Below are 144,179 nucleotides of genomic sequence, written 5' to 3'. Positions count from 1 at the left end.
AATATATAAGAAATAAATGAAAAGGGCAAATGGAAAAATCACGCCTCTCCCACGCATTAAATTAGAATGTCTTAATGAAAAAAAGTATAAACAAAACTTGTTCTTACCCATCTTTTTTGGCAGGAGATACACATCTTGTTTATAACGTCCCTCTGGAGCATTGAACAGCTCAATCAGGGCCAGGGCCTGGAGAGAGATGGACAGAAAACCCAGCTCATAGGTCAGGGGAAAAGTTTTCATAAAATCTATTGGTACAGAGCAGGATTGCCATTTGATGGTAAAGTAGTAGTAAAGGAGTTAGAGCCCATACATTTGACAGCAACACTAACATGATTCATTTTTAGGATTAGTTTTTTCTCCAAACACAACATTGTGTTCATTAACTACTGGAACCAGAAATTATTCAACCACAAAATATTGGATACAAAGCTTATTATTGTAACATTACAGTATGTTGGACTATTGCCATACATAAAAGATGCCTATTCTACAGAGAAGAGAATGCTAAGACTCAAACCTGAGTTGTAGCAGTGATGGACAATACAAACGTAGGTACAGTGGAGCAGCTCAAATTCAGAAGCCTGCCCTGAGAAACAACACATAGTTGAAGTGAATAGTTGGATGAAAATCAAATGGACTAGAACAGTGGTTCTCAAAGTGGGGCCCAGGGACTCCAAATGGACCCTTTCATGTCTGTAACTCTGATCAGTTTACAAATGGCACAAATTGAGTGTACGTAAATATGAAACCAAATGGACCTGTAAAGACTCATGGGGTCATTGAAATTATAAAGGTTGAGGACCACAGGACTAGAAATCCACATGGAAACAGAGCTTGGACAGGCAAAAGCTTGAAATAACAACAGTTATAAGTGATACTGTCAGACAGTCAGGAATAATCCACCAACTAGGAGAGTGCACCACAGGGAAAACTGCAGGAGCTGGGTCCAGGGAAACAAAGCCTTGTGTTACATTAAGGCACTGCCGTGTGGGAAAGCACAGTTTATACTGTAACACATTCAAGCTTTTACCATTTTGCAAAAGACTGTCACATTTCAGTACCTCTGCTAGCAGGACAACTCTCTTGCCATCGGGCCAAATAATGTGGTCCACCTGGGAACGCACCCTCTCCCAGGTCAGCTCTGGGCTACGGAGACTTGCCTAAAGACATAGGACAGGACAGTCATAGATCAGATTGATATAGTACAATAAGGCAAACACTGATGATTATTATCATAAATAATTTAACAATCTATTTGTTTTTGGATTATATGCCAAATGTACGCAATTAATTTGGATCATAAAATGATGGTAAAACAAAGTACTAAAGCTCATAAGTTATCCGATCCCGAACAGATGTCTTGAAGTTACTTCATATGTTTACGTAGGAGTCAAAGAAAAAATGAAAATAATAATAATTGTAAATATCACAATTACTACATGTATTATTTGATTAGTAAAGTTTTATTTGAGTAAGTGTGTCAATAATTATTTTAATGATAATTTCATGCCGAATTACTCACAACATCAATCTCAGTATTAGAGTGTCCCATGTTGCAGACAATGCAGCCATTCTTCATTCTGTCAAGCTGCTCTCTGGTAACAACATTCTTATTACCTGAATTAACAGGGGTAAAAACAATATCATAAATGTAGAGTGTAGAAACTAAGTGATTCTAAATTAAAGTCATATGTTATGCTTCAGTGATTGAGATAAAATGATGTAATGAAAATACATAATTTTCTGTCAAGCTACATGATGCTAAAGTATACATTATGTTTAAGGATTTAAAGGTGAAATAGTAATTGAATTACCTTTTTAGAAGAATTATATTTAATAGCAGATTCCCTTGACTGAACCCATTTATTTATGGGCGACTATGCTTAAAATACATTTGAGTGACTTTGTGTGCATGTGTCTGTGTGGGTGGGTGTCTGTGTGGGTGGATGACTGGATGTGCGTGTATGAGCACGGAAGTACCACGCCAATACCGCTGGATGGCACTGTTGAGCAGCGTCACACACACACACAGACACAGGCCAGGGAGGGGGGGGGGGCGGTACAGTACAGTACCACTCAGTTCAGACGGGTCTGATTTTTAAATATAGTATACTGTTTAAACTGATGCCATGTTCTAGACCTAAATTACTGAGGCGCTACACTGGGGCCGATTCATACTCCTATTTTACCGCTGTAGTGCCGAAATGATTTCGGCTCGTCAGACATTTTCAGTAGCACCGAAGAGCTGACTTTAGGACGGTACCTGCCCCCCCCGTACCTCAAATGACGTCACATTGTAGGCTCTACACCGACTTTTATTCGGCTCTAAAATAGGAGTATGAATCGGCCCTGTCTGTATGCATTTGATTTACTATAAGTCGCTCTTGGATAAAGAACTTCTGCTAAATTGTAAATTGTAAGTGATGCCTGCAGAATTGTGATCATCAAAGCTGAAGTGAATTGGTGTCACTGCGTGAGGCCGGCTGGCTTACCAGTGCAGGTTATCACCACATCCATCTGCCGAATGACCTCATTCAGCTTGACCACACGAAAGCCGTCCATGCTGTGTGGACAATTTAGTTATTTCATTTTCATGTTTTCTCCTTACATGTAATGAGAACAACTGAGATTTGAAAGAAAACCTCAATATATGATTTAGAAGTGAACAATAACTGGAATAATGTTGGCCAGAGTATCCCAGAGCTCAATCCTTAGCTCCCTCATAGTTTCCCTCTACACCAAATCTCACCGCCTAACATAGAAGATCTGAATTTTCACTGAAGTTTCACTCCAGAATAGGGACACTAGGGTTCCTGTGGTTAAAGGATACTAGCTGAAATACTTTAAACTATACCTTAAAGGTGATATAGACAAGTTTTCAGACAAAATTTAAAATATATATAAATGTATTTTTTGGCCTTTTTTCCCTCTATCTTTCCCTATATTATGATGCTGAGGTGTTCTCCTGCAACAGCACACTCTCCCTTTGGCCCCCTCTGGCTGAATGCACTGTTTATATCCACTACAGTTTACTAGTCAGGATGTCGGAGGGGATTTAAACTTTTAGCCAATTGCAGTGCGAGGCTGTGGCGGTGTGTTCAACCCAGCAGTATTATAATGAAAACGCGATGCGATTTCATTGCAATGTATAATATTATCCCCATATCTTAGTTTCACCATTGTTCATGTGAAATAGTATGTTTATGATTTAATATGTAAGCCTATTGAAATTATGAGAATCGCTATATGTATAGCGCATGGTTGGGTGGTCCGGCCGGCTTGAAGCATGCATTCAACCCGTGCTCGCCAACGGTGACAAGCCGTCGCGGATCATCATAGCGATTTTTCTTCATTGCAATGAATAACCGTGGACAAAGTAGTTCACATGAACGATGCTGTAGTGGCTGGGGCATTTGAGGGGCAATATGTTTTATATGCACGATTACCAAATAAAAGAGAATTGAATTGAGAGCCAGTGAGTCTCCTCCACTACTTCCTACTTCCTCATTTGCGGGACTCGTCGTGTCAGTCGTGTGATATTGTGATTATGCTACAGTTACCCTTAAAAAAACATATCAACTCAATGTCATTGTTGTAACTAAGATATCGATAGAAATTCATAATAATTTTATGTCATATTTAGCCATACGAGCGCAATATCCATAGCGTCCCTCCCAGCAGAAACAACAACCCCATAGCCTGAAGTGACCTGGCTCAGCCAATAGAATGACGGGGGGAGGGGGGTGGAGCTAGATTTGAATTTGTTTGGAAACACTCAATCACTTCTGTGTACAAACACTGGAAACTTGTCTATAATCTATATCACCTTTAAATTACAAATCAAGTCAAATGAAAATAAACAGTATTCTACTGATTGGCAACCTTTCAGCATGGCCTAATCAATGTCAGTCAATGTCATGTCAATAAGGATAATTGAGGTAGCACAATGATGCACTAAAGGATTAGCAGAGTAATCGGCAGTCACTCACCATGCCTGCAGGGCACAGATGGGGTCGATCTCTGTGATGCACACGATTGCGCCAAGGGCCTTCAGAGCAGTACAGCAACCTTTCCCCACCTGACCAGATGTACATTTAGCAGAAATGTCTGTCAGAAAACCAACGCTGACCAAATTAAAGTGTTAAGTGAGAACATTGTTTTAATCAAAGAATGACTCTGACCTCTCCATAACCACACACCACAACTTGTTTGCCTCCAAACATTACATCAGTTGTCCGTTTTAAGCTGGCAATGGAGATGAAAGGCATTATGACACAGTCATGAAACAATAACTAACAGTGATTGACATTTCATGCGTTACATAATACACTCCACTCACCCATCTAGGATAGATTCACGGCAGCAGTAGAGGTTGTCAAATTTCTGTTTGGTGACTGAGTCATTTACATTCATTGCAGGAACACACAGTTTGCCAGCCTTGGACAACTGGTACAATCTGAGAACACACGTGGGAGGTTGAGTATACAGTGTGTACACACACACACACACACACACACACGCTAAGGTGTCAGGCTTTGTAACCTTTCCAGGGTGTCTGGCTAATTGGTTCCATGGAGAGCTGACCTTGGACAGCTGCTGCAGCTCATCGTGTAGCTCTATCATCTTAGCCAGCAGGACTACAGTAATATCAGACCTCTAACCTTTTCAAACCACAATGTCAAATTGAACTAATACCGATTTGACCCTGGGTCAACAATCGTTTTCTCACTTCCAGCTCAGTTGAGTTCGGTTCAGCTCGGTTGAGTTCAGTTCAGTTAATGTCTACCATCACTATAAAACTTTGAACATAATGGTCATCTTCTCACACTAGAAGACTTTGAAAATACATTTGAAAGACTGCTAAATACTTCCAAGTCTCACAAAGACAATTTGCCAAAGACTATGAATATTGCAGGGTCACTATTTGTAGGAATACAAGGTTGTCAATCAATACATTTCATTTTGGACATTCTAATCGAGTTAATTGCCCCATCATGTGACAGAGCAGAGGTACTGCACATAAAATACTAGAGATTTGTTGTTCACCATTGTAAATGGTAAATGGTGCATTTATATAGCGCCTTTATCCAAGGTGCTTTACATAGATTGTGCATCAATTCACCCATTCACACACACATTCATACACTGATGGCAGCGGAACCCATGCAAGGCACCAACCAGCACATCAGGAGCAATTTGGGGTTCAGTGTCTTGCTCAAGGACACTTCTACACTAACTCTGGGGGAGGCCGGGTTCGAACTGGCAACCTTGCGGTTACCATTCAGCCACTCTACCCCTGAGCCACCGCCGCCCGCCACCGCAGTGTTGCTATCTACTGTACTGTGCTGGTAGAGAGTGCACCTATTGGTCGTTGACTGATCAAGCCCTTCCTGGAGGATGATGGCAGTGCGCCACAACTTGCGCAAAACTATCATGATTATATTCAGACATTGGGGAATTTGGCTGCAACAGTAAAATGGTTTAAAAGTTGTTTGTTTTAAGACGTTCATAAACTTTTCATACTACACCAGAACATGACAAGTCCATTCTAACCTATGCACTCCAGTGACACTCTCCTCCACAATGCCCTGAGTCTTCTTGAACACACTGGGATACTTCTTGTACACCCAGTGGGTCAGGTCTCCACCGTCATCCAGGATCTAACAAAAACAGTTGAACCAAATTCAAAGAAAACATCTGTAACAAAATGGAGCTTCATACTGAGATTCTTTCTTTTATGTGTTGTAAATAAAAGAAAATGGCAATGATTATTATCATTATCAATAATAATAATAATACCAGTAAGACACCCTGAGGGTGAGGTCGCGTGCACGAATCCGCCTGGGTGACGGCAGACTGCTGGGCGAGCGTTGGCGTTTTGGCATGGGGGGTCAGATCAACATGTCAATGTCAGACCAGGTCAGCTCCATATATGGAGATCTAAGGGTGGCAGAGGGGGCAGTGTCTTAAGTGTACAGGGTTTGATGAGGCCCCAGGTGGGGCCGGGCCTTAATTTTCGGGCCAGTTGAGAATGGACAGGTATCAGTGAGAGGGAGACATCGAAGAGGAAGGACGGGTGGGGAGGATCAACATATGGAATGTCAGCTCCATGGAGATCTAAGGGTCAGATGTTGCTGGCCGGCTCAATATATGCAGATCTAGGTGATGATGTCGTGATCTTCATATATGGTGACGGCCATATAAATGGTGTTGTGGCGTGTCACGAGGCGTGACGTTGCGAGGCTTGACCATATATGGAGGCGTGACACAAGGCGTGACACAATGCACTGGGATACGGGATAATTATGCAGGTTTTCATAGTAAACTGCGACCATAGGTCGCAATAGGATTAAGTATATTGTTGCTCATTAAACGTTATCTGACCCCAAAGAATCTTTGAAAGTTGAATTTGCTTGTGTGTGTGTGTGTGTGTGTGTGTGTGTGTGTGTGTGTGTGTGTGTGTGTGTGTGTGTGTGTGTGTGTGTGTGTGTGTGTGTGTGTGTGTGTGTGTGTGTGTGTGTGCATGCGTGAGCATGTGTGTGCGTGTGTGTGTGTGTTTCGGTGTGAAACCCTGTTTGACAATGCACTATTTCTTAAAAAAATTATAAAAAATTTACTTTTGTGTGGTTTGTATTTATCGTGCAGCTTTTCGTAATGTTTTGTAGTTTAGTTTGTTTGGTTTTTATAATCCCATAAAGGATGAGTCACACACACACACACACACACACACACACATTTGTTCATACAGGTGGGTGTTAAGTGTATAATGGTTTCACGCTGATACCATGTTGGCTTGCCAGCCCTCGGTGTTGACACAGCGGTCGATGCACCACCAGAAGTCATCCTCTGACTCACCCTTCCATGCAAACACAGGTATTCCTGTAAAAACAAAAACCCATGTAGAAACGTATACCAAAGCAAGCACACGTGTACTGTACTGTACTGTACTGTACTGTACTGTACTGTACTGTACTGTACTGTACTGTACTGTACTGTACTGTACTGTACTGTACTGTAACAAACATGCATAATAAAGAGAAAGTGAGAGAGGCATAGCTGTGGGTTAAAGGTATAATCTGGTACAGATCCATTAGGTTAGTACTATGTTGACTGAGTATGGGCCTTTTCACACAGCGATTCTAAGACTTGGGCTGAGTTTAGTATAACCATGTTCCACCATATGTGTTAACCCCTGGCTTTAGAGCAGTGGTTTCCAACCTGTGGTCCTTGAGGGGGTTCCAGGTGGTCCCCAGCTAAATGATGGAGAGTTGGTATCCAAATGGACCCTTGTAGATCTTTAACTCTTGAGAGTGTAAAATGAAACCAAATGGACCCTCACAGGTTCATTTGGTTTCATGTTATGCTCTCAAGAAGAGTTACATTATTGTTTAGCAACTGCATTACTGAATTTACAAGAAGTCTACACAATTAGAGAATGCAGAAGAATTGTTATTTTGATCGATTTGGCCTGTTATCTCTCCTATGGTACCATATAAATATAATACAAGTTTTGGCTACATGAGGCTACATCTCATCAAATAGTGGTCAGTGGCTCAAATGCCGAATACATAATGGAAAAAGGTTGAAAACCAATGCTTTAGACTAGAGTAAGCCCTGAGTTAAGGATTCACTCTTTTAAATCAGTGCCTACAGTTTGAAGTCTTAGAATATCTCTCACACAGAACAAAACTTGTTTATATTCGAGTATACTGTACAGGCAGTGTTGTAGTCTGTCTACCGTTAAACGCCATATACAAATTTTTTGGGGGAAAGTGTATACCATCTGGTGTCTGCTAATCATTTCATCCATTGACCACGTGCGAGCGTATAGCCTAATATGTGTGCATGTCGCGCAGGGAATAATTATGGTATACCGTCTGAAAAAACCTAGGCTATAGCACTGTGCAAGGAAGCTTATGGAGGAAAAGTCGCCAACGTCATTTTCTCTACCCTGCAATTCCAACCGGCAGATTCGTCACACTCTGTGGCAAACTGCTGCTGAAACTCTGGTGGAATACATTGGAGTTGAGTGGACAAGCATCTGAACAAACACTATCTCTATTGAGACTGTAAAATAAGTAGTATCGGAGACTGTCCACTCTTTCCTATCTGGCAAACAAATCTCAAGATCCCTCAGAGACAGAAACGATACATGCCGCTGTTTAGATGCCTCAATAAATATAACCTGTGATATGTCTTCTTTTATATTCCTGAACCGACTATATGACAAAAGGCGCAATCGTTCATAATTAATATTTGTTCAAGAGCTGGTCCAGCCGGCTCCATTCACTGCCATTGAACTTCCGGTGCATGATTTGCCGATGAGCGTTATGGCGCAGCCCCGGCGTCACGTGACCTCATGTCCTTTCCTTCTCATCTGTTCTGTGTACAGGTTTTTTTTATTAGACAACAAACTTCCCATTTATTCTAACTTCAGTTAACAGTAGTGATCCTCACTCAAGTGTTTTGGGGGATAAGCTCACAAATTCAGGGATAATCCTGTTCTAGACTGTGATACTGATTAGTCTAAGGGTGGGGATATTCCACTATGTTGTAAGTGTGAAAGCACTGTTAGCCCAGGGCTAATGGAGCTGTAAGCCTTTAATCACATCCTCAGTATTAATTCATGCATTTGTAAGTTGTAACCAAATGGACTCTTTCGCTTTCATTGGGTTACATTCAGGTTTCCATTTGGTTATATTTGTTTTGTACACTCTCAGAGTTAAATTAAAAGCGAACTGTGAGTCTTACCACTCTCTGCCAACGCAGCCGCCACCTCATTCTGAGTGGAGTAGATGTTACAGGCTGTCCAGCGACATTGGGCCCCAAGGGCCACTAGAGTCTCAATCAAAACCTGACAGAGAGAGAGAAAGAGAGAGAGAGGTTGAATTAAATGTATTAATAAAAGGGACAGAAATCACACTGCCATAGTGGAGTGACAGCTAGGTATCTGAGTAAATGACATAGTGGAGTCACTGGAGTGACAGCCAGGTATCTAAGTAAATGACATAGTGGAGTGACAGCCAGGAATCTAAGTAAATGGACGTACCGCCGTCTGAGCGGTGATATGGGTGCAGCCTACTATCTTGGCCCCTGCCAGAGGTTTCTCCCCCTGAGCTCTCTTCCTCAGGGATATCAGGGCTGACATATCTATGTGTGGAGAAACAGAGGGATTACAGAATTAGTGGAAACTGACACAAAATAAACTGAAAATAAAAAATATTTTTTCTTTGTACGGGATTGCTTTAAAAAAAACGTAAAAAAACTTAATTATAACACATAATAATGTGCTTGTGCGTAGGTGTGCAGTTAATTAATTAATTAATTCAAGTTTTATTTATTCTCGATATTACACTGAGTAATTAAACTCATTTTCAGTGTCGTCGAGTAATACAATATCATATAGAAAAACATCACAATACATCGGAAGATCAGGAAAATGTGAATTACATAGGTTTACAAATAAAAAGCTAAGACAAATTTCAAAACGATCTAAAAACATATTGTGGGGGTCTGTATGCTCACCAAGGACTCATGTGGTCAATTTTAATGCCGTTTGCAGGTCATTTCATGTATTAGGGCCACAGAAGCTAAAAGCAGATCTACCAAGTTCAGAGTAAACTTTTGGTACCTTGAATTTGGGGAAATTACTTGACCGGGTGTGGTAGGGTTCAGAGTCCCATTTCAGAAAAGATGAGATGTATTTAAGACAATCTCCAAGCATGGCTTTATACAAGAACAGGTGCCAATGCACCGTTCTCGTCTTAAAGCCAATTTTAAGTCGCAATTTACGAGCAAGGACCTCTGTAGGGTGTTTAAAAGTAAGTCTCTCATCAATCCAAATACCAAGATACTCTGTGACTCTTTCGATATCGGCTCTATTCATAGAAGATATGCGAATGTCATTATAGGAGATTGTTTTGGCTCTGGAGAACAACATGAATTTTGTTTTGCTGATGTTCAACATCAATCTGAGACCAATAAGGGCATCCTGGAGGACGTTAAAAGAAAGTTGTAGGTTTTCTATTGCGACTTGTATAGTCTGCAGTACAATAAATGACTGTGTCATCTGCATAGAGATGACAGCTACAGTTATTTAAAGAGGAGGTGATATTATTTATATAGATACTAAAAAGGATTGGGCCCAGTATTGATCCTTGTGGGACACCTTTTGAAATGGTTAAAAACTCAGACTGGGTATTTTCTGTTTTCACACATTGATGTCTTTCAGACAGGTAGCTTTGGAACCAACTACAGACATTTGTGTCAAAACCAATACTGTGTAATCTCTGCAACAGAAGGGAACGATGGACAGTATCAAAAGCTTTTGATAAATCTACAAATGATTTGATAAACAAATGCAGATTGGCTGAACAACAATGGCAGCAGGCTGGAGGAGCGTACAGTATTTTAAAACCCACCTGGGCACGAGAGAGAGATTTCAAACAATGACGTGTGTATACCAAACAAAAATAAATTCTAAGGTGGAAATAGAAGGAGAGAGAGTTGAATGAAATGGGGAGAAAAAGGTAGCTTATAGGTGAATAGAAGAGAGAGGATGCCCTGATCATGTTTCCCAATGAAGAGTACTGACAAAGCCCTAGCCTGGGGTCATGAACTGTTTGGGAGCCAAGAGAAGGACTTTAATATCAAACAATGCTAGAGCAGCAGAAACGGACACCACGTGATACGTATCTGGGAACAAAGTGGCCACAGGGTGCTCAAAGCCCTCTCTGTCTTGTTCACAGTGGTAGAGTGTCTAATTGCTTTTTGGCCCGCCCCTCACAGCATCTCATAGTACACTACAGTATGTACTGTTAAGCACGGTCCATACTCCTTCCGACCCTCCAAACATTTCTTGTACGAATATGTATTGACCTTAAGTCGGCACAACTTTGATCCTCTTCCGGCCTATCGGCATAACTAAATACATTATTTGCCACTCTTTCACGCAAGTAATCATGTGATGTGACAATAATATTGTCACATCATAGTTGACTCTGATTCTGAAATGCAATGTTCCTGACCAGCTGTCGGTTTCATGTGCCTGTGAGGTGACAACCGTTTCATATACCTTGCTCTGCGATCTCGATCTCGCGTCGGCCGAACTCGGCCTGTTTGACGTTCTTAACACAGAAGTCGGTACTGCCCTGGGTGTTGAGCTGAGCTTTGTCCCGTGGAGAGGTCTCATCATCAGAGCTGTCTGAGTAAGAGGCAGCTGGGAAATGCGGGAGACCACACAAAAAGCCACCATTATGGCGCGCACACACAAAGGATACAATTATTAAACTAATACCTTATAATCATTGTGTCAATCAAATGGTGTGTGTGTGTGTGTGTGTGTGTGTGTGTGTGTGCGTGCGTGCATTGTACCTGAGCTGTAACTGTCTGTCGAGGACTGCGAGATGGACCGTGACAGAGAGCGCCTGCCAGCCTTGGTGGGGTACTTGCTGAACTCCTGTTTATCCTCTGTGTTAGCAAACTGGATCTGAGAAGCACACCACCAGACACAATGGAAAACAACAGGGATATAAATAGGCTACTGTATAAATCATTAAACAAATGGTAGATAATAGACATGAATCACTTGAAGCCAGGCAGCGCATGCCAGGACTCGCGTCTGTACTTTATATGCTTGTTTATCATCAAATCAGAAGCCTGAAAGGGAGAAAATAAATGGTAAGCTATAAACGTTAGATAATATAATAACTAATTCTACTGTATGCCTGAGTTTCTGCTTTTATTTGAGCTTTTATTTTTTCTGTGCCAGGCCAGACGAAAAATATGTCACCTCAAAGCTCTGGTAACTAGACATCATCTGAGCCTTCTACATTAACACAGAGCAGATAAATCACAGGTGGGTCAGGGGAGAAGGGAGGTGGGGCCTATCTATTTTTAGAAACTTCCTCCCAAGACTGATTTATGCTTCATTCAAATGCACAGGCTTCAGCTGTTGGCATGGCTCACCTCCATGTCAACCAGACCCTTCAAAGGGCCCAGGATGGATGAAATACTGCTGGCTGCTTGGTTGGGAAGGCTAGGCCTGGATGTTTGCAGGCATACTAAAAGTTAATTCATACTACAATTGCACTTTTGCATGACGAAAGTGTCTGTGTGCATTGTTCAGTTGAATATGAATATAGGCCTATATATACATACATACATACATACATACACACACACACACAGACACACACACACACACACGCAGATCCAACACACCAAAGGTTCGACATGCAGAAACAACGGTCAGACATGCGGTCAGACATGTGCTGCTCCCATGCTTGCGGTTATGGTTGGGTTAGGGTTTGAGGTAGGTCGTCGGTCTAATGACAGTCAGACCAATAGTATGTCGGAACTGCCAGAGCGCTCTGTCTTCTGGAATGTAAAATAAGAGCACTGTTTACCTCTAATGTAGTTTTCACTGTTACACTTAAAAATATAAAATAACAAGTGTGAGCCCATTCATATTCATAGCTATGTAGGTTGTTGAACTGAACGGTAATTAAACGTTTACCTATCCTTTTATAATGGACGATTAGGGCAAGTGAGCATGACCTTTTTAAAGAAGTCCTGTACTTGTGCAAGTTGCAAGTGCCTCTGAGACCTTAGTGTCAGAGTGTAACGGTGCTAATTATAAGACTATAGCTGGTGTGAAATTGGCTTTCTTTAGCACTCTGTGGGCTACAATTGGCCTCAAGATCCAAGAAATCCACTGAGTGCCCAATGCACACGCTGAGCTAAGAACAGTCTGGCAGCCCTAGCAGCCAGACAACACTTAGATGTCACCATTAGAGAGATTAAGGAGAGTCTGACAGATGTCCCATTAGGTCTTTTAAACTGGGTCATCAGGGGCAGTGGGGAGCTGCAGAGTACGGCTACGCCTGATTTATCAGTTGCGTGCTAGTGCCTCGCACCAGAAATGGCAGATCTACAAGCTCACAACGTATCAAACTGTGATGCATTGTGGGTTTGTAGATCAGCTATTTATAATATCAAATTATGAATCAGGCTATACACTGGTGGACCAACTTAATGCCGTTTGATTGATATAACCCCTTTTAGCCAATAGATTAGCACATAAAGAATTTTTCATATCAAGGTACATTATTTATTCTGCATTTGAGCCACGGACCACCAGATTTTGCCTCTCAGACCCAAAACGTGGAATATTTTGTTGTTGGATAACATTTACCATTAGGAGAGAACAGGCAAACACTGGACAAAATGACAATTCTTCTACATTATATAATTGTATTGACTTTTTGTAAATTACCATAAGTAATGCAGATGTTTAACAATAATTTAACTCTTGAGGGACCCGTACGGGTACATTTGGTTTCATTTGACACTCCAATCCATTACCAACTCTCCATCATTTAGCTGGAATCCCTTCAAGGACCACAGGTGGTCCCCGGACCGCTGGTTGAAAACCACTGCTATAGACCACAAGTGAGTGACCACATTCTTGAGATCTGCAAGAATCTGTGAGAAGGTTGTTTCAGGACTGGGTAGCAGTTCACTGAAAAAGTAAGCACCATGACGTGTGCTTCAGTTAAAGACAACCTGGCTATGGCGACAGATCAATTGGGACTTACTTGGATGAATTGAATATGAAGGACCCCAATGGAAACAGGCCATAGTGCTTTCTTAGGCTATAAATCCTCTTAGCAGACCTTGTATTGAACTGTACTTTCCTGTGCTTTTTCTGCAAACTGTAAAATAAAGTATTCAATCAGTCAATCACTCACAAGTTCACTTACAACACATTTGACTTGGTTGGCGATGGCACCATGGAGTAGAAGAAGAAATTAATGATACATTTACCTCCCTAAAAGATACTGCTAGTGATGGAGATATGTGATGGTGGAGTGAAGGACAGAGTTTACACAAAGAAATCCTTACTTGTCCATCTCTTTTTGCCCATCCAAGAAAACAGGTGTAGTACAGTATGTCCATTTCCAATATTCCTTCCCATAAAGCCTTTTAAGTGGCTTGTTGTGATATTTTATATGTCCATAGAATGTGTTTGGAGTAAAAACGAACACGTCTGCTTGCTGCGTTGACACAACACACAACTGATAATTCCGGGAGAACATGAACGCCTGACTAAAAACAGTTGGATAACATTGTGATCGTGTGAGTGTGAGCTGAGCTCCACAGTATGATGTTAATGCAGACATAGTGCTAATATAATGACACAACACTTCTACATGATAGAATGCAATATTCAATAGTCATATACAGGTAAATACTAGTATATGTTTATGCAGGCTGACTTCAAAGTGGTAACAATGATAAAATGCTAACTATACTAAATTGTTAGTAGGCATATGCAATACTCAATAATCATAATTGTACATGTACATTTCAGTTTAGTTTGTTTATGCAGTGGGTAAAAATACTACACATGGTAAATATACCGTAAAACACTGCATACTAATGATGTAACATATTAGGGATAAGTACTGATTTTCACATAAGATTGAGTGTTGGAAACTTGTGAAAATGGCACGCCTGGTCTAGCTCTCTGGTAACTGCTACACAATTATGAAAATTAAGACACTACTCATTCTGAATTTAAGGCGTTCACAATGGAAGGTGTCTTGTACTTTGTGGACAAATTGCCTTGACAATACAGATTTTGATAACATCTCGTGATTGATTTAGTGGTCTACGTTTCAGATGAAATAAGAAATTAAGTTTTCAAACATAATCCAATGATGATGTACAATGATGCTACCAACTGTCATTCATTCTACTCTCACAACACTTCATTCCAAGGGCATTAATGAAAACTGGGCTTGAACAGTGCAGTGTGTGTCACTACTGCTTAATGAAACAATACAAACCGAGATGAGCAGCTGGGTTCTAGCTCACCTTTTTGCATCGGTTTTAACTCCAGAGGATTAAGACTACGTTCTGGCTAGTGCATTGCATTTCAGTGTTTTCCAGGCCAGTACAGAGATGGCATAAGCGACTCATTCTCCTGTGGTCAGAACATTTAGGAAAATATTGTTGCGCAGACAGTCAATGGTTTGCTCCAGAGTTCTGTCCTCTGTGGTCTTTTGAAGAGATGATATTGCAACTAATTGACTGCCCTCCGATAATATATAATGACCATTAAAGCCATACTGAATAGTTTGCAGTGGTGAGTAATTCACGATTAAGAGCTCAGCTCAGCCCAAATACAAAGACATCATTGAAAATTTGCGGCATACGAGAACCGACACTTGACACATACGTGTGTGTGTTTGTGTGTGTCAGTGGTACCCAAGTTGCAGATTAAAGTTACGGTATGAGCCCCCTGGTGATGAGATAGTCGTGACTCACCCGCTCCCGCCCATTCCCGTGTCTGTGTGCCATGGTTGCCAGTCAGACCCTGGTCTTTCAGGTTAGTTTCCGTCTCCCTGTGGCTGTGTCCTCTGTGTGATGGTGCTAGGTGTCCCTGATGTTATTATCCCACAACCCTCCCAGGCAGAGGTGGGGGGAGGTTCCCAACTATTATCATCATTTCTAATGGAGAGAGAGAGAGAGAGAGAGAGGGAAGGCCGAGATAGTAGGGGCGTCCAACCCAGCCCGCCCGCCCTCTCTCTCTCTCTCTCTCTCTCTCTCTCTCTCTCTCTCGACCCTTGACAACTAGCTGCTAAAATCAGTGGGTTATAGTCTATGGCCAAGCTGTTAATGTGCGTGCACACACACACACACACACACACACACACACACACACACACACACACACACACACACACACACCCTCACAACACTAACAGCAGCTTAGAGTACTTATTAGTACTAGCCATACTAATAAGAGGGGATAGACACAGGAATTATACTCTCTGTTTCCATTAGCCTTCTGTAGCATCTACAGGTCACCGACCCAGTAGCATCTTAAATCTAAGTACACTTTCTGTCTTACTCTTAGAAACATTTTTTGGCATGTTGTGAATTGCCGGTATAATGACAAAATGCAGGTTGGGCACTGACCCAACACCACAAATATATTATAGTGATAGTCTGATTGAAAAGACAAATGACAACCCACCTCATCTAACCTAACCATAACTGCAAGCACGGGAGCAGACACTAGTCCGACATGCGGATGAATGTCGGACTAATGCCCTGTCTGAAAAGCGTCCACCTCCCAATTTAATAAAAGGACAGTCAGACCCTGACTAAAGACAACTAACAGCTGTTAACCAAGAACTTGTCCCCAGTCAAGTTAGAGATGGAACACTCTTGAAATTTGGCTTCAAGTATGAATCATCTTAAGTTATACAGTACAGTATAAACAGAACAGAACATCTAACAACACTTACAATGACAAATCCACACTGCAAAATGACCACGCCTTCATTGGCCTCTCACAGCCTGAGACTGTACTGTTGCCATGTCATTTAGATCAACACAGACGTGACGGATTATACAGTGTTATGAAAAAACATACATGTTGCTGGTAATCTTTTCCGTTTAAACTATGACCTTTATTTGATAGACATTATGGTGGAAATCAGGATGGACACCCACAGAATTACAAATGACCATGAATTTTATAATCTGTTTGTTTTTCCCATGTGTATTGTTGTAGGAAAGCTTTGACATTACAGACAGCCACGGTACAAATAATTTGAATGTCAAGGTAGAAATTGCACAGACAGAAATTTTCTGGTTAAGCAGCGATCCAAAACACTAAATGTCAATGGCACACAGGGAAAATGATTTAGACTAGACCAGTCCATATGGATGTGTAATATTTCTCATCTTAAAGCGACTTTTCTCCTGTTGTTAACATAGCTTGGGAAGTGGTGGTCAACACTGAGCATGAAACATTTGGTGTCCAAAAATAACAGAGGGAACCCATTTTGCAAATAGTTTCAGAGACTAGTTTGACCTTGTGCACAACGTTTTAAGTGGTAAATGTGTTTGAGTCTGTTTCTGTGCTGCTTCTTTCTGGAGAATTAGGGAGGAGATGGGCTCTTTGCTCATATGTCATCCTTTGTCACTCAAATAGTGCAAATATTTACCATGATACCAAAACATCTGCTTGATCTCAAGTGTCGCTGTGTTGCGACCTGTTGCACCGCCACCATGAGGCCGATTTGAAAACCTTAGGGCTGCAGCTCTTCCTTAACCTAGTGGGAATGTACGTGCTATGTTTCAAGGCCATTGAACGCTGCGTTTAGTGCAAAACGGGCCACGGCCGGCAAACTTTGGAAGCCAATCGTAGCCCATCGTTATGGAATCTGAAACATCTATCTGACAAATAAGTATGTGTAGTTTGTGTGAGGTTTGGACAAGATCTGTAGGAGTAGTAGCAAAAAGTCTGTTTCGCAAAAATCGGCCAGACTCACAGGAGTGAATCCCTCACCATTAAGTAAGAATAATCATTATGGGTTATGTAAAATTGCTTACAATTGATGTGAAAGATTATGCATGAATACATTTACAGTGAGTGCCTCCATCTCCCAGGGGGTGTATTGTGTAATATTGTGTAACTGATGTATTAGTACTAGGGTTGTTTGTTCCACTCATCCACACTTCCACACTAATGCGTGGACTGGAGATACACACACACACACACACACACACACACACACACACACACACACACGCACACATGCTGACACACACACACACACACACACACACACACACACACACACACACACACACACACACACACACACACACACACACACACACACACACACACAAGCACAGAGTGGAATCTATTTTCTTGCAGTACCTGCATGGTTGATAATGTTAAACTCCAGAGTGCACTATATACTATATTGTTCACACTTGAACAGCATCGTCTTAACTGTTTTCATACCTGATGCTGATACATTTTGCTTTATTTTCCCTGTTCTATCATTTTCAATATCTCTTGGGCCCATCGCTGTCATTTGTTTAACACAAACAGGTGGCACAGCTTGACCAGAGGCAGTCACAGGGCTCTCACATTTATTCATAACACTCAGAGCTACCTTGTTTCATAAGAACCGTCCACATTCCTGCCATCCAATATGTTTTACTTCAGACTCCCTGGGGCTGGTCCTACTCCTCATATTATTGCACTTTCAGGCAGGGGGTCACAATAATAAGCCCTGGGCCCCTGCTGCACAGGACCATTTTTTTACTTTACATTGTGATTGAGAGACGATTTACCGTTGGGTTGAAATAATAATGAAGTTGTTATTATAAGCATTTACTAGTATTAAGTCGGCAAATGCAGATGTTTATTAGTCAGACGGTCATGGGATCTCCTCTCCACATCCGTTTTTTGAGGAAGGAGGAACAATAAAGGAACTTAGAAGGACACAAAGCCTATACAAAATACTTTTTGATCAAAGTAGTTATTAAAGTGTATATGTAGATTGCTATGTTTTATGTAGCCTACTGTAGCCTACAAGCTACAATTTCTGATCAAGAGCAGATAAAGTAGTTAATTTGACGAGGCAATGCCATCAAAATACTGGACACAAAATTTGTAAATCAATAGCTTCGCGTTTTCCATATCTTTATAGTTTTCCGACATCCTGTACGGGATAGAGTGATTCTGGCTCTTTTGGGACTGCGGCTGCGGTATTCCATCTATTCTAGCGCATACGTGAATACTGTTAATGACCACAGTGGGTGCACTGTGCCCAGTGCCCACTTAAAGGTACACTGGCTACAGTAGTGTGTTTTATAATTTACAGTACTGCAGTGGCAGTGCTAATGCGCATCAACACGAATTTATCACCTTCGCACTTCCGTCCGTTATACAACACGCACACGCACGCACACACGCACACACACACACACACACACACACACACACACACACACACACACACACACACACACACACAGTCAATGATGATGAAGACTGAGCATCATACCTTCTTGACAGACTTGAGCGTGGGGACCGCGGTGAACGCTGCGGAAGGCAGCTCCCCCACGTTCATGTTCATATCGCTGTTCTTGCTGCTCACAGTCATGTTCATATCGCTGTTCTTGCTCACAGTCATTGCTGAGTATTTCTCTGCAACGTTCTCAGTCTCTTTGACATATTTCGTAGCTTGTTTAACCTCCGACTTGCCGTCAACTGCCGAGTCAGTCATCATGGCATGCAGGTGATATTTGACCAGTGATAATGGTTGGTTGTCCTCTTCACAGTGTGCAGCCTGGACCACTAGTCTAGTCGTCTTCTTCCTCTTCTTCCTTCCTCCTCGTGTTGCTCTGTTTCTTGTGTCCCGATAGAACGCAAGCAGTTTACAAGATATGCTCTAGTCTAGACCCTTACTTACACACTGCAATTAAACTGAATGAGCGGATCTACACTTTGACGCCATTACTTTAGAATAAGCATGAATAGAAACACATCCTACTCGTCCCGGTCAGCTGCCTGCCATCCATTCCACAGACAGACAGTAGCATCTAGAGAGGCGGGCGGTGTGTTGAGGCTGCCTGTCACGGTGTCACCTGAACAAGTGGGCAGTGTGTGTGTGGGCGGCGTTTGTCCAATGAACGTCGGAGGAGAGAAGGACCCCGTGGTCAAGGCGCCACAGTACAATGTAAATCGTTCTGCTCGCTGCAATCCTGTGAATGCAACGCATATTCACAGCACACTATTTGTTCTCTTTGCCTTTAGTCTTAACTGTGCAGCTAAAATTAGATAATTGACCCAACTCTGTCAGTTCTTTCACTTTGAGTGTGAAATCAACTTTATTCGTTGTCAGTTCTTTCACTGTGAAATATGACCTTCTCCCTCATGTGGACGTTTCACATGAGGGAGGTCAGACAGACCCTTTTGTTACATTTTATAAACAACACTATTGCATTGTTTGGTCATTCATAACTACTTTAAATCTCATCTGATTCTTGGGAAAAAAAAGTAATGATAAAAACTGCAGTACTGCTATGTACAAATCATTACTGTACCTGAACAATGAAAAATAATAAACATTAAAGGTATATTCAGTGATTTCACCCAAAAAACCTTAGGTTTCGTTTTTGGCTGTGGGACCCAGCCTTTCGTCCAATCAGGATAGAGAGTCAAAAACGAAACCTAAGGTTTGTTGACCCCCAGGGGTTAACTGGGGACAGGGAGGAACTCCTTATATGGCCAGCACACTCTATAGTAGGGAGGATTATCACAACAAAACAAAAAAAGAAGTGATATTTGAATTAAGTGAAATCACTGAATATACCTTTAAACAAAACCATTTTAAATACACTTCTTTCAGTCAATAGAAACAATGGGGGTATACCAGATTCATAATATAGTAACAGCCCAATTATCTTTTTTTAAATTTATTATTGGCATGTGTTAACTTATTACTGCTAAAATTATGCCATGGTCACGTTTTATATATGTACGTAGTGTTTAATTTGACGATTCAATTCTGTTTCATACACAGCTTGGTAGAAGTTAAGGAACGAACGACCATCAACTCAAGTCACTTTCATAAAAGTTTATGAATGCATGTTAACAGTTTACTTTGAAACCTTTCTTTAAAAATAAAGAAAAAGAAATAATGGGCGACTGCATCAGAAGTAAAAAATAATAATCTATTTCATATCATTTAAATAAAAACATCCCTAGGCTCGAGAGGCGATGAATAAGTAACTATGAGTACAACATGATGCAACATCTATTTTTCTCTATAAACACATCATGAAAAAGATCATAGAAAATATGCCCCCTGTATAGAGCATTGGGCACATCATTAAGTACAACTTTACACATTGGGGCACAAAGAATCATACAATGTCATTTTTTTCACATTTCAGTCCAAGGCAGTACCTATACATAATTTTTCGTTTTCATGAGAACTGAAACATTCAAAGAAATCTCAACATATAATACATCACATAAAATATAAAGGGTACAGGCAGGTGTACCACAACTTACACATTCACATGTAAAAGGTGTCAACTATGTTTAGTCAGTACAGCTTTTATCCTGTACCAATTGCCCAAAATAGTTAAAGCAATGAACATCCACTGGTGAAAAAATCCAGTTTAAGCATTGACCAGAGTCTGAAAGAAAATGGCTTCATATAGCGGTCGCATGAAATGTTGCCAGTGCTGGCTCCATGTGTCTTCATATTTCACTGCTGTCCAAATAATATGACAGGAGAAGCCGTTTTATAAGTGCTGAGCAATGAGGCACCCCTCCCCATTTCATGGGCGAGAAAGTCCAAATAATTCTACGGCAAGGTGGGCAGCTTTTCTGGAAGACTGATGATGGCGGAACAAATTACGGTAGAAACCAGCGAGTGTGTTTCTGGTTTGTTGTTGGAGGTGAGTTAATGGTGGGCTGATGGATTAGCTGCAGGGTGGTATTTTATGATGGTGGTGCTACGACACCCGGATCATCTGCGCCACCGTCTCGTCGGCTGCTGCCTGGGCTGCTTCCTGCTGTTGCTGAGCAAGAGATATTGGTATTATTAATATTTACCACTTGAACTCTAGCACACCCTATGCTGGGGTGGGGGGGGCACACCAAGTACAGGTCTGTTTTACTATGTATCTTTGAAATAATTCTGAAAAAAATACTTACAGAGAGAGCACAGTGAATCACAGTTACTTTTTGAATACAGTAGATAAATCCATCTTAAATTCCCCCATCAAATGCTATTCAAACATGTATGTACTATTGTACTGTATATCATCAACCAAGTTTACCTGTGCCAGGGCCAAAGCCATTTCTTCCTTCTCCTTTGGTGAAAAGAAACGTCCGCCGTCTCCCCGCTTGCGCTGCATGGCATGGCGGTGGCGGGACTCATGTAGATATTTCTGGCAGACCAAGAAATGGTCAAAGAGAGACCACAGCAAATTTACTGTTGTGAACACATTGAGCGTGCTCAAGTGAACCACGGTCTCCCAACATCTGCCAACGTTGGTTGGATAATCCCTACAATACACTGGGGGCTTCATCATGAGTCAATACAACAATTAAGTTAAACCAACAACAATCCTATTCAATTTGAGATCTGGAATGAAGTGAAACATTCCCAGTATTCACGAGAAAAAGTGCCCCTACCCTCCTCTCCTTGGGAATTTTGCCCTCTGCCTCCAGCTTGGCCCGGGCCTGTCTTCGTTTAAGGATGCGGTGGTACTGCTTGGCATTGACGTACAGAGGCTCTTCCTCCAGCATTTCAGCCCCTGGCAGGGGGATACGCTGCATGGCTGGCACAGTGCCACCTCCAGGCACCATCTGATGGTGAAACACATATACAGTATATGTAAAGAATCTGCTTAGAATCTATGGCGGGGAAAAAGTAGTGTAAATAATACTAGTATGTGTGCAGGTACTCTACTGTATGTGTCAAACACATACAGTAGAGTACTGTACCACTATGACTTGGAATACTATGAATAATAATAATTCAACTTTCAGAGGCAAGGAAGCAACCAGGTGCTCAACGGAGACGTGCAGGTATACGAAATATAAAAATAGTAAAAAGGTGCTCCTGGGATCAATCGGGAAAAAAGATAATCTATAGAAAAAAGCAGAGATCCAGGCACACTTAATAGTTAAAAAGGAGGAAAACTTTATTAAACCAACATGTTTCGACCTATACCGGTCTTCATCAGGGCATAATTCAACTTTGTTGGAGGAGGGTTGGGTTATGTAATTACAGTAGTAGTTACTGTATCTTACCGTGATGTAACTCCAAATGTTGATCTATTGTAGCTCTGTAGATGAATTGATAATACAAAAATAAAATAGAAATGGACTCATATTGCTCAGTGAAGTCAGAATTTTAGCACACCAACAAATGTGAACAAATCTAATTCTGCCAATGTATACAATTACAAAAACCCAGTTAAGCAATTTTGAGGAAATAAAAATGTGATTTGACTATTTTAAGGCAGATGCTCCACATTATTGTACAAGTAAGAAAGAACAATATTGTCATTGTAAATAGACAACAAAACACTGAAATGAGTCTAATACATATGCTTTGTGAGACCTATTTCACCGTGAAATGTATGTTTTTTTTTATCTATGGATGGAGCAACTATTGAAGCTCCAAACTCTACCAAAGTGTAATTGTGCTTTAAGGTAACACAAAAACATGTTTGAAATGCTCTGCTTCCAGGTGCGCACATTTAAGAACTTATCAAAGATAATAAGGCCAGTCAATGTGTTCTAACAAAATGATCCAGACACACAGTGACTACAAAATGTTGTATTTAGCCTTCAAATTTGCAGGCCGGTACGGTGCTCATTAGAAATATGATTTCTTTGCAAGCTGGAAAAATAGGTGACACCGATTATTAGTGAAAGGAAATGTAACTATTAATATGAATTAATTTTCCTCCACCACACAGCACAACCCGTGTGAAGGTACTGTCGATAGAATGCTGGGTACCTCTGCAGTGGGTCTTACCATGACCATTCCGCCTGTATTGACCATGTTGCCAGAGACTGGCAGGGTTACGGTCACAGTGCCTTGGCCACTGTTGGTGGTGTTGGTGTTGTTGCCAGCCTGTACAATCTGGGCACCGGCCAAGCTGGATGCAGGGATGGTGATCATTCCTGTAGTAGAGGGGTTCATCAGCAATATCACGATATACCACCCATCACTTAACATAGACAGTTAAAAAAATTAGGACACAATGGGGAAATGGTGCATATTAATGGAGCAGTGTTCCGAGTTTGGTGTACAGTGGTTTGGTTGCACTGCTGTGTGACTTTACCCTGCTGGAGGACAGTGCCGTCTGCATTGACGGGCTGGTAGACGATGGTCTGTCCGTCCGCTGTCTGGGCCAACTGCTGGCCCTGCACACTGATCTGCTGGCCCTGTACGATGAACAGTAGAGGAGGAACTCAGTTTGGATGCAAATAATACTACTTAATTTACTGTCTCATTCATGCATTTTGTTATTGGTGCCGTATTCTCCCCCCCCCCCCCCCCTTCTCATCAGCATTTTCCCCTCTTTTCTCCATTTTGTCATAGTTTCCATGTGTAATTAAATTAAACTAATCCTAAAACCAGTCACAGCTGCTACATTAAGCCCTTTGTTAAGCCCCTTTGCCCCCTTTCCCCATTATTATCTCACCTATACAAAGCACTTATTTGTTTATCCGTCTTTTTAACAATTCTGAAAGCTTTTACTTGGATAGTATAATTATTGTACCAATACACTATGAGAAACTAAAGGGAACACCTGAACCATCTTAAACCTGAGTTGTCAGAGCGATGACTAATTTATACTTAGTTGCACGGGGTGCAGTACTTAGTTTAGACAGTTTTTTAGTTTAGACAGTTTTTGGTTAGACCAGTCATTAGTCCTACAACTACAACCTATCTCAAACCCTCACCCTAAACCTAACCTCCCACGGGGCAGCACACCTAAACCTAACCTTAATTCATGTCTAACCAATGACTAGTCTAAACTAAGTATGCACCCCAGTTGCACGACCTCGTCGCGCAGAAAATTCTGTCAAAAGAAAGACAACAAAAAAACTTTTTTCATTTGAAAAGGATGAATGTCACATATCGAAGGCATATCAATATGTCACTGTCGTGCGACTAAATATAAACGAAGGCTGAGTGACCTGTTGATTGAGTAGAGTGACCTGGTTCTGTCCCGCAGTGATGGCTGTCTGGGGTTGCTGGATAATTATCTGCTGGGGCTGCCCCTGTTGGCCCTGGAGCTGCAGGGTCTGACCGCCCTGCAATTGGATCTGTCCTGGCTGCACCAGCTGGATCTATGCAGGCATAAAATACATAAAACAACAATCAATAATTGATGCCTCATGCCAGACAGAAAAATGTACCACCACCCTGTGGCGTTTCAAGCATAAGTGTGTGAACTTTACAAAAACAAAAGGATTTACTCATTCATTCACGCGGCCTCTAGCATTTTGTCAGTTTTCCTCCGGGAGGTTTAGGCAAGTGCAAGAATCCCAGCCAGTCATTCAGAATAGAAACTCTCCGGCTACCCACTTTAATACTTTGCAACAATATAAGATTGGAAAAACAATGCTAAATCTGATGTATACGCTGTAAACCCTCAGAACAGCCCATTCGGCATTACCAACAATGCCACGGTCACTTAAATCATCCTTTTACCCCCTTCTGCCTGGCACTTATGCATGATGACAGTGCATCTTGTCCACTGGTTTTACTTTGTTTAGCTAAGCTAAAGAATGTTGCTGTGGAGTTAACATACATATTATGTAAGAGTCACAAGACTGAGTCACTTGACTCACCTGTTGAAGTCCCTGGGTTCCAGACATAGGGACTTGCATAATTGTCTGGCCCTGCCCCCCTGACATGGCTTGCACCATGATCGGTTGTCCAGATGATGTGATAAGCTGGCCTCCACTCACTTGGACCATCAGTGGTTGCCCCTGGACCTATAGGCAAGGATTGAAACAGTTATTGTATTTGTAACCTATTAGGCGCTAGTTAACTTAATAGTTAATACCATAGGTATGGCTAAATCTAAACGAGCAAAAGATGCAATTTGAGAATCCAGACCGACCCCGAACCCACGTCTTGGGTAATGGGCAGCATTTGATGACTTCCCAGCGTTGTTTTTTTTTAATAGGAAATAAACACAACAACATGCCAAGGGGAGTGATCCCACAGTCATTTTGTAAATAAGAGGCATGGGATGAGTTCTAAATGACAGCAGACAGCCCACAATGACTATGTCATACAAGTGAATCCTATGTGCAGTAACTATGCAGTAATTACTTGCCAAAACATTCACTGTCCAAGTTGAACACAACAAGACACATTGCTGTGTCCTCGTCTGAGTGAGTTCTTACCGACTCACGTTTCAAGAACCAAAAGATTATATAGAGGGACAAAAATATGAACAACTCTGGCATACAGTCGTCTATCAACAGCCATGAGTGAGGAGGCAAGAGACCTGAGACAACATGACACATTGAGTCACTTAACATGCAGCTCAGGCAGATACAGGGCATGCTAGGATAGAGGCTGCTGCATCAAACAGCTCTGAAATGGATCATGATGAACCACAGTGACTTCATGACATGCACACTCGGACTGTCTGTGAGATGCTGTATGTGACACAGTGGTCACACCACTACCTGGAGAGTCTGCACCTGCTGGCCAGAGGCCGTCACCACCGGAGCCTCGGTTTGCAGCTGCACAGCCGTCACTGTGCCTTGCGTCTGCAGACAAGGCAGGACACAGCTACAGTGTCTTGGCTATGGACTACTACACACAGACATCTCAGTACTATACCACCAGCAAAGTGTATTTGTTGAGGGGCACTAGCCCCTCCTATACACAGGTTTAATGTTTGTCTTGTATAGACAAACATTGAAAATGCCATTGACAATGGACAGAGTTTAATGTTTGTTTTGTTTTGTCTCCAACACAAACATTAAATGCCATTAACAATGAACAGAGTTTAATGTTTGTTTTGTCTGTCACTGAGCAAATCTGCATTGCATTTCAGAGGAAAACCACAAGGGACCGCGATTCTTATAAACTGCTATTTTGTGATGTTAAATTGATGTCATATCTATGTCATATGTGATGTTGGTAAAGTGCCCCTCACTTCACACGGGTGTGATTTTTATAGACCAGCTACTAGCGCGATATTATCCTCTGTATGTAATAAGCCATACCAGTGTTGTGCTCTGCTTACGCATTCGTCAGTGTCAACTGTAATTTAACGCTCACGTCACATGCTGTAGTAGCTTTTGCAACCTTGTTATGCTCACCTGCTGCTGGATCTGTCCATTGGAAGTCTGCACAACGATCTGCTCCCCAGTCGTGGTTGTTGCAGTGGTGTACTGCTCCATATCTAGGTAGTTTATGTCACACAATCCTCTATTTGAAAGCAAAGACAGAAAACAGACAGTCAGTTAAAACCTTTACATTTGACATTGTATTTAATTACAAAAAATAAAAAATAAAATGAAAAGGGTTGGCTTGTGTGCTGAATGCAGCTATTAATCGAACGTGACAAAAATGTCAATGTAGTATTAAATGTCAGTGCAACTCTGAACATCAGCAATGCATGCCTTATTGCTGCCTTTGTTTTCAATGGAGGGCTTGGATGCACCACATGGGACATAATGTTTGTTGTTGTTGTCCCTTAAATAAATAACTGTCAAGTTGTTTTCTTAGGGGGGGGGGGGGGCACCAGGCTAACATTAGCATACTAGCCAAATGTAGCTGAAGCTGGATGTTTAATTTAGGTCAGGAACGGAAACACATAACTGGTGAGTTGACGTTAATCCACCCACCAAATCAGATATAGGTTGTTGTTAGTGTGGAAAGATTGACAGCTCGCTTTAATGCAAGACAATCAATCGCCCCTTCTTTGTTTGAGACTCGACACATTTAGCCAGCTAGCTAACGCTCGTCCGTCTCACATACACACACACACACACCGATCATGTTTCCACGCAACAGAGCCTATGTGGAAAAACAAAACAGCAACGTGTGTGTTATTTAGCCGAGGTCGTGACAGTTGGAATCAACAAACTGCCGTTCGATTTTTGCATTTTGTAGGGTTAGTAATTTGGTTGGTCCGTGACAAACCAATCCGTGCTGACAACTACCAACCAATGCCTTCAATCGGCTCTGCCTTACCGTCTCTCCGCTGTCCGGTTCCCCTCTGATTGGCTCTAGTACAGCTTTCTAAAGTCCAATCACCAAAGTGAGCGGACAAAATGGCGCAAATGAAACAACAGCGACAGGGAGGAGGCGCACGCACGACGCGCATGCATGAAGACCAACATGAAGCATCGCCTGCAAGGCTATTGACTGGCCAGGAGATGTCGCAATTTCCCCCTTTCTAAGCAGTCGTTTTCCACGGTGAGCTCATAACAAACTCTAGCCTATAGCCATATCTGTTACGACGAGGATAAAAGCAGAAAAAGCAAAAGACTTGTTTACATCAGGGAGAGTCCTCCATTTCCCCCCAATATATGATGATTTCCTTTTTTCGTGTTCTGGTGAATTGAAAATGGAGGTCAGGGAGGCTCCTGAGGTCCTCCATTTTCAATTCATCAGAACGCGTACAAATATACAAGTAAACAACAAGTCTTAATGTTTTTCTGGTTTCATATTAGTGATTGTGAATCATTTTTTAAATCAATCAATCAATCAATTAATCAATCATACATACATAAACAAACAAAACAAGAAACGGGGAACATGTGTACATTTTTACAGGGGCCAGTTTCGAATTGCAGCTCTTTGAGAGCGGATTATCGCCACAAATGTATTGTTGCAAAACGTTATACGAGGGCTTTTTGTATGTTATCGGGTCAAGTGTGAAAATAGCCTCTAGTCTTGCGCCTCCAGCCCAGTAGGTGTCAGCAGCACAGCAAACAGACACAAGTAGGACTAGGAAGTTTCGTGCGGAGCTCTTTTTTACATTTACATCATGATGTCATCAGTCATGATACAGAATTAGATACAGATCTTTTTACAGTCTATGATACAGATACAGCATTATGTCAGCGTCCAACGCGGGTTTACTTTAGCACATGCTTATGAGTGTTTTGTTCTGTGACGAAGAGTGACGTATATTTTATAGTTTAGCTATTTACTTGGATTGTAGTTGGACAAGACTGATTTTTTGCGGGTATTAGGGGTAAACATTTCCTTCTTCGACAACATGGCCCTGACTGTCCGGATGCTGTCTCTGGTATCAAGGCTCGGTGTTCCATCAGCGTTAAATACATGGAGCTGTCGTTTTAAAAGCCGGGATGCTAGTGCTACAGTCTGGGCGGACCACCAGAGCCATACACACAGCAGGGCTTCGGACAGAAGACCAAGACGGCAACAAGAAATGTTTGAAGAAGACGCTGATATGGAAGATGTAGAAGATAAGCTGCAGGAAATAATTGAGTGAGTGATGATGTATTGATTGATTTTTTTTTTTTTTTTTTTAAGATTTTTTTTTTGCGGCTTACGGCTTTTTATTGATTTTTGAAGGGACAGACAGTAGGCTGACAGGAAACGGGAGAGAGATGGGGGATGACATGCAGTAAAGGCCGTGTCGGGCTCGGGAGTCGAACCCGCGGCACACTGCGACTGGATTACCAGTCCGGTGCCCAGACCGTTACGCCACGGCCTGGGCTATTGATTGATTTTTGATTGGATACTTTATTAACAGTTTACAATACATCATTATACATGGACAAGCAAGCACAGGGAAGTACAGTGTCAGTACAGTACAGTACAAACAAGTCTGCTAAAAGGATGAATCTAAGAAAGGCTTGTTTCCATTGGGGTCCTCATTAATTTTAATTATATATTATTATTATTTAATAACCACTCATCATTTTTGCACATCATCATCTACAGGTCTACCTGCAGACTGCACAGCCTTTGTGATCTTCTGGTAGATCCCGATCTACCTTTTGGGCACCCCTGATTTAGGCCCTATGCAATCAAGTTAAAAAAACGAAACAAAAAGGTTCAGGACAGACTTCAGACACGCCTCCTGCAGGAGACTTGGCTCTCTGATCGGAACACATTTGATGATTATTTATGTACATTATATATTTGATTAAATTACTATAATTCTTGTTCAGTATCTTGCTCATGATGTGACATGGTCTATTCTTTCAATTGTTTCAGTGAGGAGAGGAAGCGGCAGAAGACTGTGAAGTACCATAACATTATGAGACAAATGACTCCCTCTGGAGCCCCAGAGAGGAAGCTGAGCTGGGTTTCTATGGAACAAATAAGGTAAATAGTTAGGTAAAGTTAGCTTAAGTTGTGGCAAATCTGCAAAAAAAAAACTACAACATGACGTAACCATATCATCCGCTCCTACTCGGATCATATACCGAAATGAAATGGTGCCTAGGCTAGTCTACTATCACAGAAAAAAATTGCTCCAACCCAACTCCCTTGGGAAACTTTGTTGTGACAGAATTCCAAATTTCATTATACTTTAAGTAATGAATTGCATTTTTATAGCGCTTTTACAAGTGCTCAAAGTGCTTTACAATGGTTCATTCATTCATACATTGGGAGGTGAAGCGGCGAACAGTCGACGCCAGCGTCCTCACTTCACACATTCACACACCAATGGTGGCAAGCTCACACCGACCGACTCATTGGAGGCAATGTAAGGTTCAGTGTCTTGCCCAAGGACACTTCGACATGTGGACAGGAGGAGCTGGGATTCGAACCGCCGACCCACGGATCATTGGACGACCTGCTCTACCTCCTGAGCCACAGCCGCCCAAGCATGAGTTTTGCACGAAAATGGCACGAAAATACTCCTTGGGCTAAATTCGGCCATAGCCAAATGTGCTGACCTCAGCCCAAATGTGCTGATCACAATTTTGTGATGACGCCTATGTCATGTTTTTTGTGCAAAACTAATGCTTGCAATGGATTCAGAATCTTGAAAACCCCCTAGTTTGACATGTCACATGCTACTTAAAGTATAATGAAATTTGGATTTTTTTGCCTTATATTGGTTGATAATGGTACCCCAACTTTCAGCAACTTTCAGCAGCTGTCACAAAGTTTCCCAAGGGAGTTGGTTTGGAACAAATTTTTCTGTGATAGTAGACACCATTATGTAACTTGAGAAAGCCCGGAGGGGCGAAACGTTGTATTTATAGGTTGAAATAAAAAAGACGGGGAGCAGAATTATATCGTGTGCGGACATTCCACTTTTTCCTTCATTTAGACACATTTATGAACACATCTGTGAAGAAAGCTAGTGGTAAGCATTTTTTTTGCAGATTTGCCACAACTTAAACTAACTTTACCTAACTAAAAGAACCACTGTGACAGTAAACCAAGCTTCTATTCCACCCAGTGTCTCGCTTAAGAACTCAACATGTATTTGTTTGTATTAACCCATTTAGACCTGACACCAGATTCTACAAAATGTGTTCTAAATCATGACAGTTTTCTGAAAACCATTCAGTGGTTCTCAAACTATTTCATGTCAAGGACCCCAAAACTATATGTAATAGAGGTTATGCGCGTGACATCATCGTACCTGGAAGTTATGCGGGAACGCCCACTGAGTGGCAAAAAACTACTTTCTGGCCTTGACAGCCCATTTATCCAAACAGAAAAGTCCTGTCTGATTGCATTAAACAATGTTAAACTCGCCAACATTGCAGCTGTACGAAAAGCTTGAATTATCCTATTTCTATCTGCAAAGTTTTTGTTTCATAAAAATCCACCATAGAAACGTTATGAGCTACTTTCTGTCAAGAAATGCCCTGCATTTGATTATTTTTCTAAGTGTCAGAGTTTGGAAGTGCTTGTTTTCAATAACACAACATTTTGCTGCCTCCTGCATTATGTGACATTTAGAAGAACGGTTGAGTGATTTCCAACGAGCGCTTCCAAACTCTAACACTCCATGCTGCTCAATGTTTTTGTCTAGATGAGGGGGGCGTGTCCTGATGGAAAAATCATGCCTGTGCATACTCTATTGCCTGCTGACCCCCATCTGAAAATATGTTGTTCCAGGGACCCCCCAGAAGCAAAGATATGAGTTAAAAACGTTTGCTGTGAAAGAATATATATTCAAAGATTTGCGCCACATTTTCAATTTTTCAAAATTAGCAGATCTACAAGCTCGTAGTACCGCACCATGAGCTTGTAGATCTGCTATTTTCCAATATGTAAAGTATAACATAATGCTTAAAACACCAAAAGGGGTTCCTGAATGGGTTAATGCTCTTCATCCCTCAGATATCTCAAGCAAGAGCAACCAGAGGAGTGGACAGTGGAGCGTCTGGCTGAGGGCTTTTCTGTCACCCCTGATGTCATCCTGAGGGTTCTCAAAAGCAAGTTTAACCCTGTACCTGAAAGAAAAGCCAAGCAGGATTCAAAAGTGATGGCAAGACTCAGTCAGCAGGCCCTGCCTCCAGGGAGAGGACAAGGACAGGACAGACCACAGCTGCCTAGTCACAGCACGGCAGCTCTGCTGCCTGCAGAGAGTTCTGCAAGCGCGTTGGTAACTCTGACATCCAGACAAGGCGGCTTGGTAACTCTGACATCCAGACAAGGCTCAAGAGCTCTAGCTGCCAGCCCAGGTGGTCCTCCTGACTCCCTTGCCACGCTGCCCACTCACATCTCAGCGTCACTAACCGTTCCCAGCCAACCTGCCCCAGTGACGTCAAGCTCAAATGTGAAAGACATTGATGATGATGAAGAGGAGGGCTGGGATGGGGAGGTGTTTTTAGAGGAAGAAATTGAAGAACTTATGCTAACAGCAAAGCATTCTCCTGTGGTGCGAGTTGGAAATGAGTTCTTTGACAACGGCAATTTTCTGTATAGAATTTGAGAATGTCTGCATATACTGTACAATTACAGTTGGCTTTTTCACTGTTATTTTTGGTAATGTGTGTACAAATGAAAGAAAGTTGCACGCATTAATGCAGTTACATGTTTTATATAGTAACTTTCTCAAATAAATATTTAAACTCATTCACCATCAGGTGGTTTACTTATTGGGCTTCAATATTGTGAAACAAGGCAGTGTAATGGACATGAATTAGGTCCACTGTATTTTGGTTTTTGCTGTATTTCAATGTTTTAAGATGAGTAATACTCAGTTGAGATGCAGACCAGAGACCTCTACAAACTACTGTTGTCGAGCATTTTCGTTTTACACTTTTTTAAATGTCATACACACCACAAATCAAGAGACAAGTTCAGAAAGGGAACTTCCAGAACTACAGGAACAAGTTAATTTATTGGTCATGGTCACCCAAAGCAAATAGTTTCAAATATACAGAAGAAACGTTGCAGATACAAAGATGTGACATCGTATATTTACAGAACCATCACAACAACTTAATTTATACAGCATTTCAAACTGCAAGAAAAGTGTGTCATCACCACTTTACCAGCAAACCTTCATTAAATAACAGTTTTATAGGCATCCACTCAGTCAGTGGTTAGCAGCTACATATCCCTGTATACGCTCTTGCCAGTTAAGGTCAAGTTTACTCTCAATTCAGACTAAAACATACAAGTCAGATTCAGTCAGTCATTCTTATTTGAGACATGGAACATTGTGTAGAGAATTATTGGATTATAGCCATATTTTCTTTCTCAAGTTTTATGGATCAGATCAAATGAGTTGAATCAATGTGTGATCAAACATCCTGATCAATTATAACTGGAGTGTGTAGGAAATTAGACCTTCTATTTCTGAAAGATTTATCAACTTTGGCAACAATTTTAACTTGAGTGTTATTGACTTACTGGATGTAACAGTGGTTACACAATAGCCGACACACAATTATTGAATACCTATTTCCACACGAGGTGAGGGCACACATCATATTCTAGTACCAGGCACTTGTATAACCACATCCCAACTATATCACATTTACTGCACTCTGAACCTGCTCATCATAAATAAATATAACCTGAATGAAAACTAATGCATTGAACACAAGAAAAAAATAAGTTCAACAAATGTTGAAAGAAGCACATATGTTGGCGTTCATTTGATGCCATGGACAAAACATAATTGAAATCATTGGTCAATGCAATGAATCCAATTTAAAGTCCAGGAAGATAAAGTTTACAGTAGTTTGTTAAAAGACAACTTCACCCATTTTCCATCTTCATGTAATTGGTCCTCACTAATTAAGGCTCATAAGATGATACATTTTGTCTACATCGTCCGGCTGTGGACAGTTCAGAAACCTGTCTACCAGTGACATCATTGATTGGGAATGCAAGCTAATAGAAACAGCAGGATTTATATTCCTAGTGGAAAGTTGACATGCTAAAATGGAAGCCATTGTAAAAAAAAAAGAAAAGAATCACATCACTGGTAGGTGGGTTTCTGAAGAGTCCACAGACCTATGAGACAGACAGTAGAACTTATATGAAGATAGGTTGAAAATAGGTGAAGTCATCCTTTAAGCAAATGGCATACCCCAGTTAGAAACAAAATGTCCCTGTGGTTCTGGAGAAATAGTTAAACATACAACGATCTAGTATCAGGTTATATAGCCAGTCATGTTGGTTAGTTAATTCATGTCTGCCAATTTGCTAGCATCAGTCAATCATACTAGCCTGCAACAGTGCATTTACATAATCACTTTTTGTCTAGCTTCCATGTTCCTGCCTTATAGTTAAATTGGTGCATTGCAGTGTTTCATATATGAAAAAATAGCTGTCAATATATTTACTACCAAACTAGATATTTATTCAGTCATCTAATGATGCAATGTTTCAAACCAAAATGATTATTATTCACATTATGTAGATTAAGTTTGACATGTACTATATGCAACCAAACTCAAAAACAGTGACTTTTCATTAATTGAATTCAATATGTAGGAAACCTGCTATAAAAACAAATTTCTCCTACAAAGGACCTTGTGCTTTTGGCAGTCAATACTGCTGTCATTAGTTTTGAATAAAATGACATCATGAATGACACGTTAACCTCTCCCCTTCCATAGATTTAATTAGCATACAGACTATTTGGAGCTTCTACAGATATTGCCGCAATTAAAGTGTTACAGTGAATGTGCCCACACAACATATCTTAACATGTTATTGCTATCAAACTAAATGCAAATGGCAGTTGCCACTTGCATTTTATTACTTGTTACCACTATTTAAGTGAAGGTTAGGAAACGGATGAAATGAGTAGCTTCGGAGTTATGACCCAAGCCAGAGTGATCGACAGCAGCCATATGACCACATTACCAAAAATAAATTGCATCACTAATGGAAAAAGAAAATGTCTATGTACAAGCGTACGAGGATGAGGGAAGGACACACACATTTGATACAAGTAGATAATATTGCAAAGAACACTCCCACATCATGGGAGAGGCAGAACCCATAATGCAACATTGGAATGCGACTAAAATTAAGTGGCTTTAAAGCAGCACTCTCTTACTCTGGTTCTGTCATCAATCCAAATTCACTGCATCATTCCACTGTTCCCAAAAGAAACAACTTGGAAATTAGAAATTCAGCCGACAGGATCAATAATCAACGTGCAACACTACCAAGTCCCTTCAGTTTTCCTTAACTGTGACATTAGTCCAAGGGAAGCCTCTGTACATTCACTGGATACCTCATGTATGGCAGCAGTGACGTAGGCTCTTCGCACAGCAGTGGTGGCCAAAGGTCACACTAGAAGGTGAAGGAGGAAGTAACAGTGGCCAGCCGCCAAGTTTGACTGGAAACCTCCCACTCTATTGCAGCTTGACAGGTTGTGCCTGCTATTCAAGGAGGTCCTGTGTACAGAGAAAGAAACAACATAGGAATGAAGCCAAGGTCAGCCCCAAGAGGAAGATATCGTTCTTGTTAATCCCACCTCCAAAAAAATTACATCCATGTACGGTAGTTCTCTTTATGATGTGTTTATCTTCCTTCAGTTATGAACTTGGGGCTCCATCCATTTTTGTCACCGCTAAAGCCCTTATCCCTAAACGTCTTTGCCAGTTTTTACTATTTTGGTAAACATTTTTGAATAGTTAAAATGGCCAGTCTACAAGCTCACAACGTGTCAATGTAGATTGGCTAGTTGAACTATTCAAAAATGTTTTTCAAAATAGTAAAAAGAGGCAAAGAAGTTTATACATTCATTTTGCTGTTGGAATCCTAATGCTTATACTAGATGTAGTTGTAGATTGGCTATTTTTATGGTTACGAGAATCAGATTAATATCAGTACCTCATCAGAGTCGTCGTGGAACTCCCTCTTGCCGTTCTGGGTGTGGTTGGTCTCCAGTGGCTCGTCCACCCCTTCAATACCATTGGCTTCAACATGCTGCTGCAGCACAGAGTACCTGTGCACCAGGAACCTGTAGGACAGAGTCAAATGTTAAACGTTAACAATTCCCTTGATCACAAATAGCTTTTAATATGTGATCCTACGCTCCTAGCACACATTTTATTTAAAAAGACAATTAATGTTTATATATCTAAAGTCATGATTTTTTTAAATAGCCGAACTACAGGATGAATGCATTGCGATACAATGTGTACTTGTAGATAGGCTATTTCCGGTGCACGACACCAGTGCGCAAATAGGTATAAGGTATAAGCCAGGCTTAAGCAAAGAGCTCCCACTGACCTTCCACCACAGACGTATTTCTTGATGAAGAGAACCCCAGCTACCGTGCTGAGCAGCATAATGATGACCACTGTCACCACTATGGGAACAGATTTGGAGGATGACAGCTCCATCTGCACAACAAAACAATAAACAAAAGCAGAACATTGAACAAGGGAAAGTATCACTAATACACACACAACTTCTGACAAAATAAGGCATAAGCGTAATTTGAAGATCAGTTCTTGCGGCCATTCTGCACCATACTATCGTTCGATGGAGTATAAATTAAGCTTTACTCACCGTTGGCGTGTCCACCAGGTCACTGACACACTTCTTGCTGAGGTCTATCTCTTTTCGCAAAGGCTTCTTTCCCCCTTCACATTTATCTCCAGGGATTTTCCTATAGCTTTATACCAGAGGACATTGATCATTTAATGCTTATTGAAAATGTGTTTTTTGATAATCAGTTATTTTCATCTAGCTCATGCAATTAAGTAAGAATTAGGTCAGCGCAAGGAGGCACAAAACACACCTCATTGTGTGATGAATATGTTATATTGAATGAACAACAAGGTAAACATATCTTACCCACTAGTCTGCAGCTGCTCCTCCCTGCCATGCAAGCAGAACTCAAGAACCTGTCCTATCAGATCAGGCTGCTCCACACACTCAGAGCTGTTCTCCTTACGGTAGTAGCCAAAGTCACTGTGGAAGGGATGGGGGGGGGGGGGAGAAAATGACAGGTTAGTGTGGAAACGGGGGTTGATTGGATTGTAAATGGTAAATGGTGCATTGATATAGCGCCTTTATCCAAGGCGCTTTACAGAGATTGTGCATTACATTCACCCATTCACACACACGCATTCATACACCAATGGCAGCGGAAACCATGCAAGGCACCAACTAGCACATCGGGAGCAATTAGGGGTTCAGTGTCTTGCTCAAGGACACTTCGACAGTAACTCTGGGGGAGCCCGGGTTCGAACTGGCAACCTTACGGTTACCATCCAGGCACTCTACCCCTGAGCCACCGCCGCCCGTGTGACCACATCATTTACAATGTATCGACACCACATATCTGGAATAAACTACCAGAAAACTGCAGGTCTGATACAACTCATTTATTTTAAATCACAGCTAAAAACCTTTCTGTTGCCGCTGCCTTTTATTGCAACCTATTATTCTGCACTGTAATTTCACTTAAGGTCCTTGAAACCTTACCATAGGAAGTCATCCAGGGTGCACTCGCAGGGGGTGGGCGTTGTAAGGACCTGGTAACCTCTTCCGTTCAAGCAAACAGAGGCCTTCCTCAAACGCCGGAACTTCTCTTTGTAGCCCAGCATGCAGCCATCTGTGGGGTCACTGATGTCATCGGAGTGCGCTAACCAATTCACGTAGTCATCGTCGATACCTGGTGAAATAATTATACAGGGCTTTTTCATTAGTGGAATTGAAAAGCAACATTTCATTTTTTTTTTCAAAAAGAAAAAGAAAATAAATCTTCATGATTGATTTAGTGAATATTTCTTATAATGGATTAAATCGATTACCGGTAGTTCGATTAACCCATTAAAACCAGGAAAACCTGTGTTATTTTAGATTTTTGCGTTGGCTATTCAAAAATAACAGATATACAAGCTCACTTCGTGCCACTGCGAGCTTGTACATCCGCCATTTTGTTTTTTACATTTTAGAAAAATCTTGAAAGTGTAAGAACTACTGATTTAGAAGGCATTTGTAGAATCAGGTCTTAATGGGTCAAATGTGTCACCCGTACAAGTCCGACCATGCTACTCACAGTCTCTAGTGAGGATCTCTCTGAAGTCAATGGTGACTGAGACCCAGTACTGGCTGATGAGTGAATCTCGGTAGCCCCAGATACTGACGTTCATTGAACGAGCGCCCGGCTCTGATGCAAGTCCTGTGAAGTGGATGGGATCGTTGGTGAAGTTGTATACACCCCAGCACTGGCCTTCATCAGTGGAAAACCTAACAGAAGAGCAAAGGATAATCGTGTTTACAAAATATTTTGCACATCCATTTTAGCACGGGTGGACAAAACAACAAAAAAAAGAGTAAATGTGCAACATCTAGTGATGTACAGTAGACATTAGCAGGGGCAGTAACATTCCCATGGTAACGCAAGCCCTACCAATTAAGAGACATTGCTGCAACATTTATCCATGACATCACAAATAAAACTAGATTGATTATCGGATACCAAGCATATAGCATCGCTTTGCAAGCACGTGGCAAAGTCTATATTCGATTGTTATGATAGCTCATAATAAAAGTTCTATATGCATAAAAATGTTTAGTTCTATTAGAGATGCTAGGGTGAAAGTATACAAGTATTTATACATTGTATTTAACTATTTATACAACATTTTCATTAAAAGTGAAACAAGTAAAAAAAGACAAACACGTAAGCGAATAAATAAAAAGACAAGAAACGAAGTCCAAGTTGCAACACAAAAGCAGTGGTTAGCGGCGATTAGCATCATTGATCCGGCCCAGGCCTCTACATTCCTTTTAACGGTGACTCACTTGATCTGGTGGATGGGTTGGGTGGTGCTGTGCTCCACAGCCACTATCAGGCCTCCAGAGTCCAGGATGGCATAGTGATGAGGGCCCTCGAGGGCCTTTAGCCAGGAGTAACCACCATCGTCAGATACGTAGACATCAGCTTTCATCACAGAGATGGCATCGCCAACACTTCCTGAAGATGCATAAGGTCAGAGAGGATAAGCGACCTCTACACCACATCATGTCATACTTTTGCCTAAACATTTCAAGGTGGCTGTTAAATTCGTGGAGTTTCCGGTAGGAGACTCAAATGGCTCTATTTTCGTCCATGCTAAATAAAACCCCTGTACTGATCCCTAAACTACTTTTTTTTTTACTATTTTGAAAAACATTTTTGAATAGTTAAAATAGCCAATCTACAAGCTCACGTGTCGATGTAGATCAGCTAGTCGAACTATTCAAAATAAGATTATTTTCAAAATAGTAAATAAAGGCAAAGTAGTTTAGGGATAAGGGGTTTAGCATGGACGAAAATAGAGCCCAGAGTCTCCATAGAGTCTCTGCCAGTCATCAAATGTGTAATTGATAGAAAGAACTACCTAAACTACTCCTTTAAAGGTTTTATGACATTCATTTTCATTTATTTTTCTTTTTTCTTTTAGGTTTTATGACCTCAATTACACCCAAAAAACCTGAACTTTGAAGTTTTCTTTGGGGTTTTTTGGGCCTTTTGAGCTACAATGAAAACAGGCAACACAGTGAAACAGTGACATCTGCTGGCAAATCCCATTGACATATATGGGATTTGCAGTAAGTGATGTCACTTACTGCCGGCAAATCAGAGCACCTGTTTTAGCCAGAAAACCCCAGATCACAGAAAATCTACTGAATGTTAAAAGTTCATGTTTTTTGGGTGCATTGAGATTAGAAAACCTAAAAAAAAACAAGAACAATTCCAAAACCTTTTTTTTAATGTCACAATCCCTTTAAGCCCTAAAATAGCCAATCTACTGTGAGATGGATCTTTTCTTCCCACCTCTCTAATGACATGCCCAAAATAGGCTGAAAGTGGTTAAAGTACTGTACTTGAATTCTGCTGCCTGCAGCTAATATGTTTGTTTCATCATAATGGTTCCAGGAGGCTTTTTTCCCTTTCTTTTTACTGAAGGTACGCATGTATCATTCTTCTTCACTGAATTAAAAGTCGATTTAAATTCGGTTTTGCTTCGTATTGAAAAATTGTGACACCCTTAATCTTCTTTTACATTAGTACTGTCGCATAAAAACAAAAATATTTGCGTAGGCTGTAACTGAGCAGCGGATGCAGATGGCGGTCTGGTCTGTGGGGACATTACCGTGAGCTATAATGAGGCCTACAGCGTTGGGCTCAGACAGGGGGAGCATGGGGACGTTCAGTCTCACAGCAGTACTGTAGGCAGCATGTATGTGGAGACTGCACTGTAGAGACACAGACAACCAACACGTTTGAAACTCCACTGGCAGTCATATTTAGTCTGTATTTATTGCAAATAACTACAAATTTAAAACACATTGACAATATATATACATCGATTGTACCACTATTCATACATTGCAATAATCTAATCTAATTCAAATAGAGTCTTTTGAGTTCAAGTTTCTAAAGTATCTATCAGGTAACTATCAGGTTTCTGTCCAGGCACCAGGCACACCTAGTACCAGTATTTACCTTGTCTGGGTCTCTTGCCGTCGCATCACACTTGCTGTTGGCAGGTTGTCGCAGTGGCACCCACTCCCCGCCCTGGTCAAAGGACACCACAGACTGCACTGAGCCATCTGGAACAACAAGACAATGACTTAATCAGCAGCCAGCTCGTCATCTCACACAAAACAGCTAATGAAATATTTACTTATGGGGCAGTTCAAAAATGAGAAGTCTGACACACAAGAAAGGCACATGTGCCTGTGTGTATACGAGGTGCATGTGTGTGTGTGTGTGTGTGTGTATGGTTGCACATTATTTTTCCTTTCCTTGTTAATTCCCCCCAAATACCTTTGAGTGTGGTCGAATATGCTTGAGTGCTAGCATGCATTCTCGTGTGTGTGTGCCATTTGATACGGTAAGGTTGAACGAAGCATGCGTGTGCAGGACAGTGACAGTTTCACCGGTGTCATTCGCCAAAGAGAGTGACGCCGTAGTGTCATAGCTACCTTCTGCTAGCACACTAGTGATGAAGACTCCCCGGAGAGAGGTGACATTAGTGAAGTCAGTGTCGCCTCCAGTGGTGGTGTAGAGGTGGCGCTCCAGGGATTCGGAGTACACAGTGCCGCGGTCGTCTGATACATAAATGGTGCCAAATCCTGTATCTGCAGGCATAAATAAATACTTTCAGCAAAGAAACAAATGTATTTCTATAACACATGTAATGGACGGGCTCTACACTGCTTAGTATGTTCAACAGCACACCAAAACAATAGAATTAATTGACAATTAACCATATAGTTTCCTAGCTGACGGAAAGTTTTGAATAGTCTGATTTAAGGACTAAGGCAGATTCTAAAAATGCCTTCTAAATACTGACCTAAGTTTTCTGAAAGATTTCAAATACCTAATTCTAAAATGTCAAAAATGTTATGTTGCTACAGTATATACTAGTATACTATAGCAACAAGAATCCCAAAAGGGGTAAAACACAAAATAGGTTTCCCGTCCTTTAATGGGTTAATTCTTGGGATTAATTATTTTGAATATATCAGCAGGTCTGTGTTAATAATGATCAATCTAAATCCTCTCGATGGCCTTTTTTGTTTGTTTGTTTTGTTCGTAAATTGCGACACCAAGGTTTTAAGTGGTTCACTGACCTCCAGGTTCATCTACATGCATGAAAACCATATCATCGTTGGCTGCTAGAATGGAGTAGAACTGTTCATGTCCAACAGGGGGCAGCTGGGCCATGTTCCACGTCTCACCCTGATCCACTGACACATGGATCATCCTCAGAGTAAACTACACAGACACATGACAGGAAGGAGATGCTTTTTAAACAAGAATAAAGAACACCTTCAAAGCAACTTCCGCACCCATAAGAATGTCTACAGAGCATTGGAATGGAGCTCAGTGTAAAAATAGAACACGCAAACCTATGCAAATACCTGAACACAGCCTGACAAGCAAGAGGTCAGGCTGTCAGAGAGCCACAATTGTAACAATTGTACTAAACCTGCTCTAATCTAGAATGACACACTTAACCAATTTCACGTTCTCTTGAAACGTTTTCAAAAAAAGTTAATCTACAAGCTCACAACATGGTGTGATGTGACACATGAGCATTTGGCTACTTTTTGTCTTGAATTAAGTAGTGCGTTCATTTACAGAAAAAGCTATATTTAGATACACGGTTTGTGTATTTCTGTATTGATGTGAGCTCATACCAACCTTGCCTGTCATTACAGAGGCGAAGATGAAACGTCCACCAAGCCCAAAGGAGAAGAGCTTAGTGGCCACGGTCTTGATAGTTTTCCCATAGTCTGTTGTCCTAAGCAATTCCAGCATACCTCGGTCAGCTGAAACATAAGGAATCATTATAACAGAGGTCTTATTGTGCAGATGGAAATACAGTATTCCAAATTACATGGTGTTTGGTAATGTCAATATTTGGGGAAATGGGGAAATTGCAAATTAGCATTTTATTATTGAATCTCAGTACTTCAAACAGTTAAAAAATAATAATACTATCCTTAAATTTAGATGTGTTGTATTTGGAAGTGAATAATGTTTGTGGCATTGGTAGTTGGTAAAGAATAAAACATGGAAAACATGACGAAGATTTGACTGACAACGTTTAAAAAAAGAGATCGGTTTTCATGGGGCTTAATGATGTTTTGAAATGTCATTTTGCTTCACAGTTTGAGGTACTAGACACTCACAGCAAGATCCGTTGTTGATTGTGCTGAAGAAGATGGTGTTTTTCATCCCCCTACAAACAGAGGAAACAGGTATGTCAGATAAGCACTCTCCCCCACATATCGGCTCAGAGTCAAGGCTATATAAACAGAAGACATGCGGTTAATGAGTAAGTCAAGTTAACCTACTGAGGAACCTTTGATGAAAATATTTACGACTTAAGCCTTATATATACACTCTGTTGAAAGTAGCAGATCTACAAGCTCAATTAGCTCATCATGGTGCAAGAAAGCTTGTAGATGTGTGATTTTGAACATGGTTAATGTGGTTAATATTTCACTTTTGCCATCATATTAAGAAACTCTCCATTTTCCAGTAGTCTTGGCTGTATTAAGAATGTGAGATCATGCATGATAGACAACGAAAATGGCTCTCGTTTTCTTCATGGTGTCCAGTCAAATGTTACATAGACACTGGATGAGCAAGTATAAACAAATCTCACTCGACTGGCACTTCCAACAGCCTTGTGCCTGATTTATACTTGGTTGCGCATCATCTAAAAGCTCACGCGTTGCTTCTGCAGTGCGCTGTGAGCTACTGTCAGTGCACGACAATGGTGGCACACAACATAAACAAGAATATATCAGGACTGACTAGTGTCGTCGTGTAAAAAAAAGAAAAAACATATCACCGTAGCTTGTTATATTTCATTGATTGTGTGGCGTCACATCACATGCTATTGCTTATCAAATAAAACCTTGCCCTTCCTAAATATGTACTTTGCGCCAAGTGTTTTGACTTCAGAAAACTCCTGCCCCAGTTGAGAATGACCCATTTTGCCATGGACTGTTCATATCAAGGTTAGGCCTCATGAGAGAATACTGAAGGCTGTGTCATAGACAAGACGGAACAGTGTGTACAGCTCTCTCAAGCTCAGCACTCTTGGCATTACAGACTTAAAAAACAAAAGTCAACAAACATATTCCAAGGATACCAAATGACACCCAATGATGCATACGAGGAAGAACCAGGAGGAAAATAGTACTGTTGGTGCTGGCTACAGCTTGGAAACAATAACCAACCTTGTTACAATCCTGTCTAGGGAAGGATGATACGCTGGAGTTTTGCCTATTTTACAAATATGTAGCAATAAAACAAGCTTACATATGTTACGCCTAGTTCACAGCACACTAACAACAACAGCAGTGCTTTTTCACTGAATGACTGTGCTCAAAATGAAACGGAAACATCCTCGTTACCATCACTTTTTGCTGAATCCACCCCCTTTCACAGTGAATTCTCTACTTGCCAAAGACCCTTTAGCTGAGAGAGATGCTAGGACCCCCACTACACCCATGGAGAACCAGTCAAGCATGTCTATTTCAAAACATGAGCACATAAACACATTTCTTGCCTTGATCAACAATCTCTCAAAAGGAGAAATGAGCATATCTTCCCCATAGCCATGACTGTAATGGGAGAAGTGGTTAAACTGATATGAAACACTTCCTGAAATCTTGCCACACAGATAAGAACTGGGTTCTACTTCTACATTTTATGACCGTTATTTCTCTGAGCGGTAAAAATGATAATAATAATAAACTTCATTTATATAAATATTATAATCATCACAACAACACTATCAGGTTATAAAGGTGTCAGGTTCTGGTCCAATTATTATTACAAAAACATATTTAACCCTGCACACTGACTACATAAACACACCATGTTTAGCTTCTTCTTACTCGAGTACTGGGCATTGATACAGTCAATTAGTGTGTGTAAAGATATCATGCAAATAGTATTCATCTTTTGCCGTCTCTTACCATTTGACCAGGCACACCATGTCATGGATCTTTCTCCAGGTTCCACCAAAGCACTCGGACAGCCACAGTTCATTCTGAGGGCATAAAATAAAAGGTCTGATACAAAGTAAACATGCAATTGTTTGCCACAATGCCATATAATAATAATGCAACTATAGTTGCATTATATTATATATATATACATACCGGTATGTATATATATATATATATATATATTTTTTTTTTTATGCATCATTATGCAATAATGCATGATGCTATGATACATAACAACTCAACTGCCTCAGCAACTATTAGGAATGTTTACATTACTAAAGTTGTTTAGGAATAAAGAATGCTCCTTCCAGAGCTCCAGAGAACTAAATCATGGTGCATGACAGCACCCACTCATGACATGATGATGTCAGTCTTGCCCAAAAATGGAGGGACGGTAGATCTGAGATACAGTAATGAATTCACAAAATGTGAAAAATATTCACACACACACACACACACACACACACACACACACACACACACACACACACACGTGACTCAAGGGTAGAGTGGCCGGATGGTAACCGCAAGGTTACCAGTTCGAACTCGGGCTCCCCCAGAGTTAGTATCGAAGTGTCCTTGAGCAAGACACTGAACCCCTAATTGCTCCTGATGTGCTGGTTGGTGCCTTGCATGATTGCCCCCGCCATCGGTGTATGAATGTGTGTGTGAATGTGTGAATGTAATGCACAATCTATGTAAAGTACCTTGGATAAAGGCGCTATATAAATTTACCACATGCGCACACACAATTTTTTATTTACTTCCATGGCATCTAAGCCACAGTAAGAAAGGAAGAGAACATTCCCATCTCCATCTACACCGGCGTAGCAGTGGAGAGAATCAGTTCCACGGCATCCTCAAAAACCTTGAGAGTCCATGGAGTGTCCCAAGGAGCTGCATCAATGTATGCTATCGGGAAGGGAACTGCACTGCCCTCAATGGTAGAGCGCTACTGAGGGTGGTGTTGACGAGCCTTGTGTTAACATTCACCTAGTCCTAATGTACGGTACGAGCCCCATTTCCAAATGTCACCAGTTACATGCACGTCATTACTGATTGGATAGTGCTCAACACAGTAGGAAGAAAAGTGACTTGAATTTTACATTGAATGCTCTGGTCCCGCCCCCCCGACAGATCAATCAGAATCCTTGGCTCCCAGGCACCCCTTTCACAGAGTCACTCTGGACTCAAAAACAAAACAAAACCACTGAGCGGAGCGACTGGATTCCAGGCTACCTATAAGGGTCCACTTGGTTCCATTTTTACATTCTCAAGAGTTACAGACCTATAAGTGTCCATTTGGTTCCCAACTATCAAATGTTTAGCTGAGGACCCCCTGGAACCCCCTCAAGGACCTCTGGTGGTCCCCAAACCCCAGGTTGAGAACCAGTGACTTACAGCATTGCTGATGACCATCAGGACATTGGCATCACTTGGGTTGTATACGATCTGCATCCGAGGGATGAAGGGCAAGTCATGGTGGTTGAAACTCATCCCAAAGTCCTCCGAAACGAAGATCCGAGATGCAAGGCTTCCAGACATTTCACCTGTGAGGATCACCTTGGAGACAAAATAGAAAATTCACGCTAATGAATGATTTCCATAACTGCGACAGCAGATATCATAGTACGGTATACTGATTCACTACATTGATTTTTGTGCCCTATGTCTAGTAAAATAGAAGGAAACAACACTGAACTGTTTAAGTCTAGCTTGATGTTGCATCCTTGTCATCTAGCTTTATAATTAAGGGACTGGTCAGACACGAGACACCAGGTGAGTGCAATAACTATATGGTAAGAGAGAAAACCAGTGGTAGCTGTCACTGGGGAATGACATGACACCACTGGTCTAAAATAGATAATTGATTCTCAATCTTTTTCAATTCAAGGACTCCCAGTTTGAAATGCATTAGGCCACGACCCTGATTTGATACAATTTATAATCTTACCCAAAAGAGAAAATGTAAAATAGCAGATCTGGTTCAAGCTCACAATGCGTCACTTCGCGCCACGTTATGAGCTTGTAGATCGGCTATCTTCACTACATTTGTTTTCTAATTTAAGTTTTGAAATAATAATAATAATCATCAAATCATGACTCACTTTCCCAGAGTTCTCTGGACCGATAGCAATGCCATATTCTGTTCTGATGAAGGTGTTGTTGATCAGGTTGGTCACATCCACAAATGTCTTCCCATAATCCCCACTGGAAGATGAGATGTCACAGTCCAACTTAGATACAAATCAGATATAGTTCTTTCTAATAGATGTGATGATAATAAATAAGTGTTAAATAATTATATCGGCTAGTATAATGTATAATGTGGGGAGACATACCTTCGATAGAGTTTGGACTGGCCAAATTTTAACATGAAAAAGGGCACCTGAAAAGTTGTCAAAGCCAGGATCACCTGACAAGAAAGAGAAAGGGTTCAACATCAGAAAACTATGTACAAGACCTCAATGAAGCATACACATCCCATCACTTATAAGGGGTGGCTCTCTGCTCCCTGCATTCAGTGTGACATTGACACTTCATCACTTTTATGATAGATCTGCTAAGTAATCCTACTGTATATCTAATTACACTCCCATCAGTAGCGAGGCAATGCAGTAAATATTTGTTTAGTGCAAACTACTCACCCCTGAGCCATCGCCCACCCAGGCCAGCGATACTGATCCACTCAGGTCATTGAAGGAATACTAAAGAAACAAACAGTGGAAAAACATTTAAATTTCCGGTTTGTCAATATTATAAACATTATGTGGTAGTAATTCATGTTACAAAAGTAATAATAATAATATAATTGGATAATGGCATGCAAGTTTGAAAATGTCCAAAATGCTTAAAAAGACAGGAGCCTAAATAATTTTGTTGTAGCCCTGCAGTCAATGGACAAAAAATGGGAAGGAAAGAGTTCCATTGTGCATCATGTATCCACACATGCATGGTAAACCTAATCATTGTAGACAGTATGTTTGCTTTTGTCTGTTATGTTGTTGTGTGTTTTAAGTGCAAAGTGATCTACCACTTAGTATCAGACAGAATAGAAATTCACTTTAATGTGCAGCACTAAAGCTTAATTTATACTCCATCGCACATTTTCAAGCTATGGACTCTGGAGTGAGGTATAATTAGGCTTTAGGCTAGACTCAGACAATGTCAATGGCAATCCAGACAAAACAAAACGGATACTAATAAATAGAACAACACTCTGACAGGAGCTTGGAGTGCATCAAGACAATTAGGCAGTCCGGGCTATTACCATAGAAATCGATAAAACTATTATGAGGCAACTATTATGTGCCTACAGGTTATTGATCAGAAGCACTTTTGTGTCCACAGACCTACACTTAAATCCTTTATCCCAGGCATCAAGTGGCTCTTGACTACTTTCACTATGGGTATATATGTTGACTGTATGGGAGCAGACCATGTGTGAGTGTGGGCAAAACATTGGGAGCTTGTACTAAAATAGAATTTCAACCACTCTTTTACACCTGTAAACTGGTGATGTAACTTGACAATAAACCTTGAGTGATGATGCCATTAATTTATAGAAAAATGATAAATTAACACTGAGGATTGAATGTGGAAAAATAAGGCGTATTAGTATTGTGGCTTCCGCTTTAAGCCCAAACAGCAGCAATGATTTGCCATGCAGCTCCTTGCAACATGCAACTACTTGGAAGTACAACTTGCAACAGTTCTGTTAACCTTGCAAGGTTAACAGAATTAGTTGCATTGGTGTGGTTGACCTTAAAACAGTTTTGTTGCAAGGACTTACATTGCGAATCATTGGTGTGGTTTGGGCTTTCGACTGCAGCCGGCAATTGTTCTATGCAAGCTTGCATGGCGAATTATAGTAGGCAAATGAGCAATGCAAAACCCAGGATGATCTGCATGCATCTTGCATTTAATTTTGCTGTGGGGAAAGCAGTAGCCTGCCCTACAGTATGTTTAACTGGGTTTATTGCTTGCTTTTTCATCTGCAATTTTACATGAAATACTTTTTTTAGACAGCTTCTTACTAAAACACAACATGAACGAATGCTAATTAGTAATGACTTGGCATTTTGTTTGTCATCTGGTTCTACATGAATGCAGTAGCCAAGTGAACATCAGTCTGCTTTATCCTGTGCCAACACACAAATCCTTAGCACATCTGGCGGTACCACACTCTCCACTCAAGGATTTTTACGTATCTCAACACAAAGACCCCCAGTCACTGTTTTTAACACAGACAGCTTACAAATTGTTACAAAGATTTAACTACTGTGCTGCCAGTCACAAGGTTTCACCATAGGCCTGCCTGCTAGGGGAAGAAAAAAGGTCCACATTGATTCAGAATCATGGAGACAGAAAAAGCTGGATTCCACAACACAGAATATCACTGCATCCTTTCCATTCAACAAAATATAGGTCATAGCCTTGACTGGGGCATTCCGTGGGTAGTTAAACCTAGAAGCCCTTGGACTCTTAGTAGAACTTAACCTTATATGCAATTCATTAAAGGGCTGGGATATCAGACTTAACCTGGTGTAGCAATGTAAACAGGCCATTAGGTTCAATCTTTTTAGCATTGCATTTGTATTAAACTGATCACTTCTGAGCCGTTATTTAGTTTGAACTCTAACACCCACTATGGGAATCTAGACTTAACAAATCTATCCAGGCCAGGGAAAAGGAGCCTATCAAGCTTCTAAATAGCCTATATGAATAGCTGATTTAATAGGCCTATATACGTGTAAACCTGATCACCACCTGCGCACCGCCTTTCCAGTATAAGATATCATAATTACCTGTGGGGAAGCCAGGTAACAAGACCGGTAATATTAACTTACGCTGTGGGTGTTGTTAGCCAACTTGGTTTCATATCCTTGAAGGGCTTCACAGGTGTCCTCTTCGGCGCTCCTTTTGTTTACCGTATGCTTCGCTGGGACCAGCCATTCTGGGAGAGATCTCTTTGCGATCTTCACTTGTCGGTTTCCCTGTCTTTTATAATTCTTAGCGAAAAATGTAGGTGATTGCTGGTGCAGAGATTCCAAACAAACGGTTAGACTGAAAAATGAAAACAGAATGCAGTGCACTAGGCGTCCCATTCTCATCCTGAACCACTGGGAGGAAAACAATAATAACCGGTTGTATGTTTATGCTAATCTTTCCCAGTTGCGAGCGGTCGGTGTAGCTTTGCCGCCGATGACATCAACAAAACACAGTCGTCCTGACAGCGAGGCAAGCTTTGTATTCAGGGCTCATAGACGGTGTGCTCTACGCGCCTTCTCGTCCAAGTTCAACGGAGAAAAAAAGCATCGCAATTGTAGGAAGCATCTATAAATGTGATAACACGTACATCCCCATTAATTCGCGGTGCAGTTGCAGTCGCTTTAGTCCAAGAGATACAACTGTAGTGTAACGATAGCCGAAACTGTGTGTGGTTACATACACCGCCCGGCCCACCACAGAAAGATTACACTCACACTGAGATTGGTCAACCCGTTTGACCTGCCCACACAGACCGTTCTGATTGGCTTCAACCTGAGCGCATGAAATGGAGCGACTCACTCAGCTGTCAAAACCTTTTTAAGGTAGGTTGTGCGGAAGAATAAATAGTTCAAGACAAGTCCACTCAGTTAATGGTGTGGTGATTGTAGTGTGTGTGTGAGCCACAATTAAGGCCTACAACCTGTGAAGCTAATCAATAATAATGTGTAATGCGTAGTGATCCTCTAACTAACCAAAGTTTCACTTGAAAATGGTTTCAGCTCAAAAACAATAAAGAACCAATTAGAAATTTTGAAATAGTCTATAGGCCTATGGCTATTTGAATTGATTGATTGATTGATTGAAATATTTATTAACAGTTTGCAGAATTACAGTACATTTCAAGCACAAACTCAATACAAAGACTGTTAACTGTGAGTGGACGACCCAATTAAGCATTACACTTGTTGAGGGTCCACCTTGTTCAATTCATCAAAACATTTAGAGACGTACAAATAGACACTTCTATATAGTCAAAGAACAGAACAGGAATTCATCATAAAGGAGGTAAAAAGGGAAAAGAAACATATACAGTTAGGGGGAAAGGGGTGGGGGGATTTAGATTAAACGGAGGCCAGTTTCTAATTGCAGCCGTCCGTAGGTGCCCTTTGAGAGTGGTTTTGAAGGAGTCAAGGGATTTGCATGTCTTAATGACTGTTGGTAGGGCGTTCCGCATTTTGGTGGCATAGGAGCGGGAAAAAAGGAAGTATCTAGACAGGTACATGGGTATCTTGGTGGTGTATCGAATCTTGTGAACCAGACCCATTGCAAGATGCTGTACTCTGTCGTCGACCCTAAGCCATTCCAGCCTGTCAAAGTGGGCAGGTGTGAGGTGGGTTCGGGGGGTGAGGCCAAGTAGGAGCCTGACCAGTTTGTTTTGGGAAGTCTGGGAAGGCTGGGGGGTTGGCAGTGTTCCATTCACCTCCACCATCTGTTCTCTCCCCTCCAGGTAGGATTGCATCCAGCTCACTGATGTTTTATCAAAACCAATTGCTTTTAGCTTGTTAACCAGTATGGAGTGGTTCACAGTGTCAAAAGCCTTTTGGAGGTCCATCTTGACCATACCGCAGTATTTACCAGCATCCACCTCATGTTTAATGTGGTCGCTCAAATAGAGAAGGCATGTGTCAGTGGAGTGGGATGTTCTAAAGCCAGATTGGAACTCGTACATTAATTGAATGCCCATCACTGTGTTTATTTTATTGCATCTCGTAGTATATATCTGTGCTGTTTTAAGTTGTCTGTTTTGATTGATGTTTATTTATTTGTTTATATATTGTTTTGTAAAGCACTTTGTTACACTGTGCTGTAGGCTTAGCTATAACTCTGAAAAGCGCTATACAATATAAAATTAGCATCATCCTCACAGGGTATATCACATGCACGCGCGCACACGGACACACAGCTGGAAAAACCAGTTTCCAACATCAGCTTGGTATGAGCTAGTCAAACTGGTTGAGCTGGACAGCTAGAATAATAGATGTGATGTTGTTTGTTTGTTATCTATCTATCTATCTATCTATCTATCTATCTATCTATCTATCTATCTATCTATCTATCTATCTATCTATCTATCTATCTATCTATCTATCTATCTATCTATTTATTGCGTCCTTTCTATTTTCTAGTTTGTCTCCTGTGGTCAGCACCTCCCCACTATTGGTGTGCGCTCCTCCTACCTTTGCTTTGAATACATAAAATACATCAAAATAATCATCATGAATCATACGTAAGCTAAGAACCTAACAGTGGAATATCTATATAATGAAACTATGCGTATGTACTATAAAGTGCTGTCTACATAAATCTAAGTTACATAAGTTGAGCCTATGCATATGCCTGTAAGGTCCTCTTGTTTGCATGAATTCAGTAACTTATTTAACTTCCCCCTGGGCATGTGTGGATGAGGGTGGGACTGGGTGGATATTTGTAAGAGTTTGTTTTGGTGTTCGCCTGTACGCCTGTAACATATGCTTTATATATATATATATATATATATATATATATGCCTCATAATACATTTAATGCCAACTCCTAAGTGCTTTTCATGGTGGGGGGGGTCCCCAGTTCAATTGTGACTGACCACACAAGGCAAGCTTGCAGCTTGACCAGCAATCCTGCCCATGCCCGTGTCCAAAACCTTCCTAAACCAACAAACCAGCCCATTAGATCAACAACACAGGTCAGGGTTGATGAACAGCTTTGAAGCTGTTTTCTATTTTTTTGCAGGGTGCAAATTATGTGAGGGTATCATTCATCCTTTGCTTGTGTTCTGACAATCAAATGTCAAATCAAATAGAATCAGGACATTACTTCATACTGGCCTCAGTCCTGCATGTATTTATTGAAAATATCCACACACATGATGCTGCTGTAGTGCTGCTGGTGTGTGTGTGTGTGTGTGTGTGTGTGTGTGTGTGTGTGTGTGTGTGTGTGTGTGTGTGTGTGTGTGTGTGTGTGTGTGTGCGTGCGTGCGTGCGTGCGTGCGTGTGTGTGTGTGTGTGTGTGTGTGTGCGCGCGTAAAAGAAATGCAGTGAGTCTCAAAATTAAATTGATCCATTTTGCAGATCATTGCAGCCATGTTCTGTACTTGATTACAGTTGTGCTTGTGATGGGATGAAGACTTGGAGAGTCCCAGACAGTGCCAAAGGAACCCATGACTACCGGTCATGTGGGTATGTGGCGCAGGAAAAAAGGCACCTACTGTAACAACCTACAATATATAGCCTAGATCTAGGAGGCCAATGAGAACCATTTACTTCTGTTTGACTCTCTTGTGGATTGCTGCTGAGTCATACTATAGACAGTTCTGGAATAGACCTGCATGGCCTCCTAGAGGTACGTAATGTGGGAAAAGGTGGGAGTCACTGGGAGAGAGTCACACGTTCACACTAGCCAGATAATTGATAGCACCACACTGGTGGTATCTAAAGGAATGATATGGAACTCTGATTGTCATGTCTTAGCCTTTGGGGTGGTACCACCGGTCGGACAAGTTTGCAGTGATGACATACCCACTCTACAGAAAAGGTTGCTGAACAAGTTTAGCCTATTTCTATAAACCACGTATTGGTCTCACAACAATCACTTATTTAAATGTTATAACAAATGACTTGGATGTACCTTATATCTATCCCTTATGCCTCAATCCTTACTGCCATCCACTCTAGCAGTATAATCTGCACTACAGCATTCCTCTGCAAGCTGGGGACAATGCAGTGCAAACCCCTCCCCCAGGGCAGCCCAGTCAACTATTAAAAGGTGGAGAACAAAGGCACTCTTATTCCTTCGAGATGTGCTCTGTGATACAAGGGAAGACTGGTTTTCTACAAGTGCTCAACTGTTCCTGCTCTGACCACTTGTTGTGTTTCAGAAGGCCCTGCATTATATGATGGGATCATGGATGGAAGCCCATTGGAAGCAAGTGTTGCTTAACTTGCTCAGCGAGCCCCGAAAAAGAGGAAGGGCTAATGCCATTGTAATTGTGTCAGAGAGGCCATCTACTACATTCACTGCCTGTGTGAATGGGATCAGATTACCCTAATAGAGGGCACTACGGGAGTCATGGGATGAAGATGAACAGCATGTATGCACTTGCGCTGGGTGAAAAAGGCCAATTTGATGAGATGTACTCCCATTATGAGGAAATTGTGCCCTCTCGTGGTGGTATTTGCCAAGTAGCCAAGCCCAACGTTATTATCAACTATCAACCTAGCCTCGCGTAGCCAGCTTTCATCTGCCTTTGCAATGCTTATTTATTATTTCCCCAGGCAGATTTCTCACTCACCCGCAGAAATTGAAATGCACTTGCAGTATCTGATAAGAATGTTAATTATTTTGATGTCACGAATCACGATGATACACAAATTAGTCGTTATAGCGTCACATGAATGAACACCCTTATATTCTGACCTTATATTTATTATTTATTTATAATATGGTAACTCAAATGATCTAACAAATATTCATATATTCAAGGCCTAGAACTTAACTAGCAGGCAGGCATCCTCATAAAACTAAAATATCATTAGTGAGTCGAAACAGTCGACAATCATTGGATCAAGATCCATTATCAAAATCGATAATACATAATCTATGATAGTCTTGATATAGGCTAAATTGACAATAACATTTAGCACATTTCTGTCAAAAGGCACTTAAATAAATTATTTAAAAAAGGCCCACTGTATTGCACTATAATCACCAATCAGACCTTCACTTTCACTGGTGACCCTCTTTAGCAGCGCCCCCCGTGTGTGTCACTTTAAGAACGCCACTGGTCACGTGTAGACCACTATGAAACGCTTGCTGCAGAAGTTGGAAAAAAGTTTGACAATCCCTAAAGAAGTACAACCAGAGAACCGTTAAAGAAATCTCATCTTCACATCAACGGTTTTTGTCAGCAGAAATGGAAAGCGTCGCTCAGGTAATGACATGAATTTGTGGCGCAAAATTTGTGCGCTTTTTTTGACAAACACATTTTGTGTAAGACTATAGCTGTAACATTATACCCATGACTGCCTTGACATTGTGTATTTTCATCATCAGAAAATTATGATGACCGGGTTCTCTCTCGACCTGGGCCCGCTGAAAGAACCATTGGCATTTATCAGAGTGCTGGAGTGGGTAAGTTTAGTTTCTTTATCTCATAGGCCATGCATAGTCTAGATGCAGAATGTCCATCCCACACAGTTGAATACTTTCCAAATTGATTATCATGTTGAGTCTCGTGACGTAAAGCTCGGACAGAGAGACTATTCTTTTTTTTTTCTTCTTTTTTTTTATCCGTGCTGGCAGCTGGTATACATGAGAATTCATGTATATGTTTTCATGAAGTTTAAGTTAAACTATCTAGGTAAAATAAAACGGACTTCTAGAAATTACTACATGGGGCTAACTGGCATTATGCTCCAGAATGATGAAACAAATCAGCTAGTTTAGCAAGAAAATTGTAGGCTATACACTATTGCCATATATTTTTTATTTTTTTATCTATGTAAGTACATTACAAGAGCGCCCAATGGCCTACTTGGAAGATGCAAGTTGGAAATGCATCTTCCTGGATTACAGACGTGCATATACACGTACAGAGACTTGGTGCATTTATAGATACTAGAGCTGTGCCCGTTGGGCACTGGCCTACTTGGAATGATGCAAGGCATCGGTTATGAACAGTTTAATATATAAAAGTAATGGCATATCCGTATAACCACACACATCCACATGACGATGACATCCTAGGTGGTTTGGTGGATTTCCTGTCTGAAGCTCAGTGGTGTGTGTGGTTTACAACATTCTGTACCCCTTCTTAAATAAAGCTCCTTTGAATTGAATTGTGTGGTAGAACGACAACCTCTGTGTCCATTAAGCTATACTGTACCAACAACAAGCCTTATTTACTAATACTATACTGTATGTCTTGTTCCAGGTATTTTCTATTTTTGCTTTCGCCACCACTAGCGGCTATACTGGCAGCACAACCTTCTCTGTGCTGTGTAAAGGAGAAAGCAGCAGTAATAAATTGCATACAATCACTGCAGTCTTCAGCTACCCATTCAGGTGTGTGCAAACATAAATGTAAATGTGATGGTATGTGTTTCAATTGTATTTGAAATGACACTTCAGACAAATATTTAAGTCGTCTGAAGTGAGTTAAGGGTGATTATTATTATTATTTATTTTTTTGTCTTCACAGGTTGTTGGCAAATCCATATAAAGTCCCTGACTGTGTGATCAATAGCACTGTCACCACTGATAACTACCTGATAGGAGATCACTCGTCTTCAGCTGAGTTCTATGTCTCTATTGGAGTGTTCGCCTTTCTCTATAGCACAGTCACACTGGTCGTCTACCTGGGCTACCAACACATATACAGGGAGTCTAGTCGTGGCCCCATCGTGGTAAGTTTGCCCTCAATTATTCTTGTTTTGATTGTGTTTGGTTAGCATATAGTGAAATGAGTTAGAAAGCCATAACTTAACTTTTCAAGCAAGCATAAACGTGTGAGCTTGTGCAAATTTAGCTAAGGCAGTGAGTGTAATTTTATACAAGTTGGCTTTCCCTTCTCAGACATTAGTCACAAATAGTGTTATTTGGATTATATGCATGAAATGTTAGTTTTCTTGATGTTGATGTTGATGTATGCTTCTGCTTATTGTTCTATGCTGTGCTTCATACAGGCTAGAACCAGCAGAAGGTCATAGAAGGGGATTTAGCAGTAATGTGTAAATGAAACACTAGAGAGGGTGTATCCTCTGAACTCCAATAGTCAGCCTTCACAGTAGACTGAAACTGTCACAGACTAATTTCTGTATTTAATTGATTTGTACCGAGCTCTTTATCCTCTTCTTTGCCAAAAGGATTTGTTGGCCACTGCAACCCTGGCCTTTCTGTGGTTGGTGTCATCCTCTGCCTGGGGCAAAGGACTGACTGATGTGAAGTGGGCCACCAGTCCTTCAATCATAATTCCTAACTTAAATGTCTGCAAGGAAATTGGAAACACTTGCACCGCAGGTGCTGTACCTCATATGGGTCGACTCAACGCCTCTGTGGTAAGCTATGTGCAACTCGGTCTATGCTAAGAATAAAGACACCAAGGTTTTGTCAATCATATCACAACTAAGTGTCATCTAGCAGAAGTACTTCAGATTCTTCGAGTCCTTGAACTGTAAAAAACGCTTGGTTCCTGTTTCTGTGTGTAGCCTCAGCCTGTAGTTTGTAATAATGCCAGAGCCCCATGAATCCACAGGCTACATTTTGGATTGTGATAACACTTGGTCTAATCATTCTAGGTCTATGATAAAAAAATTATTCTTAAAGTGTGCAAAATGGCTTCAGATGTTGGAATTCATCTGTCTTCTTTTTTAACCCCCTTTTGGCAGATTTTTGGTTTTCTCAACCTCATATTGTGGGGTAGCAACTGCTGGTTTATTTACAAGGAGACGCCCTTCCACAAGTCTACTAGCCAGCCTGAAGATGCAGATGCAGAGGGAGGAGTCAGGCCATCATAACTTGATAGCTTCCTCATCTCATATGTCACTTGCATAGTGGCACTGAATGAATCATTTGGTACTATCTCTTCTTAGGAAAATGTCCTATATTATAAGGTATGCATTTCCATTTCTCCTTGGAAGTGCTGCATTTTTGTATTCAGGTCATTGTTGTTGGGTTTTTTTTAACGTATACGTTTCGGAAGGTATTGAAACTCAGCTTGGACTTAAATTAAAGTAGGAAAATGTATTAATTCAAAAGGCAGCCAACAAAGTTGTAATTGTAATGCAACCCTGAAAATATCAGGGTTTAAACACAAGTCATGGAAGTGTTACATTTAGTGTTAGCTTAATAGTGACATAACATGGCAATGTCAAGTGAATCCAATTATTTGCATACAGTGTGTAGCAAATGTATTATTTGCACTTTCTGTCAGATGTGTGGTCTATTAGTGTGTTATAATTTAAAATAAATAAAAACAAAATATGTATAAAGATGTTAAAATGTTGTAGACACTAAATCAGTAGTGTCGTAAAACAACAATTTTAAGTTGGAATTTGGAATGGCATGAGGAACTTAAGTGTAGTTAGTTACAGTTAACTTAAATGTGCCACAAACTTTTTGGGGTAAATAAAATGTATGGAAGAGTATGTTAATACAATAACACTGGTTGTAATTTGGTCTCCCTGCTCTTCTGTTGAAAAATGTAGATCCTGTGGTAGGGTCTGGTTCAGAAGTGGTACTGCCTGAAGAAGGTCAAATTTCAATGTATCCAGCCAGTAAGTAGGTGTGCTCTAATAATCGGTGGTAAAAATGTGAGCACTTGCATGGTGTTGGAATCTTGCGTAGGACTGTCATGAAAGTTACGGAGTGCCAGCTTTAATTTAATTTTGTATTTTGCTTTTAGTTATTGCATTTTGATCCATCTGGATTCGTGATGCTAGAATGCAGTCTAGCCAACTCCTGAATCGCTGCCCTTACTGTCTAGCATGAGGTCTTGAGCTCTGCTAGCCGCAATTTGCAACACTAGATTATTTTATAATGGGTTGAATCTAGAGTTGCAATACCCTCCATTGACAACCCATTGATCAAATTGAAATTTCCGATCTGCTTGTATTAAATAACATTAAACTCGCCAACATTGCAGCTGTAGGGCAACCTTGAATTATCCTATTTCTTCTTTTCTTTTAAAGAAATGGGTCTTTTTTCCCACAATGATACAAAAAACAAAGACAGGACAAAAAACAAAACAATGTACAATACATTACTAGAGTGGTGCCTGTTAGACACTGGCCTACTTGGAACATGAATGCCCCACCCAGTTATTATGTCTGTGTCCCTTTTATGCCCATATATGGAGTTCCATGTCATGCATGCCCAAATATGGAGTCTATGCAGATGTCAGAACAACATTGTGATATTAGAACAGGCCAGCTCCATATATGGAGATATAGGGCACTCAAGGCCGGGCACTGAACTCCCTGTTGTGGAGTGGAACGCGCGTGTCTCCCAAAATCCAGATCCTAGGATCAGGTACTGTCACACTACTACTTCTGAAGTTGTTCTATGTAAATTATTTCCAGAACTCCTCCAAGCAAGGACAGCTCCACAGCATATGAAGTAAATCTCCATCAGAGATCTCTGGGGGAATCATTATTGAATATTCTGTGTGAATTATCCTATTTCAATCTGCAAAGCGTTTGTTTCATAAAAATCCACATGTTATGAGCAACTTTCTGTAGAGAAATTCTGTGCAGGTGATTATATCAAGTGTTGGAGTTTGGAAGTGCTCGTCTAAGATGGTAACTAAACGGCTCATACCACCTGTTTCGAATGTGCACATACTGCAGGAAGCAGCACCGCGACCCGTTGGTAAAAACGAGTGCTTCCAAACTCCAACAATTAAAAAATATCACGGCATGGAATTTCTTAGCAGAAAGTAGTTCATAACATGTCTATGGTGGATTCTTATGAAACAAACACCTTGGGTTGGCTCCCACAGTGTCAGTTTGCTTGCCACTAGTGCCAGATGGTTGCCTGACGCAGTGCCCTTCTAGCATCATCCTTCATTTGGATTTGCAATATGAGATTATGTCCTTGAACGTAAACAGGATTATTTTTTGCATTATCTCAGTGTTGGAATAACTCATACTTAGTTAAATTAAAATACATTTTTAAATATTTTTTAAATAACTATATATTCTGAATATAATTCAGTAATCATTGCTATGGAGTCTTTGTTCAGTAACATCTGTCTCTCTGGCTCCAGCTCTTAACACTTTCAGCGCCCCCTGGTGTTCATTTTAAATTACCGCAGGCAGCCAGCTATTATCCCCTAGGCCAGAGGTTTTCAAATGGTGGTCCGTGGACCAGTGGTCCGTGAAGGTATTGCATGTGGTCCCTGACCATGCATTTAGTAGTTGGGAAACAGTGCACTTGATGACCTGGTGATGTATGATGTCAGTTAGAAAAGGGAGTACGAAGGGAAAGTGTACCGGATTGACTGGTTTGGTCACCGTTATTATGAGATGAGATGAGATATACTTTTTTAATCCCAGAGGGGAAATTTAAGCATTACAACAGCATAATGTGACACATAAAAAGCTAAAACAACTGGACAGACAGAAGAACACAAAACAGACACAAAAGGACATAACCACACAAGACCAGGACCACCAAGGACCATATGCCATTTGGGGGGAGGCAGTTCTTATGCATTCGCATTGTATAGTCTGATAGCAGTTGGCATGAAAGAGTCCGTGTGCATCCTCAGGGGGAGTGTGAGCCTACGGCTGAAAGTGCTCATCCTATCCTGCAGCACACCATAGAAGGCCTACTAGCTAGGAAATGTACCCATATTATCATGCAATCGCATGTGTCTGCTCACTCATGCATAAGTTGCAATGAATCAGACGTGAGTTTAATATGGAAGGTTAAGAGAACAGAATAACTGTATGGGAAAGGAATAGATTAGTGGTTCTCAATCTTTTGTTTAGCTCAGTCTGGACCACTATGTTAGTGAAATAATGGGTTAAGGGCTTAATTTAATTTGTTAATTTAAGGTGAATTAAATCAAGCCCTTAACAGTCAATATTTCATTTCAAGCTTTTCATTTCATGCCAACAACAGTGGTCCACTGGTTGATTCTTAGCCAGGGTGGTGGTCCCTCGTTCATAATCAGTTGAAAACCCCTGCCCTAGGCCAAATTCAAGCATGGCAGTGTTACAGTGAAATTGATGAGCTGCCGAAATATGTGAACATCTTGTGGACTTCACAGAACTTACAAGGAGTTCTTTAAATATGTGGCCTAAATTTGAACTCTGCTAATCAACAAACCACAATAATTCACATCCGGAAACTGACATTATGTGATGTCTACACGATTGTCGCATATATCATCAGGTCCCCAATTTCACCATAACACATCCATGCTGGAGTGATTGAGTTTGAGTGAGCGAGTGGCTGGGATTTAGGCACCATTCCATTTCCACCAACACAGCCCAATACAACAAGAGCAGGGGCAAAAGCTTTTTCGAGCAGCAGCCGACATGTGTTAAATTTCACAACAAGCGGTAACATGGCTGGCGCGATGCACTCAGAAATCACTATTTACATCTGAACGTCGGAACTTCAACAACTTTGGAGTATTTTCCGGAGAAAACAAAGAAACAACAGGCCCAGGCGCTGTCTAGCAGCCTGGGCAGCACGGAAGGTTAGTGTTGGGCTTTGGCTGCTTGGTATTGATATAAACCTTACAACTCGCCATCTGACGGGTTCGGCGACCTCCAGGGTTAAATCTGAACCCGAAGCGTTTTGGCGTCCATCGTGTTAAAGAGCTGGAGAAATGGCGAGGGTGCTGTTATTGAACAAACATGCACTATAGTAAGAATATCAGAATATAGTGCTTTAACCGTTTTAACAAAAAACTTACCCTACCTTAACTATTTTGCCATTGAGATTCAATTTAAAATACATTAAGTTGATTGATGAATAACAGTTTTCGCTTTGTCTTTGTCTCACTATTGACTTTTTTATTTGTTTAATTTTTGCATACATCTAAAAACTTTTCAAATTTTATCATGGTTCTGATTATTCAAAATAAATGTAGTGCACAAAAACCTGCACACGTCTGCACTTGCAATATGAACTATGGCCCTCATTTATCAATGGAGTGTAAAATCTGCCTCAAATTCGATTGTCATTTTTGGAGTACACGTCGGCACGGCATTTATGAAATGATCGCAAGCAGCTGATCCTTCCTTAATTTCGTTCCGAGCGTTAATAAATGTGAATCAATCTGGCACGCCCTATGAAATCAAGCCTCGCCCTCGTTTTTGCGACATGATCAACTGCAATACGACCAAACAACCTATGAAAACCATAGTTACATGATGGAAAAAGCCAATAAAAAGGTTTCCCCCGCTCGCCTCGCAATGAAACTATTCCAGCACAGGCAGCGCAAATCCTCGCATGTATAGGCCTATGCGCTCATGCAAAACACTTTAAGCATCTAACTTGCAACATTGTTTTTAATTTTTAATTTCATAGGACATTCCTTTACACATATGTATTAGTTTTATATACATTTTAGAAGTGAAAACATATGTTTAGATGCCTGTCAGCTGGTCAGAAAATGCCGCTCTGCTTTTCTACGACAGAAAAACAGGTGAGGACAAAGCCTACGACAGCTCCCGACCTGATGTGATATTTGGGCGGCGCACGTTCAAGTTCATGCTGGAATGATAAATGCCGAGAATTGCGGTAATTCCAGCGTGCACCCATATTTGGGCATACGCTGCGTTGATAAATGAGGGCCTAAATGCATTTATTTTTAATACTTTGAGCCCTGCCTACGCACCCGTCTCTGAGCCTACAATCTATGAAAACATTCTGTGACATTATTAAAGGGAAGAGCTGTATTTGTTATTTAAATGTGTGGTTTCTGTCAAATGCTGGCCATTAACATGCCTCCATATTTTAGTTTATTATGGTGGTGCACTGGCGTACAATTTCAATTCAAAGGAGCTTTATTGGCATGAGAAAACATACGTTTACGAAAACATACGTTTACAAGTATCAAAATACAATAAAAACTGTTGAAAATGGAGAAAGTATATACAGTTGGAGGGGGTACAGCATTTTGTAAACGGCTATGTCACATACATTGCATCGTATATGCTGTATACAGGGTATAAAGCTTTTTTGAAACAAATAGCATACCATCTTAACAGTGAAGCGAATTGGGAACTTGTGGTATGATATCTGTAATCTGTTGACAACTAGTGCCTGGAGTTCCAGCAAGCCCCATAAGTTACTGCTCACCTGGATAGGCAACCGTCCTACAAACAACACCAGGAAGAAGTGGGGGCCAAACCTCGCTTGCATCACTTGGGGTGTCTCTTGGGGTGCCACTACCAATCTCCATGCCCCAGCCTGAAGTAGAAGCCTCAAGCAAGCCATTAACAATGCCCTACCTGTCAGTCCTAGCTGCAATTATATATACTAGAGCGGTGCCTGTGGGGCACTGGCCTACTTGGAACGATGCAAGTTGGAAATGCATGAATGCCCCACCCAGTTATTATGTATATGTCCCTTACTCACTTTATGCCCATATATGGAGTTATTTTTCAGGCATGCCCAAATATGGAGTCTATGCAGTGACGTCAGAAGTGATGTCAGCTGTGTCCCCCTTTATGCCCATATGTGGAGTTCTTTGTCAGGACTGCCCAAATATGGAGTCTGGCCCGGGCAGAGGCCATTTGTGACTCACTACACTCCCTCTGGGGGTGTGGAACGTGTGTGTCGGTGTGGCGAGTTACGTGGATTACAGACAGTACAGAGACTTGGTGCATTTATACTAGACCGGTGCCCGGCTGCAGAGCACAGAGTCGGTATCAATGGAAGTTGGAGATCCATACCCCCACAGGCCCACATACCCCACCTACCAACAGTCATTAAGACATGCGAATCCCTTGACTCCTTCAAAACCGCTCTCAAAGGGCACCTACGGACGGCTGCAATTCGAAACTGGCCCACGTAAAATCTGAACCCACCGCCCACCCTTTTTTTCCCTCACTGTATATGTTTCTTTTCCCTTTTTACCTCCTTTATGATGAATTCGTTCTGTTCTTTGACTACCGGTATATAGAAGTGTCTATTTGTACGTCTCCAAATGTTTTGATGAATTGAACAAGGTGGACCCTCTTGTAAACAAGTGTAATGCTTAATTGGGTCGTCCACTCACAGTTAACAGTCTTTGTATGGAGTTTGTGCTTGAAATGTACTGTAATTCTGCAAACTGTTAATAAATATTTCAATCAATCAATCAAACCTGGCTCTGTCTGTGTCCTTTTTATGCCCATATATGGATATTTCTGTATCTGTCTCTCTGTGTCCCTTTATTCCTGTATGGAGTTCTGTGTCAGGCATGCCCAAGTGTGTGTGTGTGTGTGCGTGTCCTGTCCATTTCTTCATTCATTGTTTCACCAATATTCTTGAGCTGCCTCTTCCTGTGCACGAACTTCATGACGCGTTTATGATGCGCGTGCCGTCCGTGCGTGAACTGATGGTGTCAACTCGTCGTGAACGCGCAAGAAGAGCAGCAATGGCCGCTTTGGATCGGCGAAATCCCAACCTCGACGATTTTGTTGGATTAAACTGGAGTTCATGGGCAGATCATGTGGCTAATATTTTATCATCGGAAGGTGAGCCATACCCGCATCTCCACGGTGTCTTTTTGTCACACATTATGATGTCGTTGCACTGTGATTTCTTTAATTTCTGCAGCGAAGCACTGTCCCAACATTAAAAAGCGCAACCCAAACAAAAGACCCACACTGGGTCCTAGCGCTGGAGGAGTTGGCCGATCTGTTGTAGTCTAGTACTGCGTACCCTGTCAGCCAACAATCAAGACAACCAACGACATGTTACAGTAACTCAGTAAAAAAAAGAAAAGGAGAAAAATCAACTCGATAGATATACGTGTGAGGTGAGGCGCCAGAACCAGACGCAGCCTAAGTGCAGCCGTGCAGGTGTAACTGGCTAGCCAATCACCGTCACATACACCAGCAACAACAACAACAACAACACAACTCACAACACTACTTAAGGGATTTGGCCAGCTAAACTGCCAGTGTCAGCCAGGGCTCGGCTAAGCTAGATAACAAAATGTTCATATAATTAAGTGTTTTTCCAATTTTGAGTGTGCCCCGTATTAGTGGGCTAGTTCATTTTGGCATAAGGGGTTCCATGGGGTCCCCAGCAAAGGGGGAGGGGAGGGGGGGATGAGAATATGTTTCAACACCTAAAGCCTTTACTATATTCGACTATTTAAAATTAACCAGGCGCTGTGACTTGTGAGGTGGAGACCGGCTATTATGAAAAGATATTGTCAAAACCTCTTTATGGCACAAGGTCCTCTCAAATGTGTGACAATGTTTGAGAACCACTGGCATATAATGACATACTACCAGGCAACCATTAACACTGAATGTTTTTGCATCAAGCAGGCTTGAATGTGGAAGAATGCAGCAAGTATGGGAAGAAACGCGCAGAGACCATGACCCTTGGGAAAGAGGGTGAGGGTAACTTCTGCTGTTGAAAATCTTTCAATAACTTGGTCAGTACATCACTGGGAGTAGTATAGGACCACTCCTAGTGGTGTATAGTCAGTCCTCTGACAAGTATTTAACTTCTGTACCTTTTATTTTCTTGCATAGATATGCCCATATATGGCCATAGCCCAACTGATGATGACTTCTACTTGGTGGTGTGCAGTCACTGTGGTCAGGTGGTCAAACCGCAGGCCTTTGAAATGCACTGTGAGAGGCGACATGGGCCCGTCACTAAGCTCTGCAAACAGTACACCACCTCAGCCCCTGAGCAGCGACCTAGGACTGGCCGGTCCTCCTCAATTCTTTCTAGCTCTGCACAAGATAGGGAAAAGGATGGCAAATACCAAGGGACTGGAGCCCCCTTGGCAGCACTAGTTGTCCCCCGAGACAGACCCACTAAAGTCCAAAAGGAGGAGGTCGGGTAAGTTGACATTCTGCATTATTGGCGGTTATTTATAGACCTATTTTGTCACTTTTTACACTTTTCACATGTCTGTAGTAGTAGTTTGATCCGAACAGAATATTAGCTCCAGACAGTCAACATAATTTTACATATCCTGTGTGTGGACGGTTTGTTGTTTACAGCAAAAGGCAAGAAATCTTGCTGTTTCCAAGCAACAGCTAGCTGGCTTGAGAGCCAATGTTCTCAGTGGATTTAAGTACTGCAGGTACATTGTGTAAAAGGCAAATTGTATATAGGTTTGAAATCACCAAACATATCAGTATCACTTAAGTGCTCAATGTTAAGTAGGACTATTAGTAACAACAGAGCTTATTCCATCATGTTCATTCTTATGTTATTCCTCTGTTTGGGTGATTGGATAACTGGTGTGGGCTGGATATGGGAGAGTATTAACCATTTAGACCTGAGGACGATTCTACAAATGCCTTCTAAATCATGGCAGTTTTCTGAAAATCCTATGTTTCTATAACAGTGGTTTTCAAACTATTTCATGTCAAGGACACCAAAAATTATTATGTATTTGGCCGCCGACCCCATCTGAAAATATGTTGTTCCAGCGACCTCCCAGAAGCAAAGATTTTAGTTAAAAATGCTCTGAAAGAATATATATTGAAAGATTTACGATTTTTCAAAAATAGTAAATATAAACCAAGTGCTGCGCTATGAACTTGTAGAATAGCTATTTTTCAATAGCTAAAGTATAACATAATGCTTAAAACACCAAACGGGTTCCCGTCCTGACTGGGTTAATGATGTTTAGGACACAAGAAACACTTACCTGGGTTTTTATGTGTTTTTAGATATTTTGTCATGACGCCATGTTCATGACCAACATTTGTCATGAAAATGTGGTCTCACTTCCTTCCTGGACTACAAGTTACACTTCCATGGAGCCTCCCCCTCTCCACACGGAGGGGCAGTGCACCAAAGCATTATGGTCATTGTAGGAATTCCGCAATCCAGTCAAACACACAGACTTCATCTTTTTTCCGGCCATAGGGTGCACATTTCAAATTGTGCTACTGTTATCTACTACAAATACTATTAACATTGAGTGACGTAGTTTCTTCCAGAGGAGAAATGTCCCTTTTAGTAGACCCATGAACTCTTCAGTCTTTTGTGTATCATGGCACTTTAGAGTGTGACAATATTGAAACATATCCAACATTATTAACATGATCCACTCATACCACTTACTGTAGTTCTAATATAATTAAACCTGCATTTTATGTGTTTTTCCATTTCCATCTACAGTGTACCATCAGTGGACAAGTTCCCTCAGGAGAGCTCTCCATCACCTACATATTCCTGTGCTACTTGTCCCAGAGTCCCTCCCTGCCACACAGAACCTCTACTACTTGGAGCACTGTCCTCCTCCTCAGAGAAACCCACAGAACCTCTACTACCTGGAGCACTGTCCTCCTCAGAGAAACCCACAGAACCTCTACTACCTGGAGCACTGTCCTCCTCCTCAGAGAAACCCACACAGCAGAAGCCTGTGACTAGGCCATCAGATGAGAAGCCTGTGACTAGGCCATCAGATGAGAAGCCTGTGACTAGGACATCAGATGAGAAGCCTGTGACTAGGCCATCAGATGAGAAGCCTGTGACTAGGCCATCAGATGAGAAGCCTGTGACTAGGCCATCAGATGAGAAGCCTGTGACTAGGCCATCAGATGAGAAGCCTGTGACTAGGCCATCAGATGAGAAGCCTGTGACTAGGACATCAGATGAGAAGCCTGTGACTAGGCCATCAGATGAGAAGCCTGTGACTAGGCCATCAGATGAGAAGCCTGTGACTAGGCCATCAGATGAGAAGCCTGTGACTAGGACATCAGATGAGAAGCCTGTGACTAGGCCATCGGATGAGAGGCCTGTGACTAGGCCATCGGATGAGAGGCCTGTGACTAGGCCATCGGATGAGAGGCCTGTGACTAGGCCATCGGATGTTCAACACAATCCTCTGCCCATCCCGAGGACTTACAGCCGCACTTACAAGAAAGTTTGCAGTAAGTTAACTGACACACAAACTTCTGTCTGTCTGTCTTTCGTAGATAGTTTTAAATGAATAAATATGCCCCATATGTTTAACCTGCTACACCTTTTACCTGATTTGCAAAATAAACTTCAAAAACAGCAGATGCAGACGCAGATGCGACTGATATGTCTGAAGTACACTGAGTCCAGCCTGCCCTTGAGCCCCAGTCAGACAACTGTATCAGACATACGCGTTGACGCATAGTTAACGCTTCTGAAACGCAAGCTGATCCGTCAGATTCATTATTTTCCCATGTTATCCTGTGGCGGGACTGTAGTCAGTGCTGGCACTAAGAGGGCTAGTTTTCCTGTGTGTAATTAGTCTTGCATTGTAATCTTGACTGCAGCATGCTTCTGTCCTATTGGTTGGCGTGAGGTCAAGGTTCATCAATATTGAAACCGCTACTTCACACACTTAGCACTGACAACATGCCGCAATGAGAAACTGTGCCCTCTTTTTTTCCCCCATATAAACCCCCGGTCACACAACTGTGCCGTAGTCAACGCATCTGAAACACACCCAGATGCGTCAGACACATCCATTTTCCATGATGTCTTGTGGGGCTTTGGGCTGTGCTGTCAGGAGTGCTGGTTTTCTTGTGTGTAGTGTGATTGACTTGCATGGGAGTGTTGGCTGACTGAAAGAAAACTACAAGTGAAATGGCTGCTAAGTGTGCTCTCTGCTTGCGCTTTATGCTACAGTACTTTGCTTGCTTCCTGCTCAAAGGCTTGCCCCCTAGTATATTCAACTAAACTGCAATACTCAATACTGCTGACAAAACTGCAAAGCTGTCTTGAGAGATTAAGTGCCTGTTGGACACATTCTCACGCCTAAACTAAATCCAGAAAAAAGTGAACATGCTGAGCTGACATTCTTTTCCACAAATGGAACGATGATTTGATTTGAAACAACCGAGAAGGTCCCGCTCCTGACAATGTTTGGCACGTCTCACTCTTTAAGCCACAAGGCTAGCACTACTGTTTGATGACATGAAACTGCCACAGTGTAAAAGTATTGAAAGACCAGACTCTCACAATGTTTTTTTTTGTCCTCTAATTTTTTGTTTTTTTGCATTCACTCTTCTTTCCTTGCAGTACATAAAGCCTCATTTGATCATTATTGGGATAATATCATGAATCACAATTATTTTGGCCAGGATAATAAAATGTCAGAATGTCCCATGCCTCAGAGGCCCAATCCAGCCATAATAGAACATCTGACTGTCTGTGATGTCTTGTTGGTTCTGCATGCTGACTAGCTACTGTGTTTGTTTTCTTTCCCCAGAGAAAGAATGTGACCTGGACAAACACTGCAGCGTGTTGGATCCAGAAAGGAAGAGGCTGTGCACCCGCCAGCTTATGTGCAATGTAAAAACACTCAGTGCCTTCTCACTTTCCCTTTGGCCTTTTTAACCACATAAACCTTAGCGCCCCTATTCTGGGCTTTTCATTCAAGGCAAGTCGGCGAAAAGAATCAATGTACAAGCTCACATGTGGTCAAAGAGATTTGTTGTGGAGGGGGGGGGGGGGGGGGGGGGGGGGGCATGTACAGTTTGTACACACCCCTGGAGGACCTTGGTCCACAAGTTTATAGGGTCTTTGTGGCTAAATTCAAAAGTACGGTATGTCTATCGCAAAAAAATAATAGACAGTTGAAAGCACAGAGATTTGGTGTAAAGGGAAAACGGGGGGGGGGGCATGTATAGACCCCTGGGGGACACTGGTCAATAAAGAATATAGGGTTTAAAGGGATAGTTCACAAAAAAAACAATTTTCTATCGATTACTCACCCCATTGAGACTTTAATTAATGGATTTAGTTTTTGTGGCATTCCTAAGCCAATCATTTGATGATTGTGATGATGGTCAAAGAGTTTACTTTGTGTCTCCATAGTGAGTATAGGGAGCTGGACATCGAATTATTGGCTTAGGACAAAAACCAAAGATATCTATGGGGGAAGTAATCGATCGAAAAAAGTTATTTACACACGTACCATTAATTATTGCAAAAATAACAGATGTGACCGGACCCCCCATGCACACACACTCACATAATGACTGGCATATCCTGATTTCTTCCACTCTCTAGATACATTCCATCCACCAGCGGCGTAAAGTGGTGGGCAGGAGTAAGACTTTTGACCAGCTGGTAATGGAACAACGGGCAGGGTCTAAAGGCCAGGACTCCCAGGCACTGATAGACTCTCCATCACATTCGGAGGCCCCCGAAGAAGAGCCATCACCACCCCAACTCGACAAACGCAACCTCGGCAGCTGCTTCCCCATCCTCAGGTACGAGAGCTAGACACATGGTAATGGTGTCAAGGGACTTTCAAACGGGAAGCGATATAACGCCCCTATAGTTCATTTTCAATGACACCTGCATTTTTGCGCGGAGCATTTGGGAGCAGTCGCGGTGCAACAACGCAAGCGTATTTATGTGAGCGTGAATTTGTTGTGCTCGTTTTGTGCACATGCCCGCGACTCTTTTGGGCACTTATGGACGAAAATAGCAGATCTACAAGCTCACAACGCGCTGCGATGCGTTGAGAGCTTGTAGATCAGCTAGTTTTGGGGCGCAACCCGGCACTCTAGCTAGTGGAGATGCAGTGTACGACATGGATTTCTAAATTTCATCAAGTCAATCAAGTTCAGGAGACTTCGGAAAAAAAGCAATTCTCTTGAATGGTGCTTCCGGTATGGCATGGAAAGGAGAGGAGGGACATTTGCATTTCTTCCACCATGTAGTAAATTCACCATGTAGTAAATTCTGCATTCGTGGTCGTGAAAGGGTAAATGGGCATGGGCTGAAAGCCCCCTTTGATGTCTTATGTGTGCACGAAGAAATTCCATAAATTAGAAAACAAATGTAGTAGTGAAACTAGCTGATCTACTAGCTCACAAGGTGGTGCGAATGTGAGCTGGGACTCGTTCAACTTGGTGTTATTGAAAACCAGCTGTACTAAGAGGTAGGAGTTGGGAACCACTAAACTAAAGTTCTCTGATTCACTTGTTGGTCAGTATCTCCTGAACGATATTGTGCTTAATGCTGAATAATATGCTATAATACCTATACCTTATATTAGTTTGCTTTGAGCTTTGCTTTCACCTCGTTGAGGTCAACAATGTTGTCGGGATGAATGATTTGTAGAATTGCATGCCGGTGTTTTTCCAAATCAGCCCGCCCTGGCTTGCCTTGCATGGTACGCATGCGCATTGCGTTCTCTCTTGCGCTGCTGATCCTAAACCAGCATAATCATCACACAAGTAAATAAGTAATGCAGCCATTCATGTCGCTGCTACACTAACCTGATCCCAGGTCAGCCTAAACTATCACACAAGTTTTTTTCTTTTTTTAATACTGTTTTTATTAGGCATTTATTGTATATGACAACTTCAGAATATCCTTGACGATGATAATGAGTTATTCAGTTATATAAAATGAAAGATAATGACAGGTAATGTAAATTCCACATACAATACATAATAAAAAAGATATATAAATGTGATAAACATGAAAAAACTAAAAACAGTTAAACAATGACAAATGTGAACAGACAAACAAAACAAAGACAACAGGACAGACACTCTTGCTCTCAAACTTTCCCAACATGTTGTTGTAAATTAACTGAATTACAGACATTTCTTTTTAAATGAGAAAAAAGTAAATAAAGAAAAAATACTCAAAAAAAATACTTCAAATTTCCAATTTTCAAATATGTTATCTATTGTGTAGGAGGGGTTAGCGTGCACCTATTGAAATGGTCAATGAAGGGTTGCCATGTCTGGTAAAATCTATCTTCACTCCCTCTCAATTCAAACTTTATCTTTTCCAATTGCAAGTAGTGCATAACATCTTTCATAAGTGTAGTGTGAGTGGGAACCTGTGCTTGTTTCCAATTCAACAGTATCAGTCTGCGAGCCAGTAGAGTCACATATTTTACCATGTTATATTGGAAAGTAGACAGTTTGACCCCGGGCCCCCTGACCCCCAGAACTGCTAACTATCACACAAGTTAAACAGCACTTGTTTCGTTGCGTCTTTCCCTCCCTGGTCAGTTGTTTGGTGTCATTTTAAAATTACACAAAAAAGCTATTTAAAGACTGCCATTTGAAAGAAAATTCTGACATGGTCTGACAAATCTGTCATTTATTTCCATAAATGCAATCTAAAAATACAAATGTCTGAAGGGATAACAGGATCCGGGGTGCCTTGCTAGCACATTGTCCTACTGAAACCGGCCTCTTTATCCTGTGAAACTACACTGTTATATTGTACCAGTCCTATTCCCTCATTGACTCCCTACGGCTTACCAGCAGGCATTCCCCCAGCAGGGAGTCACTGGAGAGTAATCCAGATGAGGAGGAGGAGGAGGAGGAGGAAGTGGACATACAGCCTCCATACCCCTTCAACCAGAGCCTCCTGTTGAGTGAGGAGAGCGATGGAGAGGAGCAGGAGGAGGCCAGGGACCTTCCCGCCACACCCTGGCACCCCAAACCTCTCGGGGTGGGTACTGGAAATCGCTCTGGATTAACCCATTTAGGCCTGACGTCGAAATAAAAAAAACGTTCGCTCTGAAAGAATATATATTCAAAGATTTGAAAAATAGCAGACCTACAAGGCTTGTAGATCTGCTATTTTTCAATAGCTAAAGTATTACATAATGCTTAGTTAAAACACCAAAAGGGGTTCCCGCCCAGCGTCTGCAAAATGCCTGAATTGTAAATTGTACCAGAACCGGCAAGAACATTTTAATACTTTATAATAAATGTTTGGTATAATAGTGATTTACAACTACTAGGCCATTCGTTTAGCTTCACATCCTGGCTCACCTAAATGACCAGACATAAGAGCCATAGTGCCATGGCATTGTTGTACTGTACAACCTGTTCACAACTGAACTGACATCAGCAGACGGCAGCACTTGAATGCAGTGACTGAAGCGATCTCACCGTCTCGGATGCCGAGGTGAACAGGCCAGCATGGATAAACTTAAACGTCCTCTGTCATATTGGAAATGTTTTCCGCTGCCGTGTGCTTTTCTAGATGAGAGCAAAGCCGTTTTGTTTATTTTAAAAGAGAAAGAAATTCTACCTACCGCATTATGTATAATCCAAAAGCGATCATTCTCCTTAACATAACCACTGGTTTTGACCTACTGTAATATTACATCCCATTAGCTTTGCACTTTTGGAAGCCACACCTTGGGTTGTAGCATCTTCACCTTTGACCGCCGGTTGCATCGCCTTCGGTTTGCCCTCAGTGCCATGGTGGAGCGCCACATCAGCGCTCACTTGTGGAAGTAAGTGTCGTCCCTCACATCTGTTCATGAGAATGGTTTCCAAATGTCAAGTGGATTCAATTATTTAAACCTTTGTCACATACAGCTTATTTATTTTATTTATTTCACTACTGTTATTTTTAACAGTCCTTTAATGATCCTCCCCATTTGTGTGGCTTTGTGAGAGGGAATCTATGGCATTGGCATTATAGTCTAATATTCTCCGTCAATTTCAGCAACCAAGATTTGTCTTATGCTTTGTGGGAATGTGTTCTCTTTTCCTATTACTGTACTACAGCATTAAAACATGTCTATTTGGCAGGTTACATGAAAACTTTTGTCGAGTAATGCAAATTGTCAATGTAGCATTTGCCCTGGGCGGCTACAGCCATTGCACAAAGCTCTTTTTGAAATAAGAAAATAAACAATTTTTTTGTTGTTGCTTTCGCATACAGGAAAATACCTCAATTGTCGACAGGTCTCAGGAGACACAATACTACATCCAGCAGTGCTGCTCGATCCTCTGTCAGGACAGGAGTCAGAGCTTCCCCTCTCACTGGCTCCTCACTCAGGTGTTCTCCCGCCTCCCACCTCCACAGAGCTGCAGGCAAGGTCAGCTGCTCCTCCACCTCCTCAGGGCAGTCGGAGACTAAGAGCTGTCTGAACAACCATCCTGCTAACACCAAACCACCCTCCTCCACCCTTCTCGGTCGCCAGCGCAATCCCATCGGGCGTCCCAGCAAAGCTCGGCTGAGGGAGCTCGGACTACTACGAGCTGGTGGCACAGTGGAGAAAGCTGCTAAACCTTCACACAGCTGCGCCGAGGACCAGTCTTCCAAACACATCAGGGAGCAGGACCTCCATGAGAAGTGCCAACCGCCCTCTTCTCAAGGACCAATCAACGGCACTGTCTCACCAAGAAAGAAGCCATGCCCCTCTCAGCCACCACACTTATCAGACCGACACTCAAGCGCGCCAGGGGTGGCCAGTCGTTCCCCTTTCCCCACACCCTTCCACCCACCCCACCCCTCACCACGCCGAAGGGGGAGACCGCCAGGGGTTTATGGCCGACTGTTGGGTTTTGACCACAGGCAGCTGGCCAAGAGGCGGAAGACCAGTGACGGATCACCACCACCTAAAGCTTCCCTGAGCAGAACCTCCAGCCTGTTCTCATGGAAGGGGGAGAACAGGGCTGATGTGCTGTCTCAGGGCTTGGAGAAGACTATAGATCCACAAAGAGTGAGTGGACATACTAATTGGCCAATTTACCTGTATGCTATTAACTAAACAGAATACTTTAAAAACAAATATATTCATTATGAAATATAAACTGTTAAGTTATAATGGCCTTGTTTATATAATAGTGACTTTGTTGAAAATGTAAATATCGCCATTTTGACGGTACATTCCTCTTACAAAAATGTTGCCTGGCCTACACAGTGACAGTAGCCTACTACATTGTGTTTGGATCGAAACCCTTCACTTTTAGTTGCAGCATTCTTTCTGCCTAAGCTCATCAAGAGAACTTGTACGTTTTGGATCTACCTTGAAGTATTGGTAGATGATAACTGTTGTTCTCTCTCTGTTTTGGCAGACAAAACTTCATTAAGGGAGCCTGCCTTAAAGGAGAAGAAGCCTATACTGCAGGCTAAAACTACTGCCAGTGAGTGAGTGTGCGAGCGCATGTCTGTGTATATGCATGTGTGTGTCTGTGCATTCATGTCTGTGTCATATGTACACAAACATGTGTGCACATGTTCTGGTCTTTAAGCACAATTCATCAGGAGCAAGTGTGTGTGTGTGTGTGTACACTGTATGTGTATTATTACAATTGTTCTCTTTTTGTACATGGCTGAATGGTTCTGTTGATTACTGATTATGTATGGCAATAGAAATACCTCGACCTATCCATTATGCTGCTAAATTGAAATGTCAGTATGGTAAATCTATTAAATTCATTGTATCCCTAAAACCGCTCTGGTGTGGTAATTCAGGTTTTACAGTTGTCATTTTAATGTAGGGCGCCTGTCAGGATCAAGGGTTCTGATCACTTAATTTTATCTGAATTTTAAAGTTTCCAAAAGGTCACTATCCTTTGAAAATTCAGGAGTTTTCATTAGTCAAGAAATATCTGGAGTTGTGGGAATGTGAAACTTTTGAATGTTATAATTATGTGTCACTTACCGGTACTTCTTTTGTAATTTTGGGGCAATGTTGGAATAGTTGCCAGGTGTGTCTTCGGACTCCACCTTAACCCCTAGCACTTGCCGTAGTACTTGCCCTAGCCTCGACAAATTATGTAGAGTATCTAGACACAACATTCTATAGTGTATATACTTTTATACCGGTAGTTATATTGTACAGATATTCTACTGTTCTTAGCTTATGATCCTTGATGACTATTTCTATGTAATGTGATGTAGGCTATTACCATGTGGTGTTCTTGCTTACTGTAAATCACCTTGCAACCACTAGATGTCACCAACCCTTCAGTTTTCATTCAGGAATGGCAGTATAAAAGGATATTATCCAGTATACTGTGTGTCATCATCATCAAGCTGTTTCCAACCTAGACATTATCACTTTGCCTTTAATTTGCCAATAGAAACTTTTATTGATGCGTTTCGGTCAGTCGGTCCTTCATCAGGCATCTAAATGAAACAAGACAATTTGCCAATCACAGAAATGGAAAATACATTTTATTTTCCCAATGAAAATGCAATACGTTTTGTGTGTGCGTGCGTGTGTCACACTCACACACAAGGTATGCACATGAGTATAACACAATGTTCTTGATACATTAGGTACATGACTGTTGGTTTAATATTGTAATGTAATGTTTAACATGCATTGAGCACTGAATATGTTTTTATATGAAACTGAATTTAACTATGATTAATTATTATTTAACTAATAGATTAATTTAACTATGAATTTAATTTAAGCTTTAAGATACACCAAAACTGATTGTTGCCTTGTGTTATTTTGTAAATGGTTAAAATGTATTTTGGTATATGTTTACAAATTCCATAAGTGTTATGTAGGCCTACAGAATGCTGGTAGCAGTAACTACAGGCTGAGAAAACCGCAGAACTGGTAAGACCACACATGGATGTAAAACACTTTTAATATTTTTATTATTAAATCAAAGTATATATATTTATTATATTCTGTACACAGTATTGACTATTATGTTACACCTATTCCTGCAGTCAGAGAAGCTCTTTAGTGTACCATGCAAAGCCATTCAACTTGAATTACCACTGTTAAGATTCTATAGCAGCCAGCTCACACTAGTCTAACCCAATCGTTACATACTACTACATGCTACTACTGGGAGTGCTTTCTTTCCCTAATTCTTTGCACTGTCCAAAAGGGTAAGCATTGCGCAGTTTATGGAGAAAATGCTGTAATCCTGTTGTGTAGTTACAGTTAAAACATTTGTTTGCACTTAACTGTTGACCAACTTGAACAATAATAGTTGAAGTTGCCAGACACACGTTCAACATCACATGAATAGGCCATTGGTCGGTAATTATCCATATCCATAGCTACCAATGTGATGTCCAACTGTGCACTTCTGAATAACTTGAGAAAACATTTACTTTACAGTAGTGTATTAGCCTAAGAAGTGATAACCTGGAAACATTGCAAGCACACAGTAAACATTAATTTACGTCAAATAACATTGAAAGTAACAATACAGTGTATAAAGTGAAAGTATAGTCAAAATGGATTGGGAATACCCATGTAAGTACAATAAAGTTTAAGTACGTTAACTTAAATAAATTTACATTACATTGTGTACGCGAGAGTAAGGCCATTATAAAGGCAGGTGTTACCTCAATGACTTTTCAAATATAGTCTACAGCAGTGCAGTCGAATGTCGAGTAAAATGCAACCTTCAATATAAAACCAACCCCTAATTAGAAAAACACGCTGATATCAAGACTGGGGGAGTTAACACTGAAATAACAGTTGGACGGTAACACAATCACAGACAAAATGACCAACAACATTGGATTATACAAGAATACACTGGCAGAACATGGCAGTACACAACCCATCAATTCTGAACACGGACAATTAAGGATTATTACATTATGTACACATCAGGAAGGCAGATTTGCTTTGGAGATTACAAAACCCATTTCTTCTTCGCAATTCTACAGTACAGCGATTTGTTTACATTTGTATAGGGTTCTAATCTAATCTCTCAAGGGTTACTAATGGATAAATGAACACTGAGAATTTTACTGTGTAGGAACTAGGAACCCTCACAATACTACACTTTACAAACGGACTTAGTTTGTTGTTCAGGGTGAGGTGTCCACTGTCCAACCATCAGAGCATGACGTACCTTTTGAATATATTTGAACCAAAGCAGATTCTAGCCTGACTTTGTGTTACCAAAGGACGCACAGGCTATATATCTTTCAATCTTTAGAGGCACGCTGAAATAAAATCCATTAAGTACTCGGCCAAAGATGGGTATTTTCTTTTATTACAAGTCATTATCTATGTCAGGTCGTGTGACATTGCCTTTCACAACCTGGCCTTGAACCCTCAGGTAAATTTCATTATTACATTGCATTGCTAAGCAGCTCATAATTATGTTCCCTCTGCAGCACAGCAGGGGATAAAATACATATTTGACAAAGCTTAATTTAAGGAGCAAAAATAGGATCTTAAATTAGACCTAATGGTCTAATCTTTACATATTACCATCATTAATATGTGATGGAAAGAGAATTTATTTATTTATAGCGTGTACTGTGTTAATTCAGGTCCTCTTTCTCACTTTACAGTACCTGATATCCCCATGTGTTTGTGTGTGAGAGGATATGATTCACATCACATACAACACCCCTCTGACAAGTGTGACTTCCTATTTTAACCCACACAGGAAAAAGCCCCATTTAATAACACCAGTGATGGTATACATTCCACCCTTATAAAACACGTGTTTACACTAAAACCTGTAGTATTACAATAGCAGAACAGATAGTATTCAGTATGATCATACTGAACTGTATCTAGGGCTCTAAGGTGAATGCAGTAAATGGCAGGGTTCAAATGGGTATGATTTTTTTGTTATGACCGGGAATCTCAAATTTAGAAGAGTGGTATTGCAACTGGAATGCTGTAATATGAAAAGATCTCATTACACGCTCCAATAAGATGACTATATGAAAATAAATGTTATTTGGATGCACCAGGCATTTCCCTCATTTTCCTTAAACAAATTACAAAGTACTTTAAGGGCATCACATTCATTAACTGGCGGAATGATTTCTCTCGAATTTAAGCAAGGGTATCATCGTAATTGTATACAAGACAATGCAAACAAATCCAGAGTGAATTGGGGTAGTCACAATACAGACGTGCAGAGATAAAGGCTTTGCTGTGATTCCTTTTAACAGTTGCTAGCCAGCTAGAGGAAAGCAAGCCCCATCCCATCAGAAGATTCAATTACCCTTTAATCATGGGTCTCAAAATCTGAACCTCATAGTACAATATCTGTTTGTTTTTGTTGTTGTTTGTGCAGAGATAGACTAGGTTAATTTGGTATGCTTAGTATTCATGTAGATCCAATAAAGATCCCATTGGCGGTGCCAAGTATGTCCTTTTCTCAAAGACAACTGTCACTGTTAACCTTTGGTATCATGAATTACAAACCATGCAATAGAAACGCCTACTTGTTATGCATGACATTGGAGATTCTGGCATACATTTGCAAGGCAAACTCATCTTGTCTAACAGAATGCAATGGCAGAGGGGATGGGGGGTCCTAATTTTGAATGCAGCTCTCCCCGTTGCTACTATGGTACACAGGACTTTCCTGCTGACGCCTAAGATCTCAACTCTGCTGTCAGTTTAATATCCAGCACAACCTCATACATAATTGAGTATCAGCCTCTGGTTATGTAATATGACAGCCAGTATATGACATTTATGTACCTGCTATACAGTCTTCATCAGTGTTTCTCAAACTTTTTCATGTCAAGGACCCCCAAATTCATTATGCTCAAAATAGGACCCACTTACAAGATTTATACATTGTTAAATGTTTCAAAAATAAGATAAAATAAATAAATAGCAGATGACATTTTAAATAGCCAATTGTGTTTAGGGTTAAAGTGGTCAAACTGGCATTCAATGCTATATTAACTCATTCAGCCTACCAGCACAGGACAGTTAGGTTGGTTTGCTGTGTTTTGATTTGAGAAGAAGGAAGAAAAAACACTTTAATCTACAACATAGCATATGATTTATGAATATGAATACACAAGTTGTATGACCTTTTGAAAACTACACCTGAAAACCATGCACATTTTTAATACAGGAAGAGAAACGGATAAGTTTGCAGTTATAGCTTCTTGATTTCGTCCTGTGTTACCTGTGTTGACCGAGACCGCAGGAATGTCATCCTGCAGTGAACAGCACCTTGTGGATTTGTATGTTAAACATAAACCAAGCACTGAGTGGAGCACGGCACCTGACCTGTATATAGAACTATCACAACTTACTGATGGGTCTGTCAAAACAAAATACTTTCCGGTGTCTAATGGACACACTAGATTTCTTATTGAAAGTAAGGCTTCGTGCAGTGTCTGGGCTATGTGCTCGTGCAATAAGCAAAGCACATCAATATATAAAACAATGAACTGCCTTGCATTAGCTAGCTTTTTGATATCATCATTCTATGTATTATGATGATGAAGTGATAAGACAGTATGAATACAAGAAAATGCAATGAACTACTAACTAATTGAGTTGAACTCTGGATTGGCATCAGCTGGTGAATGAAAACTGACCTGCTATGGTCTTGTCATTTTGGTGTTTGTGCTACAGCTATGTTGTTATAAATCATTGAATAACTGACAAGAGAGAGGTCCATGTTTCTGCTATCTCATTCATACAGTCCTACTTTGTTGGGGAGTAATATTTGTTTGTTTAGGATATGGCTCATGGATTATGATGTCTATTCATAACCTGGATATAAGGGTCTGTCTATAGCCATCTGTTGCTCTGTCTGTCCATGTGTCGTCGTGGGAAGGTAAATATACTTCAAGTCTAAAGTACACATACAACTCTATCTAGTCCTTAGAATAAATATGATTTATTCAATTAATGTGCATGAATTGAATACACGTTCCTTTTTTATGTTGTGCATCTTGTCCTATTTTGTCCAACTTCCTGAGTGAGTATTGGTATCCAACAAGATTGCCTCTATTACATTTACGAGACTAACTTTCACTTACACTGCCAGGCTTTCACAGTATGAATATTTAAGTGCTACACATTTGAAATGCTGGAAAGGTCCTATTTATTGTCCTTGCAAAACGACGAGGCAGTTCATTTAGTGCTCCCATACCTCCAAGCATAAAGAACTGTAGATCCACCTTCCTACACATGTCCTCTAACCCAACTATACTTAGCTGCGAAATGGCGTTGCACACTGAAAATATCCCGTCTACAAGCTCAGAACGCGACACAGCTGCAATTTCCGGTGTGTGACACCACGCACAAAGTATATCAAGCCCTTCACACAACCATCATGGGGGTATCTGAGAAAACTGAACTGATGGACTCTACTGATTTCTTTCTCTTCCCTTTGCCAGCCTCATCCCGGTCATCCCCGTTGGGGTTGAGCTTGCCATTCTGGCCCTGCAGTTCCTTGGTGTCTATGAAGGCCACATGCCTGTTGAGCTCCGCCTTGAGCACTGGATCACCATGGGTGGGTGTCACACTGAGCATGGAGGAGTGGATGCTGTCCTCGCCCCCAGACTTGCCCTTGTTGGGGCAGCAAAAGCAGTTGCAGGGTGTGAGGTACAGATAGATGAGAACCAGGACTACGCTGGCCAGGCAACCCACTAACGTTGTGTAAGCCGTGTTCATGTTGTCGCCACCCCCATTCATGGTGAAGTTGTGAACCTTCAAAACAATGTAGAGGGTCTCGTTTAGGGCCTCACTGGCCGCGATGCACGTGTAGGTCCCACCGTCCTCTGGCGTCACTGTACTCATCTGGAGGCTCCCGTCTGATAAGACCCTGGCCGTCTGGTTACGTCCTGGTGCTACCATCACATTTCCCGGTAGGAACCAGGTCTTTGTCACATCCCTGAGCTTGGTGTCGCAGCCAAGGGTAAGTGTCTGCTCCAGAAATGCCTCCTCGTCTGCCTCTGTGAAGGTGCTGCAATTCATGTAGACGTCGTTGAGGTCAAACACGCCCACTTGAGTCTTCTGGGGCCCTGGCAGGACACATTTGAAGTCATCCTTGAAGTCCACGGCAGAGTTGAGCCTCCGAATATGCCAGTGTGCCAGGAGGCTATAGAGTTCGCAGTGGCAGAGCAGAGGGTTGTTGTGGAAGTAGAGGCCATTTTTTATCCAGGCGGGTAGCAGCTGGAGCTCACCAATGGGAAGGACCTTGATCTTATTAGAAGAAACATCCAGGAGGCTGAGCTTCTCCAGGCGTGTTCGATCCTTCACCAGCTCCAGGGGGAAGCGGGAGACCTGGTTCTGGCTCAGGTACAGCTTCTGAAGGTTGCTCATGCCCACAAAGGCCAAGCGGTCGACCTGCGTGATTTGGTTGTTGTAAAGCAGGAGCACTTCTAGGTTGACCAGAGGCTCAAACATGTACTCGTCCAGATGCCTCAGGTTGTTGGAGGACAGGTCCAAATAGCGCAGGTACTTGACATATACAAACGCTTCCACAGAGAGGAAAGACATGCTGTTGTGACTGAGCAGGAGGTTGTGAAGCTTTGGCAGTTTCACAGGGCTCCACTCTGCAGGCAGTCGTGTGATGTCGTTGTAGCTGAGGTCCAGTACAGCAGCGTAGAGTGGAATCCCTGTGGGGGCAATAGTCAGATTCATTTTAGAGCAGCTCACGATGTTTGAAGCACAAATGCAGGTTTTATGGCAGTTGATTGTGTATCCTGTTGTAAGCGGCAGCTCAAGGACGGACACAAAGAGGTAGAGGATGAACACCCATCTAATGTGGTTCCTCAGACCGGGCGATGTTTCCAAAAGGCTGTTGCTTGCTCTGGTGGTTGGATGCATCATGCTAGCAGTGGGTTTAAAGCCAGAACAGGTCCTCTTATTATCCACTTCTCAGGAAGTAGCATGGAACCTCAGCTGGAGGAATCCCAGGCATCACTCATAGAAGGCTGTCAAGGAAGAGAAAACATGGGTGTTGGATAGAGCCGCACAGTATCATGTTTATGTCCATGGCATAACTGACATTCATACTTAAAACTGTATATAGTTTGCACAACGACACAAAGTTCACAAACACACACACACACACACACACACACACACACACACACACACACACTTCCATGTGAATTCTCAAGACAGGTTATCTCTGTCATTCTGTTTCTAATGTGGACACTTGCAGACACATGCAAAACTTTTTTTTAAATTGCATGTGTTTCAGAAATAAACACAAACTATAAACGGTCTTTGCAGCTGCACTTAGGAGAGTGGCATGTCCTGAATGCCCCCCACCCCACATACAATACAATATATCTAGTAGAATAAATGTATAAGAAAAATAGCCATAACATTTGAATGCATGCACAATCATTTAATATGTAAGCATGCTATAGTGAATAGTGATGCTATTCTGTGGGGTCTTTAATATCAATTTTCGAGGGTAATTCAAAAATGTTGCATTGCACCATTATTTGTTTAAATAATCGGTCACTTTTCAGTTAGTAACATTTATTACGCAAATAGAAATTGTGATGGACAGCAAGCCACCTACCTTTTGGTCAGGATGCGGCAATCGTTTTCATCAATAGAGCTACAGCGTGTTTACAGTTTTGCTGCGCACAGTAGACTGTGGGATGTATAGGACAACAACGGATGCAGCGAGGGAGGGAGGAGGACGCAACTGGAGAAAGCCTCGCCAAACAGTCCGACTCCTTTCCATCCAACAGCGCGTTGAAAAACGCAAAAAAGATTACACAAAGACAAACAACACAAGTGAGGCGTGTGAGCAGCCTAAATTGGATTTTGCGTTATACCGAACTATTTCAAAATGTCAATACTACTCTTCTCTGGTGTATTGCTCCAAGATTCACACGATTAGCCTACGTCTTCTGTTGTTGGGAAATTAGCGCTATTTGAGCAGGTCCAGTCTCATCAGCATCCGCGGAGATAAATTAAGCATGCGCGGCCTCTAGCCAACAAGATTCCCCGTGTTTTTTCAGCTACTCCGGGCGGTCTTCGTGCAGCGCTGATGTTGCAGGCAGCAATCATTAATTTGTGCCGATAGAGATAGTGTTCAATGTGAATGTTAGGAGCTACTGCGCCTGGGTCAGGAGACGCTGCAGTCTTCTATTACTGAAAGACAAGTATACCGCACGAGAGAAGTGGTGCTGGTGGTGCGAAGATGTCCTCACGAGCCACGAGTGTGTCAGCAGAGCTTGTGTTGTGAATGAAATTGGCGCATGCAGCAGCAAAATTACGGTACAACATTGTACAAAATAAAGTAGGAATGCTATTTTGAGACGTAGCCTATGAGTTCGTATAGCAAATTTACCAAATGATAGCCTAAGCATGAACTCTAATAACTTTATAGGATGCAGTGCATCTCATGCACCTGTGGGGGGTTATTTCAAACAGTTATATTATTAGCCTATTATATTTTATAAATACATAAATAAATAAATATATAGGTATCCAACCAGCTTCCACAAATGCATTTAGTGGTTTAGGGCAGTGGTTCCCAAATCAACATTTATTAGGCCACGGACACCCCATTTGAAAACATATGCCAGTGACCCCGATAAGGGATGATTTCTACGGCTCTAGCAGTGATTCCGAAACATATTAATTTCATGGACCCCTAGTTTCACACGCATTATGCTATGGACCCCCGATTTAATGGCATTTCTATCTCTGGTACCCCAATTTATATTGTAAAACCACTGTTAATTTAACTCAGAGTGTACAAATGGAACCAAGTTACAGACACAAGGGTACATTTGTAACTATCTCTAATTGAGCTAGGTACCCCCTGGAACTCCCTCAAGTACCCCCAGGGGTCCCGGGACCCCACTTTGGGAACCCATGGTTTAGGGTTTAGGCTATAGTGGTGTTGTAATTTTAGAGAAAGTGATGTTGTTAGACTTAGAACAATGTCATATAGGTCCCATGTAGGTCTGGTCCATAGCCTAAATGCAACGGTAGTAAAGTGCATTAGGATAGGGACCAGAGCTAGGTCCCATGTAGACCCATTATAGGTTTGTTACCTGACCGTGGTAACCTTTGATGACAGTTAGAACTGTAAATCAAAGGCCATCCTTGTCACTTGGCTTCAGCTAGACTGACATCCATCACTATCCTGAAGCTCCAATTGAGTCATCAGCATTGACCCCTGATAGCAGGCATAGGGCCCTATTGGTAAATGGTGCATTTGCTTTACATAGATTGTGCATTGCATTCAGCTATTCACACACACATTCACACACCGATGCCGGGGGAAACCATGCAAGGCACCAACCTGCACATCGGGAGCAATTAGGGGTTCAGAGTCTTGCTCAAGGACACTTCTGTCCTCTGGCCCAGGTTCGAACTGGGAACCTTGCGGTTCCCATCCATCTTGTCACTCTACCCCTGAGCCACTGCCGCTCCATGGTAACGATGGGCAACACAGGTTTAATACTCGACATCCAACTCCACTCATCTGTTGTCCTTCAGCATGCATGGCAATGAACCTTTACAATGGGGACATGTCCCCCACCATTTAACCCAGAATACAGAAACTTTTTAGATACAGTAAACCCTTTGTTGAATGGAGTTCCCCCTCAGGGGTCTCAACTAGGCCCCCCTTTCCCCCTACACCAAATATCTTGGCTGAAAAGGGCTGATCTAAGCTCTGCTATTTTCGCAGAATGTTCACCCTATACCGTCGCGTTGCAATACTAATATTCCACCAGGCTGGCAATAGGGCAATATGCATTGCAAAGACCGATGGAGGCTGGCTGTACGAGGCTATGCTCACCCCAGGATAAGGAAGGACGTAGGCCGTAGGGGGTTCATTTTTTCCCTTTCAATGCAGTTGAGTTTAGCATAATATGCATAATGCCTTATCAATGTAATTGAATGCTAACAGTACTTGTAGGAGCCATGAATTGGATTATTGTAATATTTTGGTCAATTAAATGAATGGGCCGTCTTTCAAAGAAATGCAGTAGCTCCACTCCACTCTCCCTTTTTCTCCTTTTTTAATATTGACACAGATGGACTCGGCACAGGGGAGGCAGAGGAGAAATCCGCTGACAGGATGCGAGTGTAGGGTGCATGTGAGTGAGGCCAGAGACAAAACCTGTTTACTATGCAGATATTGTTTACTCGTTTGAAGGAATGTGTTTATGGATGGTTACATTTAAGAAGGGGGAAACCATGTAATTTTTTTACTGAAGTGAATCCGCCCACATGCCCCTTTGATGAGATTTTAGGATCATTTTCAACTGGCAGAGCCACAGCTTTGTCTTGTTAAATCCATGGGATTGTCAACAGGCAGATACTATGTTCACACTAAAGTATCCTCTCACTCAGAATAAGAGATGAAATAAATTGTCCATTGTGGTAATTATGCATCATTTTGTGGAAATGATCATGACTGCACTAGAGACATTATATGGACATGATATGATATGATATGATGATATGCACTGAAATGGATCTGAAATGGAGCTCGTCTTATTGGACAACATCTTATTCAACAACATTTGAATGGTTGTCCGTGGCTTAAATGCAGAATACATAATGGACCTTGACATGAAAAAGATTGAAAACCACTGCCCTAGAAAGTAGACACTCGAGCACCAATGATGGTTTAATTGAAAGTGATACAACCTGAATTTCACATCTACATTTCTATCTCTGAATTTATTTCAAGGTGTAGCCTAGTCCAGGCAAGTCCCCACAACTTCCTTCCTAAAATATATTATTTATCTGATATAAAACTAACATTACATATATAAGGTACGTACACCTATTATACTAAGCTGTGTTGTGACATGATATAATAGGCTATATGTGTTGTAACCGGAAGGATGCAGTGAGTTGTGAGTTGTAACGGGGTACAGTTCTCTTGGACAGGTACAGTTCTCTTGGGACAGTTCACTTTCTTTCTTTCTACCTTATACTCAAAGCTTATGGTGTCTCTCCCAACCTGCTCCACAGGTACACGAGCCAGAGTGATGACCCCAGACCCCACAAGCTCAGCTTCTTCTCATCCCGGAGTCCATTCTCCTGTGACATGCTGGACCCTAGAGCCTGCCCTAAATCTCTGACCACTGCACTACACCAGAATGCTATGTGCAGTACTAAACATCCAAGATGGCAGCCAGGAGAATGAATACTGGCCAGCTAGCCACATGTATGGAGGATGGAGATGACTGGAGATGCCGCTGGAGGGCTCATCATGAACTAGAGAGAGAGCTGGAGGCAGGCTCTATCACTATCCATGGGTTCCAAAGTTTGACCCTGGCATCAATTACACAACTGATGAAGTAGAAGACAGCTCAAGGTAGGAACTTTTGTTTTTTGCTTCTTTGCTGCTGCTGCTGCTGCTGCTGCTTGTGTTGTATGCTGTGTATACTAGTGTGTTTGAAGTTGGTGTTGGTGTACTGTCATTTTGGGACCCAACGACTGGGTGGAAACATGTTCAGTTACAGTAACTTCTTCTGGCTCTGGAATTGAATCCTGAAGGTTTGAGTTGTAACAGGAAACAGTATATGTGTACAGTATGGCGCTTGATAACTTCAATAATCCTACAAGTTAATTTGACATTTTCCATTGGTTTAAGCTAGAGGTCTTTGGCTTTATAACAGCCATCAATTCCAAATGTTCATTTTCAATTGAACACTGATAAACAGTAGGTTATGTGTGTTGTGCTATGGTGGCTGAGGTTTGTTGCAAGTTGTGACAGGGTGGCTGTATTGTTTCATGACTGGCATTGTGGCAAAGAATGTAGGCCCTAGTCAGCCCTTAGCTCTGGTCCATAGGCAATGTTTCTATGATTCTGCCCTTCATTGGCTATGCTACTTTCGCTTTTAAATCTCACATGGAACTCAGACCAGCCTCTCCTCTTTAGCGTATTTAAAAAGAACGTTTTTGCTACTCACCAAAACAAAGGCGGGTTGTGTCATTAGAAAGCCTACTTTCCTTAGTGGACACACTCTGAGTCCACTAAGGAAAGTAGGCTATCTAATGACACAACCTGCCTTTGTTTTGGTGAGTAGCAAAAACGTTATTTTTATTTATTTAAGAATTTAAGAGGAGAGGCTGGTCTGAGTTCCATGTGAAAGTTAAAAGCGAAAGCTTTTCCAATGCAGGGCAGAATCATAGAAGCATTGGCTATGGACCAGAGCTAGTCAGCCCTATAGTATGATATCCTTTGAGTTCAGTCATCATGTGAAGCAATGTTTGATAAACATATATGTTGGAGATTTGTTTTTATGATTCATAATTCTTATTTAGAAACACTAGACCTGTTCCCATCGGCCACCAGCCTACTTGGGAACGATGCAAGTTGGTTGACTGTGTTCCTATTGTGCCCATATAATGGAGATCTCTGTATCTGTCTGTCTGAAGAGTGCAAACTGACTGAAAAATGGACTGTAATCAAATGGCAGGTGTGGGGTTGCCGTGGCAATCAATTGGCTGAGGCAGAGGCTGGTAATTCTACAGGGGAGGGGACTAAGGGCCGATTCATACTCCTATTTTAGAGCCGAATAAAAGTCGGTTTGGCTCTGTAGAGCCTACAATTTGATGTCATTTGAGGTTCGGGGCGGGGGCGGGTACCGTCCTAAAGTCGGCTCTTCGGTGCTACGGAAATTTTCTGACGAGCCCAAATCATTTCGGCACTACAGCGCCGAAACAGCGGTAAAATAGAAGTATGAATCGGCCCTTAGGCTTATTAGGTCCACTGGCAGAGCCTGACCAGAGCCTTTTGTGGCGGTTCTGGACAACCGTGTATCTGTATCCAGCCGACTCAAGGCCAGGCACTGCACCCTGTGTGGTGGGGTGGAACGCATGTGTCAAATTTGAAGTCGTGGGACAAACGGTTCTTGAGTTAATAATAATACATTTTATTCATAAGGCACTTTTCAAGGCACTCAAGGTTGTCGTACAACAAGTTAAAAACAGTTAATACAGAAGACAATTCTATCAATCGAACGGCCGCGTTTTACAATTCTATCAGTCGAACGGCCACGTTTTTTTTTATTATGTTTTTATTTTGGTCATTGTAATTACATCATGTGGTTTACAATTTACATTTACTTCCCCTTGTGGTCTCCTTATAGATGTTCTTTCAGTTTGAAAAACCAGTGATTCTCATTTTTTATGAACAACCATAGTAATTAACACTGAGGATTTTACTAGGTAATCAATATTCAAGAAAGTCTGACAGAAATGATGATCATAGCAAATGGGATATTGTACAATAGGAAACAGAACCAGCAACCAGGAATCACTAGGAATGATTTGCTGCACCGATGCTCTATCGGTTGAATTGTCTGAAAACGTTCTAGAAATCCCGCTCTGAATCCAGCTTTGGTCTTTCTTGAACCTGATGCAATTGGTTGATTGGAAATGTAACACATACTGTATGTAGAAGAGACACTTGTCTAAATGTAACACATACTGTATGAAGAAGAGACACTTGTCTTGCATGGGTAGATTTGTTGAATTGTTGGTCCCTTGGATCTTCAAGAAAATTAACTAAACCAGAAAAAACATCACTATACATCCACCACCTTTGGAATTTTGATATTCTTATACCAGGCCTTACATGACTTGTAAGATATTGATTCAATAAGGGATACATTTGCATTAAGCTCTATCTTGTCTGACCAGAGCATTGTAGAAACACACGCACGCACACACACAGCTTAAAGTGATTCATGTTCTGTTCGACTCCGTTTCCTGCTGTGGTAGGGATTGCGTTGCCAGGCAACTGCCTGCCCTGCGTCCTTTGGTTGACTGTGTTGGCTCTATGGTGGCCTTGCCTTCACTTGCTCTACCTGCTCAAAAGGCGTTTCTAGTGTAGAAAACACTTGCTTATCTCATCTGAAGAATCACTGCCTCGTGAAACACAGAAATAACGATCACCATCCAAGGATGGTTTGATCCTTCCATAATACATTAGCATCCATTGAAAAACATAATCCATACTAATTGGATCCAATACCAACCTCATGGTCCCCGGGCCTTACGATTACGATCAGACTCTGTGACAATGTATTCACAGCAAAGACGAGGTTGACCTCTTTGGGTTGTATTTTGGATAACAAACCTTCAGGCGAGAAAAATGGCATTGAATGTGATCACGAAAAAACAAGATTTTGGGGGCAGGGATCTCAGACCTCCCAAAACAAGCTTGTGAGATCGAAATACCATTCTCTAAGCATTTGTGAGCAAGCAAAACTATATAACATACACATGTGAATGAAAACATCTGCAATACTGTAGTAGCATATCTTTAAAAAAAAGGCAACTGGACACCAGCACTTATTAATCATTCAGTAGCAACAGCATTATTCAGAGTCTATTTCAAGAGGGTCTGTCGTTGTTCTGCTGTATATTGTGACTACTGACTATGCATTTTTGTAGCCAACATTTGTCATTACATTTCCTCAGATGACCGGATCATATTTCACCCATGATGATAACCCTATAATTACAACAGCCTGAGCATATTCAAAGCCATTAACAATTTAGCTGCCATCGCATTCTAATGAGGGTTTCTGCATCATTGCTTCATGGACGAGAGCCTGATAGCACCAGTGTAAATGATCTGGTGTTGGTATAGGCTCGTTCTGTGCAGCCCCTATACCACCCCTAGCCTCTCCACAGTCACACAGTAAACATAACGTACTCTGGTCCCACATTCTGGCCGAGACATCAATACACGTCCAGGTGGATCCCTTCGTATAAAGTGAAATCAGTCCGGAGTCCGGAGCCAGTCAGGAATAAATTAACCACATGGATCCCATAAGGTTCCTATTCTGGGCATGTCATAATTGGAGAACATTCATAGAAAATAGGCAGACATTCAGTGAATAGTGCAGATACAATGCGTTGTTGTGAACTAGTATAGTATAGTATAGTATAAACAACATCCCCTGCCTCTATTAAATGTAATAGTTGTCTGCTACCATTGTATGTCTCATTGTCTCTTGTGACTTACTTTTGGAGTCCCAAACCCTGAGTTGTGAAACTGAAGGAGAGTTTTGTCTTCCATGGTGTGGTGGCTGGTTTGAGATTATAGATATGTTAATGAGCCTGAACAATTCTAAAAACGCCTTCTAAATCCTGATCAAAATCTTCAGAAAACCTTCAAATATGAATTAAAAAATGACAAATGTATGTTGCTACTGTATATATACTGTACAAATATCAACAACTACCCCAAAAGGGGTTCCGTCCTGAAAGGGGTTGCTGAGGCTTAATGGGCTGAGAAAGATGTTTAGATCTAGCCTACTAATGGAGATTGAACTAGAAAAAGTGCCCTTCTGGGCACAGGTCTCCACCAGGATTTCTTCCTCAGCCTAGTGGGAATATGCGTGCACAGTTTCATCGCAATCGGACGCTGCGTTGAGGAGTTGTGGCGATTTGTACAAAGCGGGCTACTCCTGAAAACTGTAGGAGCCAATCGTGGCCAATCAGGATGGAATATGAGAAATCAAACAAACCTGCCTTGATCACATGACTATGGAGATCATGTGTACCGATTTGCGTGAAATTTGGATAAAATCTGAAGGAGTAATAATAGAAAATGTGTTTTACATATGTCGGCCTCCTGGTGGCGCTATAAAGAGCAGATGTGAAAAATTCCAGGCAAAGGTTTTTCCTTGGCCTCTAGGGAGTTGGCATACAAAGTTATCCACAGATCCGTGCAGTTAGAGGTAAAAACACTTTTCGGCCAGTTATAGCGCCACCTTGAGGCTGAGTTGAAATTGTTGATGTGGCATTTTGTCCTCGGCCTAGTGGGAATGTGGGTGCACAATTTCACGGAAATCACGCAATGTGTTCATGATTTGCAGCATTTTGTTTGAAACTGAGCACTCCTGTGAACTTTGGAAGCCAATCTTAACCAATCAGGATGGAGTATGAGAAATCTGAAAGACCGGTTTCGTTGAATGGCTCTAGAGGTGTAATCTGTAGGTGTACTGTGCAAAAACTTGTTTTTGCACAGTACCTCCTGGTGGCGCTATAACAGGCCGTTCTGGAAAGTTTGGAGCAGAGCTTCATCGTTGGCATCCAGGGAGTGTGTGTGCAAAATTTGGCATCGACCGGGTTAACGGTGGCCGAGATTAGCTGCTCACGGACACACGGACGGACAGACGGACGGACGGACGGACACATGGACGGACGGAGTGCAAAACATACTCTCCCCACATGCCTTCGGCCTGGTGGAGACAATGAAGGCTGAATTAGGACTTTGTTAATACTTAGGCAAATGGTGATTAATACTGTTGAGTAATTTATAGAGAGCACTGAGGTAGGCAACATGAGCTAAGTGAAATGTTTAGCTCAGAGGTTAAGTTACTCTTCTTGGAGTATCAATTTCCTTGGCTTTGCACAAATCTGCAGGACACGCATTGCCACGTGCATCAGTCATCAGTGGCAACGAGAACCACCTTAAATCGACCCTTTCAATTTGACACTGAAGGGACACAACAGCAACGCAGTTCTACCTGGTCATGGCAAGCATTGAAGAATGGTGATTGATTGTCATCAATGCATGTGTTGCAATGGATTTAGCATCATTCAGCCAGGTCAGGCAAAGGGTTGTCACTAGATGGCCAACCCTAGAAAGGAGAGATGACCCACGTTAAGTTAAGACTAATTGGCTAATTGCTTAACATTAGGTGAGTTTAGGTACAGTTAGTATGGTTACGTCTAGGCGTGGGTTCAGTGTAGTTACGGTCAGTAGGCCTACAGTGGGTTTGTGTGATACTGTATGTCTTCTCTTACTTTACTAAACCCTTGTTTAATGCAGATGCTAAAGAGCTGGAGAAACGGATAGACCCTGTTACTGAACAAGCACTATAGCAATGATTACTATCAGAATATCTAAATTCTGAGCTAAGTTTTCTGAAATATGAATTCAAAAAGGACAAAAATGTTACGCTGTTAATATACTCTATACTGTTGCAACAAGAACCCGAAAGGGGTTCCCGTCCTGAAGGGGTAAAACATCAAAAGGGTTTCCCACCTAAAATTAACACGTGTACGCACCTCTCAGAGGTGCAAATGGATAAAGGACCACTGAGGAAGTTACTGTAATCAGGCAGCCTGGCACCAATTGTTTTTACACTCACTAATTATAATTATAATAATATATTATATTAATATTATAATTGTGGTAAATGCAATTACAAGCCTTTCTGTAATAAGGCTCAGTTGTCAGTTGGACTTGTCAAGCTGAAGCCACAGATCTTTTAAGGGCTCCACACACACACCAAGCCGATGTTGGGCTGTTGGTTTGTGGATAATCGTCTGGCAAAATGTTGGTTGTAGTACTAGCACTGTAGCAGGCTATGTTCTGCATATGTACACCATCTTCTGCGTACGTATACACTGCTGTCAGTGAGTAGTCCACCCAATCCTCAAGCTCAATCGCTTTTTCCGGTCAATAACGACCGGAAAAGGGGGGGGGGGGTGTTTATCGTTGTTCGACCCAAGCAAATCAGAGAGCGTGCGTGCGTGCGAGCGCATAATGTCACCAAAAGAGCGAGAGAAATCGCACACAACATCTGACCCGATCTGATTTCCAAACATTTTAGTCAGGACAACTCAGTTTGGTGTGGGGTCAATTAAGCTGTCTGTGTGGAATGACTAAATCCACTGAACTGTGGATGTAGACGAGCCAAATCTTGGAATTATGGCAAATCAATGAACTGGAGAGAGATCTAGTTAAGTACCAAGAGCTCATAATATAGGTTGTGTGGGAAATGAGGGTAGAGAGAGAGGGGGGGGGGCAGTGGGAGAGAGAGAAGACAGATGGAGAGAAAACTGTAGGCAGGATATTTCCCATCAGTATATCGCTAATACCTGTTTATCCTGCTGTCCTCGGACAGAATAAAGGAAGTGATTTATGCCGCCTTTGGCTCTCCCCCGCAGGGATTCAGAGGATTCTCTAATACTAATTACCTATGTGGAAAAACAATGATAATCCTCTGCCTTAGGGGATAAGAGTCAGTACGTATGCTGCCGATGAGACACGGTCAGAGATGCTCTCTAAATAACCAGTGACTCACACACTGCCTCCCCGGCTTTAGTTCCACAACTGCCATTCAGCGAGAGAAAGCCACCGAGGGACTCTTGTCTGTGGGACTTGTTGGACTCTCCCATTGTGAGTGTGCGTGTGCGCGCGCACACATTTGAACAAAGTTAGATGTGCTGTAATTAAGTAGTATGTATTTTCAGAATGGAAACAGCAGTGATGTGCACTGAGGAACTTGTTAAGAAACTGAGCTTACAATACTTACAACTCTTGTAAGTATTCTGTTTTCTCCGGCAGCAGTACACCCACCGCTACTGTGCATTCTTCCTTGTCTTTCAGTTTTCAATGCAGCTGTTCCTACATCTCTACGCAGTGCAGCCATGGTTGAATACTTTTGGGACTGTGTCAGAGAGTTGTCCAGCTGGCATACCCAGCCGGAGGCTCCCAGCCTCCCAGAACCACTGACGAATTGCATCCATTACAATGGGTCAGGAGGTATAACCAGAGGTTTCCCAGCATCCATTACAATGGGTCAGGAGGTATAACCAGAGGGTTCCCAGCATCCATTACAATGGTCAGGAGGTATAACCAGAGGGTTCCCAGCTGCATCCATTACAATGGGTCAGGAGGTATAACCAGAGGGTTCCCAGCTTCGCATCAAAGTGTCCTTGAGCAAGACACAGAACCCCTGCAGTTGCAGTATGTTTGCAGCATGTCTGGAGCATGTTAAGCCATGATGAAAATGCCTGATGGCTATCCAATGAAATACCACAGCTTGCATTCTCAAGGGAGACTTGCAATTAAATCTGCGATTTAGATGCTCTAATGAGGATGAGGGGAAAGGATGCAGGCCTTCTGTTAGTAAATAACTGTACTCTGTACACTGAAATCTGTTAATTTAATACTACAAGAATGATTGTTTTACATTTGGACTTAAAATAACATAGATAATTTAATTGTGTTCTATCCTACTATAAGTGTGAAATCTCTGTGCGTTTACAGGTAAGTATGTCTGTAGATGTATCTCGAGAACCGTCTGACTGATCGTCTTCAAACTGATCGGCAACCGCCTATCTGATCGACTTCACGCTGGGCACAACTCTCTCTCTCTCTCTCCCCTGCCAATACATGCGTCGAGTTTGAGGTCGATTGGTTGGACTGTTCTCGAGACACACAAAGGTCAGATATGAACACAGACACACATGCATGCAGAGATTTCAGACATTTATAGTAGGATATGAATCCCCACAGCAGCTATCACTAACAATTAACTACAGTACAAGAATACAACATACTACAGTAATAGAATATTGACAAAAAACACTTTACCGGTACTGTATAAATTATGTACCTTCTCCCTAGTGTACATCCCACATCAATTAAATCCAGCTCAGTGCTTGGACACTTGGTTCAAAGTGAGTAAGTGACTTAAAAAAGGAAGCATACTGTAATGGACTGGAAGCCATGTGATATCGGAGAATGTAATTGAGTAGATCAAAAAAAGTGTGGGAATGGATATAGCACCGGATTTATTATCCATAGCAGATTTAGAAGCTGAGTCTACATACGGTAAATCATCTGCAACCTAATACGTTGTACTGTGTCCAGTGATGATTAAATTTAATGGCCTTTCTTTCCAACCTATAAAGCAGCTAATACATCTAGTACAGACACTATAGGTCAGGATGGGAGGAGAGCAGAGGAAAGGAGAGGAGATGAGAGGGGACTATAGAGGAGAGGGAATTTGGTGGTGAAAGGGGAAAGAGAAGAGGAGGGAGATATGAAAATGAAGACGGGAGAGCAGCAGAATGAGAATCAGCTTCATTGTCACATCACAGGTCTACAGAAGTAAAGAAATGCAGGGTGTTTTTGTGCATTTTTCCCATCGTATAGTTATTTTCCATCGAAGGAAGGGAAGAAGAAGATATAAAAGGTGCATAGCAGCAGATATATTGCCTGCAGAGAGCTGTATGGTACTGTAGTGCTTTAAAAGAAAGAGAAAATAGAAGGGTGATGGATGTTGATAAAGGAGAGGTGTTCCAGATAGTGTCTCATTGCATCACTGGATCAGGGTATGGTGTTTACCATGTTACCTTTATTTATTCAGCCCTGCTGTGAATAATGGAGCATATACTGTAGGTGAGGAGGTTCCTTGTAAGGAAGTGACAAGCACACATAGATCAGTTCAGCTCAAAGTAAATCAATTTATGTGCATGCATGCGTGCGTGTATATGCGTGCATGCGCATGAGGAGTTCTCTCTAAAGCTTTGGACCAGAGCTAAATCACTTCACGTCACACTGTGACACAAGCTCACAACAAACTGTATTGCAACAAGTTGTGCACGTGTAGTTCAGCTATTTGTGAACCTTTCTGAAAAGGGCTTGAATTAAGTTTGAGTTGAATTTTGTATTTTATATTTACTTGCTTCGTTTGCTTGTTCTTTTTCAGGGCAATTTCGAAAGGTTGTGTGTGCTCGTGTGCATGTGATGCTCTTTTTGTGGATGTGTGCCGGGCGGCCACACTAATCGATTATGCGGCTTCTCAATTAATGGACACTCAAAATGACTGTTTTCTCATTCTCTAGCTAGCACATACTTTGGCCTTCATGGTGCCAGCCAAAGTAAAATCTACGACAACCCCAAACTGCATAATATAGGCTCATGCACTATCTTTCTAGGTTGTCCTCAGACGAGCCCGACATTGTCGCTTCCAGTCATCCCGGTTCTCCATATATCTGGCCAGTTCATTGGTGCTTGTTTGCACTCCTGCATCTTTCTTGAGTACATCCACATATGTGTGTTGGTTCCCACAGCACTAACTTTCTGGCTGGCAGGTCTTATATTGGCTGTGTCCTGCTTGTCTCATTCTCCTGGTACTGCACGCAGCATCCTAGTGTAGCACCCATCTAGAGACTTCTGCAGGGTTGGCTTCAGTTGACTCTACGTCTACCGTTGCACTGTGCATGAACATCCCAGAGGGACTTGGATAAAAAATAAGGAGGATTTGCGGGGGAGGAGTTTGCCAATTTTCCACTCCCCTACATTATCCTTTTCCTCAGCCTCCTGTTATAGGCTACCTCCCCCCAGAACACATGGGAGGAATCATAGATGTCTGGATGTCGGCCCCAAAAAGACAGGCCTGTAGTGACCATGGATTTCAACACACAGACTTAGCCTTGTCTTAGCAAGGACTGCAGCTGGCCTTTGCAGTCATTACATAACGGCTCCCCAGTACTGCTGCTGCCCATGGCACTATGTGATGATACAAATATATGTTATTGTCTCCACCAGGCCGAAGGCATGGGGAGAGAGTATGTTTTCTCCAGCACCGTTAACCCGGTCGGTGCCACATTTTGCACACACACACTCCCTGGATGCCAACGATGAACCTCTGCCCCAAATCTTCCAGAACGGCCTGTTATAGTGCCTTACTCCTCCAGATTCTGTCCAAACATCCCGCAAATCGTTACACACTATCTCTATAGTCATGTGTTCAAGGCGGATCTGTCCGATTTTTCATATTCCATCCTTGTTGGCTAACATTGGCTTTCAAAGTTTGCAGGATTGGCCCGTTTTGATTCAGGTCTGCATGGCCACCGTCAGGTGATGTCCCATGTTCAAGACCGGACTGGAAACTCACACTGCAGGTATATTGAGTATATAATGAGTTCACTTTGATGGCTTGTCTCTTTTATGTAACACCATTAATGCACACTAGTATCTACTGTATAGGGCTAGGGCTAGGCTATTGGATGTAAAATATTGCGCTGCATAGTGCATACCAGTTTGATGGCTGATGGATGTTTTATTTTATGTATTTATTTTATTTTTATTACACAATATAATATATCTCTAAAAAGCTGTCCCTTCTGTCATTTATTGTCGGCATCACAGATGAGGAAGCTGAATAAATCGTGTTCTCTATTAGAAACAATAGTAAAGAGTCACATGAACAAATGGGATTTTGCACTGGAATTCTGTGTAAAATATAGCTTCATCTCAGGGATGAAAACATCTGCAAACGAATGCTTTGCCCAAATTGCTGGTCTTTGGGGTCTATTCTCATTAATTAAGCAGATTGTGAACACTTGTGAGACTGGTATACACATTAACATTCAGTTCGAATCAAATTTAATATTATAGTGCCAAATCACAACAGGTTGTCTCAAGGCACTTCACATTGTAAACTTATTTCTTTGTAACTTATTTCAATGTGATTTCAATGGTCCTTTCATAATCACATTCACACATCATGGTTATATTATGTTTATAACGTAAGAACCTTGCGTACATCACCTTATGCATTAGTACAAACAAGGGTCAAACTCTTTTTGTTCATTGTCTCTGTAAGCCGTCAGGCCAAAGGCATGGCGAGAGGCTTAGTGAGGCGAGGAGAAGAGGTCATGCTGTCCAGATGACCAGAGGCAGAGGTTATATAAGACAGTGAAGTCTCTCAGCGGGCCATGGCATTAGAATTACAGGCTACGTTTACTCCTTGTGATCATGTCATCAGGCGAACACGCAAACAAGTACAAAGCCTTGATGACTGCAGGAGGGTGCAGGCCAAGTGTGCGCTTTAAGTATTAAACTCTCTTTTAGTACAAATGAGCCTGTAATGCCAGCGTCTTTTGTTTCAGCCTCGCCGGTTTTCATCTCACTAGAAGTGCAGATTTACGTCAGGTGACGGGTCTCAGAGGGATTGGATGACTGTTTCAGGATTGTAAAGAGGCTGCTGCAGTCCTTTCATGACAGAATTGCATGTCATGGCAGAACCTGACACAGTGGTCTGGTGCAAATCAAGCCCAATTCAAGCGAAAAGCCCTTGACTTGTGATCCACAACACTGTAAGATATTTAAAGACTTCTCTTCCTGCAAACCATATAGGGGATATTAGTATGATTAAGTCATTTTGCTCTCAACAATGTCACTGTCTATGACAAACATGCACGTTGTTCTTGTGGAGAAGATGTGGTTCCTGTAATCATTTTAGGTACGGTATATTTCTTTCCAATGTCCATTTTATAGATTTATAATAGCTACAGCAGCAGGGCCCTGAACGGCAATGTCCAGCTGTCTGTCCGTCCATCCGTCCAAAACCTTCGGTCCTATCTATGCACACTGACACTACATATCTCAAATATGAAATTATACTGTCTGTATCGCCATAGAATTTGCTGAGTGGATTTATGCTCCCTGAAGGATAAAACCTATTGATTTTGGTGACCCCATGGCCCTATAGCATCACCATTAAGACAATCCACTTGCATTCCAATATCCACTTGAATCTCAAAAGCTAATGGGCATATTTCTATGACACTTGCTGTGTGCAGTGGCTTCATTCTAATCCCCCTTGATGTTTCTTCTAGCACTACCCTCGAACCAAAATAACTACTTTGTTCACAAGTTATATTATAATATAATAGGCAGAATGCAGAATGAACCCTACTGACTTTGATTATTATCGTATTCTTTTTTTAAAGATTTGGTTTTGGGCTTTTATGCTCTTTATTTATAGGACAGACTGACTGAAATGGGGAGTGACAGCTGTGACACGCAGCAAAGCTCGTCTGGACCCTGCATGCCCTCATATCATCAAGACTTGACTATTGCAACTCACTCTACTCAGGAATTACCGCCTCATTTCTCTCCAGACTACAACTCGTCCAAAATTACGCAGCTAGACTCTTGACCGGCACCCGTAGACAAGAACACATCACCCCCGTCCTATAGCTTCCCTTCACTGGCTGCCTGTAAAATTCAGAATACATTTTAAGGTTTTAATGTTTGTTTTTAAAGCCCTTCATGGTCTGGCACCTCCCTATATATCTGCCCTCATCACTCCACTAGGGCACTCGGATCAGCAGACCAGATGGTCCTGAAGATCCCTCCCACTCACCTAAAATCAAAAGGCGACCGGGCGTCGCTGCACCCAGACTTTGGAACGTCCTGCCACTAGTTGTGAAAGCTGCGCCTTCTATGGACATTTTTAAATCTCATTTAAAAACACACATGTTCTCCCTGGCCTTTTAACACCATATGCCCCTCCCCCTTTTTAATCATGTGTTGCTGTGCTCTCCCATTCTATAGTTTTGTTCTTTTTATTTATTTTTTCTTGTGAAAAATGTTTCTACTGTATCTTCTTGTGCATTTTCTCTACTGTATATGTTTGTTTTTATGCTGTCCAGCACTTTGGTCAACCTTGGTTGTTGTGTTGTGCTCTAGAAATAAAATTGACTTGACTTGACTTGGATCAGCATTCCAATCCACGACATGCTGTCAGGCTGGTTTGCAGCCTAGGTGCGGCCCGGGCCTTGATATGAATTTATTCATGTTTTTATTTAAAAATATATATTGAAACGTCGCTATTAGCCCCATGAGCAAGGTCACAGCCAAGGCTGTAATGATGGCCATGTCGTTTGGTTCAAGCCAATTTTGTCGAGTTGGATGTAAGGAGGAGCACATTAACTATGCCTGGGCACTTATTACTTGAATCATAACACACTATATGCTTAGGAATAAAAATCGCCCATTGCATTACAATATATTGGTAAATCCCCTCTACCCACCTCCTATGTAACGCTGAGGCACACAAACACAGTATTTATTTTAGCCTCTCAAACTATAATATAGCCTGCTGTCATTTTATATTCTGTAGTTATAAATAGCCTAAATGCTGTACTGGGACATAATGTGGAACCACAGGAGATGTCTCAAGAACCATCTCATCTCTCTGGTAAGATCCTTGGTGCCTCTGTCCCCTCTTTATATGGAGCTTTATATCAAACACCACCAGCATCATAAGGAACCCCTACCACCCTTCCTGTGGTCTGTTTTTCCTCCTACCCTCAGGAAACAAGTATAGAAGACAGCATTAAAGCCAATAGGATGCTGAATAGCTTCTTCCTGAGTGCAGTGAGGATTATAAATAAAACCCCTGCCAATGCCCCCACACTCGCCACCCTCCTCCAGACACATTGAACCGAAGTGACTGGACATGATGTAATTGTACTTCAGTATTTCATAGTATTTATGTACAGTATGTAAATGTTCATATAGGAAAATTGACAAATAAAGTTATTCCAAGTATAAAGTTATTCCAAGTCAAGATATTTTGTTTCGAAGTCCTGAAAAACAGAACTGAGTTACACAACTGAGAACTACAGAGTTTTATTTTGTTGCTAGATTGTAGAGACAATAATTTGCTCCTAAAGCTGAAAAACAAAAGAAATTATGAAAAGCTGGACAGCCGTGCAGGTGTGCCAGCATGGCAGAAGTGCCAACATTCTTTCGTTGTATGGTCCATTAAGTTTAGGTGACAAACTGGCTGCCATCAGATTCCCAGCCCTCTGAATGCTGTTGACATCTGGCTTGGTGCTGACATCTGGCATCAGTGTTTATTATTAACCAGGGAGCATCTGCTGGGGTTAATGACATCACATCTTCTTTCCCTGGGACACAGCTCTTGCTGGCTTCTAATGAGAAAGAAGTGCATCAACAGGATTCTATATACACAGTGACACTACAGCATTAAATGTTGTGTATAGTTTTTAGTAAGCTTAGCTTTGCCTTCTGTCTGACTCTGTACATAGCCATTATATTTTGAGGTAAAAAGAAAGGTAGCAAATTCTGATCAAGACCTCGGAGGTGGTCAAATCAGATTGATTTGACTGTTTATAGATGTCTTCCTTTTGTCTTGTGCTTCAAGCACACTGCAGTCAACAGATGACATGTTGAGGACAACAACAATTTAAAACCCATGCATCCATAATGTGACAGCAACAGATTGTCAACATAGTGACTATCGATTTTCTATTTTGCTACTCTTTGGTAAAGTGGAGTAGATCCCTTTCGCTAAATTTACTTTTTTTTGTGTTAATATTCCTGTCATCTCAAATTCAACAACGTACCTGAGCCATGTGTAACGAGATATTAACGCACAACAATTTAATCACCACTTTTACCCTATATATATATATATATATATATATATATATATATATATATATATATATATATATATATATATACGCATTTCATAGATATTAGTCCTACAGCCTTTCAGACTTTCCGATCACTTATGCTGTAATTGCCTTCTTAATCAGATACAATCATGTAATCGGCAAAGAGATTTTTTGTACTTCTCTCTGCCTTATACCCGTTTTTTCTTTGACCCCAGTGATTTTCTGTGCATATTAACTAGAACTTCAACTTCACTTAACCTTCCCTTTGGATTTCTAGAGCTACACATCTCTGGAGTGACAGTGCTCTGCTCTCCAAACATGACGGATGTAATCTTATATAGCACATGGTGGACTAAAAAAAGGGGGGTACTTGAAGCCGAAATGTTAATGGTTCCATCCCTTGAGATGGGGAAGTCAATGAGCACCACTTATCCCCTCCCTGAAAACCCACTAGGTGCACTTGAGCAAGTCACTTAATCCCAAAATAACTTGTGTGGTCAAATAAATAAGACTGTGGTTGTACTGGCTGTGCAGCTTCCATCTGGGTATCTCCCACCTGTGCATGTGTGTACCTGCCTGCATGAGTATGAAGGCGTGCTGAAAAAGAGCATCCACGCTCAGTGAACCTACTGAGTGTGGGTTTGCAAGTCTCTTGTTACAGTTTCAATTAATGAGATTGTTATTATACATTTACATGGCAGCAGTTATTTTATTTGAATAATGTGATGTATTTTTGCATAACAGAGAGGCAGAGTCCAGATTATTTTCACAGATATTGATGACGCAATAATAATGTGTCGCTTTTGTTTTGTGTATTTCTAATGTTTCAGCATAATCCGTATAATATCGGAATCCGTATAATGTCAGAATCTGTATCGGCAGATATGACCCTGCAAATAAAGATCGGAAATCGGTCATAATTTCATTATCGTGCACCCCTACTTTACAAGGTTACATAATGTAGACCCACGTTTATTACGGCATATTAAATCTGATGACGGATGACAGGTGAGCTGAAAAGTGGTTGCTTACGTTAGGGTGCCACTCTCGTACTGGATATACTGTAGGTCTAGCTACAGTATATTATGTATGAAGGGCATTACTGTACCTCTCATACTGCTGTGTTTCATCCTTTCGCCTCGCTCAAGCGTGTCAACTCAGCATATGCAATCCTAATTAAATCACCAGCGAATAGGGACAGTATGTAGCATGGGAATAACTAAACGTTATACAACCCTGTATCACAGCTACTACAGTATGTGACGCATGTGCCCTCTCCCGTGATTTACACAGCTCCAGGGATACTTGATGATGCTCTCATTAATCAACTGACTGACTTCACAGCCCAAGGTCCTGGCAGATTTATACAATGCATCGCCTCTCACCTGAGTTATGAGCGCACGGCATAGTTCATCTTGAACAGTGTTTTCTCAGGACCGTACTGAAATTCTAACTTCAGAGCAGATATGAATTGCTGTAAGACGCAGTCTTTTCCTTATAATTTATAATGTAGACGTTTGAACAGTTTATGAATACTTCTTTGAACATATATCTTTTGATGCCGTGTACTGTGAGTAACTTGTCATTTGGCATTGGGGTACATACTGTACTATATGCATATCAGACAGAAAATAAACTATTCATTTCAGAGAGAGACAGCATACTGTAGGCTACTAGAACACTGCAGCACAACATCAAATATTCATATCATACCACTGGCAATAATCCAGGATCCTTTAGTAAAGCACAGAATTTCTCTTAACATCCATTTATAACCTGCATGTGCATCTATTGTGTCAATGGCAGTGTGAAGGATAACACAAGTCTTCCATTAGTCATGCGTGAAGCTGCATGTGCTCGTCCTCGCAAAGAAATGAAGGACGGTCCTTATTTCTGTGCAAAGCAGGCCCCCTGCAGACACTCTTTGTCTGTATTCTTTCCACCAAGGACATCTACCAGATTCAGATGAAGACAAAGACAGGTGAAATCTTTTATGTTCATCGCACCACAGTTACAAAGCCTGTGAATGTCTTTTAACAACACTTTATGATAGCACAAGTAACCACTGAGAAGGCAATTAAGGGCCGTTTTACACATACTGTACAGACCTTATGTAACCACCTGGAACCAAACCCGTGTCTCCCTCATGGGAAACCAACCATGTAATGCTCAGACAAAGGGGAATCCCACCTGGCAATGCATCTACTGTTCATGCAGGCCAATTTGACACTCATTCATACATTCATGCATAACAGTCTACAGTACACTGAGTCGTGTACAGTGGGCCATATTGTTCCTCTGTCTTGTTTTGGAAAGAGCTGTCCTAACATGCTCCCTCGTGTTGGTGTATTTCTAGCCATACGGTGTCCTCAGTGGCTGCGTGTGTGCTGAGATGACATTGTCAACATGGTGCCTGCAGAAAGTGCTAATTGTGTCTTTTTGGAGCTCCCTGGCGTGACTGGGGAGATAATAAAGGCCAGTTATCTTATTCCGTGGCACACAGATGGCATCCTAGGAAGTTAGCATACGGTATATCATTGCTATTGTAACAATAGTACATTTAGAAAAAATCATCAGTTTAAATATCAATTAACTGTTACAATCAGCAAAATGTAGTCTACAGCTGTATGTACAGTATTTAAAGCATGATTATAACAGAAATTAACTTCTCAAACAATTCACAGATTTTCTCATTGCATATTTACACTGAGTAAATGACAGGTTCGTGATTTATATATTTATCCTCCTTATGCATCAGTCTGCCTCTTCTCTCAGTCACTCTAGCTACAATAAGCCTATAAGACTTGTACAATGTGCTAAAGTAAAGTAAATCAAAGTTCTAAACAGTCCCTGCAATAGCTGTCCTGTGCAGTGCATCCGAACGCGCACATTGGGTATTAACATAACATCCAGACCGATGACCATGGATGGATTGTTGTGCTATATTTTGCGCCACCCCTTGTCCCTAAACTTCTTTGCCTTAATGCCATATTTTACTATTTTGTAAAACATTTTAAAATAGTTCAAATAGCTGATCTTCAAGCTTACAACGTATCAATATAGATCGGCTTAGTTGAACAATTTTAAAATGTTTTTCAAGATAATAAATATGGCAAAAAGGACCATGATGTCAGTTAATCCTGTCATATTTGTGAATTAAATAATAATAATTTGATGTATTTTAAATGTATCATAAAATAAATAATCGAATCAGATTGAAATCATATCGAATCTTGGTAATTACATATTTCATATAGCATTTGTTTTTTTATCTTTTCCAATAGAGGTTATGCGCGTGACATCATCATCATACAAGGAAGCTATGCGGAAATGCCTACTGAGTGGCAAAAAACGACTTTCTAGTTTCTGGCCTTGACAGCCCATACATCCAAACAGAAAAGTCATAATTTGATTGCATTAAATTACTTTAATCAACATTAAATTCACTTTGTCACTCACTTTGCCACTCGATCTGCCATTCACTTCCTGCATGTGCATACCCTCTATTCAATCATTATCTACAATTGTTGTCTGAGATTTGCCTCCTAGTGTGTTTCCCAATCCCTTATGTAAATGTTATTTAGGCTAAGTTTGAACTTAGTGTGAGGTTGTGCAGCTCAACTGGCCGCTCCAGAGCAGCCAGGTATTTAATTTGTTTCCTCAAGTGGAGCATTTTGTTGAGTTACTAATATGAGAGCTCCCCCTATTGTTCATGTCTGAGAAGACAGTGGAATATTGCATCTATCAGCAGCACTGGGTGATGAAACATGATGATACAGCCTCATCATGAAGGGTCAGGAAACTCGGAATGAAAATAGCAAACCGTGTAGAATTCCAATTGTTTTCCAAAAGAAATAACTGAAGTAATACATTGTAGAGTTGAGTTTAACAACAGTGTTCATAGAACCATGTCAGACTGGGAGACACGTCGTGGGATTGTGATAATGTAAAAACAATACAATATATTTGGAATAATGGTGCACTATCCCTAGTGTGTGTGTGTGTGTGTGTGTGTGTGTGTGTGTGTGTGTGTGTGTGTGTGTGTGTTCTCCTGTGGGTGGAAGGACGGAGAGAGTGCACAGGCGAGCGGGGAAGCTCAAGTCTGCGTTCCCATGGAAACCATTGTATTTCCCTCCCTCGTGATTGGTGCTGCTGGAGTGAGCAAGTATCTGCTATTTTTGTCATTATTCAACACCTCAGACACGAGCGCGGTCACAGGACACACAGTACAACACTCAGACACACACATAGCCTAGACACACACGCTCACACATGCATGCACACGCGCATACACACGAGACAGGAGGACGATCATGGTAGAGAGAGAGAGAACTTAGGAAGGACACATATCCCAACAAAGGATCTTCTGTATACCGTTACTCCCCGGAAATATTTGAGGTTATATTGGCCTATGTGCGAGTCAGAAGAATGTATCAGACATAATTTGGTTTATTATTCAATTCAACACGGTAAGCTTCCATAAGGCACTTCATTTCTGAGATTGTTTCATAATGCCTATATGGATTTTATGAAAAAGAGGAAGCAGCCCATTGTGAAAGTTAAAAAAGAATTTAATATGACACTGACCTTTACCAACCAGTAAGACACCCTGAGGGAAACGTTGCGTGCACGCATCCGCCTGGGTGACGGCAGACTGCTGGGCGAGCGCTGGTGCTTTGGCATGGGGGGTTAGATCAACATATGGAATGAATTCTGGCCATATATGGAGCGTGCCTTGAGTGTACAGCGTTTGATGAGATCGACATATGGAATGTCAGATTAAATATACAACTTTTCCTTGTGTTAAAGGGGTAATCAGGGTGGCAGCGGGGGCAGTGCCTTGAGTGTACAGGGTTTGATGAGGTCAGATGAGGTCAGATCAACAAATGTAAAAACCTCCCAATGTGTGAATGATTGAACCATTGTAAATCGATTTGAGCACTTGGAAAAGCGCTATAAAAATGCCATTAATTATCATTCATCATTAAAGCTATAGGGTGAGTGCCCATGTAGAAACTGTAGGTTTCTACAGAAAAGCGGTTGGTGAGAGTATAGGCGCAGGATTTGGAACCTCCCATTAAAGTCTTATTGAATTAGTCCCCCATGTTGCCCCAGAAGGGTCTAATCCATCTATACCTGAACCAGCCTTTTGCAAACTTTCCCTCCCTAATGGTCGGAGTTGGATCATAATCTAAATTAAAACTGGGAGGATCAAAGATCAAAGGAAGAAATGGCTCGTGGAGGGTGACCGGTGGTTATGCAGAAAATGAACAGTTGACACGTCATTGATTGTTCGATTTATTTCTGGATTGACTTAGCAATGATTTCACAGGCTTGTACCTAATCGGTAGTTTACAACACAATATTAAGTATTGGGTCTGAGAATGTGAAAATGGTTGAAACCACTGCCTTTCGAAGGCCCTCGAGATATAATACCATACAGATACACATGACAACATGCAATTGATTGCACAAGCATAAAAAGCATAAAAGCATGATTGCAAATTAATATCTGCACTGCAGTATGTTGATGTGTTGACACAGCTTTGATCCGTTCTGTTGAGGAGCCAAACCATGTCATGACCCTTGATTACCTTCAGTGTAAAGCATTTCATTCCAAAAGGTTACACCTGCTCTTATGACTTTTGTTGTTATTACTTTTTACCAGCTAAAGCTGAATTAATTAGTGACCAAGGCCTTTGCGGCGGCTGCACCAAGGCTCTGGAATAATTGTCCATACACATCTGAGCCGCCCAGACAATAGAGGGTATGCAAATGCATAATGTGAATGGCAGATCGAGTGGCAAATCGAGTGGCAAAGTAAATTAATTGTTTTTTATAGCCATCTAATGCAATCAAATAGGACTTTTCTGTTTGGATGTATGGCTGTCAAGGCCAGAAAGTAGTTTTTTGCCACACAGTAGGCATTCCTGCATAACTTCCGGGTATGATGATGTCACACGCATACCCTCTATAGATATTTTTTTACATCCCATTATTTCTTGGGTAGCCCTATTTTCCCTCACTGGGGCTAATGTTTGCTTGTTTGTGTTTCTATTGCATTGTTCTTTGTTACCCCGACAGCACTGAGATCAAAACATTTTTGATCTCAACAACAATTTTTATCATTGCTTCTGGGGACTGTCAACTGCATATTATTTGGGGCGTCACTTTGGGGGACACGGAAAAGTTTGAGAAGCACTGATGGAAACAGGATTGTCAGAAAAGTGATTTTAGAAGGCATTTGTAGGATCGGCCTCAGGTCTTAATGGGGTTCAAATGCATGTAAAACATATGCACTTTGTAGTTGCTTTCTGTGGATGTTAATCACAGTTCATTAACATAAACCATTAGGGTTCTTTTCCTCTCAGCAAATCAATAATCCAGCCTCGTGAGAAGGCTATTGCGAGGATTATGCACTGCAGGCAGCTGGGGAGATCTTTGCAAGCCCAAGATGAGGAGATGGAGAGAGAATTCATTCCAGTCCAAGATTAGAAAGGTGATTTTCTCTCCCAATTTGTTGTGTACCATATTTTTTGCACCTGTTTAGTGAGACCTGGTGTTACCTACACTGGGGTGGGGGGGAGGGAGGACCAGAGAAGATGTATAAGGGGGGCAGAATCCATCAGCCATTCTTCCACAAGGCATGCGAAGGTAGTGTGAGACACTAGGACCCAGTAGAGAGACTGAGCCTCTGGATGCTGTCTGCCTGGCCGCCGCCTGCCTGTCTGCTCTGTGCTGCTTGCAGTTGGCCTGAGCGCGTGCCGGAGCCAGCATGTGTGTGTGTGTGTGTGTGTGTGTGTGTGTGTGAGTGAGAGAGAGTGAGAGTGCATGTGTGTATAAATCTTTTGTGCATCAGAGGCTGGAAGACAGGAGCCCTCTTCCTCTTTTTTGTTTGGTCCGCGTGTGTTGCTCCAGCTCTGCCTGCGCCACCTGCATCGGAGACCTGGCCGGATGAGAGGGAGGTGTGTGTGTTGTCCATTTATGGAGATGGGTGTGTGTGTGTGTGAGGGGGGGGGGGGGGGGGGAGAGTCATTGCAGGGAAGAGAGTCCGTGGGGGGGGGGGGGGGGGGGGGGGGTTGGCTGATGAAGAGATGAAAGGACCAGGTGAGGTGGAGACACAGGAGGTGCCCCTCTCCTCTCTCCCCCTCTCTCTGACGTGGTGTGTGTGTCTGTCTGTGTGGTGGTGTGTCTAGCGAGTGTATGTGTGTTGCGCGTGGTAGAGAGCAAAACAGGTCCACTTCCTTGAGCAGACTGTGAACCTGGGCAGGAGGAAGCAGGGACCCTCTGCTGACTGAGGTATGTCATCTGCTTAATATTAACCACATCTGCTCCACTTGACACACTCAATAGACGCCAATCTATGGAGGTATACGTTAGTAAGGGGAGGACGCCGGGATGTTGCAATGAGAAGATATGGGACACTATAAGGGATGCAGGGAGCGGGGAGTGAGATATGGGTGGAAGGCAAGCTGAACGAGGGGGATGATTACGAACTAGTGCTTTTTTCATAGCATCCCATAACATCCTCCTGGTCTGTCCAACGTGAAAGGCATATACTGTAGAACAAGAGTATGATTCCTCACATTTGCAGATGGTGTTGATTTGACTGAGACTGACAGCACGCTGTATACATCGCTTTGACCATTGCGCACCATATACTGTTTACATGAACTATTCTATTCATGGGGCTGCCGGAGAGTGAAGATACACCACAATGAAACAGGGTCAGTTAAACAACAGGCAAATTTTTCTCCTGGCGGTAAACACTGAGTCATGTGCATTATAATAGGGTCATATGGTTTACAATTGGCAGCCACCAATATTCTAGTCTTTGCGGTTTGTTAAAATGTTGTGAGCTTGTGGACATCGAGATAATGTGCAGCTGCTTTGAATGTACTTTTTAGTTATAGTAAGTTAGTTGTTTTTATGTGTGGAGCACGCTGTGGGCCTATTCATTTTATTATTTTAATTTCTCTGACCTGAAGAAAACAAGATAATGGATTGGGCTAACCAGACTTACTGTGTTCGTCCATTCTGTAATTATATTTTTTGTGTGCTAATTTTCACATGGGCCATTTTAACAGTTTAAAATAAAGGATCCTTTGATAGGGAAAATGGACCACATCACTCAAGGCAATGCATATAATGCTGATCATGTGTTTCTTTTGTAATGAGAATTTCACTTCTGGCGTTCCTTTGAGTAGGTGACTGTTGCATGATGGTCACTCGCATGCTGCTCGGGAGGGATACCCTGGACAACAACGATCAATATACTGATTGGAATAAGCCTCCCTGGGGAGTTGCTCTGCCATTGTATGCTAACTGTAGCCGAGGCATCTGGTTTGTTTATTGGGTTGAGGGTTACTCCAACCCTTTGACCTTTTTCCACGAAGCCCGCTTGCTTAATCTTGCATATATCTACCACATGTGCTCAGTGGTCTGATCGATGTACACAACTGTCAGGAAAATAACAGTCGTATTGCAGTGATGCATCATCATGCCGTCACACTCGTGAAATGGAAAACTTGGGCATGCAGGTGTATAGTGCATGGAAATGTACCAAGGGCCGTAGTGCTGGCTCCGTGGCTTTGCCAGTGTGTGGGGTTGCTTCCAGGTGAGGTTGTGACAGTAAACACAGCACGGGGCCCTCCCTATTGCACCGCTGGTCCCAGGGACACGTTTTACTCCCCTCCTCTCTAGCACTGTCCACACACAGCAATTGTTTTTCTTAGCTCAACTATCAGCTTGTGAACATACATACAGTGACTCATTTTCAAAGAGACGTAAACATTCTTATTGCAGTAAACGGGAGTTTTAGTATATATGGAATTACAAGAACCACAACATGACCCACTTTCTTTCCGTGTTCAATTTGGGTCTTGCTATAGATAGAGATCAGTAGTAAACAGCACAACATTTTGTGTTCCTCCTCATGATGGAATGCTAAATGTTTCACTTATCTTATATTCACTTCACTCCACACAGGGAGCTGATTAATGCTCACAGTGATGCTCAGTTTACTGTCCTTCTCCAGTCTGCTTCCTGACTGTGTAAAGGAGGGGACATATGGTCCACTTTGTGCTTCCTGACTGTGTGAAGGAGGGGACATATGGTCCACGTTGTGCTTTTAGCCGTTCCCTAGGGGCCTGGTTGCCCCTGAAAATATGCATCTGAAGATGCAGATGTCAGTGATGTACAGTATGTAGCAAATACTGAGCTGGAAGTGAGTGCACTGTGCAAGAAGTCTGTGACTTTATTATCAGCATAATGATTAAGTTATACTGCTTATACTAAGTGTTTTAACTAGGGATGCACCAATATATCGGCCACATATCGGTATCGTCAGCTATTTGCCGTTATCGGTATCGGCAAATAAAGCTGCCATTAACCATGTGTTGGTTATTTATTTGCAGCCTACCAAGCTGTAGTAATTCCTAAATAAACTAATATCGGTATCAGTATAGGCTATCGGCTAAATAGTTATTTTAAACATCAGTATCGGCCAAGAATTTCGATATCTATGCATCCCTAGTTTAAACTGGTCAGCCAAATGAGATATCGGCATATATCTACTTTGTAGGGCATATACTCAATCCATAAATTAAGAGTGACATACATCATGTATCAAATGAGCATACCTGGAATAGGTCTTCTACATTCTATGTAGTTATTATAAGTGAGAAGTATACCGTATGTAAGACAGGAAAATCATGTATTTATTGCAGATTCATAATTCAGTTTAGTTATCAAAATGTTTTGCCAGTAAAAGCTGAATTTGCAGGCATATAATGTAGACAGAAATCAATTAGAAATCAATTAGGCAGAGATTAGGCAACGAGACAACCAGGTGCTCACCAGAGACGCAAGTCAATGTAGTTAAGACGCGCAAACGCAGCTCGTAAATTGCAATAACAACAATTAGAATAAATGACGTACTTTTTTCAGTTTTATTACACAGACAGACAGTTCTGCCTGGGTTACATAATAATCGCTCACTGCATTCGCAAATAGTAAAAAGTGCTCCTGAATCAAACAGGATAAGATAAGACATCATATAAAAAATGGGAGATCCGTGCAGAGTTAAAAGAGGGATCAGACTTTATTAAACGAACATATTTTGACCACTTGCAGACTCATTATATATAGGGCTATAAACAGGTAGCATAGAGAAAACACAGATTTTATGTTTTCTTTTAGGCTTTATGTAGGCCATTATTATTATTGCTAGAGCAGTGCCTGGCCTACTTAACGATGCAAGTTGGAAATGCATGCTCCACCCAGTTATTGTGCCTGTGTCCCTTTTTTGCCAATATATGAACCTTTGTGCTGGTTCTGGACAACTGTGCGTCCGACGGACTCAATGCTGGGCACTGCACTCCCTGTGGTGGTGTGGAGTGGAACGCGTACATGTGTCGAATTTGAAGTCGGTGGGGCGAACAGATCTCGAGTTACGTTATTATTATTCTCTGTAATAAATTATCCTGTTATTTTTAGTTGTGTTCCATGCATGTATTGGTTTAAAATAGAGTGCTTATAATTTACTGGGTCCTCATGCACTTAGGTTCATAATATTACTATAATAGTAATACTAATACTTACTTTTAACTGGAACGTTCTGTGTTTCAGATCACATGCCCATCTGAAGATAACACTGGTGGTTGGACAATGTCTTTGCTGGGATCAACGAGATAAAATTCACTGCATCTTCAGGGAATTGAGTGAAGCTGCATGTGTGTACTGCTCCAGATGCTATGACCGACAGCTCAGCCTGAGTCTGTCTGTGACCCCCCCACGGCAGGGGAGGATGGGTGATGGGCCTGTGAATGTCAACGGCCTCTCTCCCTCTCATCCCATCCTCTCATGGAGCCTACTCCCACACCAAGCCCCCCCTGGAACACCTCCCATGCTGGCGCCCTCCCCTGGCTTCCCGCCTTACTGTACCCCAACGCCTCGAACGTAACGCGACCCGGTGGCGGAGGAGGAAGCGGGGTCGACGTGACGCAGACATTGGCACTGTGTGCCATGCTCATCATGGACGTGCTGGCGGTCGTAGGCAACTTGGCCGTGATGGCGGTCATCACCAAGACACCACAATGGCGCAAGTTTGCCTTTGTGTTCCATCTGTGCCTGGTTGACCTGCTGGCGGCGCTGGTACTGATGCCGCTTGGGATGCTGTCGGACCACGTGCTGGCGGACGACACGCTCTGCCGGAGCTACCTCTGCCTGAGCGTGTGTCTGATCAGTGCCGCCATCCTTACCATCTCTGCCATCAATGTGGAGCGTTACTACTATGTCGTTCACCCCATGCGCCACGAGGTCAAGATGACTGTGGGGATCGTGGTGATGGTGCTGGTGGGGATCTGGATCAAGGCTGTCATCATGTCTGCCCTGCCTCTGCTGGGATGGCTTCTACAAGGGGACCGAGCGCCGGGGATGCCTCCAGTCCTGGGTCCTGGCCGGAGGCACTGTTCCTTGCAATGGGCTGGTGGTGGGATCACACGTTTGTTGTTCATGATCTTCTTCACCTGTATCTACTTTCTGTGCCCTGTGCTGATAATCCTGGTGGTTTACTGCAACATGTTCAAGGTGGCCCGTGTGGCGGCCATGCAGCATGGCCCCATGCCCACCTGGATGGACACCCCGCGCCATCGCTCCGACTCCCTCAGCAGCAGCCACTCCACCATGGCAGCCAGCCTGGGTGGGGCTGGGGCTCGCTCCACCCCTCAAAGGACCTTCAGCGGTGGGAAGGCTGCTGTGGTCCTTGTGGTGGTTGGGGGCCAGTTCCTCTGCTGTTGGCTTCCATATTTCTCCTTCCATCTCTACTCAGCCCTGGTGTCTACCTCTCCTGGCTCCCTGGACCAGCTGGAGAAGGTGGTCACATGGATTGGCTATTTTTGCTTTACCTCCAACCCCTTCTTCTACGGTTGCCTGAATAGGCAGATCCGAGAGGAGCTGGGCCGTCACTTGGCTTGCTTCTTTAAGCGCGCCGGGCCTGGTGAAGGGGAGCTGCCGAGCCGCGAGGCGTCTATTGAGGAGAATTTTCTACAGTTTCTTCAGGGTACTGGGCGCAATCTGGAGCCCTGTAACTCTCGCATCAGGGCTAGCCCAGAGCAGCACGAAGATGATGGCCCTCAGGACTCTGCTGTTCAGCAGAACGTATCGGCTGGCTACCACATCCCAGGACAGATCCTTGAGGAGACCGCAGAGTTTATAGAGCATCAGCAACTGAACAATGAGCTGAACTTATCAGAGACCTGCTGTAGGACTGTACCTGAGCTTTAGCTGCCTATTGCGTACTGTAGATAGTCTGTAATCCAATTGATGCTATTTGTTTCCTCTTTCCAAACATGTGTTGAATGATGAGCTCATGTACATACTAAGACTAATGAAATGAACTGCAAAATATAGTATCTTCATTTGAAGAATTAAAGGTAAAGGGGCATTTCACTGAAAAACAGAGATGATTTGCAATTTACATGTATCCTGTGATTATCACCTATCCCATGAGGGACACTGAATCCTTCCGGTCGGTTTGCAGATTGATGAAATAATGTGTGATCTCGAGGGAAAATAGCATGGACAAGAGCGAAGCTTATAGGTTATACAAAGAAACATTATGAAAATGTTTTGTTTTAAAGTTGCGCATACACTACTAATTTATTGTCCAATGTACAAATGTGTCTTTATTTAAAGAATGCAAATAAACAATTAAACACAAAGCAAATTCTGTGAAGCCATGACTATAATAAAAATTTAAATCCCTCTAATGGAATCACTCCCACTCAACATAATTTATTCAGGTTTATTATCAGTGAAACGCCTCTTTGAGCACGATATGCATTTCACTCAAATGTGGGTTTTTCGTAGGAGGTGGGGACTGGGAGAGATCATTGATGCCATGTCCATTTTGATACTATTCAACCACACCATTACTTTATCATTCTGAATCACAGTCTCTTTTAAACTGATATCAGTTTATCACTGTTATAATATTATTTCCTTTTTTTTTATACCACACTGAGGGGGGGGATATTATATCCAATATAGGCCTACTGCATCTGACCATCTTTATCCTATTGCCAAGAATGCTATAATTTTTGTATTTGATTCCTGAAGACACAATTTGAAGACAACCATTGACAATCAATTACACAAATTGACTCAATACTTATACAATAATAAAGGTGTGTCAGTGTCAATTATAGTTATTATTACTAATATAGAAAAACATACATTTTTGAGTTCTCGCCTATTTTGGCTGCAGCACAGCTAGAACAACAGAAAAGAGCATATCGTTGCTGTCTGGAGGAAACCTCCTAACGCCATTTTTGAGGTTTTAGATTTTTCTTTGCATAACTCAGTGCTATTGAACACCATTTATGTCTGTGTGTTGTTTCGAAAATATTGAACCAATGGAAAGTAGTAAAAAACACTTTGGACAAAACCTCTTAACTCCATTGGACCCTCAAACTGTCTGCTAAAGCAACTAACTCCACCACCGCTTCCCCCCTCATGCAAGTAATTGACAATATATAAACTCACATCACCAACTATTATAAGGTTTTCTTAGTTTCCTGAAAAATATATAATTTTAATTTCCTGAAAAATGAACACTTTGGAGTTAAGAGGTTTCTTCCCGACAGCAGAGATATGAGACATTACTATACATCAGTATTTAGGGAAGTAAAAATAGAATCTGTTTTCACAGAAGTGTACAATATTTATTCCATTTGCTTATCTCCCCCTAATTCAACCCAAGAAATTAATGCAAATTAATTTATTCAGCTAACGTGAACAAACATTCCTAGCCAATATTTTATTGCTTCTCCTTTGAAGTATTCATTGTGTTGAATAGGATAATTTCACAGCCAGTGGTGGTATTTTTTGTGAGCCGCCTCACACACTCCAGTGTATTTTTAACCTTATTCTGGGAACAGTTGTTATCATGTTTATCTGTTGGTGGGCTCGTGATTATCACTTCCTCAGTCAAATCATCTCACATTGACATTGGTAGACTCGTGATGTTCACTTTCTCTTACAGAAACATCTCATCTACTACAAGAAATGGCTTGGAAATAACAACAGGCTAACATGTACAATAAATAGGAAATAGGAAAACTCATTGGAGTGCTTTCAACGCTTTAATTTAGAAAAAACTAAATCTACACATACATTGTTCAAGGATTATGCTTTGTTGTTGAGCAGCACTATGTTACAAAATGCCAGTAAAAATGGTGTTTATAATTAATGCCCCACAGGGCTCCATTTGAAGACCAATCTCAACTGCCTGCTGATTTCAGTGCTGTTTACAGGTAAACCTTAGCCAATGCTGCACACAAGAACAGTATGAGTGCTATTGTGTTTAACCTTAAACAACTGGCTTGTTGTGGCTACACAAAACACAGGTGTCACTGCTTACACATGGCAAGGTTTGCCTTTGACCTCATTTAGCAACAGATGCAAGACAGCGGTGGTGTACTTTCTCTGATCTCAGGTGAAAAAATAAAACTTGCACAAGTCAGATATGACAAAATTTAAGAAATAATTATGTTGCATCTTTATATTTTTCTGTTCCTTGCTGCTCTTCTTTATCTGTTTCACTTTGCTAGTTTGCTGCTTCATACCAGACAAACTGGGTCTGTTGGTGTTGACATGATCACAAGATTCTCAACACAAGGCACACATGGATGTACTTTATATGGTATCTATTGTATATTATATACACAGTACAATCTGGAGTGATTATCTCTGAAAGTGTACAACATTTTATTTCACAAGTTAACAGAGGATTTTACAGTGTATTGTGTGTGTGTGTGTGTGTGTGTGTGTGTGTGTGTGTGTGTGTGTGTGTGTGTGTGTGTGTGTGTGTGTGTGTGTGTGTGTGTGTGTGTGTGTGTGTGTGTGTGTGTGTGTGTGCGCGTGTGCGTGTGTGCGTGTATACACACACACACACACACACACACACACACACACACACACACACACACACACTATACATATACACACTGTATATATGCAGAGAGAGAGGAAGGCATAATATTCTTTTGTAATTACTTCAATGCTGGTGTGCTGGCGCATTGTTTTTAAATCAGGCTTTATACTTCTATCTTTTTAAAGTATAAAGAATATTCCCCTTTTGTGTCAAAAGATGGAATAGTGAGAAGAAGAAAAAATAAGTTACTGCATATTAGAAGAAAAATGAATAAATCCATTTTCACCACATTTCAACCTATCTTTATATAATAGGTCCTCACTAATCATGAAAAAACGGTACAATTCTTTCTCATAGGAGGGCTGTGGGCAGTTCAGAGACCTGACCACCAGTGACATCAATAGGGAATTCAAGCTAATAGAATTAAACTGCAGGCTTTCTAGTCCTGAAAAGTTGCAATGGAAGCCATATATCCCGATAATACAAATCTAAACATTTTTGTAAAGAAATCTTGTTTAAAGAAATCTGCCTATAACTGCTTAACTGTCACTGGTGGACGGGTTTCTGAACTGCCCACAGCCCTCCTATGAGACACAAGACTGAGTAGATTTTTTTTAGCATGATTATTAGTGAGGACCTATGAAGATAGGTTGAAAAGTGGCCCTTTAAGTGTAACACTGAGCACAAGTCGTATTCACTGCCAAATCTGCCATTAAGATTGCTCTGCTTCTATGGCATCTACAAATGCAGCAAATGTGCTATTTACCGTTTTGATACATACACTTAAGTATAAGATCCATCAATGCCTGCAATGCTTTACAACTGCAGAGTGGGACACTTGAAATAGTCTACTGCACAACAAGTACAGCAGCAGAACTACACAAACTGCTCTGTTTTACTGTGCAGAGAAACCGCAAGGAAAGGAATTTAATGTTGACTATGATATTTTTGTTGTTGTCTGGATTATTTTCATGGCAGATCAAGTACATTTACTGTACTGTAGCACTGTACACAATCTGCCATCTTTACGAGTCCCTTGTGTTGCAAACACATCGGACCACCTTCCAATCAGCTGTATTTCAGTCACCTTAGCAACCAAATTGCTGCAACAAATCCAATTAATGACTAAAGGTTTGTTTCTGTTCCCATCTGTTTATTGTGAGGGAGGGGGAATAAGCTCTTCTGAGGTTGAAAAGTTGAATTTATATTGTATGACGGAACTTGAAAATCTGGCAAGCGACACTGTTGTACTATATGAACTATGGAGAATAAATTTAGCCTCTGAATAGACAGATTATTCATTGGTATTGGTTATTTTTCTTTCACGAGTAAGATTGATTGATTGATTGTTTGATTGATTGATTGATTGAAGCATTTATTAAAGGAATATTTCACTTTCAAAAAATCTTTTGTTCATTCTCTCTACTCAGTCTTATGTGAACACCCCGGGCAGTTCTTAAGTTGCTTGATTCAGTAATTAGATATTTGATATTCATTTTAGCTGCCCCGCCCCCTTCCTATACAAACCCATTATAACTTAAAACTCCATTTTAACCATGATAGATTCACCGAAAACACCCGACCTATTTTCTGTTGACTGATAATGTCCCTCTAATACGTGGCAAAATGTGCTCAGGTCTCCACCAGCCAGGCCAGGTGAGGTAGTGAAAGTCAAACTTAACCAATCGGGATGAAATATGAAAATGTGGTGTTTCTTGATGACATGAATATAAAGATAATGTGTGCTGATTTGCGTGATGTTGACAAAATCTGTAGGAGTAATATATTTCCCTCCTAGAGGCGCTATAACAGGCTGATGTGAACATTTTGGGGCAGAGGTTCTGCTCTGGCCTCCAGGGAGTGTGTGGGGTGCACAGCTTCACATTGATCGGGCCATGTTGGCCAGAGATTAGCTGTACACAGACGGACACATGGACGGATACACAAGCACGGATGGACGGAACAGGGGCGAAATCATAGTCTCGGCCACGACTGCAGCCTGGTGTCAGTGGTGTCAGAGTTTGTGTGTGTGTGTGTGTGTGTGTGTGTTTGTGTGTGTGTGTGTGTGTGTGTGTCAGAGCAACTTACAATAATACTTACAAATACGGTAAACACCTACATCACAGTTGATTCCGTGCTGTTTCCACACGGTTTCCTTCACCTCTCCCGTGCTCCTGCCCACCTGATGCAGTGACTCATAGCCTTTAAGCTGTGAAGGGCGCTTCCCGGAGCTTCAGGGAGACAGTTCAAACAACATGACCTTTCTGATGGTGATGGGGGGGGGGGAGTGAGGCCACTGTCTCACACTACAGATCTAGAGAACCACAGAGTAAGCAGTGGTGTAAAGTAACTAAGTACATTTACTAAGTACTGTACTTAAGTACAATTTTGAGGTATTTCCTACTTTACTTGAGTCTTTCCAATTTCCAGTACTTTTACTTCTACTCCACTACATTTCAGAGGCAAATATTGTACTTTTACTCCACTACATTTATTTGAAAACTTTAGTTAGTTACTTTGTAGATTTTGATTATTATTATAAAACATAGGCTACATTAACCACTTCAGCCATATACAGTATATTCCAGCCATTTGAAAATGTGTCACAATGTGATGCATTGTGAGCTTGTAGATCTGCTATTTAAAAAAATGTGATACCAATACTTCTGTACTTTTAAGTAGTACATTTTGAATTCAGAACTTTTACTTGTAACAGTGGAGCCTGCAGAACCATCAATAATCTGCCACTCCTGAATGAAGTGTCTGGTGCTGGGAGTCTAGTTCAACGCACAGGGCCTGGTGCTGGGAGTCTAGTTCAACGCACAGGGCCTGGTGCTGGGAGTCTAGTTCAACGCACAGGGCCTGCGCTACACCGGGTGAGAGCAACAGTGGACCTGGTGAGACGTAGGAGGGGCCCGGACAGGAGTCAACCCACAGAGCCTAGTCCTTCCACGCGCCAGGGCCCAGTCCCGGCAGAGTAGTTCGGAAGTTGCAGACTGTGTGACCCTGTCTTTCCCTAATGGGACTGATCATGGGTAGCTACTGGGACGTAAGTCGGGACTTGATCACCCCGGCTGGGTCACCTGAGTATGATGTTGCGAGACCCGAAACCCCAATGGCCTTGAGATACATCACTGAGGATATGTCCCAAGTGCATCCATGCAATGTTTCTTAGTTCTTAGTTGTTCTATTTATAGTGACTCATAGGAATAGACTATGTGACAACCATGTATAGTCTGGTGACCACCTGAGAGATGGTTGGCAGCCGGAGACGGCACCCGGGACTACGGGAGCAGTATGGGTTGGCGCCACAGACTGTGTCTTCCGTGACCCCGGGCTGGGTCACCTGAGTGAGGGGTATGATGTTGCGAGACCCGAAACCCCCAGCCAAGACCCAGCACGCAACAGCCCTGCTAATCGGGCTTAGCCCTATTGGCAGTCACTGAGGAATCGAGATACGTCCCAGGTGCATCCATGCGATGTTTTTTTTGTTCTAACAGAGTACATCTATATTGCAGTAATTTTATACTTTTACTTAAGTAAAATATTTGAGTAGTCTACTTTTTCCACCACTGCAAGTAAGTATACATGCACACATCATGAAAGATAGGAAGTGCACACCATGCAGTCTCCAACTTCAAATCTTTAACTAGAAAAGGTGCCCTTCTGGGCACAGGTCTCCACCAGGAGGATAGGAATGTTTAGGAGTAATATAAACATGTTTTTTGTTTGTTTGTTCCAATCTTTGCCAATCAGGATGTGGGAAATGGTGCAGATCCGTGTTGATCGCACGCATGCACAATCCACCTGTTGGTGGCGCTATAACAGGCCAATGTGAAATGGGTGGGCTATATTCCTCAGCCTAGTAGGAAAGTGCGTGAAAGATTTCACGTCAAATTGCACGCTGCGTTCATGATTTGAGGCTTTTTGTTCAAAACAGGCCAATCCTGCAAAATTTGAAAGCCAATGTTAGCCAATTAGGATGGAATATGAAATATCAGACACATCCGTCTTGAGCACATGACTATGGAGATACTGTGTAACGATTTGCGGGATTTTTGGACAAAATCCGGAGGAGTAATATCCAAAAATGTGTTTTACAAAAGTCGGCCTCCTGGTGGCGCTCTAAAAGCCAGATGTGAACTACAGAGACTGTGTACCAATTTGCGCGATGTTTGGACAAAATCTGTAGGTGTACTGTGCAAAAACTTGTTTTGCACAAAGCGGCCGGGTTAACGGTGCCGGAGATTAGCTGCTCACGGACACACGGACGGACGGACGGACGGAGTGCAAAACATACTCTCCCCCCATGCCTTCGGCCTGGTGGAGACAACCAGAGCCGATCTACAAGCTCTACTGAGATAGTTGGAGATCAGCTGTTGCCTCATGGTCACCTTTGCCAATGGCATTTCCAAGGGATATAGTAGTAGGAGGAGGGTTATGAATTAGAAAAGTGGATCCCAAAGTGGACTCCTGACTCCTGAGACCTCCTGCATTGTCAAATCTGTACTGTTCATTTAGATCATCTGAGTGTAAAAAAAAAAAAATACCTAAATGTATAAGTCCATTTGGGTCAATAAATTAAATTATCACTGGTGTTCTCCAGGTTATATGTTCCCCACCCTGCAAAAATGGGGGAGCGTACCATATGTTCCCCAGGTTCCCGTTTGGGGGATATTGACTGAGTTATCCACAACACAAATCAGTATCAATAATTATTTAATTTACTAGACATCACACAACAAGATAATGTATGAGCTGTGAACTGGTGCACAGCCAAATCCCATCCTAGCGTATGCCATGTATTAGCCTCTACACATAAAAGAAGTAGACCTACAGTAGATATTTTGATCAGAAATTCTATTTTCAAATTGTTGAATCACTTTTTCAGTGGTAGGCTACAAAATGCAGGTGCACGTGTAATGTCAGAAACAAGGAAGCTACATGCCAGCTTTACGAAGGTCATCATGTACTTTACATTAAACATGTCAGCATGATGTTATTGTCACGTGTAGAAGGAGGTAAAGTTCATGGACATTAAAACCATATTTTCCTGCCATATACTACTAGTTGTACCGTAACTTGTACCACGGGGGGCGCTCTCACATTACACAAAAGTCAGAACGACTCGAATGTCTGAAATAAAAATGTTAATCATTGGCGTGAACTGAACTCGCACTCTCGCAGAGACGCAGACACTACACTACAGTGTACTGTGGACTGTGGATGGTTTACGAAGTTTATTGCCAGATAAAATAAAATAAAAAGACAGTGGGGATTGGGGAAACTAAGTTGTAGGTATATAACTCCTTGTTAGCCTCTTCTTTATACCTTACGCCGGTACTCGGTGGTAAATTGTTCCGTAACCGTTATTCGCTTTCTAGAAGAGACTACATTTCCCATCTGGCATAGGAAACGTCAATCTTTCTGCCGTTTTCTTGTCATAATACATCTGGATCATCAGCTGTATAGCGCGCGACTGCGCAACAGTAACCTGGCAGGCTGTGAGGAAAATCTGGACATTCTGCGAGTACATTTACACTAATAACGCTGGACAATTACTTCTTGCAATCACTTTTCGTATTTTTTTGCCCTTTTTCCTCTGCGCCGATTCTTTCTGAACAGGAGTAGTTTTTTATCGATTACATATGTCTACAACTATACGGATAAGTTGGATATATTACCATTCAGAGAAAATCACAATTTCTGGGGAAACGTTTTTTTTCTGGCCACAAACAAAACCTTTTAAACTCGACTCTGTAATACGTACAGCTGCTGCTTGATCGTTACAATCTGCTCCTATGTAGGGCTTTTAACGTTAGTTGTTGAGACAAGCGTATAAGTGCCAACGCCTTTCCCATTCTTCGTCTCTGGTTGGGGAACTTCACGCGCCAGTAAAACCATTTATTTTGCCAACTTAATGAGCAGTTCTGCACAAAAGAGAGAGGCCAGTAACGTCAGAATTTGGTGAAAATGGGCTGCACGATAAGCGCCGAGGACAAAGCTGCGGTGGAGAGGAGTAAATGGATTGATAAGAACCTACGAGAAGATCGAGACAAACGGTCCAAAGAAGTGAAACTGCTTTTACTTGGTAAGTAGGAACTATACCGCACGGTCTCCAGGCATACATGCAGTCGAGGCGTCCAAGAGGGTATAATTTGATTAAATATATTACAGGGCGTCAGTCAAGTTTTATGAGCGTTTTTTTAATCTTCAGACCATACCGGGATACAGTACATTTTATTTTAATAACTAGACTAGACAAGCCCACTACGGAATCAAGCATTAAAAACTGCCTGGGGTGCACGAAATCCGGAGTAGAGGCAAAACAAAACGAAACACACAAACAAACTTTAAGGCCCATTTGGGGGCAATTTGCATCAACATCTTCACTATTTCAACTTCTGTACAATGTAATTAAATTAAATGTTACAGTAAGTGTCAGCCTATTTACCCTATTATAATTCTTCTGATTGTAAGAACATCATTTGTCAAATGAGTAACCCTTATGGTAGGGCAGGCTATAGAAGATACAGAACAGAACCCAACTTACAACTATTGAATCCATAATTTTTAAGTGATGGACTAACATAAATTAAAGAAACAAATTTGCCCCACCTTTTTTTATTTAGAAAAAAATCCTTTACTTGTCCTTTAGGCTACTAGTCCCCTGCAATGAAACATTATTTCATTATAGGCTACATTATTAGAGGAACTGTATAGGCTACACATATCATTTTTGTACTTGGACCATGTCTTTAGATAAGGGATTGAAGTTCCAGTCATGTTTCATCTTATCAAATGGACATAAAATTGTAGATCAGGTGCATAGAGAACATGGCTACCTTTTGATTTTGACCATGCATCAGCATTACAGAAATGTATGCTGTTGGCTTGAAGCTCAAAGTGGTGCTGGACAACATGAGTTAAAAATGTAACCAGTATGGAGCAAATGCTGCATCATCTCACTGGTAATAAAAACATCACATTTAAAATATGAATTATAACCTTAAGCCGTTTAGACCCGGGGCTGATTCTTTTGAATACAATTGATTGATGTTGCTATATACTATTGTATAGTCTCTACTCTATTGAGTGGAAACCTCATATGTCCAAAACTGTTGTTTTTCTCAAAACAAACATTTGGATCTGTACTTTTGATGATTTTGTATGACGCTGTAATATGATCAAGTAAGGTGTTAATTTACGATAAAAACGCAAAAAGTTAGGATATGAATGGGAGGTTTCTGCCAGACAATATCTGAAATGACACAGATGCCTTCCCGTATTGAAAGATATAACGACATAGCCTTTCCAGGTCGTCTGAATGTGTTAAATGAAAATAAACAAATAGCCATTGTGATTGTCTCAACAATACCTGCACCAGCAGGTGGTAGGATCAACGTTAAGACCCTTTGGTAGAGGTTTGGGTTGTGTAGTGACCTTGTCATGATGTAACATGATGTAACTAGTCCAACCATTTTCCAAATTCCACACAACATATGCTTTTGAAATCTCAATGTTCAGAATTATTATACCGTATGTAAAGTCGCAATTGCGAGTTTAGAACTTAAATTGCTTGAGATATGAAGTCGAACTCGGAGAGAAGGAACCCTCACAATTCAGGGCTTTTTATTTTTATTCAGTGGCAGAAAGATATTGACGAATACGTTCAATTATGAATACTTTTGTTATATTGTTGAATATTTTTAGACATAAGCATGCTAGAATCAATGCCCTTCATACCTTTAAAAGTGCAAGGATATTTTCGGAACAATTACATAATTTTGCTTTGTGTACAGAAAGTAAGCAGGAGATAAACAAAAGTTATGCTGCATCGTTATAGTGATGCATTGCAAGCTTTCCAAGGCAGCAGGTAAGTTAGTGTAATGATTTGTGTGAAAACCTGTAAGCAGCAGTATGTTTAACTGACAGGTGTGATGGTCTCCAACAGAACTATTTGAAGGTTACAGTACGAACTGAATACTACTGTACATGAATACAATGGCCAACCAAACGATCTTTGGGATGTTTAGCATTGTGACGTTAGAAGAATACCACAGTTATCACCCTCCAACTGATCCTCAAAGTATGGAAACATTCATTCTGGAAGTCCGACCACTGTGCTGCTGAAGTGAAAGCAATTTTTCCAGGCAGTGCCTTCCTCTCTTGTCTGTACTGGAACAAGAGAGTTATGAGTAAAAACAAGGGGAGTTTGGAAGCTGCCCCTAATACAAAACCACAGTACTGCGAGGAAGCCAGAGTGCAGCTTCCAATGAAAATCAACCCCCATTTCACCACAAATAGCAATTCAAATAGAATGACCATTCAACATGTTTGGTAAATGATGCTCGGTTTGAGGTTGTACTTCATGACCTTCCCTTAGTTTTTTGGAAGGTACTGTGAAGAAATTCCTATTATGTTGTTTTTTTGACAACTGGCAGAAAGCCAAAGTTGAGGTTCAGCCAAAAGTACCATGAATGAAGGAATTAGTCAAGATTAGAAGAGGGATCTCTTCACATTGTGTTCTGTCATGCATGCCTTTGATACATTTGTGATCAATTGGTGAGGGAAGGAATTCATTCTTGAATTCCTTTCTGAACATAATATTGTTTACTCGAGGAACTTTGACAGTGCAATCATTTTCCAAGTATCAGTAGATCATAAATATTAACCAAGTATCAAAATACTGTCATATTTCTGGATCGGGGGGAAAAAGTGTCAACGTTGGAGAATGTGTAGCTTTTCTTATTGTTATTGCCATCTGTTGAGTACAGTAGCAATTCATATTTCAAATTCCATTGGCTGTACTGTTCTCGGTTCTGTGGTTGCTGCTAATTGCTGTGGGTCTACTGTAGATAGGCAGTCCCTATGTCAACGTAAACTCAACCCACATGTTTATGGAAATTACATAAATTCTTCCATATCAGTTTGACATGCTCATGCAGCGTTCACTCATTGGATTCCCAATTAGGCAAATGAGATTCTATTTATTTTCTCTTCGATGTCAAATGTACAGTTATGGTTTTTAATAGGCCAGAGAGCCGGTGGGAGTGGGCGTGTGTTTGTGTTAGCTGGGATTGTTAACAGACCCTATGAATGAGAGGTGGTGTTTTTGTGCCCTATGTGCTCTCTCTGTTGTTCTGCACAGCATGATATCTGGTATTGCTTCTCCAAGGGTAGTGGAAAATATTGGCTCAGGCAGCAGTGTGACGACTGTTTCCTGTTTGTCTTGATTATTTTAACGATAAAGGCGCATTATGCTGCTCGTGTCAGTTTTTCCTTAATTTCTTCACTTGTATACAGTTTATCTAAATAGGTACTCATAGTTCTTAACATAGACAATTCTGTCTTTTGGAGCAACTGTTTGTGGAGTTGTCACTGGTCACACATGACGTTTGTTCCATCAAGTCTTATTTCATGTGTTGTCTTTTCAGGAAGGCAACCTGCTTCACTATTCAGAAATTCAGATGTGACCCCTCAGCCTCTCTGAAGTTCTAGACTCTTGCACACTAGTGTCATTCTGTATTTGGAATTTTTGCAAATCCTCCACTTGTGTTGTCTTCCTATGACGTGCGCACACTGTGCTATAGATATTGTATGAGCCCATGAGAGAGTCTGTTTCTCGAGACATCCTTTAAAATTATAACACAAATTATAACCACCCTTTGGTGTGGTTTGGGCCTAACGGAATGTCGTGCCCCTGCCTGATACATCAATACCTCTGTTGGATATAAGAGAATGTCTATTTGATCACTTTGCTCACTTTGCCCCTACAGAAACAGCTTCCATTAAAATCCATGTGTATTCTTTATCTTGCTATAATTGTTGTAAATGTAATGGCTATTTTGTCGGCTTCAAACAAACCTAAAAAAACAACTGATGCACCTTGAGGCTTAAAGGGGCATTCCACTCATTTTCAACATTTTACTATATACCTTAGAGCTGTTGTGTTGAAATAAAAAAAATATCCCCCCCATTCTGTGTTTCCTAGAACTGTAAGTATGAAATAAATCATTAACATGGTTAATCACATCTTGATGGCATCATCAAGATGTGATTCACCATGTTAATGATTCTTTTCAGTGCTGTCACCTCACAGCTAGAAGGTTCTAGGTTCCTGTGGGCGCTGGGGGCGTGTTCTTTCCTCAGTGTCATCAGTGCCCATACTCGAGGCGGGGTTGGCGAAAGGGCCTTTGCATGTTCTCCCCGTGTCCCCTAGGGTAGGTACCCTCACAAAAAACATGCAGTAATCCTGGTCTCTTGTTCTACCCCCCCTTGGCCAGCTGGGGCGCCTGATGGAGGGGAAAGGAATAACGTGTTCCTTCCACGCACTATGTCCGGCCGGGGAAAACTCCCCCCGTCAGATGAAAAGAAGCAGCTTGGACTCCTCATGCATAGAAGGAAGCATGAGGTGAGTCCGCTGCCCCCCCCAGGTTGGCAGCTGAAGTGTAGCGCCCAGGATTACATTAGATAATTGACGCTGGGTGAAAAAATGGGTTGCAAAATCGTGGGATAAAAATGTAGTAAAAACAAAAACACAAATGCTTCTATTCTTGCATAAGCAAAGAGAATGATGCTTTGTGTGCATGCAAAACAAGATGCACTGTAGGCTTCTAGCTTGAGGCCATTAATGTTTATCTTATCCAGAGGTTTGCCGCAAACAAGCTCAGGCTGCCATATGTGGGGGCTTATTTCTATTTCAGTTTGCATGATGGGATTAGGTAATGCATCCCCAGGACAATAATATTTTTTGTACGCCAATTTTCTACGGTCATCTTATCTAGAATAGGGTTGGCCTCCATTTATGTATTCCCAGACAAAAGTGTAGACCTCCTGGAATTGGTCCCAATTACCCACACAGCTCAGATCTGATGCTGGTGGAGCGGTGCCCTGGAGCAGTCCGGGCACTTATAGGCTCCAAAGTGACTGATCTGCTAGTCTACTACTACTACCTTACTGTAGTTTGGTTAAAATGAAGTGCCTGGCAGAAAACAGGCAAATGTATTTGTAGTCAAATCCATTACATCCATTAAATCATGCCATATAGATAATGTTTTTCAAATGTGCATTCAATAGCATTCATTTCAAAAGCATTCATATACCTTTTTGAAGTAATAAAATATACTGTTGTGCTAAGTGTTACCACACTGGGTTCCTCGTCTGCCTCGACTGCTAACAATTGGCAAAAACAGAATCACCAGAAGTTGTACCTACTGTAAGCATAACATTATACTAAAAAAAACGTGATAGTTTTACTAAAACACAAAACAAATTATCGGCTGAACTGAAAAGATGATAATCACAAAACCGGTTAAGCAATAGTATTACAAGAATAGGCTACAGCCAATAACACTTATTACAATTTAGGCATCTAGCAGACACTCTTAATCCAGAGCGATTTACAGTAAGCAAGAACAAAAAACATCAAAACATAAAAAAGGTCATGAATCTTACATAAGCTTAAGAACCTAACAGTGGAATATCTATCTAAGGAAATGTATGTGTACTATACACTATAGAGTGCCATCATGTCTACATAAAGTGCTATTTAAGTTGCGTAAATTGAGCCTGTGCATACGCCTGTAGGAGGCCAGGGCAAGTACTACGGCAAGTGCTATGGGCTAAGATGGAGAGGTGTGTTTTCAGACTGCGGCGGAAGATTGGGAGTGAATCTGCAGTTCTGATTGTAATGGGAAGTGTATTCCATAGTTTTGGAGTCAGAAGGGGAGAAGAGTTTGGGACGTGTGGAGCGTTGTCCCAATGTTTTTAGCGAAGGTACTTCCAGCTTCCCTGCGTCGGCTGATCTGAGCGCCCGAGAGGGTTTCTAGCATGCGATATGGCGGTGCCATATACCTTTGGTTGCTTTGAATGCCAGCATCAGAGTTTTGTACAGGCAGTGACCGGGAGCCAATGGAGGGAGTGGAGAAGGGGAGTGACATGTGAGAATTTTGGCTGGTTAAAAACCAGGCGAGCTACGGCATATTGGAAAATATTAAGTGTCACATAAGACCCTGGATGCATTACAGTCAGGAACACTCATGTCATAAATAGATTTATCTATTTAATGACAAAAATGGAATGCAGTTATACTTCTTGGTGTTGATAGCTTTGTTCCCTAATTTGAGCTATAAGCAGCATGCAAAGCTAAATCACGGAATGCCATGAGTATACAAGCGATGTGATTCCAAAGCAAAACATATTGAATCAGTTTAGCAGAGATCCAGAGTAGGTGGGAGCCATATTTAAAAGGACCACTTTGTGGGAATGAGCTGTAATTGGAGCGTTTAAAAGTGTGTTTGATTGGAAACAAACTGCCTGAATTAGCTTTTTCTTCCTTTTTTTTAACGGTTTAAGCCAGTCAAATGTCATTGTCAAAACCCACAAAGTTTACATGCATTCATAAAACACATTGTTATCACTTCTCGGATGACATATTCAATTGCTAGTAGTCATATCTGACATTTTACTTATGTCAACACTTGTTCCTAATTAGCTTGTTCTTCAACTTGAGCAATCTGGCCAGTACCTCCAAAGGGGATGTGGGCACTGGTTATTGTATAATTCATAGAATTCTGACGCATTGTGGCATTTTGTTTTCCCATGACGCAATGCCACAGTGGGTTGGCTAAATGATAATCACCCTGTTACGCACCTTCGTCTAGGGTGAAGGTAAACAACATAATGTGAAAGGAGACAGGGTTGAAACAGAACTTTAGTTTATTTAGCTCTTTTCTTTGTCCACAGAGACAATGGATTCAAATTAATTGTGCTTGTCAGCTTTTCAGTTCACAAATAAGTATTGGTTTCAGGGTGCGGTTTACATAGCAAAAGTATCCATCTAGAAAATAAAGGTTTACCCTTAACTCAATCCCTAACAAAGAACAAAAATACAATACTAAACCCTAACTAACAGAATTACAATAAGGAGAAAAACAAAAGGGACCTAACAACCCTTACAAAAAGACAGAATAATAATAATAACAAACTAGGGGTTTACTCTTAAAGGGAACAAACAGATTACAAAGGGAGCTAAGGCAAAACTTACAGGACAGAACGGAAACGGAATCGAAGTCAAAGAAACTAAAACAAAAAAAAGCAAACAAAAGGGCAGGCAAAGGGTGGAGGACAGAGGAACCGAGTCTCTGCTGCAAACTGCTGTCGTCCTCTCCAGAGCAGAAGTTCAACTGAGCCTTTATAGCCAACAGCCAACTAGGCACAGCCAACTGGGATTAGGGTGTGGGCGAAGACACCCAATCAGGAAGGAGGGGCAGGTCCGAACATGGACCTGTCACTCTCACAGCCAAGTCTGCATTCAATCATTCACTGCAGCCATCAGCCTTTCTCACTCTCCAACATACTCCATTCAGCTCCATTCAATACCTTACATGAAACACAGAAAGAAACAAATTATAATACAAGCCATCCACAGAATATTATTCACAGCTCAACTAATTATCATCATAACAATTAACCATCACAACATCAATAATCAGAAGGACCATGGTCCGTAACACACCCCTAGACCCAGTTGTATTAAATCACCTGTGGTTTGTCACCAAGATCGACCACAATTCATCTTCACTTTTTGGGTGGAAATGTTTTTGTACAAGCTAGGTATTGTAGTTAATATAGAAGAAGGAAAGTGTGTGTGTGTGTGTGTGTGTGTGTGTGTGTGTGTGTGTGTGCGCGCGTGCGTGCGTGCGTGTGTGCGTGTGTGTGTGTGTTATATCATTGATTGAAGTATTTATTAACAGTTTGGGAGAATTACAGTACATTTCAAGCACAACTCAATACTGTTAACTGTGGACGACACCATAAAGCATTCAAAACAGAAGAATAAAGTGTGTGGGAATGCAAAGCAATATATTATATTCACATCAGCCATATATACATGAAGTTTTGATTTCAGGCTTTTCACACAGTTTCTAGCCAAGTGCTATTTTGATAGGTAACACCTAGGGACCGCCCAGGCCCAGCACAAGAACACTGGCTGTTATTGCATTGTATTTTGCCAGCTGTGCAGTTCTCCAAATAAAGGGGAAGTGAAACTGTGGAACTCTATATGGCTGTCATCGACGCTAAAGCATTAGTTAAACTTGCACAATGTCAGCGGAATATTGCTGACACACCCACATCAGGAACGCCAGCTCATAATATTTATTTCGTGTCTAGTGGCTGGCCCTAGTTAACTACTAGATCTTCACAAGTTGGTGCAACTAAGAGATAAATTATTTGAATAAAAATACATTGTTTCATGCATAGATTTTCCTAGTGTAGACTTGTTGGCTGAGGGGGGTTCCGTTTCACTTTCATGACATTGTGCACGTTGCGGAGTGAGCTGTGATTGTATGTACAGTATATAGTACAGTACGTCTGTCCCCTCAAAGTAGAACAGACAAACCCTGTTCTTGTAGATGGCATGGCCAAAGGCCAAGACTCCAATGGCTGCTGTCATTTCTAATTATGTGATTGTTTTGCCTCTTTTTCAGGTGCTGGAGAATCTGGGAAAAGCACAATAGTGAAGCAGATGAAGTAAGTTTCAACTTGTCAAAGAACATTAATGGTTACTATCCAACTCTTGCATTTTGTTGGAAACACTGACCCTAATTTTGCGATCGTGCCTTTCTGTTCCACGTGTGGCTTTCTTGTCGGAGGATATTGGTTCAGGAAGAATTTCCATTACAGACTCGAGTTCAACACTGATGCAGAACTGGAGCTAGTTTAGTACTGCTTTAGGCTGAGGGGGAAGTGCTCTTTTTACATAACCGACCAAACAATGGGCACAGAGGCCAGCCGTAGCCTGGCAAGGCCTCAATAGATTCCCCCAGATTCCCACATTAAGCGTGCTGCATACCCAGTGAAGTGCAAAATTCCAGCATTAATAACAGTTGTTAGGAAAAGTTCCAACTCTCCAGCATGTTCCTCATTTGGCACTTTACATCCTTATAACCTTATTAAACCTGGCATCCCAATTTTGGACTTGTCAGTCTAAGACAAGTGAACAAAAAACAAGAATTCATGAATTTTCTTTCCTCCCCCCTTTCAGAATCATCCATGAAGATGGATACTCAGAAGAAGAGTGCAAACAGTACAAAGTTGTGGTCTACAGCAACACCATCCAGTCCATTATTGCTGTCATCAGGGCAATGGGCCGGTTAAAGATAGACTTTGAAGATTCTGCCCGGACGGTATGCTAATTCTCAAACTACATCAACACATATTTAACACATGGATTTGGATTCCATGAGAGGCCAGCATATCTTACTTTTGGCTAATTCTTGGCTGTCTCTAAAGGGTAATTTATATTTACCACAAGGTATTGCAGGCTCGCAGCACGACATGTCGTGAGCTTGTAGATCTGACATTTTTGGTGCACGACATGGCACTCAACCTACTGTATAAATCGGTCATAACCCTAATCCTAACCCACATGTCTGGTAATGTCAAGCCAAGAGTAATAAATAATACATATTGATGTTATTTTATGATGAAAGACTATTTGAAATGGACAAACTAGCAATAGAATGCATGCTTCTTTTGCATACATGCTACCTTTAGGGCAAGTGATATAAGCTCTATATTCCGAGTAATCATTGCTGTAGAGTGTAGACTGTTCAGTAACAAGGGTCTTTCCAGCTCTTTAATAAAGAAAAATAAATGTTCATGTGGGTTGCCAATGTCATTGAATCAGGAGAGAGGACCCATTTATCAGCTTAAATGTTTATATTGTGGGACCCCTTTTACTGAACTCAAATACACAAAGAAACAATAGCAAGGATTACTATCAGAACACTTAAAAACTTTTCATTGGTGAGGTTTTGCTTTAATCTTTGTGAACATCTCAGCACATTCAGAGGCCCATCTGCTCTCAGAAAGCTTAAATGTACTTTAAGTTTGCCCCTGAAATTGATTATGACAGATAATTACAATGACAGATTTAACAGTAGGATGTGTCCTTGTGAGGGGCACTTGTTTTTAAAAAGCTATTGGTTTGTTGTTGCCAGGACGATGCCCGCCAACTCTTTTCTCTGGCGAGCTCGGCAGAGGAGGGGGTGATGTCATCGGAGCTGACTGGAGTCATACGTAGACTGTGGATGGATGCCGGAGTTCAAGACTGCTTCGGTCGATCCCGAGAGTACCAGCTCAATGACTCCGCTTCATAGTGAGGACTCCTCTTTTAGCTTTTTATTTGCTTTTCATCACCAGCCTTTAATTCACATGCACTGAAATGCTCGAATGCTCTGATTTTCATCATCATGACATGTGACAGCTTTCACTCGAAGGCAAGGCCCAGGTTTCCACACCTGTGAACAGAACCTGTGTACATGAACAGGAGGGAGACAAGATGGGTCTTGCTCTTCTTTTTCTTGTGGCAGCTTGTTTAGAACATTGCCTTGCAAGCGATGACATTCCTGAACGGGAAGCGGGATGAAGACCGAAACTGAGCAGTTGTGAAATGTCTGTGTTGTTGTATTTATTTAGGGTTTAGGTAGCAGGTTCAGTTTTTTTTGTTTGTACAATACAGCCAAGAACACGATAATATAAATATATTTATAAAACATTGAAGTAAAGCACAGATGTCTGATGTGCTTCAATCTGCCAAATTTAGGCGGCTGTCTGTTGCCACTTAAATGAAGATGGATAAAGTCCAGTGTTTCTGTCGTGTTTATATCACAAATGCCCCACTGTACAGTAGGTTAGTGTGAAGGACATACCTTTGTTTTGAAAACAGTGGACGTGTCGTGGTTGTAGTTGCAGTTTTCCACACTTCTTCCAGACTAGAGGGACCAGTAGTCAGTCTGTAGTTGCTACGCTCTGTTTTCACTCTACCCATTAGCAGCCAGTGTTTATCATCCATCAAAATACAAACCCATATTTAGTATCCTTCTGCAATCCTTGGCTATCCGTCTCCAGAACTATGGCCCCCAGTTCTCCAGACCTGATTGTCCAAAGAATATCTCATTATCTTTCAGTGTTTTGACATCTCCTGAATCAACAGTTTGAGAACTTTGAGAACCACTGTCTTACATATCCTATGTATCTTACTCTCTCTAGCTATCTGAACGACATGGACAGGATCGCTGAGCCAAGCTACGTTCCAACCCAGCAGGACGTGCTTCGTACGCGTGTCAAGACCACTGGCATTGTAGAGACCCACTTCACCTTCAAAGAGCTGTATTTCAAGTTAGTAAACTTATCACCCGTTATCACCACCTTGTAACCGATGCCTGGGCGTGTGTCTCGTAAATGAATTAGAATCATCTTCATTGTCACATCACAGTAGAAAAGTGGATGAAATTCGTAGCTAATTTACAAACGGCACAGCCATAGGGTCTCCATCCATACATCCATCCATCCATCTTCAACCACTTATCCGTCGGGTAAGTGGGCTAAAACAAAGCTAAAGATTAAAATAACATTCAAGCTTAAAGGTATATTCAGTGATTAATTAGTAATTAAAATATCACTTATTTTTTGGGTCGTCTTTATATTAAGACGACCTTAATATAAAGTGTTACCATTTTTTGTTTTGTTGTGATAATCCTCCCTACTGTAGAGTGTGCTGACCATATAAGGCAGGGGTGTCAAACTGGTGACATCGTCTTATGCGGCCCGCCTTCCTCAAGCAAAAAAAAAAATATATATATATATATATAGGCTAATAAGTAAGGCTGCATGATATATCGAACATGTACCTTCATCAGAGTGGAGAATATAAGTATAAATCAAGTTGAGCAAAGCCACTTCTCTGCCCCTCTCTCTAACAGACACAGTTAACGATCGCTTGTTAAGTGCCTGCCAGACAGACAATCAGATGAAATGAAGGCAGGTGTAGAGTAGAGTGTAGACTAGTGAACTGAACATGTTCTCTTTATATCAAGTACTTCATACCAGCCCCTTATGGAACTACTTCTCCCAAAATCCAAATGGATTTCATTTTCCATCCTGAATGGTAGTAACTAGCATACAATGAGAACTGAGAAGATCTTCACAAAGGTTTACTCATCAAAACTGATTATAAAACTGTAATGAATCGATTATTAATCGGCAGAGCTGTCGACTATTGTCAACATATTCCCCAATTTCCACTGAGATTATGGGGTGAATGAATGTGGCCAGACCCATCTTCTCTTTCTGTCATAGTGACATTGTCCTGCATCAGATCATGTCCAAATCAGGTTCTCCTATCTCCAGTTTTTTGAAGATTTTTTGAGTGGTGCAACCACTCCCTTACGGAGCTATGTGTGTGGCTGGCTGGGTCTGAGCACTATGTGTGTGGCTTGCTGGCTGGCTGGGTCTGAGCACTATGTGTGTGGCTTGCTGGCTGGCTGGGTCTGAGCACTATGTGTGTGGCTGGCTGGCTGGCTGGGTTTGAGCATACATAGATAGATAGATAGATATTATAGCAGTGACTGACTGAGACATCGAGCGTGCATGCGCAACTGGTTGTGGCCCCCATCAAGTGACCTTTTGACCAATGCGGCCCTTGCCCCAAGTTGAGTTCGACACCCCTGATATAAGGAGTTCCTCCCTGTCCCCAGTTAACCCCTGGGGGTCAAAAAATTGTAGGTTTAATTTTTTGGCTAGGTGGCCCAGCCTTCATCCAATCAGGATAGAGAGGGGCCTTCCGCCAATCATGATCGAGCGGGGGCGGGCCTTGGTGTGTGTGCTGTTGGCCTGTCGTGTGTACCCCCAATGTAGTGCGTGCATGTGCACTTCTTGTTACCGGGTCGGACCGGGGTTTTTTCCAAATCACCCAAATCACTGAATGCTCCTTTAAGTAATATGAAAGATAAAAAGAATATATGAGAAGTACTGTAAGACTTTATCTATAATTATGAATCTAATAATTTACACAAACAATAATATGAAAGTTACTGTCCACAAGAGGGCATTTGCATAATGTATTGTTTCTTTCACTCCCGGAAAATTTGCAAGGCATTGTTTTTATGAATTACCTTCTAATGGGACCTCCAAACACTCCCCAGGTGATATTAACTTTAATTGACTCATCTATAAAACTGCTCAGTTGCTTTGAATTAGTTGGTCACTGAATCGATGTAGGAACACATTACATTCTCCCATTATTCTCTCAGCTGAATATCTCAAAATACTGTAGCTCTGGTTTGTCTCAGAGGGCCCCAGGTGGGGTGCAGCCTCTAGGACAGTGACATTACAGTTAATTGTAACCGTGCAAGGTCAGTGGCCTGTTTATGTAGGCTTTGTGAATTGTTCTCTTGGCCTAGATTTACGAGGACCCTCGGCCTCATTACGTTCAAATGACCACATTCGCTGTGCATTTGCATGGTAATTGCATACATATGTCTCCGTTTGCAGGATGTTTGATGTGGGAGGCCAGCGTTCAGAGAGAAAGAAGTGGATCCACTGCTTCGAGGGTGTGACAGCCATTATCTTCTGTGTCGCTCTTAGTGACTATGACCTGGTCTTGGCTGAGGATGAGGAGATGGTAAGGAAGGGAGGTTTGACCTTGTTGCATTATGTATAATGTTTGTTTGTTTTCAGATTATTGAAGGTCAATTTATGTACATTTTGTCAGTTCTGCAGTGCATTCATCTAGAGTTTGTAACACTTGTTTTACTTGTACTCTTTTTCTTTCCCCCAGAACCGCATGCATGAGAGCATGAAGCTTTTTGACTCCATCTGCAATAATAAGTGGTTCACAGAAACTTCCATTATCCTCTTCCTCAACAAGAAGGACTTGTTTGAAGAGAAAATCAGCAGGAGTCCACTTACCATCTGCTACCCTGAATATTCTAGTGAGACATACTATAATACTGTACATCAAGCTTATTTGTATTTCAAAGGAGCTATTATAATATAATAATTTTTGTTTGTGTCCTTGTGTGATTTATTCTTGTGGGTTTTATTGCAGAAATGTTGATTGATTGAATAGTTTATTCAACATAAATGTAAAAACAGCAACAGAGTACAGTCAAACACAAAGGATGAACAACAAAAATCAATATCACCAATAGCAACAAAAAATCTAAATCATTTCAGGAAAACATATATGATATATTCAGAATATATTTAATTATTAGTAATTGCGCCTACTATTCATCCATCCATCCATGTTAATTGTTATTTCTATAGCAGCAATAGAAAATAATGGAACATGAAATTCCTCATACATTAACCCTCTGGCGTATGGCATTTTGTTTTAATTAAAATACGTGGTGGTAAAATAAATGGTCAGGGCTGACTTTAATGTATTAAGTACTATACAAAATCTATATTGTGTTATAATATTGAAATTCTGCTGTATACAGAAAGTGAGATGTAAGTTTGCTGCTCCTTTAAATTTGTGGATGCAAAATTTGCCACTAAATAATTTAGCTCACTTGTATCTAGTCCAAATGTAGGCCTAGTCTTTTACTATTTATGCCACATACTTGCATTAGTGGGCCAAAATTGGCACGATCATGTATTGGAGTATTTAAAGAAAAGTGTTCTTTGATTCGATAATAAACTAGTTTTTCTAATTGAGCCCTGTTGCTGTACTGTAGGTGCTAATAGGTACGAAGAGGCTGCAGCTTACATCCAGTGCCAGTTTGAGGACTTAAACAGAAGAAAGGACACCAAGGAGATCTACACCCACTTCACCTGTGCCACTGACACCAAGAACGTGCAGTTTGTCTTCGATGCTGTCACTGATGTCATCATCAAGATCAACCTGAAAGAATGTGGGCTCTATTGAGGCTCCAAGCCCTGCAGGTCAGCACCTTCAATGTCAGAATTTCCACAGCAATTAATTTAATTCCAAAGAGTGTACAAATCCACTTCCCTGTGAACTTGCTTGTGAACCTGAGGTTTTGATCAAAGTTGAACACAGTGCACATACCCCAGGTGGGGTTTTCCAAAAGGGCCTTTCTGTGTGGAATGTTCTACCCGTGTCCCCTAGGGTAGGGCAGGTACCCTCATAAAAAACATGCCGTAATCCTGATATACTGCCTCCGCCTGGTCAGCCTGATGGAGGGGAAGGGAACTGGTTGGAATAACGTGTTCCTTCTACACGCTACGTTCTACCAGTGAACCCCCCCACCCTGCCCTGTTCAGTTGACAGAGGGAGAGTAGAGCCCAGGATTACAGTTTAGGCAATTGGCACCAGGTGAATAGATAGATTACAAAATCATGGGATATACATTTTGAAAAAAATAGATACAAAATGTTGAACACTAATTAGTATGTAGTATACCTTAAAGTGTAAGACCACTTCTTTTTAGGTTTGGGTTGTGTAGTTACCTTGATGTAACTCCAAGTCCAAATGTGGACAAGAAAAAATAAAAAAATGTTCCAGTGATTATAAATTGATAATTAAAAATATGCCCCTCATTGACTTACATTGTACGCTAACACGGCTCTCAAAGTCACTTTAGTACGTAAACAAACACAAACAAAGTTGATTCGAACAAAATAGAGCATCACCAAAGCTCATGTGGTTTTCTTTTTTCATAAAAATGTTAACTTCCTGTTGATTTTACTATTTGAAGATCTGGATCCGGATCCACGGACCCAGTCCGGGTTTTCTTCCTAATAAAATGGACAAATCCACAGGAAGTTGATTTTTTTTTGTCTGAATCAACTTTGTTTGTGTTTGTTTATGTACTAAAAGAGTGACTTTGAGAGCTGTTTTAGCGTACAATGTAAGTCAATGAGGAGCATATTTTGAATTATCCATTTCTAATCACTGGAGCAATTATTTTTTATTTCTTGTCCACATTTGGAGTTACATCATGGCAAGGTAACTACACAACTCAAACCTCAAAAAACTTTACCCTTTAAGATCGGAATTTACTTTTCAATGTCACTTACAGCTTGTCAACATTTTAGGCAGATAAAATGTGTTTACTTTGAGCTTTGAGTGTGCATAACAATACTAAAATGGGACACAAAATTGCAAAATATCAATAGATGGTGCTAGCACCTGAACGAAACTGTAAAACTGCATTGTTGTACTGTCTATACCGTAGACTATATAAATAGAAGTATATCATGTCCTAATGGCACCCTTCTGCAGTATGAAAACTCACTTCTTCAGACCCCACCTCTCCCCCTTGCACTCTGCGTTCCTTGTATCACTTCTTCAGACCCCTCGTCTCCCCCTTGCACCTCCAGACCTTCACCCCACCTCTCCCCCTTGCACCTCCAGACCTTCACCCCACCTCTCCCCCTAGCCCTACGCAGACATACATAAAACATAAACGTGTTTATGGCCTGTCTGCGCTCTTTGGCGACATTTTTTCGTGTGAGGGTTTCTGAATATGTGAAGTATAAGTACCCATACATACCGCTGCGAATATCTCCTGTGGCGCGGAAGCCGTTAAGTATTTTTAATCTATGTTTGACCGATTTGGAAGCTTGGATTAATCTCTTCCTTCCTTGTTTATTGACACCTCATTGTACCGCCTATCTGGCTAGCTAGTGGCGCTATAGCTATGACAGAGGAGATCAGAGGCAGGGACGTAGCCGGCACAAGCCAACCGCACACCGGGAGGCGGTACAATAAACGGTAAACAAACAAGAAGAAATAAAGCGACCAAATCGGTCAAACAAAGCAGCGGTATGTATAGGTACTTAAAGTTCACGAATTCAGAATAACTTAAACTAAAAAAGGCTGTCAAACGCCGCAGATACGATCTTAGAGAGCATATTTATGTCCACGTTCCAGAATTCCTTCATACGAAAATATAGTTATGAACAGGGACCCTACATAAAACTCATCCAAATTTCAGAAAAGCTTTATGGAGGGTTCCGAGAGGGGCTACTCTTCCCCTTGCACCTCCAGACCTTCACCCCACCTCTCCCCCTTGCACTCCGTGTTCCTCATATCACTTCTTCAGACCCCTCCTCTCTCCCTTGCACTCCACGTTCCCCATATCACTTCTTGTTGCCTTTTTTGATGGATGCTATTTGGTTACTTGTTCACAATATATAGCATGTAGATCAGTGATGTCAGAGCATACTTAAGGATTACTTTATTGAAAAAAACGACAACGTTTCGATCTTAATCGATCTTCGTTAACTGACCTGACGAAGGTCAGTAGCAGGTCAGTATAGATACTGACCTGACAAAGGTCAGTAGCAGGTCAGTATAGATACTGACCTGACAAAGGTCAGTATAGATATTGACCTGACGAAGGTCAGTAGCAGGTCAGTATAGATACTGACCTGACGAAGGTCAGTAGCAGGTCAGTATAGATACTGACCTGACGAAGGTCTGTAGCAGGTCAGTATAGATATTGACCTGACGAAGGTCAGTAGCAGGTCAGTATAGATACTGACCTGACGAAGGTCTGTAGCAGGTCAGTATAGATACTGACCTGACGAAGGTCAGTAGCAGGTCAGTATAGATACTGACCTGACGAAGGTCAGTAGCAGGTCAGTATAGATACTGACCTGACGAAGGTCTGTAGCAGGTCAGTATAGATACTGACCTGACGAAGGTCAGTAGCAGGTCAGTATAAATACTGACCTGACGAAGGTCAGTAGCAGGTCAGTATAAATACTGACCTGACGAAGGTCAGTAGCAGGTCAGTATAGATACTGACCTGACGAAGGTCAGTAGCAGGTCGGTATAGATATTGACCTGACGAAGGTCAGTAGCAGGTCAGTATAGATACTGACCTGACGAAGGTCAGTAGCAGGTCAGTATAAATACTGACCTGACGAAGGTCAGTAGCAGGTCAGTATAGATACTGACCTGACGAAGGTCAGTAGCAGGTCAGTATAGATACTGACCTGACGAAGGTCAGTAGCAGGTCAGTATAGATACTGACCTGACGAAGATCGATTAAGATCGAAAAGTTTTTTCAATAAAGTAATCCTTTACCAAAAGAATGGACCTCCTTCCATGTAGATCAGTGATTCCCAACCATTTTCATGTTCTGGAAATGCCACGAATGCTTTAGAGATGTTCAAGTAAAGGTTAGGAACCACTGTTCTAGATGGTCATACTGTTTGCTTAACCACAAATGTTAAAAAGGCTATTTAGATAGCATGTTGTTTAGACAAATCCCAGGTTTGATGATTGCAAAACCTGGTTTCTTTGAAGCATTAGTATTTCTTTGCACGATTCTTAAATGGCCATTCATCCTGTTGGTTGACTTGGGTTCATGCCATTTACTCTTGTGCTTTTGTAGGTTGCTTAATGCCTGCCTGCTTAAATTGTCTATAATATACATACAGTAGCTGTATATATCTGAAACTATAATGGGAATATAATATACAATCATTTTCAATCAGAAACCTTGGCTTGTATCTCCATCTTTCAACTTTTAATATAATTAATAAATGAATGCCCCATTTTATACTTAAACGTATACATGACGTGGTCACCTCATGAAGACTATAGTGTGTGCTCCTTCCCTTTGCCTGACAATATCAGGGCAGGGCAGGGCATGCAATTACAAAAATAATCTATGACTAGAACTGCACTCTGTCGAGTGCCTACTTGCTTGTTGCACACAAGTAGGCCATAAATGGCTTGCGCAAGCAGAGCGCGCAAGTACTGTCAAATTCATTCTTTCTTTATGTAATTAACAACAATCAATTACGTAATGTTGTAATTAATACGGATGAGTGACGGCTTTCGATGGTGACGTATATGTAGATCAGTGTCGGGTGGATTAAAGGACCTCTATGTACATATATGTCATTTGTAAATTGAGTTGATTAGCGGTATACTGTGGTTACTTAGTGTATGCCTCGTTTGATGCGTACGTATCGTAGCAGCATATGATGTCAGGGTATAACTGGTATAACTACCTCTTAATGATGACTTAATAAAGATGTGGATTAAAGGACCCAATGCCAGGGTGTAATTGGTTTTCGATGGTGACGTAATGACGATATGTTTTAGTGTCGGGAGGATTAAGGTAATGCCCCTATGTATACATGAATGTAATCTGACACCACTGCCATATCAAGCACAAGTAGTCATTACGGCATACGCTGGCACGGCGCATACACATCAAACGGCGACATACGTGGACGAAAACTATTACTTGCGCGCTCTGCTTGCGCAAGTAATTACATGCTCAAAATTGAGCATGTCAATTGAGCATTGAGTATGCAAAGTTGAAAGTGGTTTTGTCTGTCTGGGTCTTAAAAATATTTAACCAATTAAAAGTATCAGTATATATGATAACTACACTGGATGATCCAGTGTGGATCCATTGGAACACAGGTTTTCCATTTCCTGAAAAGTAACGGTTTTGGATATACAAGGTTTAGGTATTAAACATGTTTCTTTGTTTTTCTGCATTGTAGATGTCGGGGGACACGCAAATTTGGACTCCTGAGCCGGTATGTCTTGTCTGCAGTAGATGATTTGGGAAATTGGTGTGGCTAATGACTGAGGCAAGCAAAGGTGACCATGCTGCATTGTGGACCCTAACTCTATACTTTGGGGACTTCTTTACATCAATCTTTTTTCTTTTGTTTTTTTCTTAACATATTTTTACCATGCAATGCAGAGAGTATTGGGATGAACTGGCGGGGGGGGGGGGGGAGTAACAAAATCACTGTGATTTTATCAGGAGTCCTGTCATATTTATGGTTCTCGTGCCTGTCATTAGGCTCGCTGTTTAAGTAGTTCCTTGTCTTCATTTTCACATCAAGCTCTCTCGTAGAATGCAAGGCCCCAGGGAGGCTCTCCAATGTTGAAGCACTCGGCCTAGTGGTTAGAGCGTGAATTGCAGGCGGACCCGTGGATTTATGACGAGGAAACGTGCAGCTCTGGTTTAACATTGAGCGCTCGTTTGTTTGCACTTCTGCATTTGACCACCAACTGTTGGTGTTCAAATGCGGAAGTAGACCGTTCCTCCGGGTGCTTCAAAACGCCACTGAGCAACTTCCACTGAAATGAATAGCAGGGGGGGCGGGGCTGTTGCTCCGGTTCGGTCTCTATCCTTGTATTACTCTATGGTAGAATGTCACAGTACTATGCACCAGGACCAAAACAAACCACTTGCTTGTCAAAACCATAACTGCATCTCATAATTCCTTGACTGATGTATCGTTTTTATTCATCAGTCTAGATTTTCAAGTTACTTCTTATTTTAGCTGTAAGTTTGAACCACATTGTTGTTATTGAATATTTCTCAATTTTAACCGTTTTAATTTGTTATTTTTTATTTGAAATTTGGGTTGCACTTACATAGACTTTCCTTCTACTGAACGTGTGGATGCCATAATTTGTGGATTTAGTGTGAGCATTTTGGTGTACATACTCTAACCAGTTTTGTCGCGAGACTTTCAGTGAGAAAGAGCCCCATGAATTAATTTACTTTCCTTGCCTAAATTTAAACAAGAGAGATTTTAGCAGTGCAACAAAGCTGTGTACTTCGTCATTCATTATCTCTGCCAGGAGATCATACGTGAGTCCGTAGCTAACAATCAACATACCCCAAAACTAACTAAACATTCAGCTCAATCCGAGCTGTCTTCGGTCAGTCTGTAGAAGACCCTTTTACAGAGTTTAGAGTGCCAATGCTCAGTGCACTTTGCACCAAAAGTGATATATCCTCCTAATACAGTCTTGCCTTGCATGCTGGATTTGAAAATAACATGTTTTTGGTGATGTGATCAGGTCATTCCGAGAGGCAAGACAGTAGAGACGATGTACAACTAGTAATCACGTTCCTGCTACTCTTTGTTATCATTATTAGGGCGTGGCTCCTGGCGGAGATTTGTGCTCTACTGAGCACACCTTTCTAGTTTTTAATGTAATTGGACCACTTTGTATTGAACAATATTTTTGTATTTAGGAGTAGGACACCTCACTGCAGCACAATTTGAAATGTTTCATTAAGGGAGAACTCTTCACCATTCTGTGATCGTACCACTGGACATTGCAAATGATGAATGATATTACATGCCTGAAAGTCAATTTGATGTGTTATTACTTATTTTACTCTAGGTAAATTTGTTCTTAATCCTGTGGATTTCAGTAAAGAAATGTAAGTTACGGACCAAACAAGGCAAGTCAAATAGTAGTTTGTTACAGTGGGTGGCTGTGTTATTGTTCAATGGCTCAGAGCCACTATAGTGTTTTGTAAGAATTGTGTTGGCAATATAACAGACTGTGGTTTGGGTTAGTTTGATCACTTCCTTCCACAGACAACTTAACAGCATTGGGGCGTTATGCAGGTGTAACAATGCCTTGTCCATTTTTCATTTGTGCAGTTGTAATGTTCATCTCTTAACACAATTAAATGACAACACTAAGCTTCGCTTGTCCTGCATTCGTTACTGTTGCATGCCAATCGTATGCCGTGGGCAGTGCATATCAGCCGTATCCCATATCCTATATAAACCTTTTGGTCTGTGACTAATGAAAGATAAATGTCTCACCCCCAAATGGAGTAGAGAAACAGGGCTTGTAGAATGAGAACAATGCTATACTGTAGAATAGATGCCCATGAATGCACCTTTCAGCTACAGCTGAGGACCTGACTGATGCCAGCAGTGCTGGTCAAAGAACCCCAGATCTCCAATACAGGTCCAACTTTTTATCACTTAGTTTCATTAATTTCATTCTTAAGGAATCAACAATAAGAAAATAAATAAGCCAGTGAATATCAAACTATTCATAATCGTTGGTGCCTCATTCATGCAGGTTGATTCTGTGCGGACCTTGTTCTGAATAAATATGTTGATTGTGATATTTGCGTCCTGTGTGAATGTTACACACCAGTGAATTAATCGCGGGGGGGGGGGGGGGCAAAGGCACCAGGGAAGAAGGAATGTGTGTGTGTGTGTGTGTGTGTGTGTGTGTGTGTGTGTAGACTCGGCCTCATAGGCACAAAATGGAGTTAATGCATCTTTATTTCATGCCTCTACGTTTCATAAGAAAGGACAGACTCAATAGATTTACAATCCCCTTTGAAAACAACCCAACATCCCTCTAGTCTTATAGAGGGATATAGGCATTGATCTACTCTTATGTACAAAGTTTCTCTACCATGTTTGATCTTCTTTAAAATTATGCATGATCACATTAACATGTACATTTTGTAAGTGAATTGAAATACATTAACACTAGAATAGATACATGTACAATTTGGTTTTGTAATCTGGATATACTGTAAGCACTGGAAATATCTGTGAGATCAGCTCGGCAACCTTTCTTTACAGTTAACATATCAAGACTACAGTACTTTAAAAACAAAAACAAGGTTTCAATTGTGTCTATTCAATATATTTATAATTCCCCTGGTTATTCCTCTTACCTGACAGGGGTTGGTTTCCAAATTAAATGGGACCAGCGATACAATAATCAAACGTTACAATTTAAAAAGCGGTGAGGATCGGCTACACAGCATTAGGCCAGCAGCATTTTGGGGTGAGACATAAGTAGTACCATATTTCACATACAGTATTGATGGAGAAAAATATATAGCCTATCCGACATTGTCTTCTTTTAGGAAGCTGCATGACCAAGCAAGCATATTGAGTTTCAGTCCAACTGGATGTAAAATGCACTGCGTTGGCAGGGATCTACTGTTGTGATGGTACAATGTGCAGTGAGCAGCCGAGGACCTGGGACTTGGCAGTGAAGCAGGTGACGTTAACGGTTGAGGACCCTCTCTACTTCTCCCACCCGTACACTTCTCAGTACAATGCCAATATTTGAGGTGAGGGGTTAAGGTAGGACAGGAAGTTCTGCAAAGTAGAGCAAACGTGAAGGATTAAGCATTTTTAGGAAGTTTTTACTTTCTCGATTTTAATAAATACAAATGTTTTTAGGACTTCGTAGACATGTTTTCGA

The 144,179-nt window shown here is 41.5% G+C and overlaps 9 protein-coding genes across 12 annotated transcripts in view; 5 read left to right on the top strand and 4 right to left on the bottom strand.

Annotated features, from left to right (window-relative positions):
* Nucleotides 1-19,409, bottom strand: part of ahcyl1 (adenosylhomocysteinase-like 1) — a 23,650-nt gene extending 4,241 nt beyond the window's left edge. The window contains exons 1-15 of one of the 2 annotated variants that reach the window (XM_083769501.1): nt 18,885-19,409; nt 11,374-11,488; nt 11,075-11,218; nt 9,050-9,150; nt 8,752-8,854; nt 6,785-6,879; nt 5,554-5,660; nt 4,340-4,456; nt 4,182-4,245; nt 3,990-4,078; nt 2,493-2,563; nt 1,523-1,617; nt 1,062-1,160; nt 518-586; nt 108-186 (exon numbers count right to left, since the gene is read on the bottom strand). In XM_083769501.1, the coding sequence (XP_083625627.1) occupies nt 108-186; nt 518-586; nt 1,062-1,160; nt 1,523-1,617; nt 2,493-2,563; nt 3,990-4,078; nt 4,182-4,245; nt 4,340-4,456; nt 5,554-5,660; nt 6,785-6,879; nt 8,752-8,854; nt 9,050-9,150; nt 11,075-11,218; nt 11,374-11,488; nt 18,885-19,109 (1,573 nt within the window). In that variant the 5' untranslated portion in view covers nt 19,110-19,409. Of the gene's footprint in view, nt 1-107; nt 187-517; nt 587-1,061; nt 1,161-1,522; nt 1,618-2,492; nt 2,564-3,989; nt 4,079-4,181; nt 4,246-4,339; nt 4,457-5,553; nt 5,661-6,784; nt 6,880-8,751; nt 8,855-9,049; nt 9,151-11,074; nt 11,219-11,373; nt 11,489-15,333; nt 15,464-18,884 lie in introns of those variants that run through there. The other variant, XM_083769502.1, reaches the window with a different exon arrangement.
* Nucleotides 19,410-20,444: 1,035 nt separating this feature from the next.
* nfyal (nuclear transcription factor Y, alpha, like) lies at nt 20,445-27,672 on the bottom strand. The gene is made up of 9 exons (XM_083768833.1): nt 27,588-27,672; nt 26,711-26,819; nt 25,217-25,363; nt 24,560-24,712; nt 23,698-23,800; nt 23,388-23,536; nt 22,034-22,207; nt 21,676-21,786; nt 20,445-21,414 (listed from the first exon to the last, which is right to left on the bottom strand). Exons 2-9 carry the CDS (start codon nt 26,789-26,791, stop codon nt 21,349-21,351), a joined length of 984 nt encoding a protein of 327 aa, XP_083624959.1. The 5' UTR covers nt 26,792-26,819; nt 27,588-27,672; the 3' UTR covers nt 20,445-21,348.
* A 773-nt stretch (nt 27,673-28,445) lies between these two features.
* Nucleotides 28,446-32,340, top strand: ngrn (neugrin, neurite outgrowth associated). The gene is made up of 3 exons (XM_083769135.1): nt 28,446-28,853; nt 29,589-29,699; nt 31,683-32,340. The coding sequence occupies exons 1-3, from the start codon at nt 28,621-28,623 to the stop codon at nt 32,275-32,277; spliced, it is 939 nt and encodes a 312-aa protein (XP_083625261.1). The 5' UTR covers nt 28,446-28,620; the 3' UTR covers nt 32,278-32,340.
* A 329-nt stretch (nt 32,341-32,669) lies between these two features.
* sort1b (sortilin 1b) lies at nt 32,670-49,763 on the bottom strand. The gene is made up of 20 exons (XM_083770044.1): nt 49,151-49,763; nt 46,949-47,008; nt 46,643-46,716; nt 46,409-46,511; nt 45,702-45,863; nt 44,268-44,341; nt 42,465-42,514; nt 41,974-42,101; nt 41,400-41,544; nt 40,749-40,904; nt 40,267-40,373; nt 39,914-40,016; nt 38,580-38,751; nt 37,831-38,021; nt 37,254-37,443; nt 36,621-36,737; nt 36,333-36,438; nt 36,051-36,163; nt 35,649-35,778; nt 32,670-35,209 (listed from the first exon to the last, which is right to left on the bottom strand). The coding sequence occupies exons 1-20, from the start codon at nt 49,412-49,414 to the stop codon at nt 35,195-35,197; spliced, it is 2,460 nt and encodes an 819-aa protein (XP_083626170.1). The 5' UTR covers nt 49,415-49,763; the 3' UTR covers nt 32,670-35,194.
* A 4,379-nt stretch (nt 49,764-54,142) lies between these two features.
* Nucleotides 54,143-62,936, top strand: sypl2b (synaptophysin-like 2b). Of its 2 annotated transcripts, XR_014569523.1 has the most exons (7): nt 54,143-54,276; nt 54,399-54,476; nt 55,279-55,409; nt 55,546-55,750; nt 56,210-56,401; nt 56,732-57,619; nt 61,499-62,936. XR_014569523.1 is itself a non-coding variant. In XM_083769421.1 (6 exons), the coding sequence occupies exons 1-6, from the start codon at nt 54,259-54,261 to the stop codon at nt 56,858-56,860; spliced, it is 753 nt and encodes a 250-aa protein (XP_083625547.1). In that variant the 5' UTR covers nt 54,143-54,258; the 3' UTR covers nt 56,861-58,000. The 2 variants fall into 2 exon arrangements, 1 of the variants encoding a protein (XP_083625547.1); XM_083769421.1 differs by lacking the exon at nt 61,499-62,936 and having other exon boundaries at nt 56,732-58,000.
* Nucleotides 62,937-63,426: 490 nt separating this feature from the next.
* Nucleotides 63,427-73,974, top strand: LOC310861965 (ataxin-7-like protein 1). Its single transcript, XM_083769701.1, has 10 exons — nt 63,427-63,544; nt 64,349-64,417; nt 64,559-64,874; nt 66,171-66,925; nt 68,239-68,321; nt 69,042-69,244; nt 71,270-71,459; nt 72,134-72,255; nt 72,690-73,473; nt 73,829-73,974. The coding sequence occupies exons 1-10, from the start codon at nt 63,445-63,447 to the stop codon at nt 73,841-73,843; spliced, it is 2,637 nt and encodes an 878-aa protein (XP_083625827.1). The 5' UTR covers nt 63,427-63,444; the 3' UTR covers nt 73,844-73,974.
* A 5,808-nt stretch (nt 73,975-79,782) lies between these two features.
* Nucleotides 79,783-82,137, bottom strand: amigo1 (adhesion molecule with Ig-like domain 1; the record flags this gene model as incomplete). Its single annotated transcript, XM_083769700.1, has 2 exons — nt 82,004-82,137; nt 79,783-81,401 (listed from the first exon to the last, which is right to left on the bottom strand). The coding sequence occupies exon 2, from the start codon at nt 81,295-81,297 to the stop codon at nt 79,783-79,785; it is 1,515 nt and encodes a 504-aa protein (XP_083625826.1). The 5' UTR covers nt 81,298-81,401; nt 82,004-82,137.
* A 3,547-nt stretch (nt 82,138-85,684) lies between these two features.
* gpr61 (G protein-coupled receptor 61) lies at nt 85,685-113,575 on the top strand. 2 transcript variants are annotated; one of them, XM_083768317.1, is made up of 2 exons: nt 85,685-85,780; nt 111,079-113,575. In XM_083768317.1, exon 2 carries the CDS (start codon nt 111,313-111,315, stop codon nt 112,732-112,734), a length of 1,422 nt encoding a protein of 473 aa, XP_083624443.1. In that variant the 5' UTR covers nt 85,685-85,780; nt 111,079-111,312; the 3' UTR covers nt 112,735-113,575. The 2 variants fall into 2 exon arrangements, with proteins under 2 accessions (XP_083624443.1, XP_083624442.1); XM_083768316.1 differs by lacking the exon at nt 85,685-85,780 and adding an exon at nt 107,562-107,748.
* A 7,113-nt stretch (nt 113,576-120,688) lies between these two features.
* On the top strand, nt 120,689-143,073 carry LOC310861819 (guanine nucleotide-binding protein G(i) subunit alpha-3-like). Its single transcript, XM_083769463.1, has 9 exons — nt 120,689-121,475; nt 129,877-129,919; nt 130,434-130,575; nt 131,392-131,549; nt 132,443-132,571; nt 134,726-134,855; nt 135,012-135,165; nt 135,916-136,123; nt 140,678-143,073. The coding sequence occupies exons 1-8, from the start codon at nt 121,358-121,360 to the stop codon at nt 136,104-136,106; spliced, it is 1,065 nt and encodes a 354-aa protein (XP_083625589.1). The 5' UTR covers nt 120,689-121,357; the 3' UTR covers nt 136,107-136,123; nt 140,678-143,073.
* The last annotated feature ends 1,106 nt before the right edge of the window (nt 143,074-144,179 follow it).

The sequence above is a fragment of the Protomyctophum parallelum genome (genome assembly GCF_964188405.1).
Source record: "Protomyctophum parallelum genome assembly, chromosome: 7".
Classification (NCBI taxonomy): Eukaryota; Metazoa; Chordata; class Actinopteri; order Myctophiformes; family Myctophidae; genus Protomyctophum; species Protomyctophum parallelum.
The sequence above is the reverse complement of the archived record's forward strand: the minus strand, read 5'-3'. Positions and strand labels throughout refer to the sequence as shown.

Bases quoted from the DNA above. Each gene is read 5' to 3' on its own strand.
- nfyal (XM_083768833.1), bottom strand. From the start codon at position 26,791: ATGGAGCAGTACACCACTGCAACAACCACGACTGGGGAGCAGATCGTT. The intron at 22,208-23,387 runs GTAAGACCCACT...TTTCACCATCAG, and splicing joins ATACAGGCGGAATGGTCATG to ATGGTGCCTGGAGGTGGCAC. The intron at 21,787-22,033 runs GTAGGGGCACTT...TTGGTCTGCCAG, and splicing joins AAATTCCCAAGGAGAGGAGG to AAATATCTACATGAGTCCCG.
- ngrn (XM_083769135.1), top strand. From the start codon at position 28,621: ATGGCCCTGACTGTCCGGATGCTGTCTCTGGTATCAAGGCTCGGTGTT. The intron at 28,854-29,588 runs GTGAGTGATGAT...CAATTGTTTCAG, and splicing joins AAGCTGCAGGAAATAATTGA to TGAGGAGAGGAAGCGGCAGA. The intron at 29,700-31,682 runs GTAAATAGTTAG...TTCATCCCTCAG, and splicing joins GTTTCTATGGAACAAATAAG to ATATCTCAAGCAAGAGCAAC.
- sort1b (XM_083770044.1), bottom strand. From the start codon at position 49,414: ATGAGAATGGGACGCCTAGTGCACTGCATTCTGTTTTCATTTTTCAGT. The intron at 45,864-46,408 runs GTGAGTCATGAT...TTTGTCTCCAAG, and splicing joins GTCCAGAGAACTCTGGGAAA to GTGATCCTCACAGGTGAAAT. The intron at 40,374-40,748 runs GTAGCTATGACA...TTGTTGTTCCAG, and splicing joins CACTAGTGTGCTAGCAGAAG to ATGGCTCAGTGCAGTCTGTG.
- sypl2b (XM_083769421.1), top strand. The intron at 54,477-55,278 runs GTAAGTTTAGTT...GTCTTGTTCCAG, and splicing joins TTATCAGAGTGCTGGAGTGG to GTATTTTCTATTTTTGCTTT. The intron at 56,402-56,731 runs GTAAGCTATGTG...CCCTTTTGGCAG, and splicing joins GTCGACTCAACGCCTCTGTG to ATTTTTGGTTTTCTCAACCT.
- LOC310861965 (XM_083769701.1), top strand. From the start codon at position 63,445: ATGGCCGCTTTGGATCGGCGAAATCCCAACCTCGACGATTTTGTTGGA. The intron at 68,322-69,041 runs GTAAAAACACTC...TCCACTCTCTAG, and splicing joins CCCGCCAGCTTATGTGCAAT to ATACATTCCATCCACCAGCG. The intron at 71,460-72,133 runs GTGGGTACTGGA...ACATCCCATTAG, and splicing joins GGCACCCCAAACCTCTCGGG to CTTTGCACTTTTGGAAGCCA.
- gpr61 (XM_083768317.1), top strand. From the start codon at position 111,313: ATGGAGCCTACTCCCACACCAAGCCCCCCCTGGAACACCTCCCATGCT.
- LOC310861819 (XM_083769463.1), top strand. From the start codon at position 121,358: ATGGGCTGCACGATAAGCGCCGAGGACAAAGCTGCGGTGGAGAGGAGT. The intron at 121,476-129,876 runs GTAAGTAGGAAC...CCTCTTTTTCAG, and splicing joins AGTGAAACTGCTTTTACTTG to GTGCTGGAGAATCTGGGAAA. The intron at 134,856-135,011 runs GTAAGGAAGGGA...TCTTTCCCCCAG, and splicing joins TGGCTGAGGATGAGGAGATG to AACCGCATGCATGAGAGCAT.